The 144,179-nt window shown below is 34.5% G+C and overlaps 1 protein-coding gene across 2 annotated transcripts; it reads left to right on the forward strand.

Annotated features, from left to right (window-relative positions):
- GNAT3 (G protein subunit alpha transducin 3) lies at positions 26,711–88,541 on the forward strand. Of its 2 annotated transcripts, none has more exons than XM_021063492.1 (8): positions 26,711–27,211; positions 58,586–58,628; positions 63,639–63,780; positions 72,305–72,462; positions 76,624–76,752; positions 86,994–87,123; positions 87,315–87,468; positions 88,272–88,541. In XM_021063492.1, exons 2-8 carry the CDS (start codon positions 58,624–58,626, stop codon positions 88,460–88,462), a joined length of 909 nt encoding a protein of 302 aa, XP_020919151.1. In that variant the 5' UTR covers positions 26,711–27,211; positions 58,586–58,623; the 3' UTR covers positions 88,463–88,541. The 2 variants fall into 2 exon arrangements, with proteins under 2 accessions (XP_020919151.1, XP_020919152.1); XM_021063493.1 differs by lacking the exon at positions 26,711–27,211 and adding an exon at positions 37,138–38,254.

Below are 144,179 nucleotides of genomic sequence, written 5' to 3' on the forward strand. Positions count from 1 at the left end.
ATTACACTTTTTCCTTTTAGATGTTGTATGTGTATATATCTATACAGATATATATCTATATATATCTTGTCTTTCTAAGGCCATGCTAGCGGCATATGGAGGTTCCCAGGCTAGAGGTCTAATTGGAGCTGTAGCTGCCGGCCTACAGCAATACCAGATCTGAGCCATGTCTGTGACCTAAACCACAGCTCAGGCCAATGCCAGATCCTTAACCCACTGAGCGAGGCCAGGGATAGAAGCTGCAACCTCATGATTCCTAGTCAGATTCGTTAACCACTGAGCCACGGTGGGAACTTCCAGATGTTCTATATTTTTTAAGCATTTTCAAATGTTACTTAAAATTAAACAAACAAAAATTTTAAAAAAGCAGTAAAACTGAGAGTCCTAAAAGCATTGAATGGTATTCAGTAATGTGAATATATTCAGATTGGCCTCACACAGAGCACACAGAGAGTTTTCTGTTTTTTGGTTTCCATGCTGGGATCTTAAAGATTAAACACAACAACAACAACAAAAACTTCACATATCAAGAGACTTATAATTGCAAACTTCAAATAGTTCTGTGGGAGTTCCCGTTCTGACTCAGTGGTTAACGAATCTGACTAGGAACCATGAGGTTGCAGGTTCAATCCCTGGCCTCACTCAGTGGGTAAAGGATCCAGCATTGCCATGAGCTATGGTGCGGGTCACAGATGTGGCTCAGATCTGCCAATGCTGTGGTGTAGGCTGGCAGCTACAGCTCCGATTAGACCCCTAGCCTGGGAACCTCCATGTGCCACAGGAGCAGCCCTAGAAAAGGCAAAAAGGAAAAAAAAAAATTTCTGTGACCTCCCCTGTAATATTTAAAAGTATACATAGAAGAAGAGGCCTAAGCCTAAATAGCCATAATTTAAAAATCACAGAGTTGATATAATCCAAACCCTCAGTAAAATTTTTCTCTTTTCCCCTATGAAATCAGATTCTAAGTATGAAATTCAGAAATAATTCCTTTAAGATAACCAATCAATGCCAGGAATTAATGATCTTACTGAATGAATGCCACAGTGTCCTAGAAAGAGAGACTATAATTACATAATTATAAGAACAATTATTTGATATGTATATTATTTTCTTAGGCCTTAGGCCATCATTTCACTATATATCTTATGAGCATGAGTGAAACAGGAAGATATAATCAAAATAGAATTCTGAAAGTGATAGTTTAAGACAAAGAAAAACTTAATTGTCTCTAGCAGTTTTCAACTCAATAAAATAAAAATCAGCTGTGGCTTTGTTAAAAATTCAGATGGCTGGACCAATACTTGGAAATTCTATTTACTTGGGTAAATGTGCAAATGAGATACTGGGAAAAAATAATTTAAAAAAAAGCATTTCCACAGACAGATTTTAAAAGCCCTGAGCTAGTTAATAGAATATCTGTGTTTAGGATAGAATATTTCCATTTGAAATAATCCTGTGATTCACCAAGAAATAATCTATCATAAACATAGAAAAAAATGTACTATCCAGCCCAAAAAAGGTTAAAGATAAATGTTAAAAATAAAGGGGTCAGGAATTCACTTTATTTTTGTTGTTCCCATTGATTCTAAGAGAAATAATGAAACAAAGACAAATGGAATACACATTAAAAACTATCTTTGGACCTCACTGACTATCCATTCCAAACAAAATAGTTTGCATCTACCAACCCCAAGTCCCCATCCATCCCACTTCTTCCCCCCTCCTCTTGGCAACCACAAGTCTGTTCTTTATGTCTGTGAGTCTGTTTCTATTTTGTAGATAGGTTTGTTTGTGCCACATTTTAGATTACATGTATAAGTGCAGAACAAGAAACTATATCCAGTCTATTGCAATAGAACATGATGGAAGAGGGTATGAGAAATATAATGTATATGTATGTATGACTAGGTCACTATGCTGTGCAGCAGAAATTGACACAACACTGTAAATCCATTATGCTTTAAAAAAATAAATAATAAAAAAGTGTCTTTAGGATATTCTCTCAAACAAATGAAAATAAGTAAATATGTGGTTAACATGATCTCAGATTATGTTTTAAAATTTACCCTCAAAATATTTGATAGTCCTCCCTTCAAGAGGTAGACCTTGCTTTTCTTCCTTTTGAATGTGGCAGCTGGACTTGGTGACATGTTTCTAGAGGGAATGGTGTGTGAAGGAGGATGTTTTATCACTTCAGCAAACATATAGAATAAAATACCCCACAAATCATTCCCCAAGATGAGATCAAGCCATTTTCTAAAATAATTGTACAAAGAGAAGGAAGAATAGTGAGACCTTTTCAGTACCTCAAGACATAATCTAAAATTGATATCAGAAACATAAAGGCAAACATGGCTCCTCAGTTAGACTATGGGTTAAAATGAACCATGTAATAAAAAGAATCCAGGGCCCAAATCCAAAGACCCCCTCTGTGATTGTTTCCTTGATTCCCATGTGCCTAAATGAGATGGATACATTTAAGTGCCTTTATTAGATCCTTGACCTGTGGACTAAAAGCCATTGCAAGAACATAAAAACCCTGTGAAAGCCCTTGGAATTTCTTTCTCCTGAATCTTCAGATGTAACACCATATTCTGGGTAGAACTGTAGTGTTGCATGCTATTCTTAAAGATTTAAGAAGGTAGGTATATTGGTTTCCATGATATTCCCATGTGATTATTTTGAATTGTCCTTGCATTTACAATGTGGATGACTATGGAATACTATAGACTTAACTGAGGGGTTCCATTTACAGCTGAATTGTGGTTGTATAATTTTACTCAAACACATCAACACAACATATGGCAACTAGTATGTATCTATTGATCTGGCAAATATATTTTTTCCACCCCTGTCAATAGAGAAAATTTAAAAAAAAATCAGTCTGCCATTACATGAAAACAGCAGCAATAAGCATTTACAGTCATGGTTTGAGGCTTTGTTAAATTAATTGTCATAATATAGTATTTAGGATGCTTGTTCACCTCCATATTCTGCAGAATGTCATTCTGGTTCTATATATGGAAAGAATATGACATACAAATTGGAATTGGTGAGTATAAAACCAATTATACTCTGGATGGCCTTGTTAGACAATTTTGAACTAGAAAGTTAGGGCTAAACCTACAAAGATTCCTGGGCCAGCTCATCAGAGAGGGTATCAGGACCCTGGTAGTATGCTTATTTTTAGGATATTCCCTTTAAGTCAAAGGACACCTTATTATACTTTGTATTTGATACCTCTAAGAAAGATGTACACAGTTTGTTTAGTCTATTTGAATTGTGGAAGCATCATATGTAACATCCGAGAATACTGCTCCATCTAAGTTATCCAGTGACTCAGAAAGCTGCCAATGTGGAGTAGAGTCCACAACATGAGAGAATCCTGGTCGATGTCCAGGCTAAGAAAACCTGCTAGGAGGTTCACAGTCCAAAGGCTTATGCACAAGTCACATCTATGATACCAAACCAATAAAAAGAGTAGATCTAAAGATAATTCTGATTTCCTAATTTGTATAATGTACCTTTGCATTCTTTACAGTATTCTGTTTTGTGCTTGTATAGATGGAGGTAATAAATACACTAGAAATCAGATTCCTGCTTTATTCAAAAAGACCAAGGACTAATATAGCTTACCCTGAACATGTTCATAGTTAGCTTATTTCCTGATGCATTTATCACCTTTAGACTATTATATTAAAAATAAGAGAATGATATAACTGGGATAGCATTTTCTTTTTTTTTTTCTTTTTACAGGGAGCTAAAACCACAGCCTATGTCACATCCACAGCAACACCAGATCTGAGCTGCATCTGTGACCTATGCTGCAGTTTGTGGCAATGCTGTATCCTTAACCCAATGAGCAAGGCAAGAGATTGAAGATGCCTCCTCATAGAAATGTCGGGTCTTATCCTCACTGAGCCACTATGGGAACTCCTAGCATTTTCTTTATTCTGTGTTTGTATATGGGACTTCATACAGCAGTGAAAACGTTTTAAAACATTTCATTAGAGGTGAACTATCTATTAGATCAAAAAAAGAGTCAGTAAAAACATTGTTGTTGTCCATCTAGTCTTGTAAGCATATTTATAAATGTATGCACACTGCTTAAGAGCATTGCCTCCAAATCAAATACGTGCAGGTTCAAATTTGGTGCTCCTGCCAACTATGTGATATTGCATTCATATTCGTTTTCCTAATAGTACAATGTTTATAGAAATTTTGGAATTTATGGAATTATGCTATTATTTATGGAATTATAGAATTATGTTTATGGAATTATGTTATTATTAAACAGAAAATTGTACTAACAGTGTTTAGAACATAATAAAAGTTCAATATATATTAACCACAGTTAACATTACTATTATTGTTTTATCTTGCACATATGTATTCACATTAACATATATTTTACATATGATCTTATATTTGTATATAAATACACACACAAAAGGAGATATTCTTTTAGTATAATGTGGGATGGACATTTACCTTTGCCATTGGTACTTTTATTCCTTTAATAAATAATTGCTGAGTGAATTCTACATTAAGTTCTGACCTAAGGCTAGGAATAAAGCAGACCTGGTCTCCATCTTAAGCCTACATTTATTTTGGAATAAGGAAAAATCATACCTATACCTAAAAGCATACTCATGATTTCATCTTTTATTATAAGTACTTTGGCTTTTCCTCTTTCAAAGGATACTAAGAATGCGTAAAAAATGTTGAAGCCCTAGTTTGAGGTTAGTATCTAAAGATTCAATCATTATTTTCTGCTTAGTAGCTCCAGTGTTCTTGCATCTAATATACCAAAAATGTGTATCACCTGGAATGACTGCTCCACACTTTCAGATACATATCTGAGCCAAAGAATCAACAAGTTTTTGTATCTCTGTTATCTCTTTAATATATGATTAAAATCCTTATGAGGAAAAAAACTGGAAAACTTTTCATATTACACCTATAAATAACCCAGGCAAAGCACTATCTCCAAGTCCACCAAGTGCAACATTCAAAGCAAAATCATCCAGTAATAATTTAAAGCAACGTGTATCTTTAATTTTTGATGTATCTCCCAAAACATCAAAAGTAGCTTCAATCCATGAGTCCTGGCATTGAAGTACCATTCCTTAATAAATCGCCCTTTCCTGTTTTTGAACTCCAACTCTTCTTTCCCACAGTAAAATTCTCCTCAAATTCCGGACTACATATACCCTTCTTCAAGTATTTATTATGTATTATACATATATTATTTAGAGAAGTAAACTTGAACAGCCAAAGCCCCATTAGGATTAGAGAGATGCTTAGTAGTTCATTCTAAAGAGATACATATGTCCTTAAAATCCCACAATTTTCTTGGAAATCAAACATTGTCATTTGATACCAAAGATATTCCAACTCATTACTGATTCCAGAAACAGTCCTTTTTCATTGAACGTTTTCCAAATATCATCATATTCATGCATTTATTAGTATTGTTTAAATTGATAATACTTAATATAAACAATTCTAATACTAGCATCTTTAGCTAAATGTCTACTGCATTTTACATGATACACTATGATAAATATGTATGACTAACTCCCAAAAGTCCACCAAGAATCAGAATTAAATGATTCTGTATGTTACGAAAATCAAATATTCACATTATTTTTGTATTACCTAAGAACTCTGTAAATTTTGAAAAATTTAAATGCAAATTTAAGTCCTTCTTCATTCAGGAGCTTACTTTCCTGTGATACGTTTTCTTTCATAATTTTTTTTTGGTGTGGGGGTGCTCTTTAGGGCCACACCCACGGCATATTGCAGTTCCCAGGGTAGGGGTGGAAGTGGAGGTACATCTGCCAGCCTATGCCACAGCCACAGCAATATAGGATCTGAGCCAAGTTTGTGACCTACACCACAGCTCATGGCAACACTGGATCCTTAACCCACTGAGTAAGGCCAGTGATGGAACCTACAACCTCATGAATACCAGTTGGATTTATTCCGCTGAGCAGCAATGGAATTCCCCTTCTATAAAAATTTCAATCAAAAGATACATAAAGCATTAAGTAATTGTCAACTCAGGGAAAAATATGGTAATATCACCTCAGCCTTTCCTGACCAGAGTTGTCACAATATAGTCTTGAGTTCATTACTTGAATCACATTTATTTGGAGGTTTCCATCTTTAAAACTGGAGTTTCCTCAACAAATATTACCCATTGTGTGTCAGGCACTACTCATGAACTAAAGGACAACTTAAGTTTTACTTATAATTTTCTATATATTAGCTCATTTATTCTACCCAGCAAATTTTAAGGCAGATATTCTTATATTTTTACAGATGAGAAAAGTTATTTTTAGAGAGATTGTGGAAATTTCTGTGGATATATAGCTAATATATGGCATGGATGAGATTTAGTCCTAAGTCATATCTGACTTCAATGTTCTTTCCAGCCACACAAAATGTTTTAAAAAAGAAAAGGATATCAACCATAAATATACTGCTAAAACTCATAATTCCATGTGCCCAAGATGGTGAATAAGAATAACATGTAAATAAAAGTACAGGCATTTATACATTAATGTACTTTACACAATAGAAAAATGAATGAGGAAGCAATGTAAGAGAAATCAAAAATCAGTATATTTGTATCTCATAGGACAAGATTATATGCTTTTTCACATGGGAAAAATTCTAGAGCAACCATAATTCAAACAAGTTTATTCTCCCTCTCATTCCACAGTGGCAGGGATCCAGGCTACTTCTATCTTATTATTGTTTTGTTATGGCTTGCTCCCTGTCTCATGATATGAACAACAAATCTTTCAGAATTCCTGCTGAAGCTTCAGCCATGGCCCTTGCCTTCCAAGGGTGAAGAGGTGGAAGAGTAACATTACTTTGTTCCTTAATGAAAATCCCTGGACACTGAACTTAGCATTTCACCTATTCCCAACTTGCCAGAATTTTGTCACGTCAACACCTCTTTGCAAGAGAATATGGAAAATGTATTCTCCATTATAGACAGCCAAGTAACAGTTAAAAATTGGAAGGAAACATGGAAGAGGAGGAAAATGGGCATGACAGCTAGAGTTTCTGCTTCAGTAACCAAAGAGAACTCATCCTTCTCCATGGCTAGTTTTTCATCTTGCCATTACTAATAGCAGCATCCCTTTTTCCTTCACTAAGACTCACAATCTTGTAAGTGCATTTTATAGAGGTAATATAGAAAAATGGGGGATTGTAGAATCAAACTACAAGACCGGATTTGCAAGATAGTCTTCTACTTGCAAGTTCTTTTTATCCATAAAAATGTTCTAATTTCTCCCTCAATTTCTTTTTTTAAAAAATTGGAAAACCAATGGCATTTGATTTGGAGAGTAACCAACATATAAAATAATTTAAGCAAAATATTTAGTTGTGCTTGACACAGAGGCTGTTTTCTTTGAGTGTTAGCTGTTTTTTTGTCTTTTTGTCTTTTAGGGCCACACTTGCAGCATATGGAGGTTCCAAGGCTAGGGATCCAATTGGAGCTACAGCTGCTGGCCTATACCAGAGCCACAGCAATGCCAGATCTGAGCCACCTCTGTGACCTACACCACAGCTCATGGCAATACTGGATCCTTAACCCACAAGTGAGGCCAGGGGTCGAACCTCCAATCTCATGGTTCCTAGTCAGATTCGTTTCCACTGTGCCACGATGGGAACTCCAAATGTTAGCTTATTATCATTCCTTTCCTCCTTTTGTCTCTTCCTTCCTTTCATGATCCACACCAAATCAGCTGTCACATCCTTGAAAGTTAACCTAAATTTGTGCTAGTAAAGGTAGTCCTTGTCCCTTTCCATGCCTTGTGCTCAGCTTTATTTTACTAGCACTCAGATAGCTCTCATACCTAACCCCTTACCTGACCCCCATGCTTTCATTTTTTTCTTCCCTGAGAGCCATTCAACTCAACATGCTAGAAATTATTTTCAAATACCAACTCTGAAGGGAAAAAAAAATCTGTTATCTATAGAAAAAAATTCAGAACATATTATATGAAATGATACAGATGAGGATATGCAGCATAGAACTTTACACAAAAGATGTTTGATCCCTTCCATCCTCACCATCCCTTTTCATACACATATTCTTGAGCTTGATGTTCATATTATAGCCATTTATATGATAACCTTGGTTTCCCTTTTGTCCCTTATCCTCATAAATGTCTTATTTTTAAGCAATTCCTAGATGAGTTTACTCCAGGGTTTTTCTTTACAAAATTTCTTTTAACTGAGATGTATACCCTGGCTTTTCAACCATCAAAATCTAATTTTGAAGCAAATGTGGCAAAATGTTAATAACAGTTGAATCTAAGGGACTGGTATATGGGTTTCACTATACTGCTCTTTATGATTTCCATATTTTTGAAATTATAATAAATACTAAAAATATTTTTTAAAGAAATCCCTCAAGGGTAAAGCACATCCTCCAGCTAGAAATGTTCTTTTTCTTTTCTTTCCTTTTCTTTTTTACATGGCAGATAAGATGTGACTGTCATACCACTTCTTAATTTACAGTTTGTGTTTTAGCCATTTGGTATATATATTCTGATTTCTGCCCGAGATTGTAAACTCTGTGTGGGCTTAGTGCATGTCTCACTCATCTATGCATACAACATACATAACTCACAAAAAGAACACTCAGACAATAAACCCTAATATCTTAGTTCAGAATACTATTTAAAAAAATCATAGGCTAGGTTGTTTAAACAACTGTTATTTCTCACAGTTTTGGAGGCTAGAAGTCAAGATCAGGGGGTCAGCTTGGTCAGGTTCTTGCTGAGGCCTCTCTTCCTGGTTTATAGACAGCTCCTTTCTTGCAGAGAAAGCAAGCTCTGGTCCCTCCATCTTCTTATCAGTATATTAATCCCATCATGGGGGCTCTGCCCTCAAGACCTCACCTAAAACTAATTACCTCCCCAAGGTCTCATATCTAAATAACATCACATCAGGTATTAATGCTTCAGTATAGAAATTTGGGGAGGACATATTCAGTCCATAGCACCTAATCTTACATATTTAATTGAATTGTAAAAAGAGATACCTATCCAGTACATATATTTTGTGAGTAGAAATGGCTTTATAAACAAATAGTGAAGAAAAATAAAACAAAGAGACAATAGAAAAAGCAACAATAAAATACTACAAATAAAATTTTCAACATGAGAAGCTAGTAAAAAATTTGGAAAAGAAAATTAAAATTTCCCATAAATTACTGACAATTTCCTAGATGATTGAAAAAATTCTGGTGTTCAGGGTCATTCCAAAGAGATTATTTTTTACATTCAAAAAGTAGCTATTAAGATTTGAATTTGAGTTTCAGCCAAGTGAATCACCACTTATTATCCCCAAACTCCATAGCCATGTATATTACATGTTCAAACTTGTGTATGTCATTGGATTCTGACTTAGACAAGGAGAATTAAAGGTCATAAACTGGTTAAATTGAGCAAAATTTAAAAAAATGTTAATTAGGGGCATGGAAATTGGCTAAACATCGGAGATATTGATTCATAAGAAATTAACTTATTAGAATATATTTGGTCATAAATATATTGTATCATTGAGAGATAAGCACCTGGAAGTTGTTAGAACTTTCCAGAAAAATTTTCAGTATGCATGACAAGTATTCCTAAGTTGGTTCTCAAATGCCTGACTTTATACTAAGTGTTTAGTCATTCTCAACAAATAATTTTGACTCCATCACTTATTTCCAAGGTAGACATTCTACATCAGCTACCTTGTCCATTCATTCAAGGATGTGTAGCCCAGAGAAAGAATGAGAAAAACAGAAACTTTACTATATTATGGAGGAGTCTGAATTTCTGGATGCCTTATAAATTTTACTATGTTTGATAAATTACATAGCAGATTTAATGCATGAAACTATTAGAAGTAACAATTTTAGAATAGTATTTTGAGAAATCAGTATTAGCCCCAATTTCCACAACAATTTTGCAGGAGAAATTACAACTGATTTATTCTTGCTGGAAAAACTTACTGTCAGGAAAAGTTATCTCTAGGTCATTAGGACGAAGGCTAACACTGAGAGACAGGAACAATCACGGAAGCTCTGCCTATATTCCTGACTAAAAGGCAGGAAATAACTGGACGACATTTCCTCTTGATTTTTATCTCTTTAATTACATGTTTATAAGTTAATTAAAGAGGCAGAATGGTAAGAATAAGTAGGTTTCTATGCTATCAAAGATGAAAATAAAATCTCCAAATACTTTCTCCCCAAATGTCTTCCTGATTTGTTGATTCCTACCTAAAACATTCACTTCTTTTAAACAGCTTTACTTTTATAAAGATTACGTAATAAATCAAGAAGTGAAATGAATTTCTTTTCTGTCACCCCCTTTTTATATGGAGGGATCATCCTTCCTTCCTCACAGCAATCATTTTGTTTGATTAAGAGCATCATATTTACCAAAAAATGCATTCATCTTTCATTTATTCAATATAAAATTCACAGTGTTGCTTAAGAAAGCCTACCTTAATCTTTTAAGAATAATTTGAAGTATTCCTAACCACCTTTAAAAACTGTAAACCAAAATTAATAAAGTCTCTGGGTCGCATTGAGGCTAGTGTAGAGCCATGCCTACTGATTACTGAGAAGATGTAGAGGGAAAACTTTCTGATTTTCATAAGGTAAAGTTGGATAGATTTAGAGTGACCTTCCCCCTCTTAGCATGGAGATGAAAAATGGAATCAAAGGCAGAATGGCTAAGAGAGCCAGAAGGCAGCGAACATAAGACAAAAATAGGACTTGAAAAAAGGAGTAGTATCAAGTAAATACAAAATGGAAAGAAAGAGTCCATGTGTAGAGCATAACTCAGGCAAGTGCTTCTTCCATAAGCATGATAAACATATCTACAGCTGCACACATGTTTAGAGGCTCAATCCTTCCTCATATTTATACTCTCTGTACTGGAATACTCCATATCACTGGGGAATACTGGAGAAATTTCAGGTGAGGCAGCTTACAAACTTGGACTTTGGAGTTCAAGATTATGGCTTCTCTACTTCATAAAATTGAGCCAGTTAACTTCCTAAGTTTCGGTTTTCTCAATATTTACATATTAACTTTAAGGGACAATTCTTTTAAGTAATATATAAACATTATATTTAAGTATTATATTAAATAATTCTTAATGTATAGAGGGATTACCATGTGGGTAGGATGGTCCTAAGTGCTTCATTCACCAACTCTCTATTTAGCACAACAGCACAAAGAGGTATATACAACTAAAATCCCCCTTTATACCTGAGAAAACTCTAATAAATTACAGATAGAATGTACAAAATTCTTGCCACAATCCCCTGTATACCAATGGAGCGCAATAAACAAAAATCACTGCTACTTAAAGACATCACTTGTGTGATTTATAATGTGAGGGAAAAATCTTAAATGATGAAGTTATCTAATTGCAGTAATTATCTAGAAAGAGAAGGTAGCTAGTAACGAAAATATCTGGATAGAAAGGAAATATCTCAACAAATAATTAAAGAAAATGATAACAATTTCTACCTGAGGATGGAGCTGATAAACATTTGTCAAGTTTGCTTTAAGAGAGAGAGAAAGAGAAACTCAAAAATTCATCAACATACTGTAATTATTGTTTAAAGATAAAACTTTTGTCTTTTAGATTTAGAATATTTTTTCCTTCTAAATCTAATTTTCTAATATTTAAAATTGGGAATTTGGGTTTTTAATTCTGATATCAATAAAATGTAAAATCATTAATTGTGAACACTACAGGGAATAAATATCTACCTAGACAATTCCATTTCATATATTACCAGGATGAAGGAACTGATATTTAATGCTTTTTGATTTTCCTTTTATAAAAACAATGAGTAAAATTCTCAGTATCTATGGAGTTTCACATGCACTTCTTTCTTTCTTTTCTTTTCCCATGAGGCAGGAGAAGTAGCTCTGAAAAAGAATTGTTTTTTGTTGTTGTCTTTTTGCTTTTTCAGGGCCACACCTGTGGCATATGGAGGTTCCCAGGCTAGGAGTCTAATCAGAGCTACAGCTGCCTGCCTACACCACAGCCATATCTGAGCCACATCTGCAATCTACACCACAGCTCATGGCAATGCCAGATTCTTAACCCACTGAGTGAGGCCAGGGATCACACCTGCAACCTCATGATTCCTAGTCAGATTCGTTTCTGTTGTGCCATGACAGGAACTCCAAGAATTGGGGTTTTAATAATTCTGTTTATTTCCTCTTAAAATTTTACATTTTGATAATTATTCAGGAAATATTTTATAGTACGAGTCCCATTTCTTTTTTTGACAGTTCCATAATGCTCCATGGATTCTGTATCTTATCATAATGGTTTTTCCCTTCTGGGTTACATCTCAGGTGAAATATCAAATTGTTATTGAATACTAGCTATATTATTCCAAACTTGAGTTGTAAGTCCTGTGACTAGTTTTGGATTAGTATTTGGCCCTTGGAATTCCATCTTAGAAACACTTGGCCTCCACTTGGTCAAAACATTTGCCAAATTGCTCTTTGGAGTCAACCAGACTTAAAATTTGCAAAATTTAAGGCAACCATCTGGAACCTGACTATCATTGGGGAAATGAAAGAGGATATCACTCCCATTGTACAATGGAGACAAAAAGTGTTTATTTCCTTTTATGCTGACTTAATTTTAAAGGGAAAGGTTAATATGGGAATATGAAAAACAGAAGTTTGTTCCCATATGTTCTCATTGCCTTCTCATGTAAATTTGAAAGCACTGTGTGAAAGGTCAGCTCCTAAACCCACAAAAAGCAGGAACTGAGACCATCTAAAATTAGATGTTAATGAGGAAAGTCTCTGGGGATGTTCAAAAATGTTCTTTTGTTTGTTTTCTTTTGTGTCATTAAGTAAATGTTGTAAATCATAGGTCAAAGTTCTGGAATGCTTCCAAAAGCCAACTCCCTTTTACACTGAGCACAAATACCAAGAGAATTATAGAGAACTAATATGAATTCACTATAAAAGAGGAAAACACTCATAACAATAAACTAGTTATATTAAATAGGCATAACAATTAAGATAAGACTTAGCTCTCAAACTATAATAAGAAGCAGATAATAACAAACAACAGGTGAGAAATTAATGAAAAAGTACTTATGAAATGTGACATTTTTGGGGAGAACAAAAATAAGAGTGAGAGCTAAAGAAAGAGAACAAAAGCAAAGACTCAGTCAGTCCTTGCCAGTGAAAAAAAAAAATCCTAGTCTTCAATCATAAACTCAACCCTGATTTGCCATTAATTTGTTGAAGCCATTCCCAAAACTACCCACCAACCCTAGGAGAATGAATAAACCTATCCATGGCAGTCCTACTGTATGGAATACACATGTGTGTGTATTTCATGTTTATGTCATTATGCTTTATACTCTAGGAAAGTGCCATTCAACTGTGGATATTACAAATATGTATTGATCACATTCTGTTTACAAGAAAAATTTTCCAGGGTCTTAGTAAATGCTGATGAATGGTCCTTTTTCTGGGGATTTTATAAGCGTCTGATGGAGGCAGATGATAAGTAGACAATGAAATGACTAAGAAATGTATTAATTTGAATAACTAGAGCAGCATTTAGATAGAGATAGACAGCAAAGACGTGTGACTGAGAGTTGGGTGCAGGGATAGAAAAGGTCTGGTGAAGAGATGGTGGTGGAAGCCACACCAAAGCTACAACCTGATACAACTGGCCTTAAATGCCAAGCTGAGGACTTTAGATTTGATTTTCTAATCCAGAAACTTGACTGGTATGGATTCAGAAATGTTATTTTAACAAGCTTCCTGGAAATCATCCAGCCTAATCAGATAAAATAACCTTCTTGTCATTATCAGAGATTACTGCCATAGCTGATCAATTACTTTTCAAACATTACATATTATTTTTTCACATTCTTAGAATGATACATTACTGAATGCATGTCAGTGATTTTTCAATTAAAACAAGAAATTGCCGTCTTAATGGGTGAAAAATATTCAAATGTGAAGAGTTTCATATAATTCAACTGATTTACAAAAATTTCCAGAGTATTTCAACAAAATAATATCAAATACTTTAGGGCTTTTATATTTTCGACCTTATTCTGAACATAGAAGATTTGTCACAAACCCTTCAAAAGCTGTCTCAATGAATCAGTGTATTCAGTGTATATTCATGTGTTCCACAATTACTAGTTGAGTATCTAATATGGCTAATACTGTTTTTGCCCCTAGGGACAACACAGTGAACAAGGCAAAAATATTTGTTCTCAGAGAGATTTATTAATAAAATGAACAATTTTTTTTAAGGCTTCAAATAGAAAAACCTAAATTCTAATTTTGTCTTGGCCCCTAAACTGACTGAATTACTTTGAGAAAAATATCTAAGTCCCTAATTCATAACACAGAAACTTTTTAATTGGGTACTTTATATATATTATGTGGTCATAAAATTCCAAGCATCTGTTTTCTGCTAGATTTTATAAACCTCCATGCTTTTCTCAGATTTTTATGTCAATAATTTATTAATACCTTACTTCATAATAGTTTTATTTGCATTTTTCTTACCCTCTTTATAGTTAGAATTCCATTTTGTCTCTTTCTTCCTTTTCCATTTCTTTTTCTCCTACCACTTATAGCTATATTTTCATTTCTTCAATTTCTATTTTATTATCCACAGAGTCATAGAACAGGTATGAGCAGGCAAAATAAAGCGTTTGCCCAATTGTCCTTAAAGATAACATCACTTCTTGAAAGCATTACAGGAAATTATAAGGAAGAACAAGAAATCAGACTATATTCCCTCTGAGAAATACCCCTTGACCCGCACAAATTGTGCTTTCTTTGGGCTAAGATACAAACAAAAGGAGAAAAACAATGTTTTCAAATATTTATAAGAGCACACTACACACTTAAATTTGAGGCTTTTAAAATAACAAGTATAGTAAGCTATAAACCAAAATAATGTTAAGAATTATTTTTTTTTAATTCAAAATACAGTAAAGAATAAGTTAACTACTGTCATCTTAAAATAACTTAAAAGAATAACATAATGGGCAAGGTAGAAAAGTATCTGTAATAATAACTGTGATAATTCATCAGTTATTCTTTCATTTACATAGACATTTTGTCACTAAAGTAATTGGAGAAACCAGTAAGTATATTTTAGGGGTCTTCTATGCCTCAGGGACTCCAGGGGAAACAAAAATAAAAAATATAAATAAAACATGTACCTGTCTCAGAAAGATCTTCCAGTTAAGTTTCAATGTCTACAGTTTATTTTCCAGAAAACTGAGGAGGAAGCAGTAAACTTTTGGGTTCTGTGGGGAAGGGGGGAGCTGGGACATTTCTAATAAGAATTAGAGCTTCAGCACAACTTAATGAGTTTCCAAAAATCCAAAATCTTACAATTTCCCCAATTTTCTACTCCATATTTTTCTAGTTGGGACTTTTAACTATAATAAAACAAGAACAACTGTGCATGGAAATGCTTTCCCAGGAGTGCAGAAAAAGCTGAATTAGGCTTTTCACTCTGTGTTTACCTTGAAATCCCTTTTGGCTGGTTGTCAAGATGAGTCAATAAATAGAAAGCCTTAAAAATCAGGCTATAGGCAAGTTGCACATGGAGTCAAGGAAAAAGAAACTTTTAGAGATTCTTATCAATCCAATGGCATTCACAGTATCCTCCTCAGCATTTACATGCCCTCCAAGAGAGTAAAATGCAAGAAAGTTTATTTCAAGGAATATTCTAAAGGATATAAGAATATTCTAAAGGATATAAATGAACAGCTTAGAATTTCTTTGCCAAAATTCCAAAAGTACTTATATTATTATGGAATAGCATAACATACAAATAATAGAAAAAAATGGAAACATTTTAATTCTCTTCTGTCTATGACAACATGTATAATAAGGAGAGAATGACTGAAGTTGAATTAATGTAAGGCACTGGATTCCTCTAATTTCCTAAATCTGAATTCTGAACTTTTAATGTGCCCTACCATGTGATCCCTTTGCATTTTTCTTACATCTGCCTGAGACTTGTCTGTATAGGAAGGAAATTTTAGTTTTCATGAAAGGATTTTTTAATTCTTTTGAAGAAAAGCTAAAAAATATTTCATAAATATCTGTACATTTGTTTACAAAGATAATTTCAGCCATGTTTAAGTCCCTCAAAGTTGAGGAATCCAGTACAACTAATACTATGTATAGTTATGTTAAGGGGGAGGGGGAGGGACTGGGAGGGACTGGGAGTCTGGGATTACTAAAATGTAAACTATTGCATTTGGAATGGAAAAGCAATGAGATCCTGCCATATAGCACAGGAACTATATCAAGTCACTTGTGATGGAATATGATAGAGGATAATGTTAGAAAAAAATGCATATATCTATATATATATATCTATATATAGATATAGATGTGTGTGTGCGTGTGACTGGGTCATTTTGGTATACAGTATTAATTGAAAGAACACTATAAACCAACTATACTGGAAAAAATCATTTTAAAAAGAAAAGAAAAGAAATAAGGGCATAGATGCAAATTAAATAACACAGCAGAAGGTGCATTCACTAGAGAGATTATGGGATTTCAAGGCTACCATGATCTCCTTCATAAAAGAAGCCTCAAATTAACTTTAATATCAAGAACTTCCCATAAGTAATGCAATTAATATCCCCAGTGAGATACTGGGTACCTCGATCATTGCCTACTTGGACTGATATGAATATAGTTTGCTTGATGAAATTAGTCAGCGGGTTAACATATCAGTTATGGTTGGTACATTATGTTTTACTTGAGAAAAGCACATTGGGAAACACGTTTTTAGAAAAAGGTGACTCATTTACTGAGCACATTTTGTCTTTCACAAAGGGATAATCAATCAACATTATTTATTACTCACACCAATGTTGTAAATTCACCTGAGTATTTTGAACTATCTGCTTATTGGAAAATCAATTTTAAATCTGCTTTAAAACTACTCAAAAGAATAGTTTTCCTAGACTTTTAGTCCAGAAATCTCTTTAATAATTGAATGATGTTTTAAAGTATATCCATCAATTCATTTATTCATTCATTACTCTAATAGGATTAATGAAGGCCTGGCTGTGTTGGGTACTATTGAAATTAAAAGAAAAGAAATGGTATCACTCTACCCAGGAAGTCCTCAAGGCCATTCAGGAGGCATATATCCTTACCAATACAAATTGGATGGGATTATAAGGGAATTGGGTGGTTGCCTTTCAACTTAATTAGAGAGAGATGGTCCCTTGATGACTAATTCTTATGGAACAAGAAAGAAAATTATTAAGTTACACTCACAGCTTCTGGCCTGTGGATGAAGCCTCTCTCTCTTCCTTTACTTTTTATTTACATTTCTAAAATAACTGACCAATTTAAGATTACTCTTTAAAACTCTGAGAAGTAAAATGTGAAAATAGAGGAAGGAGCTATCCAAATTGGAAGAGTTTAAAGTAGTAAAGAAATTCAAGAAAGAGGAAGCAATTTGTGCAAAATCTCTGGAGACCAGAGAAAAAATGTCACGACTGTGGGGGCTTAATATGACGAGGGCGGTGGTGTGGTGTGGTGACAAGAAAAGTGCCTGGGAGTTAAGGAAAACCTGGGTCATGAAGGACCCTTTACACTGTAGAAGGCTGACTGCTGCTTGTTGAACTGAGTAGCCAAGTCAAGCAAGCTCTCTATCTGGCAGCCCAAGTGAATGAGTGAGTTTGTAAATGTGTGTATGTATATATGTGTGTGTGTGTAAGTTTCTTTTTCCCCAGAAGTAATATATGTTGAACATGTTACAGTTAATTTATCCACCAATCATCTTCTTAGAATAATTGTTATCCCAGGAAAAATCATGTGTTTATTGTTCTCAAAGAAAACTCAGAGTGTTAAAGGTGAAGGAAGACAATGAGAAGAGGGATAATATTAGTAAGGTCAATTATGTTCAGGAACAGATGAGCTATAGGAAGTCCACTCTTCAGTAAGCTGGAAATTTACTCTTGTCATTTGGGCCTCCAGTTTATTAATTCTGTCCAATTTCTCCCATTTGTCGTTATCCTTTCCACACCATTTCCATGATTCTAAATCCTTATGGGCTTCTGCCCTGATTCCTAGCAAGAACTGGGTTAAGGAAGAAATCTTCAGCTCATTCACAGAAAATCAGAAAGAGTAATAGCAACTTAAATAACTTTGGTTTATGGTAATATAATATCCCTTCAAACATCTATCTAAAGTTATTTACAAGTTTTATATTTCTGGGTAACTTTACGTTTTGTGGAGGAAGTATAATCTTTTGAGGAAACAATCTAAGACTCTTCTGTCTTCAAAATTATTATAAATCACAAGTGTATCTTTTGGAACCCATGGAAATTCCTGAATTTTTAAATTCTACACATGAATCTATACTAATATATTTAAAATATATTGAAGAGGAACAAGGAGAAAACCATGGCACCAATTAGTATGCTACTACAACAAATCAGAAGAAATAAGTGAAAAAAAGCAGTGGAAACATGAATGAAAAGGAGCTGTAGATTTGAAAGCGTTTCAGAGTTAAAAATGCAGACTCAAATTCCTTCAAATGTAAGGAGCTTGGAAGTCACCACTGGATCATAACAAGTAAAAATCTAAAAAAAAGCTTGTAGAATCATTTAATCTATTGGAACATTTAATCTATTGACATTTTAGGTGATTATTGACAGGTATGTATTTACTGCCATTTTAAACCTTTTTTTCCAGTTGATTCTATGATTCTCCATTCTTCTTTTCTTTTATTGGTTGGATGGTCTCCATTTATTTTCTGCTTGAGTATTTTTCTTTTCAGTTTTCATGAATGTAATGTTTGGTTTTGATTTGTGCTTGTCCTGTTTTTTAAGCACATTAAGCCCTTCCTATATCTGCTTGCTTTTCCATGATAGTAGTCCTATAGGCTCAGACACATCGCTAAAATAAAAAAAAAATCTATATTTTCTTACTTTCCTTCCCCACATTGTATGATTGTGATGTCTTTTTTTTTTTTTTTTTTTTTGACATCTTCATGTTTAGATCTTTATGCTGTCTTATTTGATTGCTTTCCAATTGTGGTTTCCTCCATCCTAAATTCTTCTTTTTCTCTTTTTTCTCTCTCTCTCTTTTTTTTTAAAGAAGTCCTTTCAGTATTTCTCTTAGAATGGGTTTAGTGTTGCTGTACTCTTTTAGCTTTTTTTTTTTGTTGGAGAAATTCTTTATTTCCCCTTCTAATTTAAATATTCTTGCTGGATAGTTTCTAGGTTGTAAGTTTTTTCCTTTCAGCACTTCAAATATATATTGCCACTCCCTTTTGGCCTGTAGTGTTTCTGTAGATAAATCAGCTGATAGACTTATGCGGGTTCCCTTATAACTAATGCTTTGCTTTTCTCTTGCTGACTTTAGAATCCTCTGTTTAACTTTTGCCATTTTTATTATAATATGTCTTGGTGTGGGCCTGTTTGGGTTCAGTTTGTCTGGGGCCCTCTGTGCTTCCTGTATCTTGAGATCAGTATGCTTTAGATTTGGTAAGTTTTCAGCCATAATTTCTTCAAATATATTTTCAATCCCCTTTTCTTTTCCTTTTCCTTCTGGAATTCTTATTTTGCATAGATTGGCCCACTTTATATTATCCCATAGTTTTCTTATATTACTTTCATGGTGTTTCATTTGTTTTTCTGTCTGCTGTCTTGATTCGGTGATTTCCATTTTTTTTTATCTTCTACGTCACTAATTCATTCCTCTACATTATTCATTTTACTCTTTATTGCCTTAAGCTCAGTTTTTATCTCTGAAAATGAATTTTCTAGTTTTCTTGGCTCTGCCTTATATTTTCTAGTTCCTTTCTAAAGGAATCTGCATTACCGTTACTATCTTCTCTTAATTCCTTCAGTATTTTCAGTACCTCCCTTTTGAACTCAGTGTCTGTCAGACTACAGAGGTCTGTTTCATTGTTGTCTGCTTTAGGTGAATTTTCCTGTTCCTTTAACTGGGAATGGTTTCTTTGCTTCTTCATCTTGCTTGTGTTTTTCTTTTTCTCTGAATCTGGGGAAGCCAAACTGTAGTCTTGTAAAGCTACTTCTATGCAAGAATACTCCTTTGAATTTTTGGGGGGTTACTATTTATTTTTGGTTTAGGGGTTTGACTATTTTCTATCTTTTTCTTTGGTGTGAGCAAGCTGTTGTTCCCAGGATGCTCAGTGTTTTTTCAAGGAGAAGGAGGCAATGGGTAGGGCCAGCAGTCAGTGCCTGGTCATTGGGCTCTCAATAGCAGCAAGGACATACAGGAAGGTGGCACAGGCTACCCCTAGTTGCAGGGCCCTGGGAAGTGATAGTGAGCTCTAGGGAGATCTTCAAGGTGATCAGAGCATTTGGCAGTAGGAATAGAAGGGTGTGTGAGTTCCCAGGGGAGTGAGAGCAAAAACAGCTTTTGTTTGATTGCAATGCCCTCTTCGAGGTGATTGCAACTGCAGGTGGTACCTGTTCAGGGACCCCTTTTGGGAGCAGGCCATGACCATCTCTAGGGTCAGTGGTAACTGCGGTGGTTTGCCCCTGCCACCTGTAGGCCATGCATGAAGCAACCTGTATCACTTAGCCCACATATGAGGCTTTGTAAAGGGTTCTCCTAGTTGCAGGATCCTGGGAAGTGACAGAGATCAGGCATGTGGGTACTGCCCAGAATATTTGGCAGTGGCAACAGCATGGCGGGTGTGTTCCCAAGGGTACGAGAGCACCAACAAGTAGTGTTCAGTCACAATGCCCTCCTCTGTGGTGCCCTTTAGGTGAATGCGGCTGCAAATGATTTTTGTTCAGATATCTCCAATGGTAGTGGGCCACGCCCACCTCTGGAATCAGGGATAACTGTGGTGGTTTGCTCCTGCTGCCAGCAGACCACACAAGAAGCACCCTGTCCCACTTAGCCCATGCAGGAGGTGTTAACAGCAGTTGCCCCCAGTTGTAGGGTTTGGGGAAAGGACAGTGACCAAGTGTCTGGGGGTCACCCAGAGCATTTGGCAGTGGCAGCTGCAGGGTGGGTGTGTTCCCAGGGGAGGGAGAGCAATAGCGTATGGTGCTTGGTTGCAATGTTCTTTTTTTCTTTTTTGCCAGCCCCTGAATTGACTGGGGTCACTGGTGGAGCCCACTCACAGGCCCCCAGTGGTGGAAAGCCATGCCTCCCTCTGGCTTCTGAGACAACTGCCACAGTCTGTCCCTGCCACCTGTAGATCGTACAAGAGGCACCATGTTGCACTTAGTCCCCTTATGCTCTTAGCCCACACAATAGGTGTCTGGCCACCAGTAGCCTTCACAAGAAGCACCTAATCTCCCCTAAACAAGCAAGAGGGTTTTTGCCACCCTGTAGCCTCTGCAGAGCTGCCCTGCCTTCTAAGTCTGCAGGCATGCGCACACTCCAGTGCAGGGAGTTTCCCCACCCCTCCTGTTCCTTGCCCCTCTCCAACAATGGCACTTTGCCCCTCCCTTGGGTCCAAACCTTCTCCCAGGTTCTTTCTGCTGTGGTGTTCCCCTCCTTCACCCATGGCACACTGCTCTTTAGCCCCTCATACCATCCCCAGTTCTCTCCCTGGGACTGACCTCCAGAGCTTGAGTCTCAGCACCCAGTCCCCACCTGAGGGTCTCGGTCTGTAGTGTCCAGGACAGTGGTTCAGATGGTCTGTGTGGCTCTCACTCTGCTTTTCTGTTCTCAGTCCAGCTGCTTCACTTTTCTCAGTGACTTTGAGGTTCCTCCAACTCAGCCAATCTTTTGTCAGTTAAGTGGCTTCCCAGGAGGTGGGTTCCTTTTCTCCTTCACAGCTCCCTCTCAGGAATGCTAGTCCTGTCCTGATTCCTTTTCTCTCTTTTTATTTTGTTCTACCCAGTTACGTCAAGAGTTTCTGGCCCTTTTTGGAGGTTTAAGTTCTTCTGCTAGGATTCAGTTGATGTTCTGTGTGAGTAGTTTTACATGTAGATGTGTTTTCTTGATGTATTTGTGGGAGAATGTGTGCATGACGTCTTACTTCTCTGCCATCTTGCTCCACCTCCTTAAGGCTGAGAGTTTAAAATTCCAAGGGGACCCAGTCACAGGAGGGCTCCCACACTTTGACACATTTCACTCCTGGAGCTCAACCAGGTTCTCACAGTGAAGATCAGAAAAAAATCCCCTCATACTTCTAGCAGAGGGAGGAGAAAGGGAATCATTTTGAAACATGCCAGAACACTCTACTTAACAAAGTCTATGTTCAGCAGAACCATTTAACCAGAGCCTATCCTGCTGGGAATAAATCAGAGCCTAACTGAACTGGGGGAAGGGAAATACTCAACTCCAACCCAGTTAAGACATCCTGTTTCATCCCAATGGGTGAAGGAGAACTGAGAAACACTTGTGAAGTTCACAGTCTAGAGGCACAGACTCACTTAACTGGGATTTAACTGCAGAATGCTTCACTTCCCCACCACATTACTGAAATACAGCAGTTCTTTTACTCAGTAAAATTACAAGGTATACTAAAAGCCAAGAAATACTGTTTTAAGAGATAGAGCAAGCATCAGAACCAGACTCAAATAAGGCAGGGTTATTAGAATTATCACACTGGGAATATTAGAAATTATGATTCAGATGCTAAGAGGGTCTGATGAATAAAGTAGAAAGTATGCAAGAGCAGATGGGCAACACAGAGATATATTCAATCTAATAAGAACCAAAAAGAAGTGCCAGAGTTCAAAAACACTAACAGAAATGAGGCATTTATTTGATAGACTTAGGAGACTAGACACAGCTGAGGCAAAGAATTTCTGAGCTTGAGGATATCTAAACAGAAACTTTAAAAACTTAAAAAAGAGGAAAAAGAATGAATAAAAGTATAACAGAATATTCAAGAATAGTGGAACAAGTACAGAAAGTATAGCATATGTGTAATGGAAATATCAGAAGGAGAAAAAAGTAACAGAAAAAATATTTGAAAAAAATAATGACTGAGAATTTCCCCCAAATTAATGTCTGACACCAAACGCAGATCCAGAAAGCTCAGACAGGATAAATGCAAAAAACAAAAAACAAAAACAAAAAAACACACAAAAAACAAAAACAAAAAACAAAACAAAATTATTCATAGCCATATTATAATTATAGAAAATCAGAGATAAAGGACAGATCCTGAAAAAAGTTGGAGGGATAAACCACCTTACCTATACAGGAGCAAAGGTAAGAATTACCTCTGACCTCTCCTCAGAAACTATGCAGACAAAGAGAGAATAGAGTGAGATATTTAAATTGCTGAGAGAATAAAACACACCAATCTGAAATTTTGTACTCTGAAAAATTATTCTTAAATATTGAAGGAGAAATAATAATGAGGGATATTACATAATTATAAAAGGTGCTACTATCCAAAACACATAACAAAACTTAAAGTATATTTACCTAGCAACAAATTAATAAATCTGCAAGAACAAATAGATGAATCCACTATCATAGTTGGAAACTTTAACACTCTTCTATCATAAATGGAGAGATCCATCAGGCAGAAAATCATTAAGGACCTAGTTGTACCAACAATACCACCAATCAACTGGATATAATAAACATCTGTAGGCTACTTCATCTAACAACAGCAGAATATACAACCTTCTCATATTTGCATAAAACATTCACCAAGGTAGACCACATTCCAGGCCATAAAATACACCTTAAAAAATATATGAGTAGAAATTACACCATGTCTTTTCTTAGAGCATAGTGGAATTAAGCTAGAAATCAATAGCTAAAAGACAGCTGGAAATTAAATGGCATACTTTTAAATAACACATGGGTCAAAAAGAAATATCAGGAGAAATTTTAAAGTATTTGTACTAAATGAAAATACAGCTTATCAAAGTTTGTAGAGTATAGTGAAAGTAGTGCTTAGAGGATAATTCATAGCATTGAATGCATATGTTAGAAAAGAATATCTAACATCAATCATCTAAACTTCCATCTTGGGAAACCAGGAAAAGAAGATCAAAATAAATAAAAAAGAAGCAGTAGGAAATAAATAATAAACAAAATCACAGAAGAAATAAAATTGAAAAAAAGGTAATCAATAGAGAAAAATCAATGAAACCAAAAGTATTTTTTCTACCAAAGAGCAATAAAATAAATAGGCCTCTAGATAGGCTAATTAATAAAAAAGTATACACAAATTACTAATATTAGAAATGCAAAGGAGAAAGTAATTACAGTTCCCATTGACATTTGAAGGAATAGCTCTGTGCCCACAAATGTAATAACTCAAAGTTAATAATTTAGACCAATTTTTGAAAGACACAAAAGAATATATACAGATGGAAAATAAGTATAAGAAAATAAGCCCTCCATCATATGGCACCAGGGAAATGTAAACTAAAACAATGAGATACCACTACACACATATGAGATGGAAATAGTCAAAATCTGGAACACTGAAAACACCAAACGCTGGCAAGGAAATGGAGCAAAAGGAACTCTTATCCATTGCTGGTGGGAATGCATGGTACAGCCACTTTGGAAGACATTTTGGTGGTTTCTATAAAGCTAAACATACTTTACCCTATAATCCAGCAGTTGTGCTCCTTGATGCTTATTCAAAGGAGTTAAAATATACATCCACACAGAAATCTGCACATAGATGTTTACTGTAGCTTTGTTTATAATTGTCAAAATTTGGAAGCAACCAAGATGTCCTTCAGTACGTAAGGAAGAAATAAAATGTGGTACACTGAGACAACAAAATATTATTTAGTGCTGAAAAGCAAAACACTGAGACACAAAAAGACATGGCATAAGTTTAAATATAAAATACAGTAAAAGAAGCCAATCTTAAAATGATACATACTGTATGATTTCAACTATATGACATTCTGAAAAAGGCAAAACTATGGAGATTGTAAAAAGGTCAATGGTTGTCAGGGATTAGTGGGAAGGGAGGGATATATAAGTGAAACACAGGATTTTCAGGGCAGTAAAACTACTCTGTATGATGCTATAATGATGGACACATGTCATTACACATTTGTCCAAACCCATAGAATGTACACCAGCAATGAACCTTAATGTAAACTGTGGACTTTTGAGTGACCATGAAGTGCCAATGTTAGTTCAGCAAATTGTAACAGATGTGCCATTTTGGTGGGGCATGTTGATAATTGGGGAGGCAATGCATGTGTACTCTAAAAAATAGAAAAATTCTAAAAATTTCTAAAATTCTAAAAAATTCTAAAAAATAGAAAAATTCTAAAAAATTAGAAAAATGAATAGACTGTGTGTCCTTGGATGTGGGAATGGAGTGAGAGTGAGTGACAGGGATGCCTTGGTTGATTGAGTTGAAATGGTGCTATTCAGTAGAGTTCAGTGTTAAGTACAGACTTGCTAAAAGTCATGGCAGTGGTGGGAGTCTGTAATAGGGTGGGGAATGTTACTTGATGTGCTTCCCTCAGAAGCCAACTCTGAAACAGACTAATGTCTGAGGGCTCCCAAGATCACCATCTGTGGGGGAAGTGAAAGTAGCATATTAAACTGAGGGAGATGTTGGGCTGCAGTGTGGTAGTAACAATGTGTCAGATAATCCCAGAGGGATCTCTGAAACTGGCCAAGCCCTTCATATTTGTCCTGATTTGAGGCACCAGGCATTGGATGCGGAGTAGCTGCTTTGAGTTGTGTGACCTTAGGTGAGGTAGATGTTTTAAGCTGAGGGAAATTTCTGGAGAGAACTAACAGTTCTCAGCTATCAGGCAGAAACACTCCAGCAAGTAGGGGAAAAGTCCTTCCTTTAGTCCTGAAGGAGGGTGTGGATAACTAGCACAGCAACCACAACAGGAAATCTACGGAAAATCCTGATAAACATGTCCATTAGGTTACCTACAGGAAAAAGAATTGTACTGGAGATTTAATCACAACTGGTTACCTAGGTGAATGCCATCAGAACACCTCTTTTTGGAACAGGACCAAGAAAAGTATGTGTGCGTGTGTGTGTGTGTGTATGCATCAGGGCTATGCATATAAACATTTAAACTGCCATATGTAGGGCACTGTCCCACTATTCTCTCATGTGTTTATTCATTCACTTGTGACAATTTTAGTATCTTAATTTTTAGATAAGAAGGCTTCAGCTCACTGGGTTGTTTGATGTTCTCTCTATTGCTTATGAAGACAACTTTGGCAACATGAACTTCTGAAGACAGAACAGGTGTGAACTATGATATTTTATTTAGTGGGCGGCTTTGGAGGAAATGTGACATTTGGAAAATAGGAAGTTCTGGGAAGCTTCTGAGCTTTTACAGAAGAAAGGACATGGTATATATATCACTAGGTCACTTTGTTTTACAGCAGAAATTACACCCTCAATGGAAATGAAGCTGACTAGTATACATGAGGATGCAGTGGGTTAAGGAGCTGTTGTTGCCATAAGCTGTGGTGTAGGTTGACCATGTGGCTCGGATCTGTTGTTGCTGTGGCTGGCAGTTACACCTCCAGTTTGACCCCTAGCCTGGGAACTTCCCTCCATATGCCGTGGGTACGGCCCTAAAAAGACAAAAAAAAAAAAAAAAAAAAAAAAAAGAAATGACTACAACCTGGTAAATTAACTACACTTCAATAAAACAAAACAAATCAGTGAAGGGTTTTTTTTTTAAAAAAAATACACCTCTCGTATTGGAGTTCTCTGGTCATGTATATTTGTAGTATTGCGCTAACATCATTTTGTAGTTTTCAAGAGAATCATTCTACAGTGTGACTACAGTTCAAAACTTCAGTAGAACTTCAAGTAGAACTAACAGGCAGAGCAATCATTTAACAATTTGCTAATGAAAAGACAATTCAATGTAGACATGAAATTATTCTTTACCTAGTACAATGAAAGGAGGGGAAAATATAGAGTCATTAAAACAGATTAATTTCACTTCCTGCCCATCAAGCAGCCCGTGATAACTGTCTAACCCATATGGAGGTAAAAAATAGAAATGATGACAAACAAGAGTGAAAATACAGGAACCTGGGTTAGTGTTGGCAGAGTAATGGCTTTGTGACTGCTTTCAGGCTTGCATGTGCTTTGTTGGTATGGAAAAAGGGGAAATAGCAAGAATAGGATTCATAACATGAATCACAGAAAGGGGGCCAAAGTTGGTACATACAGTGAAGTTCTGCAATGACTGGGTAAGATCTGTATCTTTTTATTTTATTTTATTTTATCGGATTATAGTTTGATTTACAATATTGTGTTAGTTTCAGGTGTTCAGCAAAGTGAATCAGTTATACATAAAAATATATCCATTTTTTCATATTCTTTTACCATATAGGTTATTACAGAGTATTGAGTAGATTTCCCTGTGCTATACAATAGGTTCCTGTTACTTATATATTTTATATTTATAGTAGTATGTATATGTTAATTCCAAACATATACATGTTGGTGGCCTGTCACCAACATGACCAAGAAAAAGTAGCTTCATAATGCTGTGAAAAGATATGTTCAAATTTAGTCCAATGTGCCACCTTTTCAATACTGATACATGAAAGTGTAAGGATCCTGACTCCCTTCTCTTCCTACCATCAACTCAGTGCTCTGCTGTGACAGAACTTTGGCAGTGCAAGTCTTGGCCAAGCTCTGCAAACACCCCTACAAACAGCTGCCTTTGGCAATTCCTTTGGCATAGGGATAAGTATATCAGTAGTGTGATCTACTCTTGAGTGGTCAGACTCACAGAAGAGGCCCATGAAGATGCTGAAGTGGGATTAAGTGATTTTAGTTGGAAACTATGGGGTTCTGGCTCTTTGGAGTGTGGGCTAGAAGAGGAGCCTAGGTTCCAGGTAGGCATTTCCCCTTGGCCCCCTGTCCTTCTTGATTCACTGCGGAGGACATTAGCCTATGAAGAGCCAGCGGAGGGATTTCCATGTTGTGGGGCCCAGGGAAGGGTCCCCTCTTGACAGAATCTAGAGGTGGTACAGATTTTAGAAATATTGTCCTTGATAATAGTGGTTTCAAGACAGTGTTAAGAGTGAAAAAAAAATGGCATAGGGGAGAGAAGTTAGAGACTGCAATGGACATTGCTTTCAAGGTGCTTGCCAGGCAAGGAAATGAGAGGACTGGCATGCTAACCAGTTGAGGGTGGTGACCCAAACAGGATGCTCATGTATATGCCAATGAGAAAGATACAGGAGAGAGGAAAAGTAGTAAAATTTGATAATACGTAATTGAGAAGGGACTGTATTGTTGACATGCTATCCTTCTATTCTTGCTATTTCCCCTTTTTCCATTCCAGCAAAAGCATATGCAAGCCTGAAAGCAGTCACAAAGCCATTAATCTGCCAACACTAACCCAGGTTCCTGTATTTTCACTCTTGTTTGTCATCATTTCTATTTTTTACCTCCATATGGGTTAGACAGTTATCATGGGCTGCTTGATGGAAGTAGGAAGAGAAATTAATCTGTTTAAATGACTGCATTTTTCTCTCCTTTTGTTGTGCTATGTAAAGTATAATTTCATGTCTACAGTTAACTCAAGCCTCAGCAGTGACAATGCTGAGTTCTTAGTTGCTAGCTACCAGGGATCTCTTGAAGTTACTTTTTTTAAGAAAGAGGAAATAAATTTTATTTTTAAATTTATAAGCTTGACTTATAACTATTTAGATGTGTATTATGTATGCTTTGAATGATACTCCAGCCCCCAAAATATTAGATGTAGGCCTGCCTGGATTCAATGATTCGTATTATGTATGTTTTTAATTAAGTTAATTACCAGTATATTTTTTACTTGACCACTCAGTAGCATTTGAGAGAGTGAATCACTCCATTCTCTTAAAAGTCTTTTGGAGTTCCCATCGTGGCGCAGTGGTTAACGAATCCGACTAGGAACCACGAGGTTGTGGGTTTGATCTCTGCCCTTGCTCAGTGAGTTAAGGATCCAGTGTTGCCGTGAGCTGTGGTGCAGGTCTCAGACGCGGCTCAGATCCCTCGTTGCTGTGGCAGTGGTGTAGGCCGGCGGCTACAGCTCCAATTAGACCCCTAGCCTGGGAACCTCCATGTGCCACGGGAGTGGCTCAAGAAATGGCAAAAAGACCAAAAAAAAAAAAAAAAAAAAAGAGTCTTTCTTCTCTTGGCTTTAGGAAGACAATATATTCTCCTGATTCTTCTTTCATTTAGCAGCAACTTCTACAACTTCTTCAAATGACCTTGTACACATTCCCTGAGCTTTTCTCTCTTTATATATCACTGTCATTATTTCATCTAATTTTTTAGCTTTAAAATTCATTATCTGCTGATAACCTTCAAATTATATTCTAGCCCTCATGTAATATCACTTAGATGTGGAATCTAAAAAAAAAAAAAAAAGATACAATTGAGTTTATGAAACAAAAATATACTTTCAGAAATAGAAAACAAACTTAGGGTTCCCAGAAGGATATCAGTGGGAGGGAGGACAGGGGGACAGATAAATTTGGAGTTTGAGGTTAATATAAACACACTACTATGTATACAATAGGTAAACAGTAAGGACACACTGTATAGCACAGAGAACTCTACTCAGTATCTTATAATAATCTATAATGGAAAAGGATCTAAGAATTCCCATTGTGGCGAAGCAGAAACGAATCCAACTAGGAACGTTGAGTTTGTGGGTTTGATCCCTGGCTTTGCCCCATTGGTTAAGGATCCGTCATTGCTATAAGCTGTGGTGTAGGTCACAGACGCGGCTCAGATCTTGCGTGGCTGTAGCTGTGGCATAAGCTGGCAGTCGTAGCTCCAATTAGAACCCTAGCCTGGGAACCTCCATATGCTACAGGTGCGGCTCTAAAAAAAAAAAAGAAAAAAAAAAAAGAAAAAAAAAAGAAAAAGAAAATAATCTGAAAAAGTATACATATAGTTGAATCTCTTTGCTGTTGCACTAGACACTAACAGAACACTATAAAGTATACCTCAGTTTAAAAAATTTATATTCTGGCCAGAATTCTGATATTGAAACTAATATATGGGTACCCTGCTTGAACACTTAAATTTGCCTAATAATTTTTAAATATTTGATATTCAAAATTGGGCTTCTGATCTTTCTCCTCCAAATCTGCTTGTTCCTGTTCCACAGTATATCTCATCTCAGTATGAGATACCGCATCTCAGGAAACCCTATTCTTACAATTACTCAAGCTCCTCTCTTTCTCTTGAACATTGCACCTCTCAAACTCTGCCAGTTCTACCTGTAACATGTATCTAATATATGTATATTTGTTATCATGGTGATAATCCAGACTAAATCATGTTCCCTTTCACCTGCATTATTGCAAAATTTTCCTAACAAATTTTCAACATGTTATCCAGAATTCCCCTGTTAACATGTTGGTTATATCAATTTATTCTACTGCTCACAACCCTGCAGTGTTTTCCAATCTCTCACAGTAAAAGCCAAAGTCCTTAGGTAGCTTAGGAGTCCCTCGAAAATGTGAACGACCCACTCCATGCCCACTCACTCTCTCTTCCTCTTCTACTACTGTCCCTGCCTTTACTCTGTTCCAGCCACCCTGGCTCCCCTGTAATACCTCAAATCATACTAGGCAAGTGTCTGCCTTCCAGCCTTTGCACTTGCTATTCGCTTTGCTCAGATCTGTTTTTCTCTAGACATCTGTGTTTTTCATGCCTCATGTCTTTGATAGCTTTGTCTACATTTTACTGAAGTGAACAGTCGCTGCACCACTAAGAGCTCCTTTCATGACCGAGGCTCTCCACCCACTAGGAGTTTTGGCAGCTGAGTCTCTCTATAGGGAATGGTCCTTGATCAAAAGAAGCTGCCTTGCCCAAGGTTCTAATTCCCACCTAAAGGCAGCCCTCACCGAGTGACTGGGCAAGTTGGGAGGGTAAGGATCATTTTCCTTCTGAAATAAATTTTGAAGAATCATTCTGCCTCCCTCCTTCCATATAATTATATCTGCCAAGAGTGTTCCCCATCCCTGTTCTTCATGTGGCTCTGTTGCAGATTCTGTTTCTCAGAAAAAACTTAATCTGAGAAAGCTGGTATCAGGAGTGATCCTAAGAAGCAGACTCTAAAATGAGATATTGGAACTAGATTACCCAGGTCCCCATCCCCGACCTCCAGCCAACTGGGCAATTAGTCCCATTATTGATGGCAGGGTAATTGCTGATAGCCCCTGGCTTGCAGTAGAAGTTAAGTTTTTAGAAATTTCAGTGGTGGTAATCTGAGACGGGATATCAGTGAAAAACAGTATACTGAGAAAAATCTGAGTTTTTGAAAGAGTAAGGACAAATAGAAATTATAAGTACTGTAGCATCACACTATTACTGGGAGCTGTCAATTCACTGAAGAAAGGCAATGGAAGGCCAAGGGTGATTAATCACCAACATAATGCCAAGTGAAAAAGCCAGATGATCCTCTGTGCTGCATCAGAAGAGACTCTTATCCCCTGCAGTGGAGGTGAATGGGTAAAAAGTGATGACTAGGCAAAGGACTTAATTATAAAGATAGCACAGTTCCACAGAAGATTGAATTTTTAACCTTGGCAAGATAACTACACCAAAGCAAAGGTCTTCTTAGAAAGGAATGGGGCCAAAAGAATTAGCCCAGTGATGCCTTGGTTGATGCATCAAAAAGCCCTGAATTCTCCAATTCTACTTGAACCCTCTGAGCTGGCAAAAGTGTTATACTCTTCTCTTTTAAAAGCTAGCCTTATCTCTTGCATGAAGACAATGTAGAGTCCTTTGTCTTATAATATTCAACCTAATGAGGATCTATACCCACTGCTCCAGGAGACCAGCTTATCAATGATTATCTACTTATTATATAACCTGACCAAGGATGTTCTGGATCTGCTACCAGAACAAAGAGTCCAAATACCAAAAGATCTCCAGAAACTAACCAACATGTACTTGCAGCAGCTAGAAGAGTATATGTGTGTGTCTACACACATGTGAATATACATAAAATATATACATTTGGATGTTAAGCATACTAGATCAAAGGAAGGTGGAACATAAAGTTGGATAAAGGAAAGGTTTTATGCAGAACCTCTTCCCTATTATGCAAAGTGCCAACACCCCAGGAGATGATACAATGTTTTCTAGGATCACTCTTGGAAGTCTGGATATATTGTGGTCCCACGGCAAATGATACAGGAAGCCAACAAAAGGATCAGAGATGTTAGCATTCTAGACTGTAAAAATAATCAAACTTTAGGAAATTATCAAATAGATTTCCACATATCAAAATAGTAAGGAATGTACTAGCTGCAGGGGGAGGGGAGGAATTTATCATTATTGAGGTGGTTTTTTATAGGCAGGGGTTAATGCCAGAAAATGCAGTTACAGACCTAGGCTTCCTTATAATGGAAATTATATGACCCCCAAATAATAGAGACAAGGTGCCAGCATTTAATTATGGGAACCAAAGCAGGTATAATACTATAAAGAGAGTAAAGGTCAGAGTGGCAGCCAGGGGAGCCTGATATCCAACGACATGTGGAAACAATCAATACAACAAAGTGTTCTTAAAACCAAAATAAATGAGCAGGTCATATGAGTACTGCTGAATTTAAACAACCCAAAGTGTGAAGGGTAATCATTAAAAGAATAATGTCCCCGTCCTATTTCCAGAACTGAGCTATTTCTCAAAGCCAGAATGTAATTACTGAAAGGTCCTCATGAAGAAGAAATCTTCAACACTGTGACATATATATGGAATGAAGACTTACTAACCAAATCCTAGGAGGTCTGAGTTTATTTTCATACTTGGGGACCAGTATTAGCATCACAGCCATCATGTTACAGTAGAGACATAAGAGAGTCAGGTAGTAAGTGTATCCTGAACCACATCAGTGTTAACAGGGGATCCAAAAGATTCAGCGACCCAACCAGTAGTCCTTTCTTGAAACCCCAAATGTATAATTGGAATGAATATAAGTGGCAGAATACACATTTTTCTTTTTTGGCTTATGCAGGAAGAATTGGCACAGAGAAAAATGTCCAATAGAAGCCTTTTCTACTACTCTACCCAGTCTCTAGCTGTCATATCCTTAAATAAGGTGGACAGCTCCAATCCAGTGTAAATCTGAAAGAAAACTTCAGCATCAAAACTTGTGGTTGCCAAGGGGGAGTGGGGTGGGGGAGGGTTGGCTTAGGACTTTGAGACTAGCAGATGCAGACCATTATACATGGAATTGATAAACAACAAGGTCTTATTGTATAGCACAGGGGAACTATATTCAATATTCTGTAATAAACCATAATGGAAAAGGATATGAAAAAGAATATATTTACATACACACATATACCTGAATTACTTTGATGTACACCAGAAAATAACACAACATAGTAAGTCAACTATACTTAAATTTAAAAAAGTAAAAAAAATTGTTAAATAAATGAATTGTTGAACAAATGAAGTCCTACAATCGTAGAGGTGATGTTTTATACTTGCAGTCATTTGGGAAGGAGAATCATGCATTTTCAAGACAGAGCAAAGAGCTGTCAAACAGCATACATCTATGGATAACTTACTATTCACCAATTATTTCAATAAACAAGATTTTCTCTATGTCCTCTCAGTTTAGAGCCTGCCGAGAGAAGAGAAGAACCGGAGGGCATGGTCAGTGGAAAATACCCTGGCTAGTTAGTGAGGAAGGACAAACTTATCAGCAGTATATTCTTTTCAAGGATTTGGAAAGTAAAGAATCACCTAATAGGGGATAGTGGTGAAGCATAATGGAGAATATACGAGGTTCTTTCTTAAAGAATGGGTACATGGGAAAAAGTCAGCTATGGAGGTGCAAGATTTTCCCAGTGAGAAAATAAAAAAAGCGTTAAGTGAAAGCTAAGTTGGGATATTAAATTAGGAGAGAGATAAAAGCCCAGCTATAATAGAGAATGTGCTATGAGAAGTAATGGGAAATACAGATAAAGAGTTGAATAGTGTAGACTAGACTATTTTGTGTATGGCAATGGGGTTAATACAAGAGATGGTAAAAAAAATAAGTTCTTAACTTTTTTTTTTCCAATAGGAAAAGTAATATAATGAAACTTAGGTTTGAGGTAATTTAATGTGGTACAAGCAGACAGGTTAGATCAGAACAGGGCAGAAACTAGACTCAGGAAACCTAAGTAAGAGGTGGTTGTAAGACTCAGGACTGAAGTACAGAGAAACAATATTAAGGGGGTATGGAATGGAAATTTTACATTAAAGGGCTATTTAAAAACATGTTAAAATAAGAATTGGGGATAGGAAGAAGCCCCTTGGGAAATAATTATGGCTCTCATCTTTGTCAATTAGGCTTGTAACATGTTTTATTTCCAATGATCACTATGTATATATAATTACGTCCTAATCTACAAAGAAGAGTATATAGAATAAGTAAAGATTGAAATCAACTCCAATAAATAAAAGTACCTATTTGCATTACCTCTTAAGATGTAAGAGCTGCTGAAGGCTGGCACTGTAAACTTATTGCACCATCTGAATGTGCTAACTTGCAACAGCAAGTTTTGCACTATTCCCTCAAGATCAAAGGCTGCTCTCAGGAAGGTCCCCAGAGACATAAACTCTCTGGAGGAAATACCATGCACAGAACTCCAAGAAATGCACAGTTGAGTACCATTAGCAAAGAAGGGATGGTTTGCCTTAATTTTCATGGGAATAGATGAGGATAAGGGTCATTGCTAAGGGAACGAGGACTCAAACCACCCAGGGACCTAATGCCTGAAGTCAACACATCCTTTGAGAGAGGGGAACAAAATAAAGAATATTACAGATGGCATCCTGTTTTGACAGTTTCCAGAAGGAGCTGAGCCATTGAAACCACTTACTGAAGTCAGCCACATGTCGTAATCTCAGGGGAAATCAAGCTTGATGACTGTGTAAAATGAGGTGATACTGGCAAAAGACATATCTCTAAAACCTAGGTTGAAATCTCGATATTAAAAGCAAGTAGGAAATAATCACATATTCTTTCAAGCTAGATGTTGAATTATAAATGTAAAATAGTGGTTACTCAAACTGTTTAAGGGCTAATATCCTAGTCTGAAGAGACCACAGAACCCTGACCAAAAATAGCAAGAGGAAAAATTTGTTCACACCATGCAAACTTGTGGTATTTCAGTGACTTACAGAGGGCTCACTCTCTGTGTTTTACCTCCTCAGTTTTCCTTCTTGCACGCCTGGTGCCCAAACAAGATATTCTCAATCAGGCTGATACTGTAATTTTAAGAAAAAGTAATAGGAATAACATTCTTAAGTTATTTTTAATGATTATTCCAGAAGACCACAATGCTCCAACACAATGCCTCTTGCTGTGTGTGTTTGGGTTGTGCAACCCCATGTGTGTCTATCTGTGTGTGTATATGTACACAGAGCAATCTACCTCTTTTAGGTGATCAATATATAAATTTTACATGATAGAATCTTGTATAGCTTTATGTTTCTCGTTTTAAGAACAAAATGTACAACCACATTTTTTTCTTAAAAAAATCCCCATCAATTTAGTTATATTTTTCCTGTTGTCATCTTCTATTTTCCCAACTATGGAGTAAGATTTAACAATAAAAAGGAGGGTGCTGGTGTTATTTTTAAGGCTGAGAAAAAAATGTGTAAATATTGGGCTAACAGTTGTAATTGTAGATACTTACATTGTTTCAGCCCAATGAAAATTGGGCTTTTATTTGTTGATTTTTAAAGGCAATTCTACAATTTCTGGGGTATTGAGATAGACCCACCATGATACTGAACCTTGAATAGAAACCCTTACCATACTGTGACCTCAGTAGATCACACACAAAAAAGGCTCTAGGTCCCTATCAATGTATTAACAAGAAATAATTTTGGAATATATTAACAAGAAATAATTTTGGAATATTTCCTAGGGTTAGCACTGTACCAAAGACTGTGGAGAACATCTAAACTAGTAAGATTTTGTCCTCACTCTAGTGGAATTTACTATTTTACTTTCATCATTTTTTTTAGGCCCAGAAAGCCTAAGTGAAGCAACATGGATTAATAGGTGTATTATCAACCCCAACTCATTAGCAGAGCTGTGTCCCAGGTACCCAGGGGAGAGGGCTGAGAAAAAAGCCTTTCTCTTCTCCATGGCTCTCCCCAGCCTCCCTCCCCTAAATATAGATGCAGCTTGAATTTTAGTCACTGATGAAAAAAAAATCACATAATAATTTCACGAAATTGATGACTGCATATTCTGGGCTGAACAGAAAAGTGGAAATTTGTAATTTAATACAGTGCAGAAAATATACAATTCTACCCCTGAAAAAGTTGGTCAGTTTTTGTCAGTAACCCACTTAGGGAGTCTCAGTAAAATATGTACCCTTTCTAAGCCAGGGTATGTTCCCACTAAAAAGCTATGGGGTATATTTACTTGAATCAAATTATACAAAGTATCTTATCCATTCATAATTGCTATGAGACATACATGCGTCTTTTATATTCAGGGTACTCTGTGTTCAATTTTGATGTAAAAACAAAAATCAGAATAGTTTAATATTTGTATTCTTATGTGCTACTGTTAATGTGGACTCAGTCCTCATGCGTAAGCATAAATAAAGCAATCAATGCAAATCTTTGTTCCTTTGGAGCAGGCCCTTTGCATTGTAATAGCAACACTGCATGGTTTGCATGGACCCTCGCATACCTGCCTTTCCACATCTTTATACTATCATAACATGGCTTTAGAAGAATGAAATTCAGAAAGATTTGACTATGCTTATGTATTGGCAGCCTAATATTTTATGTGAAAAAGTAAACAAAGCAGGACTCTGTATTGAATTTGGCAACTTATTTCCTTGTTCTATGAATATGCAAAAGCCCACCTGTTCAGACTGCCCATGATCCCAAAAGAATGGCCCTGACATGCTGATGGACAGACGGTATTCTAGCATTTCCTGGTTAGGTACATTCACAATTCCCAAAATGTGCACTGAGAGATTTGCCTGCTTACCACATGTTCATAAGGAAAACAGCACTTGACTACTAAATGCTTTTTGATTAATATAAACAAAAAATTACACAGGAATCTCCATCCCCAAGCTCACAGACCTTTAGGAAGGACAAGACATCTCTTGGGGTGGTCTAAAGGCATGGACATATCTAGGTATATTTAAGGTTCTTACTTTTCAGGAAAAACCAAATGACCTACTGGTTTCAAAGACTATTGCTTTTTTTATTCCTTTGGTACTAAATCAATAGACGTCTTTATAGCATAGCAGCTGTTGCTTAATGGTCCCAAAGAGTTAATGCACTGCCTAAATTGAACACATTTCAGTGTCTACCCTGAGCAGGATCTCAATTAATGTTGATGGATTGACTTTCTCACATGCGTAAAAGCTCAATTTGTACAATTTAATCCTATGAGACTAAAGCAAATAATTTAAGAGCACTGTGTGTTGAATTCTATGTTTGGCAATACAACAATGTTTATAGATGTAAGAACTACATGTATTTGTTTCCATTTTTTCATAAAAAGGTATTTTCTAGTTAACTGAAAGAGGCTACGAGAGTGTCAAACACTTTGAGACATAATCTAAGCATAGCAAGACTATAAATTTGGCTGATTGAATATAAATATTCAGATAGTGACACTGGAGTAATTACAAAGAATTTGAAGACTGAAATATCTGAAGATAAGATGCAAACTTTGTTGATTATTAATAATATCTTTACATCATGTAATAAGGATTGCCTATGATAGATAGATAGATAGATAGATATAAGTGGGAAACACTCCATTTGAACTGCTCATTCAGATTTTGACAACTTTCTACACTATGTATGGTATGCTATTCTTTAAGGAAGATGAGCAGGTTGGAGGATGTCCCAGAAGTATCCATTTAATTTGAAAGCATAATGAATTTCCTCTTTACATGCCAACCATACAACTCTATGGTTGAATAGTTTTACCCTGTGATCAGGTGACAGCTTGGAAAGCATCTCCCTAGTCAAAGCAGTGTCTTAGGGAGTGAGGGAATGCGCTGTTGGTACTTCAGCAGAGCACTGCTCTTGCATCCTATGTCCAAACAAGAGCTGTGCTGTACATTTTAAAAAGTTTGAGCAAATAAACTGACAAGTATCTAACACTACAAGATGGGAAGCAGCATTAGTTCAGAAAGCAAAGAGTCTGCCAAGAGATCAAAAGAATTGGAGAAAAAGCTTCAGGAAGATGCTGAGCGAGATGCAAGAACTGTCAAGTTGCTGTTATTAGGTAATATCGTGTTTTTATTTTGCCTTTAAAACCCTGATTTGTTTCATCCATAATATTTTACTTTTCTCAAACTTTAACCGAAATACCATATGGAAGGTTTATTATGAAAATGTGTTTGGAACTTAACTAGACTTCATATGAACTCTATAAAGTTTGCTTTTGTTTAGGATTTTATTACATTTTTTTTAGTTAAGCAGAGAAAAATATTTATTAGATGACTCATTTCTCTATGTCAATCATCTATTATTATAAAAACTCATGGACTTTTCTTATTTTATCCTAGTCATTTCCTGGATATCAACTTTTTTAATATTGAAAACAATCACTTATTACACATTTTAAAGCTTTATGTCATTTTGTTTGAAAATATGTTGATTGGTATCAACACTAATGTTATTTAATTACTTATGCTATAATAACCATTAGTTTCAAGTTATTTATAGAGTAGTGGTTAAATACTTTATTTCACATTAATAATATCATTCAGGCTCCTGAACAGGCCTGTAATGTTGTCTGCATACGTGGAAAAAAAAAAAAAAACCCTCCATTTAAATCCTTTCAGGATACTTAAATATTCATTCAGATCAGGAGTTATGTCTCTTCTACCTTTTATTTCCTCCAAATTCAGTACAATATTTTACCACAACTATAAATTCCATAAGTGTTCAATGAATTGAAGGAATGAAAATAATCAATATGCCACACATTTTTCTAAATATACAAACAAATGTTAACGTGTCATGGTCACTAGAAGATAAATATATTTTTCAAATAAAGACCTATGAAAATAATACAAAAGCTTTAATTTATTCATAATTGTGTGTTCCTCCTGATCTTAGTTATACATAAAAGGACTTCATTTTATTTCGGAATTGTGAATCTTCCACATAACAAAATGCTCTCTTTTGTGTGTGTGTTTGTGTGTATGTGTGTGTGCATGTGTCCCTTTGCTGGGTCTAATTTGGTACCAGGGGCAAAAGTGACTCAGAAACTATGACATTCCTAGCACTTTCTCCTCCAAGGACAGGAAATGTTTTCTCCCTTTATGCCCAAGTTCCAAAGCCTCACACTTGCCCGCAGCACTTGCAAGTATCTACCTAGAGAGGCTGGTAACTTAGAGAGACATAGGAATCAACTCTCTTGAAACTAGCACATATACTTTCCCTAACCTCCAGAGTATTCTCTAAGGCTTTGGTCAAGAGTGAAAGTAATGTGGATATAGAGAAAGCAAATAAAACGTGAGAGGGAAAAAAAATCAAGCATTCATGCAAATGCATTCTGTGTCCCTCCTATACTAAGAACAATGGCATGTGAGCAGTGTTGGAATATATTAAAAATCCCTATGTCTGAATAAAATTTCAAAAGAATAGATATATTTTCAATATATCAAGTATTTTTAAAGTGGTGGGCTAGATCAAGAAGAAAGGGTTCGATTCTGCAGAAGAGATATCAAATATCATTAATGTTTCCTTTATATCTTTTACTTTCCTAAGACAATCAAAATTGCATAAAGTCATTTCCAGCGCTACCATATAATATTCTTGAATTTACTTTCAAACAATATGCAGACTGAACTTCTTAGTCATATCTTAGTTACAAAAAATTAATCATATTCTCTTTAGCTTTTCCTATTTCAATGATATTTCAAACACTTGACTATGTTTTCCCTTCTGGATTCTGTGTCAGTTCTATGTCTAATGATTAAATTGTCGAGGGTCAAAACAATAAAGTCTTGTAACAACTCCACTTCAGTTATTTTTTGAATTGAATGCAAATTCTCTAAAGTATAATCTTTATATTCAATCTGGTCTCATTAAGATATCATAAAGGCATTCAGTGAGACTAAACCTTGCCACCTGTAAGTCTCCTCACTAATGAAATTAATTTAATTCCTCCTATTACTGAAAGAATAATTTTCATTCATCAGGTGTGAACAACTGTTTTTAAGTTTATCAATTGTGTGTCATGCGGGACTAACCTGGTCAGACTCTAAATCTAGTTCTGTTTTTATAAATTAGAAATCTGAAAAACATTTTTGACAGATTTTTTATGTTAATCCTCTTATCCAATAGATTTCTAGCTGCTTCAGAACAACTTTCTAAATTTTACATGTGCTGTAAAATAGATGTACCATTTGGTATGAATGGACACAAGATTTCATTGAATCTGAAGAGCTATATCAAAGTGCTACTTTATAAATAAAAGATCACCTGGCAGATATTCCTTTTTATTACACCTTCCAGACATGCAGTATATTATAGAAAAGATGCCAAATCTGTTGCTTTGGCAAAAAGCAGGCTTTTAAAAAGCACTGGAGATGATATATATTCCTGGATCATGTGATAACTACCATCAAGACAATAATGTCACATACTTAAAAAAAAAAAAAAAAAAACTAGCCTGTAAAAATGCCCAAGAATACATTTTAATAGGAAACACAAACGGTAATGAATAAGCTGTGCTTTGTAGACTTCCAATGTTAGCTTTATTTAAAAATCTTAATTTAAAAGTGTTTGATTAACCTTAATTCTGTTCAAAAGAAACACCTGTCATTTAATTGTGGCATCAATGAGTATCATATTTCTATTTTTTCTATATCTCCTTTCTTTATATTTATTTTAAATTTCATTTCAAATTTATTTATTTATCACATTACTTTTATTTTTGAAGTTTTACAAATTTCCATCACGTGAGCTGTTAGATGCAGAGCTCTGAATATAGGTAAAAAATTAATTTTTTCATCATATTTGAAACCTGGCCTCAATCACTCTACAATTTTGTTATGATATTATAATTGGTTTTTAGCCAGTGATTTCCATAACTACTATGAATGGTTCATCATTGGTATTCTATTACTTTCTTTATTTGTTTATTTAATTACCTACTTACTTAATCTTCTTTTTGGCTGCCCCATGGCATATGAAGTTCCTGGGCCAGGGATCAGATCTGAGCTGCAGTTGCAACCTATGCCACAGCTGTGGCAACTCCAGATCCTATAACCCATTGCAACAGGCCAGGGATTGAACCCACAACCCATGCTGCTGCAGTCAGATTCTTAACCCACTGTGCCACAGTGGGAGCTCCTATTTATTTATTTAACTTTTAAGGCTGCACTTGGGGCATATTTTAAGCCTGCACTTGGGTTCCTAGGCTAGGGGTTGAAGCTGTAGTCCTATACCACAGCCACGGCTATAACACATTGGATCTAAGCTGCATCTGTGCCCTACAGCACAGCTTTCAGCAACACTGGATCATTAACCCACTGAGAGAGGCCAGGGATTGAACCGAATCCTCATGGACACTCTGTCAGGGTCTTAATCCTCTGAAACACAATGGGAACTCCTATTCCTTTATTTCTAAAGCATTTATTTTTTTTTTATGTGCTAGCTTGTAAATATCATACTATTTTTAATGGTGCCATTTGAGTTCTATTATTTTAAATTAGGAAGGAGGTTGGGATTAACATATACACACTACTATATGTAAAATATGTAAGTATCAAGTACCCACTATAAAGCACAGGGAGATCTACTCAATACTCTAATAACCTACATGGGAAAAGAATGTGAAAAAAGAATGGATTTTTTTTTTTTTGCATAACTGATTCACTTTGCTGCATACCTAAAACTAACACAACATTGTTAGCCAGCTATACTCCAATAAATTTTTTTAATTAAATATTATTCCAGTCATTGGCTCTTAGGAAAATGACCCTGGAAAAATTATAGAAAATGTTTTACTCTACTTTAAATGTGCTTTTATATATTAGCTAATCAACTTTTTCTAAATTTTCCAAACTGTCCCACTTAATGCAACAAATGGGTATTTTGGAAGGTGTTTGTTTTTTCTTTTTTAGCATGACAGTAGGAGAATTATGATTCTGATATTATCTAAATGCTTGTTACAAAACAATTGTTAAAATAAAATTGCAAAGCAGAATTATCTAAGTAGGTATATCCACTTGGCAGAATGGAGAGAATACAATTTAATTATGATAGAGGAGAACATGTTTTTAAGCCATTTGAGGTAAAAAATTTATTTAATATTTCTATTTAGTGTCATGCTTTTTTTCACTTCTCTGAATGGTCTTAGCCAGAGACATAACCTCAGAGAAATAATGGGTGTCAAAACATTGGGTAAACTGTAAAAATCCAGCAAATATGGTTCATTTTTCCTAGATATGAAATAAATTGAATGTCAATAAATGTAAACAATTTTCTTACTGCTATGGATACCAAGAGAAAATAATACTTAAGATTCAGATTATATCAAAGTTCTTATTTTTATCTTGTTTGTTTAAATAGGTCTTTATTTTTATTTTTTAGAAGTATTTCTATATATGAATGGAATAGGAATCAGGAAACTAGAAGTGTTCCTTAGTCACTGGCTAGAGTATAAATTCATCAAGTGTAAGAAAATCTATTTTGAATTTCTATTATATTAATAGAGTCAATGCCTGCCTGTGGTTGGGATCACATAATAGATCCCCTGGAATATTTATGTTACAGTTAAAACATGCAAAGCAGAATTACCAGAATTAGAAATGACCACTAGTAATAAGAACCTTGTGAATAACATGAATAACATGTAGGACTTATTCCTGAGTAAGGTTTCCAAGTTTGGGGTTTATTTATCCCTATTAAAGTCATTCTTTCCTTCCTATAATAATAATAATATATTTTTGTTTTACAATATTTTACAGTATTTTTCTAAAGGTATCAGTTTTATGGGTGCATGAATATTTTTAATACAAATGTTTAAAATTTCTTTTCAATAAAGGCAAAAAAGTCTACTGGGAGAGTTTCAAATTGTTTCCAAAGTACAATGCACTGTATACAACATAGCAATTTGAAAGTCCAAGAGGCAAAGCCAAATATTTGCAATGTATTTATTTATAAAGATGGCAGCATCAAATAGCTTTCTGCAATGTCCCTTTTTTTCCAATAGGCAAAAAACACTTAAGTAAATGTTTTGCATATATTTGTTTTTTAGATTAATTTATCTCAAATAATCAGGGCCCATTCAACATAGACTCATAGTCTCTCATATAAAAGATGCAAATCATTTATAAAGGCATTCCATATTTACCCAAATGATTGTATTTGTTAGTGAGATTAAACATCCTATCCTGCTGATAATAACTCTTGTTAGCTAAAATTTAACAGAATCTCTCTAGCAACATCACAGAACATTTTTAGATTCGTTTCATTGAAATGTGAATTATTGATTCAAGAGCAATACTGTACCTTTTAAAACATTCATATAAGCTACATGAATAGTTAATAAAAATTATTTACTCCTCCACTGGGGGGTATTAAAACATTTGCTAGCTGGCATAAAGACTGCATGATATATATTACATAAAATATACTTCCAGTTAAGATTTAGACTCAAATTCAGAATCCTTCTCCTTATGTAAGCTTCCTCCCAATATATCAATGTAGAATGTAAATCTAAAGAAGTAGGATTGAAGGTAAAACTGAGAGTAAGACACATCAAGATATGAAAATATCATTTCTGTTTACTAGATCCCAGTACTAATAAAGTAGAATTCAAGGGTTGAATTCTTGCCTCAATATTTTATATTCAAATAGGATAAATTTGTCAGTTAGAATTGTCCTTTTAAGATACTGGAAACTTCACTCTATGACCAGGATTTGATTTATTTACTGAAATAGTTCATCATTTTCATATATTTCCCTTTAAGGTCAGCCATTTTACCTATGTTCCTCCTAAAAGTCAGTAATATTCTGTCCCCTAGTCTTCTACCTTAATTGACCTTCACATCCTCAAACCTGAATAATTCCACAGAGTTCTCCATTTATTATTGTCCTAATGCATTGTTCCCAACTGATTTCCTCCAAAATGATGCTATTTAATATCTTTACAGCCCTCAGTTGCTCATCTAACCCTGGTTCCCAGTGTAAACTCCAAATTTCTGTCATTCCCAGGTATTGTAGAATAAAATGATCTATCATTTTCAGTTTCCTGGCTATTTCCTGTTTTTAACTTTAGCTTGGTGAATAATTATTTTACTTATTCCTAGTTTTTTACTAAAACATTCCAAAAGGCAGCTATTTCTACATTTCTAACATCACTTTCTAATCTCCTTCCCTCCCACCTTACCCTAGACGACAACCCCTGTGTAAGATAGTAATCAGTCATCATCTACAAACTTTCATTTACTTTCTTCTATTTCAACTAGTTTTAAGGAATTGGTGTTATTCCATTTTTATTTAAGGCTAGTTTCAGGCTTCATGCTGTAAATTTTACCCCCTCTCATATCTTAAGAATTTTGCTTTATGAATTACTTTATCTGTTTGCCATTTTCCAAATTCTTCTTGGTTGGCTTCTTTCTCTTGGCATTTGATTATATTTCTCTCCATTCACCTAAAAATTTTTGACTCTATAACCCCTTTGAATTCACCTTATATAAGTATCTTTTCAAATGGTTTTTACTGAAATGCTTCTCCAAGTAGATCAAGTTCACTGCTTCTATTTCCATACCCTCTCCATTTTCTTCAGTTAATTGTAATCTAACTTGCATATCCTCTTCTTTACTAAAAAATTCTCTCTTACAGATCCCTAACAACCCTCAATAACTGACTCTCTTCTGAACTCCTGTAACACTACAGTACCTCCCTGTTTTTTTATACCCTTTACTCCTCATTTTGTTGAAGCTTACTTCTTTTCTCTCCATTCGTAAGTGGTCCTTGAGAGTTTGCATTTTTCAATCTGTGCTCTCTCAAAAACCTATCAGGACTTTATCACTTCTAGAAAAATAACTCTGACATCTTTTCTTTTTCCTGATTTCTTTATCCATATTTGAAATTTCTATTATTGATCAATAACCTGGTTGTGTGCTGGGAGACCAGGAAATTATTTTCTAAGTTTATCTCACTGTAAATTCATCCCCAAACTTTATTTTTCTAATTAAGTGCCTCATGTCAACTCACTATTTCAATCTTCTTTAGCTCCTTTCTTTGTAATCATTCTCTATTCATTGCCCAAATGACAGTCTTGTTACAAAGTTTAGTTTTAGCTCTATCTCTGATAGAATGAGTCTTAACATTTTTTCTTTGTTCTACTGCTACTGTTATTGTTTTCAATCTACAAAGAAATCCTATGAAATAGTATTTTCATTATATAGAGAAGAAAATGAGAACTTAAGATAATTCAACTTGTAAGATCACAAATTAGTTTACAGGAAAACAAAGCCTTTTATTTTTATCTTTCTCAGTTTTAAATGAGTATTTGCATTTTAAGTTCTATGAAAATAGAGAACACATCTGCCTTTGTTCTTCATTGAATTTCTGTGGCTTAGCACAGGAAAGCACTCATGCTTAATGCACGAAAGAAGGACAGAATAAGAATCTAAAATATTTCCCTAAGTTGTTCATGATGACAAAAGCAGAAATATACTTTTAGTACTGGAAATTTTATTAATGTTAATGAGAATACTAATACTTGGATTTTTGGGGGAGGGGTGTGTGGGGGTGTGTGCAAGACCATCCAGGCTATGCTATGAGAAAAAGATTTTATGAGGACAATTGAGGTAGTAAGACTACTTAGAACACTGTCACCACTTTGCAAATATTATGAGGTTGCAAATACAGGCAGAAATTACAGGTTTGGAAGTGAGATTTGGGGGACATCTGGGGACAAAATCAACAGTACTTGATGACCATCGGCCTGCTGGTGAATGCTAAGTGAAAAGAATGATTAAGGGAAGAATTGGGAACAGTGATTATTTTATTCATCGAGACAGGAAATACAGGACAAGGTTTAGGTTGGACAAGAAATGGAAGGAGTAATAATTTGGGATATTAAAATTTGTGATGTTTGTAAAACAACCAAGTGGACACATCAATTAAATAAATGAATATGTGTCTAGAAATTAAGTGGGATAATTCTAGTGATAGCTATCAATTTGAAATATTCAACCTTCTGTTTTCCCTTTCCCAGGTATAACATCTGTAAAGGCCAATCATATAATTAAACAAGGTCCTTTTCTGAAGCATTTATACAAAATGTATGTGCATAACTGCTCCCACAATTAATACTTCGACAAATTAGACAAATTCTACCAATCTATCCATATCTATCTTTCTATCTTCTATGTTTTCACGTAAAATAGGCCTGTACGAGAAAAATCACATAATTATTTATTTCAGGCTTTTTTTTTCTACTTTTAGCCTAAGAGGTACATTAATAAGAAAGATAACATACTTGTTAAAATACTTCAAAATCCAAGACAGCTTAACATAAATAACATTTTAAACATTGTCACATATTTTTAAAACATGCATAAAACTGGAAGTATTTAAATAAAATTTCATAGGTAAGAAAAGAGTACATGGCCACAACATTCTTACTCACAAATGAAACAGTTGTGAAACTGTTCAGCTGTTGAGGTGTTTTACATATTTTAATGTTTATCACTACTATATCACAGAAATAGATGCTTGGACATACTAATAGTTACAGAACTATATCTGCCACCATATGACTACTGACATGATGTGTTGAAAGAACACAATATTATTATATCTTATGTATGCTAAAATATTTACATTGGCTCTAGTCCTTAGATAAATATAGAATATTTAGCATTTTGTTGTCATGTTTATTAAAACATTGAGAATTTCCTTTAAAAGCTTATGTGATTTTAAAATAATCTACTCATAAGCTATTTAATTCATTTGTAAAATAATATGGACAAATTTGCCAATATATTTGTATATTTTATTCTGCCAGAAAAAAATCTCAGTGTGTACTTATTTTTCCCAAACTTTTAATAATCTTAAAACCTGCATAATTTTGAGGAAGTAGGCCATAAGAAAACTATACTTTATATTCTCCATTTTTACCAATTATAAATTCTTTTTCATTTGCTTTAAATATATATATTATATAAATTTACATACATATGTTTACATATATGTATATATACATATATATTTATGTTTTGGCTAAACCTCTTGAAGGCAATCAGACACTTCACCTATAAATACTTCAGAATTAATCTTCTAAGACTAAGGTCATTCTATCAGAAAACCACAATAATATTTTCATGCTGAAGAAAATTTATATCAATCCAAAATGTTGTCTAATATATATTTCATGTTCAGATTTATCTGTTCTAATATGTTTTTCTTACCTTTTATATTTCTTGGACCAAGATCCATTTAAGGTTTGTATAATTCCTTTGGTTATTCTCCTTTTCAAACTCTTAATTTAGAACCTTTCCCTTGTCATATTGTTGTTGTTAATTTGTTTTTATGACATTGACATTTTTCTAAAATCTAAGACAATTTATTATATGAATTTTGTATTTGACAAAGACAATGACAGGCCAATCTCCTTCATAAACACAGATCCAAAAATCAAAAGAAAATATTACTAAACTGATTCTAGCAGCGAATAAAATGTAAAAAAAAAAAAAAAAAAAAAAAAGCCAAAAGTGGGAAGAAGAGCTAGCTCAAGAACACTTGGTTGAACTACTATTAAAACATTGTACTTAAAAAACAGGGCAAGCACAAATCAAAACCGAACATTACATTCACAAAAACTGAAAAGTTCTCAAGCAGAAAATAAATGGAGACCATCCAACCAAAAAAAGAAAAGAAGAATGGAGAATCATATAATCAACTGGAAAACAAGGTTTAAAATGGCAATAAATAAACACCTATCGGTTATCACCTTAAATGTCAGTGGACTGAATCCTCCAATCAAAATACACATAGTGGCTGATTGGATAAAAAAGCAAAAACCTTCAATCTGCTGCTTACAAGAAACTCACCTTAGAGGAAAGGACACATATAGATTGAAAGTGAGAGGATGGGAAAAGATATTTCATGCCAACAGAAAAGACAGGAAAGCAGGAGTTGCAATACTCATATCAGACAAAATAGACTTTAAAACGAAAGCCATAAAGAAAGACAATGAAGGACACTATTTAATGGTTAAAGGATCCATTCAGGAAGAGGATATTACAATCATCAACATATATGCTCCTAACATAGGAGCACCCGGATACCCCAAAAAAATACTAACAGACATAAAAGGAGAAATTGATGGGAATACAATCAGAGTAGGAGACTTTAACACCCCACTCACATCAATGGACAGATCCTCTAGATGGAAAATCAATAAAGCAACAGAGATCCTAAAGGAAACAATAGAAAAGTTAGACTTAATTGACATTTTCAGAACATTACGTCCAAAAAAATCAAAATACACATTCTTCTCAAGTGCACACAGAACATTCTCAAGAATTGGTCACATGCTGGGGCACAAAGCTAACCTCAACAAATTTAAGAGTATAGAAATTATTTCATGTATCTTCTCTGACCACAATGGCATGAAATTAGAAATCAACCATGGGAAAAGAAATGAGAAAAAACTGACTACATGGAGACTAAACAACATGCTACTAAAAAACCAATGGGTCAATGAGGAAATCAAGAAGGAAATTAAAAAATACCTTATACATCGAGACAAATGATAATGAAGACACATCCACTCAAAATCTATGGGACACCACAGAAGCAGTGCTTCGAGGGAAGTTCATAGCAATACAGGCCTTTCTCAAAAAAGAAGAAAGATTTCAAATTGACAACTTAACCCAGAACCTAAATGATTTAGAAAAAGAAGAACAAAAAAGACCTAAAGTCAGCAGAAGGAAGGAAATCCTAGAGATCAAAGAGGAAATCAATAAAATAGAGATTCAAAAAACAATAGAAAATATCAATAAAACCAAGAGCTGGCTCTTTGAAAAGGTAAAAAAAAAATTGACAAATCTCTGGCTAGACTCACCAAGAAGAGGAGACAAAGAACCCAAATAAACAAAATCAGAAATGAAAAAGGAGAAATCACAACAGATACTGCAGGAATACAAAAAACCATAAGAGAATACTATGAACCATTATATGCCAACAAATTTGACAATCTAGAAGAAATGGACAACTTTCTAGAGACTTACAGCCTGCCAAAATTGAATTAAGAAGAAATAGGCCAATATACAACTACAGATGTGATAAATTCAAAAAAAAGAAAAAGAAGAAATAGACGAACTGGTCAGACTGATCACTAGAAATGAAATTGAATATGTCATAAAAACACTCTCTACAAATAAAAGTCTAGGAACAGATGGCTTCTCAGGCAAATTCTACCAAACATACAAAGAGGAACTGGTGCCCATCCTCCTTAAACCTTTTCAAAATGTTGACGAAAGAACTCTCAAAAGACATTCTATGATGCCACCATCATCCTCATTCCAAAACCAGACAAAGATATCACCAAAAAAGAAAACTGTAGGTCAATATATTTGATGAATATAGATGCAAAAATTCTCAACAAAATCTTAGCCAACCGAATCCAACAACATATCAAAAAGATCATACATCTTGACCAGGTGGGATTCATCCGAGGTGCACAAGGATGGTACGACATAGGCAAACAATCAACAAAATACACCACATTAACAAAAGTAAAGTCAGAAACCACATGATCATCTCAATAGATGTACAGAAAGCATTTGACAAAGTCCAACATTCATTCATGATAAAAACTCTCACCAAAGTGGGTATAGAGGGAACATTTCTTAACATAATGAAAGCCTCTAATGACAAATCCACAGCAAATATAATACTCAAAAGAGAAAAACTGAAAGCCTTCCCACTGAAATCTGGAAGAAGTCAGGGATGCCCACTCTCACCAATACTATTCAATATAGTATAGGAAGTCCTAGCAACAGCAATCAGACAAATAAAAGAAATAAAAGGCATCCAAATAGGAAGCGGAGAGATAACATTGCCACTGAATACAGATGACATGATACTATATATAGAAAACTCCAAGGACTCAACCCCAAAACTACTTGAACTGATCCACAAATTCAGCAACGTATCAGAATATAAAATTAACATTCATAAATCAGTCACATTTCTGTATACTAAACAATTAAATGTTAGAACAGGAATACAGAAATACAATACCATTTCAAATTGCATGACAAATAATCAAATACCTGGGAATACACCTGACCAAGGAGGTAAAGGACGCATATGCTGAGAACTATAAAACATTAATCAAGGAAATTAAAGAAGATGTAAAGAAATGGAAAGATATTCCATGCTCCTGGGTTGGAAAAATTCATATTGTAAAAATGGTCATACTACCCAAAGCAACCTACAGATTCAATGTAATCCCTGTCAAATTACCCATAACATTTTTCACAGTACTAGAGCAAACAATCCAAACATTTATATGGAACCACAAAAGACCCAGAATTGCCAAAACAATACTGAGAAACAAAAACTAAGCAGGAGGCATAACTCTCCCAGACTTCAAGCAATATTACAAAGCCAAAGTCATCAAGACAGAGTGGTACTGGTACCAAAACGGACAGGCAGACCAATGGAACAGAATAGAGAACTCAAAAATAAACCCTGATGCCTACGGTCAATTAATCTTTGACAAAGGAAGCAAGAACACAAATGGGAAAAAGACAGTCTATTGAGTAAGTATTGCTGGGAAACCTGGACAGCTGCATGCAAAGCAATGAAACTAGAACACACCCTCCCACCATGCACAAAAATAATCTCGAAATAGCTGAAAGACCTACGTATAAGACAAGATACCATCAAATTCCTGGAAGAGTATATAGGCAAAACATTCTCTGACATCAACCTTATGAATATTTTCTCAGTCAGTTTCTCAAAGCAATAGAAATAAGAGCAAAAATAAACCCATGGGAACTAATCAAACTGTCAAGCTTTTGCACAGCAAAGGAAACCCAAAAGAAAACAAAAAGACAACTTACAGAATGGGAGAAAATAGTTTCAAATGATGCAACTGACAAGGGCTTAATCTCTCAAATATAGAAACAACTTATAAAACTCAATAGCAAAAAAGCCAACAACACAATGGACAAGTGGGCAAAAGCCCTGAATAGACATTTTTCCAAGGAAGATGTGCAGATGGCCAACAAGCACATGAAAAAATGCTCAACATTCCTGATGATTAGAGAAATGCAAATCAAAACTACCATGAGATACTACCTCATACCAGTCAGAAATGGCCATCATTAATAAGTCCACAAATAAATGCTGGAGGTGGTGTGGAGAAAAGGGAACCCTCCTGCACTGTTGGTGGGAATGTAAGCTGGTATAGCCACTGTGGAGAACAGTATGGAGGTACCTTAAAAAACTATACATAGAACTACCATATCACCCAGCAATCCCACTCTTGGGCATTTATCTGGACAAACTTCCCTTAAAAAGTACACATTCACCCACATCTTCATTGCAACCCTATTCACAATAGCCAAGACATGGAAACAACCCAAATGTCTATCAGCAGATGTTTGGATTAGGAAGATTGGTATATATAAATAATGGAATATGACTCAGCCATAAAAAAAGAATGACATAATGCCATTTGCTGCAACATGGATGGAACTAGAGTCTCTCATACTGAGTGAAATTAGTCAAAAAGAGAAAGACAAATACCATATGGTATCACTCATATCTGTTATCTAATATATAGGACAAATGAACCTTTCCACAGAAAAGAAAATCATGGACTTGGAGAATAGACTTGTGTTTGCCCAGGGGGAGGGGGACGGAGTGGGATGGATTGGGAGCTTGGGGTTAATAGATGTAAACTATTCTTTGGCATGGATTAGCAATGAGATCTTGCTGTGTTACACTGAGAACTATGTCTAGATACTTACAATGGAGCATGACAATGGGAGAAAAATTTATGTATACATGTATGTGTAACTGGGTCCCCATGCTGTACAGTGGGGAAAAAAATTGTGATCATGTCATGATCCAGAGATACACACACAGAGTAAAATTTTATTCATTCCTGATTAAAACTTTTACCAAATGAGAAATAGAAGGAAATTCCCTTAACCAGACAAACGGTGTGTACAGAAACCTTGAGTAATTATCATACTTAACGGGGAACATTTAGTATCATTGACTGCAGATCATGAACAAGGATTTATGATGATGAATGGGCTTAACAGTTTTCCACTCTTGATCTTCTCTTCAATGCTTTTATCAGAGGTTTGGGTAGAGGCAGGTAAGGCAACATTTAAACTTTAGTAAGAGTTGTATCAGGTAGATATTAATAAGTCAATTTCATAAGAGGAAACTGACTCTCAGAGAGATTGACTTTGATCAAGACACCTAAAGTCAGAAATGAGTACAAATTCATATTTATTTAGTCCTGAAACATGATATTAATTTTCCTGCCCTCTGTCTACTCTATTTGAAGGGTTGAAATATGAAAGTGACAGATAATTTTATTCCACTCACTATTCCTCTTTCTCTTTGAGCAACAAAAAAATTAAGTTGGTTCAGAAAGCACTATCCTAAAAATCTTTTGTGCAATCTATCAACAGATGACGAACAGAAATTGTACACCTATATGTCTGTGAAAATTCACTGCTTTATATTAATTTAAAATAAGTCCATTTCAAATAATTTATGTTGTAAAATCATTTTAACATTTACATTATCAGTGCATACTTAAAAAGAAAGCAACATTACAGTGTTAATATGGGAGTAAGGAGACATTTTTTTGTTTAAAGGTAGATCTGGGACTTTGGCTAAGTGTCGTAATCCCTACTAGGCTCATTTTTCACATGCATGGAATGAAGATATGTGCATAGCTGGTTGCGGTTTCTTTCTGAGGCACAACAAAGTGGTTTTGAGACCACCTACAGGAATTCTTATACATGATTATAAGTTAAAATTTTTCATTTCGCCTCTTTTAACAAGTTGTACAAAATGAGCAATCAAGACTTGAGTGTGTTCACTTGAATTTCAGTTACAGGTATAGATATCATGTAGCTTTAAAACTGTCTTTGGTAATTGCAAATAAAAAAGTAGAATAAAATCTTTCATTTATTCTTCCTAAGAATTAAAATTTATGAGCATTAAAGTATGAATTAAGTGTAAATTTCAATATTTAATTATTTGAAACATTATTTAGTCCAAAGAAATAAACACACATCTAGTTAAAATTACCCTTAGTACCCTTTGACCCAGATAATAATATTAGTTGTAACCACTGTTAGAAAGGAAGACATTATTTCAGGATGCCCTTGGCTGATGAAAATATGCTATTTTCACATCTATATTTGGCTTTGTAACATGTTCTAATCTTATAAGAACACAATGATTATTGTGAACTAAGACCTAGAAGCATTTTGGTCTTTTGGACTCAGTAATTCATTCCTGAAATAACTTTGCAATGAGTTTCCAAATAATCAGATTTGAGGCAGATTGACTTTTCTTCAGGGTTTTTCCTATTAATGCTGTAGTTAACCATAAGAGAAACCTAAAGCTGCTATGTAGAGAAAGAAATGATCCAAGTACTTTTTAAAATCTTCCAAAAGAAAATGTTAAAGTTTCATAAAAAAAATACATGCTATTTTTCAAAACAAAAAATTCTGCTTACCCGAGATACATCATGAATGAAGTTATTAAGAATCTTTTTTTATTATTTCCCCAATATAATCTTTTTTCAACTGTATAACATGGTGACCCAGTTACTCATACATGTATACATTTTTTTTCCTCACATTATCATTCTCCATCATAAGTGACTAGACCTAGTTCCCAGTGCTACACAGCAGGATCTCATTGCTTATCCATTCCAAAAGCAATAGTTTGCATCTGTTAATCCCAAACTCCCAATCCATCCCACTCCCTCCCCCTCCCCCTTGGCAACCACAACTGAAACTTTCCACAGAAAAGAATCTTTATGTAAATACGTGTCTCCAGTGTCAGAAACAATTCTGGAAACTTGCCAGGTCTTAGTGGCACTAGTATGATTACCAATTTGCCAAATTTTTGATGTTTAAAAGACCATTTTGCATTTATAGTAACTCTTACATAATCTAAAAGTCACCTTTTTTTTTCAAATTTATAATAAACTTTTGAGTTGTCACTAATAGAGAGTGAATATAATGAAATTTGGTTGTGCTTATTTAAAATTTTCTATGTGTCCTGCAAATATCCACTAAATGGATGAAATGGATGAAAAATGGATAAAATGGTAAATGAATCAAAAAGAAATTTGTGGTGTATCCATAAAACAGAATGCTAGTTAGCATCAATAAGGAATGAACTACTGGTACTTGCTGCAACAAAGGTGAACTAATTATGTTGAGTGAAAGAACCCAGATTTTCAAAAGAACATACTGTGTTACTCCATTTATATGAAATAATAGGCAATGCAAATGAATGAATAGTGATAGAAAGCAGACCAGTGGTTTGCACAGGACTGAGGCAATGAGAAGGAAGTTCGGAGAAGCTTGAGGAAACTTTGGGGATGATGGGCAGGTTCACCATTTTGATTATGTCGATGGCTTTCACAGATATACACATGCAGCAAACTTATCAAAATGTATACTATAAATACATGCAGCTTAATGAATATCTATTATACTTCAATGAAAGTGTTTAACAAGGTAGAAATGCAAAAATATATTTACAGATTATGTTGCCTATGTACCTTTTTTTTTTTTTTTGTCTCTTTAGGACCTTATCTATGGCATATGGAGGTTTCCAGGTTAGGTGTCCAATCAGAGCTGTAGCTGCTGGTCACAGCCACAGCCACAGCCACGGCCACACCAGAACTGAGACGTGTCTGCAACCTACATCACAGCTCACAGTAACACCGGATACTTAACCTACCGAGCAAGGCCAAACCCACAACCTCATGGTTCCTAGGCAGATTCGTTTCCGCTGATCCATTATGGGAACTCCAATACCATTTTTTATTGAATAAATTTCACTTAGAACATTGTTTAAGTTTAGAAAAACTGAAACAAAGTTTTGTATATGTCCAGTAGTGATTCTTAATTGATACTGTATTTGTCCATTATACATATGCCCGTACAATTCTTGGAAAATTCTTTACACACTTTTTTTCAGTATTCTCAAGGTAAATACATGATTTAAATGAAAATTACCTAAATTATTTTCACTTCATTGTAGAGCTTTTGTCACTCTTACAAACAAGTAATTCTCAGGCATGCAAGATAATATAGGCAGTTGTCTTCTGAAAACAAGTGAGGCAATATTTTAATGTAATTTTCATCTTAATCTCAAATGTTTCATTCTTGGACATAGCAGCCTCTATTAAATCATATGAAATGGTGATGTCCAATCTGTGAGTTTGTGTTTGATTACATTAAAAAATCTATGAAAAAAGATTAGCTAATACTGAGGTTGATTTTGCATTCATCAACTTTGTTGTCAAATTTCGCACAGTGTAATGTGGACTGCATTGGCATAAAACCACAAAGTGAAGTATACTGGAGGTTTACCCAAGAAGAGGAGCCTATTAATCACTGGCAATAAAATTTTATTTCCCCTAACTTCACCACTCTGATTTCCTCAGTAACTTGTAAGGTGGTTATCTCTTTCAGCTAATTGCAATAACTAGGTGCATTTAAATACGTCTAAGAAAAAGCAAATTTACTGTTAAGTAGAATTAAATTGAGATGCTGTTATATCTGTTCACTACAGCTTTAATAAAACAGTGAGTCAGGCAAAAATTTTTCAGTGTGAAGAAACTGATATATGGCACAGAGGACAAAACTTTATATTTGAAATATAAGTTTAAAGAAAGCATTTGTTTCAGAGTTCCTGTTGTGCTTCAGTGGGTTAAGAACCTGGCATAGTCTCTGTGAAGATGCACGTTCTATTCCTGGCCTCACTCAGTGGGTTAAGAATCCAGCATTGCCACAAGCTGCAGCATAGGTCTCAGACATGGCTCAGATCTGGTGTGGCTGTGACTGTCGTATAGGCTGGCAGCTGCAACTCCAATTCAAGCCCTGGCACAGGGACTTCCATATGTGGCAGGTGTGACCCTAAAAAGAAAAGAAAATAAGAACGCATTTGTTTCATTAGGATTCTACCTACTATGAAGCACATTTCTGGGTGCTTCAGCTATAGCATTGAACAAAACAGACAAATTCCCCTGCCCTTGTGGAATTCACCTTGTAGTGCTGGAAGACAGACAGGAAAAAACTAAAATCAGCATGTGAATAATTTATAACTTTATAAAATGAGATAAGTGCTAGGAAAAAAGTGAAGTAGGGCAAAGTGGCTAGTGGGTGACAGTGGGGTTAAAAATTTAATAGGGTAGCAAGGTCCTCTGATTCCATATGGATTTTCATATTATTCTGAGATTCAGGGTTACCTGAAGTCATACTACTTCTACTTACATAAAATCATACTAGTTTTGGTAAAATAAGGCAGTTGATCACCATGCTGGTAAGAGATATGTTTACATCTATTAAACAGTTTTTCTGAATTTGTGTTCTTCCTGTAGTTTTTTTTTTTAATTGCTTTAATTGTGCTGCTTTGAAATTTGTCCAAAATTAACAGGCACACTGAGACTTTGAAGATGTCCTATGACCCAACTTCATAATAATATATTAAGGTCTTTGCTTTGCTTTGCTTATACAGCAACTAGTATGAGAAGACTAAAAATTTAGTCACAGGAATTTTTTATCAGGCCCTTGGACAGTATCATATTTTAATGTGTTTTTATTGATTAATGTTAATTATAATCTGAGGATATTATTAAAAGAAATGATTTCATATCAGTTATAAAATAATGTTTTCCTCAATACTTTAGAGATTTATTGTTGATTCTATCTAAAAATTTTGTGAACAAATTTGTCATGAGAATTTACCAACTCCTGGCGACTCTGCTTTTCTCCTGTCTATAAAATCAAAACTGTGAAACTTCAAGAAGTTACCTGAATTTTCTCCTCCCTTACCCCATCCCTCACATGTATAGTACTCATAGATAAGTAAAAAATTTAAAAATGTCATACTCTATCCATATGCTACATATTATAGTAATTTTAATCAAATTTTCTCATCAGTTTTACTCTCAAGTTATATTTATATTTAGTGTATTTTCTTATGGCAGTCATTTTTATTCTGTTAATCATCTTGAACATCCTTAAGTAAATTTCTCTAAGTCCCATTGCATTTATCCTTACAAACCACTTCAAATTAATTTTGGTTTGTTGTCATTTAGAAATCAATGTTCTTTTTCCACATGGACTTTTTTTTTTCTCCTACATCATTTGTTTAATTCATGCAGGGTATCTTTAGACTATTAGCTTTATAAAACTGCAAAATTTCTTATGTCCTTAGAATCTCAGATAACATCACTTCATGTTTTATTTTGTATTATGTCTGCAAATAATTTCAAGTATATTATCTCAAAATCTTCTAATAATCTTAAGGTAAGTATTTTCGGTTTATAGATGAGGAAACTAAGAGGTTAAAGGATTTACTGAAGATATCTCACACACACATAAATATGAGCACAGAGCCAAACTCTCAAATCTAGGTTATCACACTTTATTTCAGTACTTCTTGGTTTTCATTTCCCAAATAAATACTCCTTAAGGGTAAAGTAGACTCAAGAAATATGTTTAAAGGGCCTTGAGGCATAGCCTAAAACCATTACTGATTTTTTTCATTAAAGGTTCATGTTTTAAATTTTTAAAATCATGTGAGATTTTTATCCCTCTGCATTTACAAACCATAATAAAAAGTTGTGTATTGTATATCATTGACTAAATAAGTATCCCAGATAAATGCAACTGCTTCCCTATGGTATAACCACTGACCCCTGTCCCTCCTCAGGAATGTGTAATCCATTTTCAGACACTCCCATACCATTATTACCCATAGGCTCTTTAGGTTTGCTTAATATTTTGCAACTTTCTCATGTTTAAACAGAAGATAAAAGAACTGTGTAACTAGGTAAATATAATGATGAAGACAAGAGCCCTTCCTTCAACCAGAATATGCTTTGAACATTCTAGAAACAAGGGTTATTGTCTCCCTCTTTTTTTCCTTGCTATTTAATCAGGTAGGATATATGGGGAAACATTCTTGGAAAAGGAGAATTATCTAGCGGCTATAAATTTGGATTTGGGGGAGGAGTGCAAACTCAGGAGAGAGAAGCTTTCCAAATTATGTTAAAAAGCAATAATACCATTTTTTTTTCCTGATGATATACACTTCTTGTTTTAGAAGATACACTACCTTGGAGCCAGACTTTTATTTGAATCTAATATCAAAATAGAGGGGCTGCTACTATCTTGGAAAACAGATAGCTAATAATATCTTTCAAGACGACAAGATTACTTTCTTTCCTTACATAGGAAAGATGTCTATCAAAGATTTGCTCACAATCAAGTGAAGTCACATGTTTTAATATCTGTGTGAAGTTGGTGCATCAGTTGATAATGCTCCCATCTTTCTGTTGCAGGAGCAGGAGAATCTGGAAAAAGTACCATTGTGAAACAAATGAAGTAGGTACTCACTATTTTAAAGGTTTAATATCTAATATCCATCCATGTATTTGACCATTCTTAAATACTTTTGGAAAATATGTTAGTGTCTCAAACACATGTAGTGGCAGACCTGTCACAATTCCTGTGCATATATTTCTCCCATCATTTAGCAGAAAGCGTAACAGATGAGTAATGTATAATTTCCATTTTTCTTTTTAATTTTGCCTCTCAAGAAGATGAGTACTAAAGCAATTATGTCTTAAATCTATTAATAGGGAATGATCTAGGGTCATAATATTGTAAGCAGAAGCCATAATCATTTCAAAATATGTCAATGATCCATTTGAATTTAGGAGGAAGCAATGTTTTTAATCTAATTGGTATCACACATAACTAGGAATGAAATGCTTATTTCAAATTATTACTGCCATGGATTTCAATTTCATTTTTCATTTATTTTCTTTATTTTTTTCTCTTTTAATAAGACCTGAAATTCTTAATAAGGACACTATGAACACACACAAAAATGTCTAAATGAGTAAAATTGCCTTGAGAAGTGGAAATGAGTATGAAACCTCAAGGCTCTGTCACTGCTAGAGAATTTTAAAAGATAATTTTTCCTGTGGGAGAAGAGGATAATCAATTTTGAGCTTATTTTACATTATGTTTGAGGACCTTGTTCTGTGGAATATATCCTATGCGGCAGTGGTCCCAGCTACTGATCACATTGTCTAATTGTAATCTAAACAATGTTTTCTTCTTCTTCCCAGGTAGCAATGTCATATAAGGTCTGTAACAACCAATATTTAAGCCCCATTTTTGAAATCTCCTTTCACCTGTACCTGCCACAAATGTCTGACCTTTTTTCCTGTCTTTGAAGAATAGGACTTCTTTATTATGACGCCTGACCACATTACTTTTGGGTTCTCAGCTTCATTCTTGCCCCCAAGTCATCTCACCTTCCCTTATGAAATTGCTACTGTGTCCTCCTGTTCTTTTCCTTCAGATTATAATCATGCTTGAACCCCTCTTACCCTTTTTACCTCTCTCCATTCTCTAAGAGGTTATATGTAGTTTTTAAAGGAACTAAATGAAGAACTATTTGGCTATATAAAAATTAAAATTAAAAAAACAGAAAACTAGAAAAATCTGTAATAAATATAAATAAATACTGAATATATAGGTTGTTAAGAAAAACAGTAAGTGGAATTCCTATCATGGTGCAGCAGAAACGAATCTGACTAGGAACCATGAAGTTGCAGGTTCGATCTCTGGCCTCGAAGTGGGTTAAGGATCCCACATTGCTGTGGGTTGTGGTATAGGTCATAGATGCGGTTTGGATCTGGCATTGCTGTGGCTGTGGTGTAGGTCACCAGCTACAGCTTGGGTTAGACTCCTGACCCGGGGACCTCCATATGCTGCAGGTGCAGCCTTAAACAAAAAACATAAGTGGTCCAGTATAATATATAGAAATGGGAAGAGACCACGGACATTTCACAAAAGGCAGAATTCAAATATCTACTACATATAAATGTGTGTGTATATATATATATGTATATGTATATATATTTTAGTTTAACATAAAATAAAAATAATGAGATACTTTGCATCTTAGTAAATTGGCAAACAATAATTTTAAAATAATATTACATGATAGTGGTGAAGTTTTGAGAAATGAATATTTTTTGCTACTTTTAAAATTATATGTTCTAATAAGTATATAGAAATAATTTTGCAATATACACAGTAAGCTGGGAAAATAATTATTGACCTTCTAAATATATTTCTGGTAATCTTAATAAAATTAATATAAAAATTATAAAAATATGTGAAAACTGGAATTTATAAACAGTTATATCAGTCTTTATAAAATAATAAAATATGAGATACACAAGCAAATAGATTGTGAAATTATAGTACTATTGACCCTGCAATTGCAATGTTTATATTCACTACAAGTTAAATATATATGAGAAATTTTAATAAAAGATAATACTTATGTTAACTGAAACACCAAGATGCAAAATTACATAAAAATCTTTATCTCAACTATGATAAAATAGATAATTTTTTAAATGGAAGAACATATATCAATATCGAAAAAACTGCTGTCAGTAGTAGGATGTAAAGTTACCCTGCACATTCATTTTGAATCTTTCTGAGCTTTTCACAGTTTCTACAATGAGCAAGTAATAACTATTATTAAAAAAGTGTCAGTCTCTGTATTCTTCCTCATCTCTCCTACCTTTTCTCAGTAGAGTCCCTGTCAAGAGTAGTCAGCACTAGCCTCTTGAACATTTCCATTTTCCATCTGCCCTTTACCCATTCCAGCACTCTTGCCTTGGGGATGTCATAGAAAGTGGCCTTACTAACATTAGTTATGATCTCCTAATTGTCATTTTATGAAGTATTCCGTCTTTAATTCCTTTTGACTCTATAGAGCTTTTCCCTCCTAACACTTTATTTAGGCTTCTAGGATAAATCTCTAGTTCCCAGTTCTCCTCCTGACTCTGTATGCTGTTCTCCTTGATTCTTTGACTACATTTTAAATATTGCTGTCTCTAATCTGGGCTTTTCCTCTGCTTCCTTTACACTTTGATCACATGAAATTTGCTGAAGTCCAGTGTTTCTCCCCACCATCTTCAAAGGGACTGTCCCAGAATGTTTCTTTAAAACTCAAGGCACTTTTTCATAATTAGGGAAGCAGATACATACATGTCTGTATTCTACGGATAGGTATAAATCAGAATAAACAACATTAAACATCTCCACATCTGGCCTCTTGTCCCCTAAAGTGAATTGCAGCAGCACTAGCTTTAGCAACACTTTAGAGAAAGAAATACATCTAGGTATAGTTATACTGACCTCTCACTCTCTTACCAAGTTGTTACACATCTTACACAAGTTATATTTCCAAACATGTCACTTAACCCTATTGTCACTGCCTTAATTCAAAATCTCAGCATTTTTGACCTGGATTAATATAATCTCTTGCTGTGTACTTTCTGCTTCCCCCACTTCTTTCTTCCATTGTATTATTCACATTGCCAACCAAATGATTTCTAAAAAGATGACTGTATCTCTTTCATAAATTGAACTCTTTATCTAGACCATGAAGATCAAAAGCCTAGACACAGTAAACAAGTATTTTGGAGTCCATCCCTTGCCCATCTCTCGCCCATCTCTCCATCCTAATGTCTCATCGTTTCCCCCTTCCTACTTTCTGCTTCAGAAATGCTGAGCTTGAACAGGTCTGTGGACTGGCATACTATGGATGGCAATATATCTTAGTGGCTAAGATCACAGGCTCTAAAATCAGACTCTAAACTGTACCTTCCTGTAGTCTGGTACTCTTTAAGAGAGCTTTCTGTGATGACACGAAAGTTGTATCTGTGCTCTCCAATATAGTAGTTCCCAGCCATATGTGGCTACTGTGATTGAGGAACTAAATTTTTCACCTTCTTTAATTTTAATTAATGTGTGTTGTGTCTACCACATGGGACATTGGAACTCTAGTCTCTGTTTTTAGGGAGGAGAGACTTTTTATAATTCATTCATTCTCTTCAGCACATGAAATACATTAGAGTAAATGCTTATTAATTTGAACAGATCTAGAAATTGACTTGCAGGTAGAGTTCTGTCTCACAGACATTGCAGCACCTAGAAAAGCAATGTTGCTTCAAGTCCTACAGCAATTTGATTTCATTAACTCTGCTTTTGTCATTTAGCTTGGTAACAGATATTTCCTCATCCTATGATAAAAGGGTAGAAATCAGAACTTGTGCCAGGAAGAAAGACTAAATACCCCCCATTTATTTATAATTGCCATTTACATTTAATAATTAAAATAACATTGTTAATTTCAATTTTTGACAGCAAACTTGGATTTATTTAATGAACTTATTCCTGATCTATAAAGACATTTTAATGCTTTTAGTTGCATATTTTATTCACTTAAGTTATTTAAGTATTTAATACAGCAAGACAAACATGGCCATTTTAAAGTAGAAATACAGCCATATTGGCAATCAAATATTAAAGACAATAAATAATAGTTGTAGGTACTGTCTTTATTCCTGTCACCGTCATTCCTTGTATTTGAAGGTTTTACTATCTTTGGAGGCATTTCTGTTTTTTCCCCCTATGCTAAAGCCTCTGTGTGCACGGATACAACACAAATACTTAGAAATATGTCATCCAAAGGATGCCTAACGAACACACAGTTCTTTTAAAAACACGAAGGAAATATGAGAAAGGAATAAGAACATAGTATACAGTAAAATGCAATAAATCGATTAGCATACACAAAGACTTTAGTTTTCAATGGGTGTGTATTCTGAAACTTTTAGTAAACTCTGAGTTCTGATTGAATGAGTGGAAGGGAAAGAAGAGTTCAGCCAAGTTAAATCTCTAGGCATTTCATCTTTGAGAACTCAGTGGCACGTACGCAGATGGAAAAGTGACAAGGAATTTAACACTGTGTAACTACCTCCATTAAAAGGGATGCCTTTTTTACTGTTATAAATAGAAAGCAGGCACTCCTATTTTCCTCTGTGTCTTAAGTGATAGGAAAAGATGTGAATGTTTTACTAAATTACTTCACTTCCTCAAGACATAATGTTATAAACACTACAAAAACTTCGGAGCTCTGTATATATCTTTGTCCTAAGAATTTGTCCTAGGAATAATTCAAGAGAATTATTATTCTCTTTAAGCTCTTGAGGCAAATAATCTTGCTTAGTAAAAACTCATGATCTCTCCATTTAAAATTGTGGTATATCTAGAGTAAATCCTAAATCCTTTGTATTTAGCTTGAAGAGCTCCAAAAGAAAGTATTTTATTAAATCTCAATGAAAAAAAAAAATCCAAAGCCATAAAATTGTTCAGATTTAGCATATGGACAAAAGTCTGCCCTTTTAAACAAATATGTACTGTAATTTTATTTAAGCAAATTAGTATTGATGTGTTTTAGTCTTATAAAAAAATTAGCCACTCAACTCACAAAACATTTTCACGTTTCAATTATAGGATCATCCATAAGAATGGTTACAGTGAGCAAGAATGCATGGAGTTCAAAGCAGTAATTTACAGTAATACATTGCAATCCATCTTAGCTATTGTGAAAGCCATGGCTACCCTTGGGATTGATTATGCAAATCCCAGAAGTGCAGTAAGTATGCAAATAATCACATGATGGCTGTAGTTCCTACAGTTTGAACCATGAAGCTGTGGGACTTAATAAATACATAGTATTATTCTACACAAAAACTTTAAGAATATGATATATTTTTTTGAAAACTTTAATTCTGTTAAATATAAGATTTTCTATTCTCCTTTAAATGAAACTTCTATTTTTAATGCTGTGCTATAATCTTATTCAAAATTAACTGTTTTTCTAGGACTCAATCCTAGTGTCACTGTATTAGAGAAAAAGCACTTTCCTGTAACTGTTAAATGAAAAAGAGTTTAGTTCCTAAAATCAAACTACATTTTCTTAGTTTAATTATGAGCCATTTCGTGGGGACTTTAATAACATGATAATTATCCTTAATGCTTAATGATAATTACAAAGACTATGCAGCACAAGGTAAGGATTATTTTATGAAGTTAATTAAAAAAAAAAATTCAAAATTGTCACCAAACAAAATGTTTGTATAATAAATCCTTGAATAGTCATAATTTGTTTATAAGGTATCATTTAAATAGTTTTATTTTTCTTCTGTTTTATATTTGGTAATGTAATTATTTTATGTTAAAATAATTAAAATCCACCTTTTTAAAAGCACTTTATGTTCAAACATATAAAACTATTTTAGCTGGCAAATGAAACCTATGGTGTTAAGCAAGGAACAGTTAATCACACCCCCAAAAGTAGTAATTGTGTACAATCCATAGGAAGAACTCATCCATTTCCTTTTGTCTCCTCTAGGAACAGCTGGTTTCCTCTAGACGATGTCAGTTGAACTATTCCCAGTATAATTCTTATATAACTTTTTTATTAACAATAAAATTAAAGAGGAATGGTAAATTAGTACAGAGAAGAAAGTGGCATTTATACTCTCTTCTCCCTACCCTCCAGCAATTTAGAGTTAGACTATTTAAGTAACCCTTGGATGAAAAAAAAAAAAAATACTTCTTTCACGTGCTAGGTCCTTTTTGGTTCTGCCACTTTCCAGTGAAGAGTATGGAAATCCTAAGTATGTCCTTGGGGCAGGTTGTAAAGCAGAGTCAGAAGTTCTGCCCTCTCCTTCCATTTTTAGCTTTTCCCACAACTTGGCTCTGGTAAGTCAACTACTTCTCTAGGTTACGCTTTCCTTCTCACATGTAAAAACAGTACTTACAGGAACTGAACTCTAAAAGCCTTTTGGCCTTTACCATTACATTACTTAGAGTTCATATTTTCATTTAAGTGTAGTTCAATTATTGTTCTGACCCTGGCTTTTCCTATGAACCTAGGATTTTAAATTGGCCCTGAAAAGGCAATCTAATATAAACCTAAGAGAGATGTAAAAAAAATAAATAAATAAGGGATATAGATGAGCAGCAATTTGGCTTGTATTAAATAGCTAGAGCTTAGGGCAAAATCCACTTTTGTCTTCCCTTACAGTGCTTTTCCCCATGTAAGGAGTTTTGTAAAACTATTTTTCACACTTAAGAATATCACTTTATTTTCTTTCTTCTAAGCAATAATAGTCCTGAAACAGATGTTCCTTCTGCATTCCTTTGCACATGATTTAGCTATGTCTGAATTTGCATGTGCAATATTCCATACATTTGCATCACAACCTTGCCTACTGCTACTTATTTAAATATATTTTGTGCTTCATGCACCCCAATATTTGCAGATAAGTAATGTCAGTCATCACTGAAGATCTGAAATTTTTGGATAAGAGTCATAACGATGCAGGTGGAGTGAAAATGGACTCCATACACTGCTGACATTATGCTAAAAAATAAAAATAAATGTCATTTATTCAAACTGTGTGTTAAATGGTGTAAGCAAAGTAACTTAAGCAGCACTATGCCATTGACATAACTTCTTAGGAGCACCTATGTTCTTAAATATCAAATTTGACAGTTGTCAGGCACTACATAGCTCATATTTTGATTTCAATTAGCAATTTTAAGACATTCTCTGGTATTTGATTTTAAGATTAATACACTGTTAACCTTGCATAAACTGTTCAACATATTACTTACTATGCATTTTACTTATGCAATTTCAATGACATTCTCTGGTATTTGATTTTAAGATTAATACACTGTTAACCTTGCATAAACTGTTCAACATATTACTTACTATGCATTTTACTTATGTGTGGCTTAGAGTTCTAGTGTCCTGTGGCTTTCAATTTAGCCTCTGATTTGCTTATTTATATATTTTTATATAACCATTGTGTATACCATCACATAGACGACCATTCAAAAAAAGAGTGCTAATAGAAAATATACATGAGTGTCTTTGATTACAGGTTCTGTGAGTTTAGACAAGTTACTTAACCTAAGTTTCAGTTTTTTCACCCGCAAAGTATCAGTGCTTCCTTCATTAAATTACAGTGACTATTACAAGAGGAAACAAAACTGTAAGAAACTCACATAAACACAATGTTCTGAAGAATATAATCTCCCAGTTAATACTAGGTATTATTATTTTCCAATAATCACATTGAATGTAAGCTCATTAACATTCATGTATTGACGTCTACAATCCAACATCATTTGAAAAATTTATTTTTTATTAAACTATTATTTTTATGGCAAACAATTGAATGGACTTGGAATATAGTAAGGAATCAGCAGGACATGAGATGGAAATAGTATTTGCCCTCTAGATAAGAAATACTGATGTTGAACAAGTAATTACAAAGCATCAGCTATTTTAAAAAGGCGGCACAGATGGCTATGAAGCTAAATCTTCCTCATGTGTAGAGACAATTACTGAAAAAGGGAAGATGATCTCTAGTGATGATGGGAAAGCAAGTTTCCTTTTGGAAATGGTGAGTACATAGTTTCATAATTCTGTGAAGCATCCACATGTCTCAAAAGTTGCAAATGTGCATTTAAAGTTCAAAGGTGATATTTTGGTTAGGAATTTAAATCTCAGTGTTACTGCCCTGCCCTTACACTATGGAATGTAATTTACACTAAGGGAAGAGATCAATTGCTTCGATTGGGAAGAAAAGGGCATTAAGCAGAATGGAGACCTAGGTAACAATGTTGAAAGCTCCGCCATTTTCCAGTTATTGGAGAGGAATGGGAAACTTTGGAGGAAAGGATGAAATAGTAAGAAGAAAGAAAGAAAGAAAGAAAAAAAAAAACAGGAGAATACGGAATCACAGAATTTAAGAGAAGTGCCCCAAAGGGAGGTGTTCTAAGTTGAAAAGTCTTAAGAGGTCAAGAAAGTAGAATAATTTAATGGATTTAACAATGTAGAGATCATGGGAGATGTTTCAGAAGAGTTGTGATTGCGGAGTCCAGCTAAGTGTGTTCAGAAATGGGGAGAAACGAGAACAGGGTTTAAAGAACTATAATTGAGGAGAATGAGAGAGAGAATCTGAGTTAAAGGGGAATGCAGCTAATAGGGTGTTGTTCCTAAATGTTTTCGTTTAATATTTGATAAACTAATTTCATGAGTACGTAACTTTTAAAGAGGGTAAAGTTGAACCAACGAGAGGGAGAAATAATAAAGCCACTTACTTATTCTCTCTGAATATTACTATATACTATTTTAGAGTGTTTGAAACACTAGACCAACATAAAAGAATGCTAAAAATTAAAACACTTTAATCAGACACTTAGAGTGTTATTGTGACCATCTTTGACATAGCACCCTGTAAAGTGAATCCTACGTTTTGAATTAAAGAACACTGATTCCCTCAAGATGTTCTATGATGAAAGTTCTATAATCAAGTATGTTTGGGATACATATGTGCTGTAACAACTTAAACAAAACTTGAAATCAAAGGCTCTGAAAAGCCCATCGTTAATAAAACTTGGCACTTGAAACCTGGCATTTCTGCAAATTGCTAGGCTATGTTAGCCTTTCACTCCTTTGATATGTTTTTTCCCTTTGGAAATATGATTCTAGGATTCAGAGTGAGTCCTAAGTTCTAGGATCATCTGAGGTCCCTAATATTCATGAAGGAAGTCTGAGTAACTTGAGGAAATATTTGTTTTTGCTTTCTATGTAGCATAATTCTAGAACTATCCAATCTTAAGAGAGTGAGCCATTCTAGAACCAATATAATTCCCAAGCTTTTCCAAAAATATCATAGGAAAATATGATTTCTTTAGGATGCCATTCAAACCCTCCTTGGAATTATTTGAAATTTCTAGAAAAACATTGGACATACTTTCAAGTTTCTCTAGAACATGAGGTCTGAGATAATTCGCCATGTTCATTTTATTGATTCATTCATTCAACAGTATTTCAGGGACATGTACTATGTGTTAGGTTCTGTTCTTGGTTTTACAGATATACAAATGAACAAAATAAAATCTATGCCTTCATATGCTTACAGTCTAACAGAAAAAAGAACTATGCGATATATAGGGAGTAGCAAGTGCTATGATGAAAAGTCAAGGAGATTAAAGAGTTAGAGAGTGATCAAAGAATGAAAGAAAGGGTGTTAGGGAAGGCATCCTTGAGGAGGAAGTGTTTGGGAAGAGACTTGAATGAAGTAGGAAATGAGCTGAGGAAAAGACATGGATAGATCAACTATTCTCAAATGCTCTGAAATGGGGGCCTGCTGAATTCAAGGAACGTTGAGGAGTTCAGTGTATCTTGAGGAAAGAGAAACAAAAGTTGGAGGTGGGGTGGATAGAAGCAGAAAATAAAATTATAAAGACATGGGTAATAACATAGAGCCTTGTGAGCCACAGCAGGGAATTAGGGTTTTATTTTTAGTTTGATGGGAAATTACTGGACTATTTTTTTAAATATAAGCATACTTTAACAATAGAATGTCACTGTTCAATCAATTTGGTTGTTATGCAGAAGATGACTTTCCATAATAGCTGTTAATTTTGGTATGATATATTTCAAAACTTCTGCTTTGATTGGTGGGCCCAATTCCCTTAAATACATAAATTTTGACTCTTTAAATTAACATTAGCCCTTTGATAACCTTAAAAGAACTTCAAGAATTGAATTCCCTATGTGCAATAAAATGTCATTTATGGTTTGAAAATAAACAGTATGTTGCCAGGGATTCTCAACTCAAGCTGCACATTTGAGTCACTTATGAGATTTTAAAAAATACTTTTGTAGACCCTACTACCCAGAGATTCAGATTCATTTTAATAGGTTGGTGGGGGTGGAGTCCTGGTATTAATATATTTTTAAAGAGCTTGGCATGTTTACAATGTGCAGCCTGGTTTGAAATTCAACATCATCAACTTTTCCTATGTATGCAATGCACTAAAATATAAAAGATCTCGAAAGACAAAAACCAAACTTGGGGGAGATACTAGTAAGTGATAATCAAAAAGATCTTTATAACATTTAAATATTTATAACATTTAATTCAAGGTTAGACAATATTCATGATATCTCTACACATAAAGTATAACTTTAAAATGGTAAATATTTAAAGGATTAAAAAGAGTATGTAATAGCTTGGTTTACAAATTTTTCCCTTTAGGGACAAAATTGTTTCCTTTCATCATTTGCCCTAAACAACACTCTAATGTAGAAAGAAACATGTAGGATGATGCCAGCCAAAGTGACTGGATCATATTTCACCAATTTTATCTCACATCCAAATCTAATTAAGGAGAAGGATTTTAAAGTTTACCCTGTGCTGATGCAACAAAATGAGGTCAAAGCCTTTGACTTGGGCCAGTTCAAATTGAGGCCTAATGTTCATCTGATCAGTTTGGTTTGCTGATATAATCTGATTGTGAAGAAAGATAATATAAGGTTCTCAGTCGTACCAGAACATCTCTTTAACAATGAGAGGGGTACCATTAGTTTTCATGCAAAGAGCATATTTTTAGTGAAATGGTGAAATAAGTCTCTATTTTTTTTTATATAATGACTTTTTTTTTCTGTTATAGCTGGTTTACAGTGTTTTGTCAATTTTCTACTGTACAGCATAGCAACCCAGTTACACATACCTGTACCCCTTCTTTTTTCTCAAATTATCATGCTCCATCATATGTGACCAGACATAGTTCCTGATGCTACACAGCAGGATCTCATTGCCAATGCATTCCAAAGGCAATAATCTGCATCTATTTATCCCAAGCACCCCATCCATCCCACTCCCTCCCTATCTCCCTTGGTAACCACAAGTCTATTCTCCAAGCCCATGATTTTCTTTTCTGTGGAAAGGGTCATTTGTGCCTTATATTAGATTCCAGATATAAGTGATATCATATGGTATTTGTCTTTCTCTTTCTGACTTACTTCACTCAGGATGAGAGTCTCTAGTTCCATCCATGATGCTGCAAATGGCATTATTTTGTTCTTTTTTATGGCCAAGTAGTATTCCATTGTGTATGTATATTACATCTTCCTAATCCAATCATCTGTCAATGGACATTTGGGTTGTTTCCACGTGTTGGCTATTGTGAATAGTGCTGCAATGAACATGCAAGTGCATGTGTCTTTTTAAGGAAAGTTTTGTCTGGATATATACCCAAGAGTTGGATTGATGGATCATATGGTAGTTCTATGTATAATTTTCTAAGGTACCTCCATACTATTCTCCATAGTGGTTCTATAAGTTTACATTCCCACCAACAGTGCAGGAAGGTTCCCTTTTCTCCACACCCTCTCCAGCATTTGTTATTTGTGGACTTATTGAGGATGGTCATTCTTACTGGTGTGAGGTGGTATCTCATGGTAGTTTTGATTTGCATTTATCTAATAATGAGTGATGTTGAGCATTTTTTCATGTGCTTGTTGGCCTAAAAAAAAAAAAAAGATCTGACACAATCTCATCTATTTAAAATAACAATGAATCAGAAAAGCATCATGTTCCTATTGGACATATGTCACTGGTCATACTTAACTTTGAAGAAAAATATAGTTGGGTTTGACCTTTCTTCTGATGCTGTTGTCTTTATTGATTTGGCAAATTTACCTTCAACCTTTAGATTCCTAATTTGTAAAATAGAGGAAATAGAGTGTCTAGGTGACTATTGTTTTAAGGATTGTGTGAGATACTCTACATCCTAAGTGCCATGTGAGTTGTTATAGTAATATGTACTAAGAAGAGTCTGAGCAATAAAGAGTATGAGTTCTGGAGTCTTACAACCAGCATTTGAGCCCAGTTGTCTTCTTGCCTTGTCTAGTATAATGGTTAGTTATTTAATTATTCTGAAACCCAAATTCTTAATCAAAAAAATTATCATAAAACCAATTTTGATTATTAGTTTGAATAAACTGTGGACTACATTATTCAAACATTTATTTCCTTCTGCCCTTGTCACCTCCCAATATCCTATTAAAGTAAACAGGAGGTTTGCTTTTCCTTTCCTTTTTTCCTTCCTTCATTTCTTTTGTCTTTTCTCTTATTTCTTAATGAAGTCTCACCTCTGCCCTATTGATTTGCCCTTAAGGCATGCCAATGACAACACCTACAGATGTTCAAAAACTGTATAGATCAAAATATTTGCTGTTGCTAATTTTTATGATTACAAAGAGGTATGTGTTGGTAAATAATACTATCTATTTTTTTTCTTTTGTTTTTCTTTTTAGGGCCACACAGTGGCATATGGAAGTTCCCAGGCTAGGGCTTCAATCAATAATGTCTGATCTGAGTCGAGCCTGTGACCTACACCACAGCTCACAGCAATTCTGGATCCTTAACTGACTGAGAGAAGTCGAACCCGCACCCTCATGGATACTAATAGGGTTCACAGCACACTGAGCTGCCATAGGAATTGTTTTTAAAAAATATTTTTAAACTATAATTTTAAGTGTATTGGGTTTTAATTCCCATTTTACTCTAATTCTTATTTAGTATTTTTATTGCCTGTAAATTATCTGGCCATGGTCAAGAAAAGGAAGACAATGTGCATGATTAGATCAGATTCATTACTCTTTGACAACAGCATTTTGTTCTTCTGCAAGCTCAAAGGACTTGCAACAAAACATTGCTATCCTTTTTTTTTTTTGTCTTTTCTAGGGCCACTCCCGAGGCATGTGGAGGTTCCCAGGCTAGGAGTCTAATCAGAGCTGTAGCCGCAGGCCACACCACAGCCACAGCCACAGCCACAGCCACAGCCACAGCCACGTGGGATCCAAGCTGCCTCTGCGACCTACACCACAGCTCAAGGCTACGCCAGTTCCTTAACCTACTTAGCAAGGCCAGGGATCTAACCCTCAATGTCATGGTTCCTAGTCAGATTCGTTAACCAATGAGCCATGATGGGAACTCCAACACTGTTGTCCTTTTTGATATTATGTTCTGAAGTTAGTAATATCTACCAAAAAAAAAAAATCCTAACTTTTCCATATACTATTTCACAGTCTCTGCAACTTAGAACTTTTCTGGACATCAGTCTGTCATTATAAGTAACTTAGGTTCCATAAACCTAAAGATATACTGATAGATGTTCAATGAAATTATTACTGAAATAAGATGTCATCAAACTGAAATCTTCTATTTTGTTTTTTAATACAGATAATGTGCTATTCCAAATAACAACACATTTTTATCCTTCTCACATAAAAAATGTTACAGGAAGACCAACGCCAACTTCATGTGATGGCAAATACCCTGGAAGATGGTAGATTGACGCCTGAGTTGGCTGAGGTAATAAAACGACTGTGGAGAGATCCAGGAATTCAGGCCTGCTTTGAAAGGGCATCTGAATATCAACTCAATGACTCAGCAGCTTAGTAAGTGAATACATTTGACAGAACAATAGTTGAAACGTTTACATTTAAGACCTATAACTCTCTATGATCTCCATTTGTAATCACAAATGACAGAAGTCTATGGCTTTAAATTTTATTATCCTAAAATAAAAAGTAAATGAAGAGAAATTAGAAAGATAAAGATGATATAAACAAGATGTAAAAAACATAACTAGAGGAGCACTTTAAATAACTAATTTTGAAAATATTTGTCTAAGATATATATGCTGTAAATATTTTCTCCCCATTAGAAAGAGTGAATTATTATGCACCACGCTCAGCATGAAGACAACTGGTGGCAGGCACACTGAGGTTTTGGGCTATTCACTTCATTTCTATCCAAGTTACTGAAATCATCTTCTAAAATAATCTTATTAATGACACATGCTTTAACTCAATTGGTTTGAGGCACATGATACATAATTTTAGAAGGAAGTACTGTATTGATTTGAAAAACATTTGTATATTGTGGGATTCTTTTTGAGCCTCAAAAAGTATTATTTAATTTCACAGCTAATCACAACCAGTTAGCAATTTTAGCCACAAGAGAATTGGGAAATTGTAACAATATTTATAATTTCCCTATCAAAATGACTTTAAATTTCCATTTTAGTAAGTGATTCTTAACTTAGCCCATGGTTACATGCCGGCAAGCATGTGTTCACATATATGTAAATATAATTTAATTACCTATTTATATTTATGTCCATGCATATGAATGTGTAAAAGAGTTTAAGTACAGTTCTTCTGGTGGACTCCCAATAGAACATACCAGCAGTACTTAAAAAAAAAAAGTAAAGTTAAACAAATGAAAGATTATTTGAGGACAGAACAATAAAACTTCAAATTTTTAATCATGATGAGTAGAAGAATTATGGAGAGAAAAATCACATAAATTCTAGAAAAATTTAACAACAGTTTTCTATGATTATGCAGTCATGTTCGTTTTAAATTCCAAAATCCAATGAACATATTGTCTTTAGAGGAAAGTCCTGTTCTTTTCTCTCAGATGAAGCAAAGAATGGATATCATCCTTTGATAATATAAACTTGAATAACTCTTTTTCTAAGTGTCCTAGTGCTTAGTCCCATTTTAATACTACTTTGTACTATAGAAAATATTGCTTTCTATATGAATCATCGACAAAAGCAGTCACAATTCATCAGAAACTGAATTGTGAAATACTCTCATAAAATGTTACTTAGCAAAATTCTGGGGAGGGAGGAAAAGAAGGATACATTAAGATCTGTAATTAATGCATTTATTTTTAAATACTCATTATTGAATAAACACAATTTTCCCTCAAAATAATGTAAGAAATATATTTATAATTATAATTATGTTTACCAAATTCTTTGCTTTTTGATAGCAAAAACTTTTACATGTTGTATACCCCAAATGGGCAAATACGATGGCATTTTGTTGTGGTTCCTGGAATTTTTTATCTTTAGTTTTAGCTTTTACCTTTGTTTTGATACATATATTTTACACTGGGAATATCTGTCACATTATAGATTCATATTAAAAACATTTGTCTGTTTTTCAAGTTAAACACATCTATAGAGTATCTATTTGCATCCATTTTTTGAATGTTGCCAGTAATATAATTGTTTTTAAGTACCCAGATAGATTTGTATAGTGTAGTAGAATAACAACAGGAAAGTTGATTTCCTCCATGTCTAAGAAAGTTTTCATATAAAATCAAAAAATGTAAATGTTAACTTTTTTGCCCTTAGGGATCCTTACAGAGAAGGCCACTGCTTTCTTCCAAAAATAGTGTTTTTAAAAAATACTTCATTACATTTACATTTTAAATCTAAATATCAGATTGATACCACATCGAGTTTATTTCATATACATTATATAGGGCAGTGGTCTTTCTTTTCCAGCCTCTCTCTTTCTCACCACCTCCCTACTCTCTTTTCTTTACTTCTTTCTTCCCTTCTTTCCATCTATCCATTTTTTGCTGTGTGTGAAAGTAAGATATTTGTTATTCTCTCAAACCTAGATATATTTTAAGTTGAGGCCAACAAAGAGGTGAGTCCTAATCAGGCAAGGTTTTTGTTGGCAACATAACACCTTCCTGCCAATCAGTACCAGCAAACTGAAAGAAAAGCATCATCATGGCAGTCGAAAAGATTTTAATACGTCATGTCATGGTTTGTTGAGTGGCACTGTCAAGTGTGCAATTTAAATTCCATATGCTTTAAGATTTAACATAGACTTCACCAGGAAAAATACTATTTTTACATGACTAGTCAAAGAATAAGATATTTTTTCAGTGATTTGAGCTATAGATATTTAGGGCCTCTGGTTTGGTTTAAAAGTTTTAGCACCCAAATTCTATATTTGTTTATTAAAATGAGCATTTTAAATGCAAATTTGTCACTCTGGTAATGCTTCTGCTTTGCTTGAAGTCATTTATACATGCAAATAAAGTTACATTAAAATGTGTCTTTACCAAAGCATTCATTTAGCTGTCATTTAAATGATTTTAATCTCTATCATAGCAAGTATGTTTTTATTTTTACTCCTGCATGAACCAGTTGACCAATAGTATACTACCAGATATACAGCCTGAGTTAAAAGGAAATTCATCAAGGACTTTGCTTCAAAGGAGAAAATGGATAAACTAGAAAAATCTCCCAATACTTTCTTCTGATATAATTATCATGATTCATCTTTTTTAAATTAAACTTTATTAGAATAAAACATGGTGATAAATTTTCACGTTCTACATGTACATGTTTCTAAAGTGTGATTGTCTCTTTGTCCTTGGCCAAAAGTTCTTTGGGGCATTTTACAACGTTTAGTTCATTTCACCTTAAAAGCAGAAAGATCCTCTAAGAATAAAGTATCTAATTGTTGTTCAATTTATTTTAAAAAATAAAATAGCATTGGTTTTTAAGGCATTGTTCAAGGTGCCCAGAAAGACAGCTCTTCAGCTTAGTCCCTGACAATTTCAACTTTTGAATAATATCTAATATTCAGGTAGATTATACCTCTCAAATTCTGACTAGATTGCCGCATGCTCATTATGATCTTTCTATTTAGATCATATGTTTAAACTTGGTTCAGTATAATGTCCAATTTTGTCACAAAAACATTACCAGGTTATTGCTATCTTTATTTAAAATTTTTTTATAGAAATAGTTATATAACTAAGCTTCTAGAGCCTTCATATCAAAAGTATAGAACAAGTTGTTTTAAAGTGTTTTTAAAAAAAGCAATAAAACACTGTTTTAGTCAAAAGATATGATCTGGTTTGTCAGATAAAGCTAAGAGCAGTTTATTTCCTCTAATCTAATAGACTCTTATAGAGCACACAGCTTAATCAGTCTCACTCCTGCCTCTTACCACACCTAGATCCTACAGGCAGAAAGAGGACAGTATTTCACCTGGTAACAGGAGGTTTTTAAATGTGGCCTCTGTGTAAAAATGAAGGATAGAGTGATGCACTGATGGAAGAGAAGAGGAAGTAGGAGAGGCTACAGTGTTTAAGTTCAGGTCTCTGTCCCAAGGAGTGAGTCAGCAATTTCACAAATTTGTTCCAGCATGAATCAACAAAGGTTCAACATGAAATTCAAAGATTCAGCATGAATCAACAACTGAGATAACTAGTACTTAATTAAAATGGTTCTGATTCCTAAGTTAGAACATCCAGGAGAAACAATACACTAACGTTCGCATTATACTGAAACCAATCACTCTCTTATAACTCAAAGCGTCTAAATACAAAGTACAGCATTTTGAGACTCTTTGACTGACCATGATTACAACATAGCATTTTGGGGGATGATCTCAGTCCTACAAGGAGAGTTCTCCTCTCAAATGTCTACATAGACACCAATGAATCCATCACATCAGCTTCATAAAGTACAAGATAAGGCAGTATTCACCCAGCCACCTTTAAACAAACTCCACAGGTCAGCTGTGTGTCACACTCAGTGCTCTGCAATGTCCCAGCCACCAAGCTCTTGGAATTCAGAGGAGCAGAGTTTGAAGATCACCAGTCTGGAGTTTAATCATTTTAATGAACTCTATACAAAATACTCATTTGTATTGAATTCTGGTATCTTAAAATGTAAAGTTAAAAAAATATATATATACTAGCTATTTTTGTTGTTGTTGTTGTTTTATTAGCTACCTAAATGATTTGGACAGAATAGCAGCTCCTGGATATGTCCCAAATGAGCAAGATGTTCTACATTCTCGAGTGAAAACAACTGGAATCATTGAAACCCAGTTCTCATTTAAAGACTTGCATTTCAGGTATGATCAAATGTATTTTTTAACAGAATATCAACAGAAATATGTATCAGCCTCAATATTTCTTCATGGAGAAGAGCTCTAACCCATGGTCAAATGCGGTGAGTCCTTACTCACTTTCATTACCACTGTCTTTGATGGCCCTCCTATAGCTCTACATGCCAACCCTCATCCTGAACCTCATCCTTCCCTCCAAGGAAAATACCTCTGTCTTTAAGCAGGTGGGAGCTACACTGTATTTTCCTCTTACTTGAAACTGATAACTTACTTTGAAAAAAAAAGTCAGTTTATTTAAATAACATTAAGCAACAGGTGCCAGGGATCCCATTTCCTTTATCTTCCTACTCCCATTTGCTTGAAATATTCTTATTGTTTCCTTAATTTGAAAAATGTAAATAATTGATACGAGAACTATTTGAATATGGTGCTATTTACTGGAATAACAAGGCTTATTTTATAAGTACAGTTTGGTATAAAGATGAGCCCACTATTTTCATTGTTATATTATCAAGACTTTTCAAGAAATTTTATTACTAAATTACTCATTTACTATAGCAAGGAATATAAATCCATACCAAAGTGTTAGAAAATATCCCTTAAGGACCTCTCCCTATGGATTGTGGATGAGATGGAATATTAAACATTGAAACAATGTTTTAGATGTACCTTTTAGTAACTTTTAAAAGTCAATAAAAATGTAAGTCATTGATGTATACAATAATAGGAATATTTTTAAAACATAGAAAATATGGACAAAAATAGCATGAATTACTTGGCAAAGTTGCAGGATACAAAATCAATACACAGAAATCAACAGCGTTTCTATATACTAATAATGAAAAAGCAGAAAAGGAAATTAGGGAAGCAATCCCGTTTACAATCGCATCCAAAAGAATAAAATACCTAGGAGTAAACCTACCTAAAGAAACAAAAGACCTATACTCTGAAAACTACAAGCCACTGATGAAAGAAATCAAAGATGACACAGATAGATAGAAAGATATAACATGCTCATGGATTGGAAGAGTTAGTATTATCAAAATGACTATACTACCTAAAGCAATCTACAGATTCAGTGCAATTCCTATCAAATTACCAAGGACATTTTTCACAGAACTTGAACAAAATATTTTACAGTTTGCTTCGAAGTACTTGTATCCATTTCTGAGGAAAAATTGTTTCAGTGGGATCAATGTTTAAGTTTCATGAAGTATTAAAATGGTTGGCATACAATATATAATTAGGATAGTTATTACCTAGATGGCCAGGATATGTGCAAGTTAATATGGAAAAAAGGCCTTCAAAATTTATAAAATTCAGGCCCACAAAAATAGTTAATTTTCTGAAAAATTACCCAAGATCAAGCCAGGATAGAGGGAGTACAAAGATTGGTATCAACATTCCTCTTGGCAAATGTAAGCAAAGCTTGTCTTCTGGCTTGTCATTAGTATGCTACAGTTCCCCTCTGGCAACTACTTTCTCCAGACTCTTGATCTTTGCTCCAGTTTTCAGGGTTTTCCTTTGAGAGTCTAAGTCCAATTTCTCCTCCCTTTTGGCCCTCCTAAGCCTGTTGAAGCACTTTTGGCATACTTTCCTTTCTCCTCTCCAAATTTCTCAGTGAAACACAGACTAGAAGCTGAGTGTAGGTCTTTCGGCTCATCCTACCAAGGCTCCAATCCTAGGTTCTCCATTAATTACCAACAGTTGTTGAGGAATAAAGCAAACTTTTCTTCACTTGCTAAGGAAGTTGTTGTAAAGATTAGTTGAACTCAAGTCCTAGCAGAGTTATAACTTGTTAGCTTATTTTACAAGGCTAATGGAATTTTCTGGATCCCAGACTATCTGGATCATAAGCCAATTTTGAAACTTAATAGCATATATTGAACACCCAGAAGCTCCCAACCCTGGTAATTTTATACAACATCAACCCATTTAGTATCTTGTTGGAAATAGTCACTACCATGAATTATTTTTAAAAATATCTTTTCCTTGAACATTTTAAGTAAGCCTTAGAGACTTAGTACTTGCTGTTCTCTTTGCCTAAAATCTCAGACCTTGGATCTCTGCAAGGATTGGGCACTTCTTATCATGAAGTTTACAAATCAAATGTTGTCTTCTCACAGAGTCTTGACCATCCTATCTATTAACCACCCCTGAACATCCCTGCAGAGTTCAGGTAAACATAACAACAGGTTTTCAGGGACAGTAGTTGGGGAGCAGTCTGATTTTCAGCCTTTGAGAATTTCCTGGGTGTAAACATCTCAACAATAGCCCATCTCAACCTACCAATATGATGTCACTGAATGTAGAGTTGGGAAGAAATACACATTAAACAGCTCTTCCTGGCCATGCCAGTGTAATGTTACAAGATTGATAATATTACAAGATTTTTCCTGTATTTAAACTTACCAATATATGAAATTGTCTTTTTTTTTTTAATCATTCCATTCTTTTTGTTTCTGTTTCTGTCTCATATGCTCTGAGATCCAGAAGGTCAGGGGCCATGTCTGCTAACAACTCTATCTCCTGTGACTATCACAGTGGCTAGCCCACAGTAGGCACACAGTCAGTTCTAGTGGGCTGAAGAAATGTACTATGCCATGCATGTATGATACTATCTTTACACCCTTACTGTAACATGGTGGATGGGCATTTCTGTCCTTATGAAGGAAAATAGTCAATAAATGCAGGCTGAAAACAAGATTAAATATTCCTCCTAAGATCATACACAGTAGTGCTAGAACTGTGATTGGAAGGCATGTCTTTCTAACTTCAAAAATCCTATTTCCTACTGCTTATCATTGATGGGATATAAGGTACATTGGTATGAAAACCATCCTTTTTCTGTAGAGTGAATGCTACTTCCAGTGTTGTTGGTTATGCATGATTCCCTTCAGAGAGAAGAGGGAAGCGGAGATAAAAATGACAGCCTGTTGGGAAGATATATTTCAGTTGTCAAGGCTCTGAAGTACTTCTTAAGACTGTGCTTCTCAAACAAGGGCACGTGACAATTACCAGTGGACACACAATACCTCAGAAAATCATGCTCATTTCCTGAAACATCTAGTTCACTCAGAGCTAAGTAATATCAATATTCATAAAATTTTTTTAAATTAATTTTTGGTAGAATATCTCATTTGCATGAGAATGCTAGACTCCCATTGGTGCATCATCATTTTCCTGTTGTTTTGTGATTCTCTGGTTATGTTTGTCATTATATATAGCATTTTAAGTAATATGTACTTTCTACTTTTTAAGTTGTATATATAGATCTATTCTACTTTTGTATATTGCCTACCTTCATGAAGAAATGAGGAAGGTCTTGCTAATTCTCTATTATAGTATCAGTGCTAAAATGTCAGATGTTTGCAAATTGGATTGTGAAGCTGAGTTAAGACCTATTTTGACCTATCATTTTGCAACTACTACCTCTTTCCTTCTACCTGTTTCCATTGAAACAGGTTTTGAGCTCCTTTGTTTTCTTAATAGGTTTTTCTTTCTCTCTGGCTCAAGAGTATATGGTATCAAAGGCCTTGTCTATGAGAAAGAGAATGCAGGGAATTACTCCAAAAACAAATGTTTAAACAATGAAAATTTGAAAATACTTAGATTTTACTGTAAAAAATTAAATACTCAGATGTATATACTTTTAAGGAACTATTTTAAATCATTTAAATACATTTTTAAGTTTAATCACAGCAAGTGATTAATCCCTTAATAAATTCTCATAGTTAAATCACTTTTTTGAGGTGCTAAATAGGATTATCCAAAACTGCACAGACTTTCGCAATATAAAATTTCATGGTATTTCAAAATAGGGAGTATAAAAATATTTTAACTTCCACCTTGATTGCAGTAAGTGCTCAGGTACTTACATTACCATTGATTTGTATTCACATAGTATAAATCATCCTAAGAGTATTTAAAACTAAAGGCTTAATTTACATATTAAATTAAAGAACTGTAGAATTTTAAACAGGAACACCAAAATGAAAAAATTCTCTCTGTCAATGTATAGTATCATCTTCATGTATTACCTGATTTAATGGAAATTACCTTAGAGTTCTTATCAAACCAAAACTCCGACTGTCAAACTAGTAAACTTAACTATCTTTACAGGTCTTAAAGCCCTTTCACATGGAAAATGTAATGCAAATGTGAGCTCTGTTATTGTTATAAAATCATTCCTTGGACAAAGAACTTGTATAAGGATGTATCAGTGATAGAGAAGTCATTTCTCCCTAACTGCTCTATGATTAAAAAACATAACTGAAAGGACATAAAACCATATGAAAGCTAGAGAAAAGACATCAGTGGCTATTACAATGTAGGGCTTCAGATTTTACAAGTGTAACATAACTGTTTTCAACAGTGTTTAGTGGATATATGATGTGAAATAAATTATAATTGTTTTGAATTTGAAGTTGAATAATTCATATTGTATTCATTCCTGTGAAGGTATGAATCAACTTAGCAGTGAGTCTGGTTGTCCAGCAGCTATATTTCAACTTAGCTTTGTTATTCTCTATTAGATGCCATAGAGCAATAATCCAAGTGTCACTATATATTTGTTTCAGGTATGTTCATGGTTAAAGTTACCAAAACTATAAGATGATATCTAATTTATTCTCATGATAGAATTAGTTTAATGACTTTAAGAATCATATTATTCAATAATCACAGAATTATCTAGTGGGCAGTTTAAGTTACAAAAACACAATTAGTAGAAAATATATAATGGTATTAACAATTAGAGACACAGGCTCCCTTTTGGTCATAAATCCTTCTGATTCTTCTTCTTCTTTTTTTAATCACAAGCAATTAAGGAATTTAGAATGGCTTCTGTGCATATCCTTTGTATGTGCAACTATTTGCCCTAATCTACTTTCAGAACTGAACACCAGGGAAAGACTTGGCTGGGCCGTTTTGTTATGGTTGTGTAGGGGTAACATAGATCCAACTGTTGACCCTGATGTATGTACCCATCTTAAGACTTTATAGCTATACTTATTGTGGTGATCAATTTATAATGTATATTAAATGTCAAATCACTATGATGTACACCTGAATAAGGTAATTTTGTATATCAACTATATGCCAGTTAAAAAGTAAAATTTAAAAACATTATACTAATTCTGGCATAGTCAAATATTCTGAACAAATCTCATTCAAGAGAATAATTTAAAATAAATTTCTACTCAGATTATCTTATTTTTCTGTGGCCAAATATATAATGATGCCAGAAATTTTTATTTTTCCAAGAGAGTAACATGTCTATAGGATGAACAAAGACATCACACAAATAAGTGGTAGTAGCAATATTAATTTTCAGCTATCCTAGACTAAGCGATGACTTTGCAAGTATAACAAAGGGCTTATTATTTCATAATGGTCTATTCTGATATAACATGTGAATAATCTCGTGTGTTCAAATATTTAGCCAACTGTTAAATATAAATCAATAAAACTCAATAGCTCTCCCAACTGTTTAAAATGAACTATAAAACTCAATTGTTTACTCAACTGTTTAACATAAAGCCATAAAACTCTGATGGCTTGCCCTGTATTAATACCACAGGCAGTTTAACAAATAATTGATATTCAGTTGTTGCTTAAAAGCTGCCCTATGAATATCTAATTACATCATTCACTTCAGACACTTAAACATTTTTTACCTTAATATTTAAAATTCCTTAAATATCTGACTTAAGGAAACATGTGTCTATTAAATACATACATAAATACATACATAAAACAAAAAGCCTTTCCAAAATGAGAACTGCAGTTTCCATTTAATATCATTAAAGCTCTGGTTACCTTAACTATTTATAGAATTAAGAGTATTAAACTGTGTCATATAGCCATGCTCTTAATTGTCCCTGTAGATGTGACCTATCCAGGTACTCAGACTCCAAGTATACAGGTTTTCCTCTGATTTCTATTTTTTCTCAGAATAGTTATGATGGAATGTATATTTATATTTCTTCAGTGCTCCACTTTGGGAATATCAAAATTGTTTCAATAGGTTGTAGTGCCCTACAACTCTAAAGTAAATCATCACTTTAAAAAATTTAGAAGTAGAGCTTATGTGAAAAGGGATGTGTAAAAAATAAATATTACAATAGGAGCAAAACAAAATATAACTGTTCTTAAAGCTAATGTAACATTCAGTAGAATCAACATAAAAGCAAAACTCCAGCCATGGGTCTGATTTGCTAATGAGCATTTCAGCTCAATAATAGTAAACAGCTTAGTTCAACGCTTTCTGGACCTATGTTGCTAATGTCAATCTGCATAGGAAAAAAATAGTATTTATCCAGTGAGTCATCAAATGGGAGGATTACTAGCATGCGATTTGAGTAAGACTTTCAGAAGCCATTTTATCAACATGAATAAAACCTTAAGACTGAGTAATCATTGTCCTCTCTTCCTTGGGCAAAAACTAAGCGTATTAAAACATTTTACTGGGGGCTGCAAGATTTGTTGCAAGAAACAATGGGTTCAAAATCATATTACATAAGTTATATGCCTTACTAATTGTAGGTATTTGACTTAAGAGGAGAAAGCTGCCTCTCATACAGAGGTGTTAATATCAATAGGCTGCAAAGAAGCTGAATAATCAATGTCAGAAGATAGCTAGATGGTCCATTAAAAGAATGGAACAAAACCCTTGGGAAGGGGAGAGTTTTAAAATTTTGCAACACATAGAGCTCCTGTCTAACCTGGGAAAGAAGACTCCACAACAAAAATAATTCCAATCTGCTTGGAGCATTTGATAGCTAACAGTTGACAGTGTGTACTTGTTGGAGACCTCTAGTCTAAGTAAGCAGACTTGTACTTAATGAGCTCCACAACAAAGCATAACAATTTTCATTCAATGAGTCTACCATGGTATTTGGTACATGCAGCCTCAACAAATATTAGTTGAGTTAATAAGCCTGGGGCAAATTGCTTTAAGGGCTCATCTGAAAAATGGGAATAATAATTGTATCTATTTTATAAGTTTACGGCAGAGTTTAAATAATTATTGACCAAAAGTTTAAAAATCTGAATACTTATTTATTATCTTTGCTTCATTAGAATATTTACTGAATTTTAAAAATTAAATTTGTTTTTTCATTTTTACATGTCACAACCTAAAGTCAAAATCTGTCTTCTTCCTCCATTTATATTTTAAGACTGAAACTTCAGAGGGTTTGATAATTAGCAGCACTTATAATAGTCTTTATTAACACTGAATTTAGGAGTTCATGTCACAGGGGAAATGAATCCAACTAGGAACCATGAGGTTGCGGGTTTGATCCCTGGCCTTGCTCAGTGTGTTAAGGATCCGGCATTGCTGTGAGCTGCGGTCTAAGTCGCAGACGTGACTCAGATCTGCTGTTACTGTGGCTCTGGTGTAGGCCAGTGGCAACAGCTCTCATTAGACCCCTAGCCTGGGACCCTCCATATGTGGCGGGTGCAGCCCTCAAATGACAAAAACAAACAAACGAAAAACCCACTCAATTTAAATTTCCAAACCACGTAACTATTGAACTCCTAAACCTTATGAACAAGTTCTCTTTCAATCTACTATTAAATGGAATGATTTTGCATTGGTGCATATATACAGGGAATTTTAGTTCTATATATATGTTCCCAACTTGGTTAATACATAAAATGTAAAATACTGAAGAAGTGTAATATATTGAACTTTAGATTATCTTCAGTAAGTCAGCTATTTGAAATTTAAATATACCAATATAGTTATTACCTTTGAAATCTTTGTACAGCTTGGATGCTTTCTAGTACTTAATATCTTGGGGTTAAACTATTATGAAAGCCCCATAACTTTTTTTTTTGCCTCTAGCTCTTCCTCATCATCAAATCTATCTTCTGGACTCAGATCAAAGTGACTAACATAATATAAACAAACAAGCAAATGTTAATTCCCTACTCCTAAATCTCCCATATACCCCCAATTGACTATAATAGAAAATCTTATGTTCTCAAGTAATAGAAAAGACACAGTAAATCTATTTCTGGCCTAACACCTCAGGCTTCTTCTTGCCTGCTCAAATACTTTGCTCTTGCTGCTCCTCTTGTTGCCTCTCCCTGGAACATTCTTCTTATACAACTATCATCTTCTGCAGCTTCTGATCACTTCATTTCAAATTACAACACACTTATACTGATAACCTAAATTTATTCATACATATACAGAATGATTAGAGCCACACCACTATCACCACATTAAAAGATTCTCAAGTCTGAATCTATGGTACCTGGAATATAATAAGTGCTCAATAAATATTTGCTGAATAAATGAGTAATTATCAGGCCATATATCTCAATGTTTTACCTTAATCTTCATAATCCCCAAAACATAACTATTTACTCCAAACGTGCCATGTTACTTGTATGTACACTTTATGTAAGAATCCTCCCTCCATTCCATTAACTTGGAATCTGTTCAATTGTTTAGCAAATATTTGTTGCCTATCTATTACATGTCAGGCAGAGTGCCTAGGATGGAGAATATAGACATCACTAACATAGGTAAGGTCCCTGCTCTCAGTAGGCCACTGTTCTATTAAGGAGATGATGGCTATCGAACGTGTGGAAAAATGAGCCACTTAATTATTGATAGTGACAATTACTATAAAGGAAATAAATTGATGCAATAGAAAGTAAATGGGTGATGCAAGAGAGTTAACAGTTTTCATAGATGCTCAAGGAGGCTAGGAGATGTGAAAATTGAGAAAGAAGCAGTCTTGTGTAAGAAAAAAAAGAATTGTGTCACATGGAAAGGAGATGGACTAAGCCAAAGTCCTTAGATAGGAAAAAGTTAGGTTTATATTAAAATAACTAAATAAATAGTCTTGTGAATGGATTGCATTAAAAAGAAGCATGGTATGAACTAAGTTTGGAAAGGTAAGAATGAACCAAGATAGCTAAAGCCTCAGGGGATCATCATAACAAGTTTGTGATTGATGCTAAGGGGAAAAGAAGCCTTTGAAAGGTTATAAGCAGGAAAGTGGTATCAAAAGATTTACCTTAATGTGAAATTTAGAGTGCTAGCAGAGTTTAATTTTAGATCTTCTTATTAAAAGCGGAGACCACAGAATTTCCCTATGGTGGTGCAGTTGAAAGAAACCTGACTAGTATCCATGAGAATGCAGGTGCCATCCCTGGCCTCACTCAGTGGGTTAAGGATCTGGCATTGCCATGAGCTGTGGTGAAGGTCTCAGATGCAGCTCAGATCTGGCATTGATATGTCTGTATCATAGACTGGCAGCTACAACTTGGATTCAACCCCTAGCCTGGGAACTTCTATAAGCCAAGGGTGCAGCCCTAAAAAGCAAACAAAACAAAACAAAAACCAGGGAGACCAGATGAAACACTTTAGTAGCGGCCCTGTTGAGAAATGATGGTGGCTTGTACAAGAGAAGAGTTTCAAAGAAGTGAACGAATTAGAAACTGCATTTTCCATGTGTACTATATGGAATATAATGGAAAGGAAGGTACTAAAAATAATTCCTAGTTTCTTTATTGAGTTGCTCTGTACACATTGATGCTTCTCACCAAAATACAAAAACAGAGGGCGGGCCAAATTTTCAAACATCTCCTCTAAGTTTCATAATCCCTCAGGTTGACTTTAATCTTCCTCTTATCTCATATTTTACTTTATATATTAGAATATTACATTATAGTGACATATTTTTCTCTCTACAAGACAGCAAATTCTTTTAAGATAGTGACCATGCCTTTTCATATTTGTGTCAGTAGGCGAAGCACAGTGTCTAGTATATAGAACACAAATGGTAATTTTTTGAATAAATCGATGAATGAATAAATAAATGTGGGAAAGCTAAGAGAACAGGCAAAAATCATAGCATCAAAACTCTAGTAGCTTCCAATCTTCTTGTGGGCTATGTTACTTTAAGACTATATATATCAAAATCCCTAAGGCCAAAAGATATCTTACTGAAATTCTAAACTGCTGCAAATTTGACAGTTGCTCAAAGTCAGTATGTAGATTATTTTACTCTAATCTGCATGAATACCAAAAAATAAATGTGTTCTCTTTTTCTGTAGTCCTTGAGCTGCAAATTGGCCAAAAAGTCTTACTTTATAACCATTAAAAATTATAAGACTATTTTTTTAACATGAGAGCATTTATTTATAATAACATATGTTCATCTTAATGTAAATTTGAAGATATTTGCAAGATTCATTATTCTGTTATTTTTACATTTTTAAAGAATGTTCGATGTAGGTGGGCAGAGATCTGAGAGAAAGAAATGGATTCATTGCTTTGAAGGCGTTACATGCATTATATTTTGTGCCTCACTCAGTGCTTATGACATGGTCCTGGTGGAAGATGAAGAAGTGGTAAGTTTAAAAGGAAAACAAAGTCAAGGTAAAAAGTAAGCACTTGTGTTTCCCAATGTTACTACCCCATTTCCCAACTTATTAATGGTCTTCCAAAGACAGATGTTACTTCTAGGTCTTTGTTCATAATGACCAACATCAGTATCTTGCAATTAAAAATCCTACACATTTTCATCTTTTGTACCTAACAGAACAGAATGCATGAAAGCCTTCACCTGTTCAACAGTATCTGCAATCACAAGTACTTTGCAACCACCTCCATTGTCCTGTTTCTCAATAAAAAAGATCTCTTTCAAGAAAAAGTAACCAAGGTGCATCTTAGTATCTGCTTTCCAGAATATACTGGTAAGATTCTTTTCCTTCAATTCCATAGCAGTAAAGGCTTGTGTAGAGATACATTTTTCCATCTGGATCTTGATGTGTAATATTTATGAGGTTAAGGCTTAGCATACTTTTTGAGTCACATGTATGATCTAAATGGGAAAAAAAAAAATCTTACAATAAAAAGGAAACCCTCTCAGTGTGGAGAAAAGCAAACTCTCCTACACTGTTGGTGGGAATGTAAATTGGTACAATAGTATGACGCTTCCTTAGAAAAGTAAAAATTGAACTACCATTTGATCCTGTAGTTTTGCCCTTCCCAGAATGCCATACAGCTGAAATCATACAGTCTGTTCCTCACACTTTTTGGCTTCCATTTACAGCATTCTTCTCTCTTCTAGCTATCCCTCAAGTTCATCTCAAATACCATGTCATTGGGTAGTCCACTCATCTGTAATTTCTATTCTTCTTTTAGTTCTTATTAACACACATGCTCACACCCACACAGACATTTTTCTGCATAGTCTTTGATACATGTGTAAGCTTTATGACCCACCTACTTTGCTGTGTACACAGGGTAGTATTTCTAGGGCTTTTTTGGTGCAGAGCTTCCACTTTAGCCACCCGAAGTCCTCAGGGGGATAAGCATAGTTCTCAGCACAAAGTAAATGTGTAAATCCCTGATGGAAAAGGTATTGCTCTTTTGATTGTTTCAATACTGAGTACATTAAATAGCACACAAAGTAAAATCCTAAATCTCACTGATATTCATAATTTTATGTTTTTTAAATGCAATTAATGTTTACTTCTTTAATTTTTTTAACAAGGTCCAAATACATTTGAAGATGCAGGAAACTACATCAAGAACCAGTTTCTAGACCTGAATTTAAAAAAAGAAGATAAGGAAATTTATTCCCACATGACCTGTGCTACAGATACTCAGAATGTCAAGTTCGTGTTTGATGCAGTTACAGACATAATAATCAAAGAGAATCTAAAAGACTGTGGGCTTTTCTAATCAATCCTTTTTAATTCTACTCTTGCTCATGTATACTTTTCAAGATATTAAAGGTGCTGTGTGATGTGTTTAGTTTTAATAGGTATTAACTTATCTAGAAATATAACTAGTTTTATCAGGCAATTTTTTTTCATGCAAAACTTTTAATGTATTGTCACCTCTATGTGGATAAGTTTCAATTTCTTTGAGACATTGAGGATGGGGGTGTGTTTGATGCTTTCAGGTATAAAAACAGATACATTTTGTTATGCTGTAACAGTACAGATCAATGACACTGAAGGTGCTTCAAGTAAATTCTGCCTTGTGGCCTATTTTTAAGTATAGCACAATTGAAAAAAAGGCAAGGTATCCCATCTAATTTCCACTGGCCATATTTTGGGAGCTATTCATTTTTGCTATTATAGCTGTGCCTGTACTGTAGAAACTACTCATAGCTGAATATGTATGGTATTTTATTAATCAATTACTCTTATTCAGCCAGCTGCACATGAAATACACACTATATGTGTACCAGTTGATGGAAAGTATATATGCAAAAGAAATACATGCAATTTTATTGCTACTTTTCCTTAGGAAAAAAAATCAATGCTCAATTTGCCTTTAGAATTGGGGATTTCAATTGAACATTTTTTGCATCAATCTGATTGAAAACATGGTACCAGGTATGGTCAAGAACAGTGTAAGGCTGCTCAGGCTGAACAATAGTCCTCAACGGAATTCTCATTTCCCACATTCCACTCCAGAGCAGCAACATTGTTACAACTGATGTTTGGGGACAATAAATCTAAAACAATTGTAAAAAACAATTAAATGTCTTAGCAATAGTGTGTTTTGGTTTTGTGAATAAGCAGTAGGAAGTAGGAGTATGTAAAGAGATTTTTAAAAAGAGAAACATTGAGCTTCTTGATATTAGTGGATAGTCCCTTTTAAATGTTACACGTTGTGCTAGCAGTCAAAGCTGATATTTTAAAAGTTAATTTGATGTATTACACACAAAATATTATTTCTGAACAAGAAGGATTACTTTTTTGTTTTGTAAAGTGTCACCATATACAACCTATACTTTTAAAACATGTCTGACATTGTTTACTCTCCACGCCTGTAGAAAGCAATATATTGGTCAGGATGATAGGTCAGTAGATACAATTTACAACTCTGAAAAAGCCAATTAAGTTAGTATAATTGGATGAGCTGAATGGAACGTAAAGTGAACAATTTGCCAATCTGTAGCTCAGGTGGATTTAGGCAGCCCTGTCTCTACTTCATTGTTCCGTAACACATTTCCATTCTAAAAACAAGAATGATCACTATTCACCAAGTATCCCTGACTAGAGTGTTTCTGGTTTTATTTTCAAAAATACAAAGGAGTTATCAACAGATGTGGTCAAAAAATGTTATAATAAGGAAAATTAATTTGAAATTCCTTTGCAAAGTAGAAATTATTACGAAGCCTAAGATACCAAGGACAAAAAATAAATGAGAAAACATTTAGTTCAGGCATTCAATAAATTTTTTTGGCTAAAAACCATTATCTATATGATAGCAATGCAACATTTTGCTAGGAGATATTCAGTGCTTTGAGATTTTAAATAAAGATTACAAATGTTCTCATTTCACCCATTGCTTTGTCTTTTTGTTTTCCTACTCTACCTTAATCTGTTTTCTCTATCAGTGTGAAAAGAATGTCCTAAAGAATAGCGTTTTTTGAAATATTATTACTATTATAGTTTAGATTTTGACTGTGACTTATCTTTAGGTTTCTCTTTTAGATAACATAGGTAGAAAGAGTAGAGTCAGAAATGGTTCATCTTTTAAAAATTCGTAAATCACTTCCATTTTTGCAAAAGCTTGACAGGCATCAATATTTATTTATGAAATCTTATTCTCTGAGAACTTTACAAAACATGTTCAATGACCAAACCAAACATAAAGGTCCATTTGGATTATTAGAGAAAACTTAAATTCCTTCCAATCATATAATTGAAATTTTTAAAACTTTTCTTCACTCAAAAAGAGCTGCTAAAGAATGAATTTTAATGAAGAAATATTTAGTAGAGGAAATAAAAAATAAATGTTTCCATGATTTCTTTACTATGCTCCTTAAAATTGAGTCAATTTCTAAAGTTCTTACATGTTTTTAATTAAAAAGTTTGGAACGGATACACAGCATTTTGGACTAATTAAAGGAAGTCACAAAATGGGAAATAAGGGGAGATATCCTTCAGATAGAAAAAACTCACTCCTAGACCAGCAACATTAAAGTTGGTTAGGATCAAAACACCTGTTTCAGTTGAAAATTCAACCTTTTAACTCGAGTTAACGGTTTTGCTTCTATGGTATCTCAAGGAAGCAGCCTTTGTCATTCAAAGTTCAAATGTGATGATACTGTTATGTCCTATTATTTGAGACTTCTCTTCCTGACTCAGAATGTTCCATAATCCTTCATGCCTTATATTTTTAATACCCTCAACACATTCATTGCTAGGATTTGTCCAATTGTAGACACACTGCACTACTTCAGAAATCTGGTGCGGCTCACATCTAATGGGGTCCCTAGCAACTAGTCCTTGTAGAGTTTTTCCAGAAGCGTGAACTGATCAATAGATAAGTGTTTCCACCTTTGGACTAGTGACTTGAGAGTTAAATGAAGAGTATTAATTGGGTCATGACTTTGCGTCCAAATATAAAAGGCGGCAACTTAGCAAAGAACTCTGTGGAAAAGAGGTTTCAAATTCTATGGATTATAAATATACAATATCCTACTGATTAACAAAATTTATAAACAAATAACAGTTTTTCATGTTATGTCACACAAATGAGCAAACTACTTTTTCAGGCCACGGGTCTGTCGTAAATACACATTTTCTTATTTTATCCAATATCCCGTTTAAATTTAAAATGTATTTAAAAATACTGGCAGATAATCATTCAGGCTTGACTCAATCAAATATATATTATTTGACTTAATCAAATATATATTACAAAAAGTATATGAGGGAAAAAATGTTTTATGTTGCTTTATGTGTTTTACAGTGTTACACCACTTCAGAATCAGAGGTAGAAGTGTTGGTTAACATGTAGCATCTATTAAGAATAAAATACTTGTAAAAGCTATAGTAGGAATTTTGAATCCTCTAAATTAGAATAACTTTAAAAATAGGAGCGAGAACCCTCTGCCTTGGATGCAGTTAGGATTCACTGGAGAATGTTAACTAGCTAAGGCCCTCTTTCCATTTAGGCCTTTTCTACATTTTCAGAAACTAGTCTACTTCCACTTGGGGGCACACTTACATCATTACTCAAATGTTCCAACATAACAAATTTAGATTATCAATAACATTAATGCAACAGATAATAAAATCCTGTTAAGAATCATATTTCATTTTGTGCTTCCAGCTCAGGAGTACATGATAATTTTCTGATAATCATAATATGCACTATTTTAATCAAACTTGTGTGTGACAGCTACTGAAACAGCTCCTAATTTGTCTGTTCTACAGATATTTGGTCTCTTTGTGTGCTTTTATTTTTTACTATTTTCAAAACTGTTGTTTAAATCTAAGTAAACACTTATTGTGTAAAGTGTGTTTTACCATTAATCCATATTGCGTCTAAAATATTGATAAGCTTATAGTGAAAAGTAGAGTAATTTGATGCCTAATAATTATGTAAATAGTTATGGCTTTTAAATTATGGCTGTTTATTAATGTGTATCTTTTCAGTAAATCAAAGTAAAATTCCACTCTGCCATTCCATTATTCTGTGGATTACAACTTTTTTCATAATCACCACTTCACCAAATCAAGACGAAAATGAGTGCTCTGTGACAATTTGCTATTACCAGCACTGCCACTGCTAACACATTTTTCATTAGTAATGGTGCAATTGTTATTTTAAGCCACATTTGTCATATAAGTTAAGAAATAAAAAATGAAATAAAAAGACTAATTTACTTCACAAGGACAGTAATGGCCCTCTAATTATTATACTTTCAGATAAAGATAATATATAAGGCACACAAGCACAGTGAGTATTTTATCTGAAAGACATTCATATTTCCTAAATTGGTCAGATTAAAACAAACCTAGCACACAGACACAATAGAAAATCAATTTTTTCAATGTATTTTTGTGAGTTTTTGTTCATGAAAAAAAAAGGTTAAATATGAAATGCCACTATAATGTCAAAACCAGTGGAACTATTTGTCTTAACATATTAAAAGCCTTATAGCGGAGAAAATACTAGATGATTGGACTTATAGTTAGCATATAAAACTTTAGCACAAAAAGCACCCCATGCAAAATGTCAAAGACAAAGATGATCTATGCTACTATGATCTTATCCAGTTAAAACCTGAATATTTAGTTACATTTAAAACTACTACTGATGTACAAGTATACAGTTATATGTAGTGTAAGTTAGGTGAGATAATTTACCAGCACAAGAAACAATCTTGGGAGTTCCTGCTATGGCTCAGTGGTAATGAAATTGACCAGTATCCATGAGGATGCAGGTTTGATCCCTGGCCTTGCTCAGTGGGTTAAGGGGCCAGTGTTGCCCTGAGCTGTGATGTGGGTTGCAGACACAGCTCAGATTCTGGGTTGCTGTGGCTATAGTGTAAGCTGACAGCTACAGTTCCAATTTGACCCCTTAGCCTGGGAACTTCCATATGCTGCAGGTGTGACCCTAAAAATACAATACAAAAAAATATACCTATAATAAAATAAAAAATAATAAAAACATAATTATGAAAGACTAATGTGACAGTTTGTAAATTAACAAAAATTGACTTGTATAACCTAAAATGGATGATTATATAAATTACCCTCCAATCAGAATAATGATAAAGATGATTTTTAAAAAAGACTCAGCTATAAAAACTTACAAAATAATGCCATTCACGGCAACTTGTATACTAGAGATTCTCATACTAAGGGAAGTAAGTCAGAAAGAGAAAGACAAATACCATATAATATCACTTCTATTTGGAGTTTAAATATGGCACAAATGAACCTTTCTACAAAACAGAAACAAATTCAGGGACATAGAGAAGAGACTTGTGGTTGCCAAGGGAGAAGGGGAAGGAGTGGGATGAAATGGGAGTTTGGGGATATTATATGCATACTATTATATCTAGTATGGTTAGACAGCAAGATCACTATAGCACAGGTAATTATATCTCTTGGGGTAAACCACAATGGAAGATAATATAAGAAAAGGAAAATATGTGTGTGTGTGTGTGTGTGTATGTGTGTGTGTGTACATGCGCATGTTTGTGTTTGTGAGCTGGTCACTTTGCTGTACAACAGAAATTGGCACAACACTATAAATCAACTATACTGTAATAAAAAAAATGACACACATTCTTCCCCATAGGATACCACAAATATAATGGAATTTAATGATTTAACAAACAAAAAGGTCATATTCCCACTAATGAACTCTCCGTCTGAAACAGACATCTTCTAAGCTCCAATATCCCTGTCTAGCAAGGTCCAACCTCCTGGCATAGTTGGTTGCCTAAAATTAATACATTAGTTTAACTTTTTAAAGAAAAATTCCTAAAAGCCAAGATCATTCTTATGCTAAAATATAGTTTCAGGGTAAGTCCTAGTGCTCTGGAACATTGGCCTTTGTGCCTCAACAAAGTCCTTTGCTGTTCTATTTCACTGTCAGAACTGCCCTCTCCCACTCTACATTTTATTGGCTCCTTCCTTTTCCTCAAATTTTACCTCAGTGTACACATCTTGAGATAGGGACTCCCAGATCTCACAGATAGAATTTCATCTTTTATGGCTCTTTATAATAATTTTACCCTTAATGACTTACTGACATTTACAATGATTTATGTGTGATTGATTGATTTGCATTTGATTCTCTGCTTTAGGATAAGTATAGTTGTGTGTATGCTGTTACTCTGTGTGTGTTTTTTAAAATTCCCAACTTTATCTTAATATTCTGAGGGAGATAGGAAGAAATAATAAAGATGTCTAAAGAAAATGATGTATCATAAGTAAAAGGACATCAATTCTTTTTACTCAGTTCACACTTTCAAAAACTTTTAAATGCATTTGGCAAAATTTCCAACTGTTAAGTTTTCCATTCTAACTTAATATTCCTAATAAGATTACATAAATATGTCAGCAACATATTCCCCCAAAGCATTTACCACATCCTATTAGTATCAATATGCATATATAATCTTCTATAGAATAAATCAACCCCCCCACTACTTGAAGTAACAGCTAGTAATTCCCTAAACGCATTTGAAAGAAAGCAACACCATACTTGTCTTTGCTGTCAGCCAGATGCCTCCACAAACAGAGACACATCAAGTTGTCCTAGAATGTTTGAAATGAGATTATTGATCCAGAGCAGGCATATAAGCCATATGGATTTTCTTTTTTTGAGGTTTTAGGTAATTAACAGCAGCACATCACAAAGGCCTATAACAATGAGTCCATTATATAAAAAAGCATAAACCTTAACATGTGAGCATTTCTTATATCAAACTATAAAGGTAGAACTACATCATATAAAACAACAAACCAAAGATTGTTAACCAAGTTCTGGAAAGCTGCTTTTGTTCTAGCTTCCAGAATGCCAAATTTCCCTAATTTTTCTCCTGTCTCTCTTGCTTCTGCTCAAATTCCTCTGATTAACATGTAAATGTTAATATCACAAAAATACCTATCTAGACCATCTTCTTTTATTACTCTAAAACAACTTCCTTAAAACAGCAAAATACAACAAAAGAATTAAACTTTAGAATATTTAAACATTTTGTTTCATAAATTTTTATGATTTTTTATAACTAGAAGTTTTAAATTTACTTCTAATTTTTTGATACTCTTTTGTAGTTGTTAAGTCTCTCGAGGGCTTTTAAAAAACAACATTTAGGAGTTCCCGTCGTGGCGCAGTGGTTAACGAATCCGACTAGGAACCATGAGGTTGCGGGTTCGGTCCCTGCCCTTGTTCAGTGGGTTAACGATCCGGCGTTGCCGTGAGCTGTGGTGTAGGTTGCAGACGCGGCTCGGATCCCGCGTTGCTGTGGCTCTGGCGTAGGCCGGTGGCTACATCTCCGATTCAACCCCTAGCCAGGGAACCTCCATATGCCGCGGGAGCGGCCCAAGAAATAGCCACAACAACAACAACAAAAGACCAAAGACAAAAAAACAAAAACAAAAAACAACATTTATCCCCTCAACAGGGCAGACTCTGAACTTCCTCTGAACACAAAAATTTTATAAGTACAAATGATATTTTCATCAGAGTATCAGTAATTTTTAAAGCTAGTTCCATCTGTACTACAAACAACCCCTTTCTGGGACATTCCAGAAGATTACAAAACATGCTTCATCAAAGTTCTATTACAGGGCTTCAGAAAACATTTACACTTCAAAACTTGCAATGTGACTTGCAGAATTAGTAATAGATTAATGACCCTTTAATGTCTATATGGTCTAAGTGATCGATAAGTAAATAATAGAACTCTTTTTGCATGTTTTCCAAAATCTGAATATATTGTTTTCTTTTAAACTTCTCACATTCTAAAATATCTGTATATAAAAATATTTTCTTCACCGATATGTATAATAGATTTAGTTACTGGGGATAGATTTTAATGGGAAGTCAATAAAGACTTATTCTTGATGAAGTTTAGCAAATGTAATCTTTGAAATAGATTTAGATGTTTGGCAATTTCCATTAATCATGTACTCTTGTGTGTATATACAACAGGAACATAATTATAAAATGTTTAGATTTCTTCTAGTGTTCTTCCTTAAATTTAGAAAACTATCAAATCTAAAAAATCTTGTTGTAAACTAATGACTCAAGCTGCTGAATACAGTTGCCCTCATCCTCTTATGCTTCATGGTAACCTAAGACACCTTTGCTAAATATAGTTTTTAAGATGCTTTTTAGACTAAAAAAAATCTGTCAGTTACTTACTCCATAAATTTAATATTAAAAATTCAATGAATTTCTACTGTCCATAACTCAGTCTGTGCTCTCAGTTGTGTTTCAACTCTAAATATGTAACTAGCATCAGTTTCAATTTTTAAAGAGATTTGAAGAGGCAAATTTTCCCTCACGCATAATGACCAGACCGAATTACAACCAGCTTGCAATATATTAAACTCTTGCAATATGAAGGATGAATACACACAGCTTGACTTTCTGGTGCTCATATAATGATGCACAAAATGTGTTGTGATATTTTATCTTCCAAAAATGTTGTTTTCATTTTGAAAGTGTTTTTTCTTTTCTAACTTAAATCTTACTCCGTGAGAGACCTATCTTCAAAGCCCATCTGAGCAGAGGCCCAGTAGATGTCTGTTTATATTACCTTTGTGAGCTATGACAACAAAATGCCCAGCTGAGCCCATAGCATTTTACAAGTGTTCCAAACCCAGGAGGCTGGCAAATCAAACACCCACATACTAATTGTGACATTAATCTCCAGACATCAGCTGACTAAGGATGTTAGCGCTATATTACAAACATGCTGCAGTTTTAAATCACTTCATCAAGTAACCCATGTAGTGGCATATCTTATTATTATTCCAACAAGGAATAACAAGAGGCAAGAATAATATTGCTCAGCGTGAATTTTTAAAGAAACAAAGTTTTGTTTATATACCTAAATTGCATAAGCAGAATATGATAAAACTACGCCACTTAGAACTCAGAGGGCATTTATTTTTGATCATCTGTGTATACGGGAGACTTCTTACTAAACAGGATCCTTTCACACTAGTAGGGGATTTGCTGTTTTCAAACCCTGGTATCTTCAACCACAATGAATAATTCAACCATGTTACAAAAAATTCTGTCTTGTGAGATAGAATATATTCAATATATTTTACCCTTTCCTTAATATCCCATGACAATTATGATGGACAGACATTACTGTAATGTAATACAATAATACATTTCATTTTATTCACTGTCATAGGGGCTCATATATGTGAAGAGATATGAGTCTCAAGAAGAAAAAGTTCTTGGCTATAAAGAGAAATTTCCTCTTTAGGGTGGAGAGAATATAAATAGAGAAGAACAATGCCACATAAGGATTCTTAGTCATCTAGGCTGCTAACAGCTCTGTCACTGGTTAGCTGCACAGCCTGGAGTAAAGTCCTTAACTCCTCAGTATCCACACCCACACAATGAGGAAAGTAACAACAACTACAGGTCAGAGCCCAGGAATAAATGAAATAATATGCATGGGAGTGCTTAGCAGAGTGTCTGATATATGTTAGAGATTCTTGGTTATTAGTAGAGGGGGAAGAAAAGTTAACATGCAGTTATGAAGTTGTATATAGAAACATAAAGAGGATTCATGGCATAAGAGAGAGACTGGTTGGGGAGGAAGGGACTTGAGGAAGATGGATGTAAAAGAGCAAAATATTAAGAGACTGTATCTTTTAAAAGTTTGATACACTGATTAAAAGGATGATGTTAAAGGATTTTTCTATTATCTACTGCAAACATTGGTTTATTTTACTGGTAGCAGTTCATGTTAGCAAAACTTATTCATCTTAAATTTAACTATTTTAAATAATTATATTCATTGTGTTAGGCCTAAGAATTACTTTTATTATTTAATTTTTCATTCTTCCATCTATATGCCCATCCCTACACTAACCAATTCATTTATTCACTGAGTTTTTCAACAAAGAACCACTGTGAATAGGCACTTTAGAAGTTACTGTAGAATCTTTAAGGTTCAATATGAGGTCCCTGTCATCAAGAATCCTTTCAAATTAGTAGAACAGAATTACCTGCACTGGACAACCTCAATAAAATAAGTGCTGAGGGATGAGTTTTGTCAAACTCATGGTTGACATACAACGTGTGAACCACAAGAATAAAACTTGTCATTATCATCCAGCTAGACAGGCATTAGGTTGCAACCACTACAGTCACCCACCAGCAGTGCGTCCTGAGAAGAATTTAGAAGGAAGAAAACAGGAGACACTGTGTGCTTTGGATAAATGGGACATAGACAGTTAAGATGCATATCTCAAGAGGTATTTCAATGACCCCAGATTCTTGCTCCTTACAACACATCATAGAAAAACACTAAAATCATCAACTTGAGTTATACATTCTCTTCAATTAGCAGTAATCTTTTACCAGGATGTATGCTTGACACATGCATGTCTTAGCTACAAAATTTAATCACATATTGGCTCTACTCCTATCTCTTCAGAGCAGTTCTTCAGAGCTATCTGAGAGGCTGTTCCCCTGGCTCTAGTCCTCAGTAAGAATACTGAATAAAATGGAAACTCTCGACAATTATATTGTACAATTTCTTTTGGTCAACAAAGTTTAAACAAAATTAAATATTTCTCTAAAGTTATTTATTTTTGAGAAGAAGACACAGTGTAAGAATTTCTTTTTGACACTCTTATTTTTATAGCCAGTGTTTTAGGAAATATTAGGTAATAAATTAACAGCAATAGCATTATTGCATGGACTTTGTGATAGATTTCTAGGACAAAAGCCTTTTTCCACTTACTTCCTGATTTCCAGTTCTGTTCAGCGTAAGATGATGTGGCCACAAACTAAATTTTAATAAGATAATGGCACTGTTTATAATATTCATTTAGACCATACACATGGGAAAGAGACTTCAACACAATAAAAAACAATCTCGATGGTTGACCAAAGTGAAGGTTGCAGGAGAGGGAACAATGTCCTGGGTCTAATCAGGCCATCTTGTATATAGTAGTTTTGTGCTAGGAGGCAGCATGGCTTTTTCTCTGAATGGAGTTTGTATCCTGTTTGGTGTAGCAATTTTATTTAAAAAACCCAAAACGAAAAGCCCTGGGTAAGGAGAGGCCCTTAGACTTGTCCAGGGACTTGACTTTCATTCTGACTCTGCAAAGTAAATTGAACAGCCATCTTTAAGCTATGAAATTGTTATGTTGTAACACAAATCCTACCCTAGCATAAATCTTAATTGTTCCAAAACCGGAACCATTAGAATGTCATTCATCTGATTTATTATAATTGCAAAATGCTGAATCAAAGATAAAATCCTCTCTCTCTTTGCCTAGGAATCCATTTTCTCCTTTGCATAAAATCAATACGAGGTCATTCATCTGAATACAATTCTTCCTTGACATTAATTTTATACTAAAACATTGTTGAAATAATCTTAATGTTGCTTTCTCAGCCTAGCAATTTTCCAGATGATTTAACCCATGCATTTGAACCTAGAAAAATAGTATTTACCACTTAGGCTAAGATTTCCCAAAAAAAAACACAGTAAAATGTATGAGACATTATTGTAGATTAGGATAAACTACACAGTAGTAGGTACCACCAAACATTCAGCATATAATTTAGCTAGGTGTATCTCTGACCTCAAGACACAAGTAACAATTTCTTTATCACAGAGAAGGACAAAGATGTTTCTACACTTAGCAAAAGGTTGGTCAGGTGAAATCCAAAGTTTACTCATGAATCAAGAAAAAAAGGCAAAATTTACAAGTCTGTCATAAACACACTTGGCTCAGAGTTTGGACTACATCACTATTAACATATTGATAGAAGAAAGAAAGGAAAATAGGAAGAATGGAAGGACAAATATATTTTTTCCTTATGAAATGTGTGAATGATGTTATTGTTTTTTCCCTATCACTATGCCTATTAAAAATATATTAGCTGTATTAAACTGATGTTTCTCACAGTTCCCTTAACACCAGAATGATTGTTTAAATACAAAGATTCACACAAACCAATTACAAAATGGTCAGAAGATCTAAATAGACATTTCTCCAAAGAAGACAGATGGCCAAAAAGCATATGAAAAGATGCTCAACATCACTAATTATTGGAGAAATGCAAATCAAAACTACAATGAGGTATCATCTCACACTCGTCGGAATGGGCAGCATCAAAAAATCTACAAACCATAAATGCTGGAGAGAATGTGGAAAAAAAGGGAGCACCACCCCCCCAACCCCAAAACGCTGTTGGTGAGAATGTAAATTGGTGCAACCTCTATGGAAAGCAGTATGGAGTTTCCTTAAAAAACTAAAAATAGAACTACCATATAACACATTTGAATGTTAATGAAGCACTTACTATATTCCAACTTAGACTTTGGAGGGAAGTATGAGTGGACAAGATCAGTGCCCACTTTCAAAATAGATTATTATAGTAAGAGAAATAAGCTATATAGCTCCAGAAGAATTATATAACAAAGGTAGTATCTTCAATCTTGCATTTATTAAATCATTCACTTATTTATTAATTTACTTAGTAAATGTATATTATCTATCTATTAAAGAATAAGCAACATGTTAAATTGGGGAACTACAAAAGAGAGCAAAAACAAGTATAAGTCCAGCCTTCACGGAACTTCTAGTTTAGGAATAAGGAAGTCATTATACCAATTAATAACATAGTAAGTATAAAATGCAGTATATGTTATAAAAGCACTGAATAAGACCCAGTCAACACATAGCATACAAATAGCGATCTAGTCAGAGGAAGCAAGACGTTTTTTCCCAGTAAATAAACTTGAACTGAGGATGAAAATGCAGGAATGAGATGAAGGGGACTCTTCTAGGCCACAGTAAGTACATGTGCAAAAGCCCTGAAGTAGGACAAAGCATGCTACACATAAAAGACTGTGGTGGCTGAGTTTAAGAGGAATGAGGGAGGAGAGAGCGAGCTAAGGTTAAAGATATCAGACCACAATGGGTCTTTAGGACCCCCGAAGGATTTTTTTCCTTTATTTTAAAAACAAGTGTGCAGAAATGGAGTGGCATGATAAGATCTGCAATTTGAAAAGTTCACCTTTACTGAAGTGTGGAAAAATGACTGGAGGATGAAAGACTAGATTCATATAAATGAGTAGGCAGCTATTTAAAATGTTCCAAAGGAGATAACAACATAAACCAGGACAATACAGGTAGATAATAAAAGGGCAGACAGATTTATAATGTATTCTTGGTGATAATTCATTACTATCAGATATGCAAGGGGCTAGAAGGCAGTCAGGGAAACAAATTTCAGGGATGGTGGTGACTTGCTGAGGAACGGATGGCAGAAGAAGATAAGATTTGAGGATATGTCATGTCATGTCCTGCATGACAATGTTTTTAAACATGGTGAATTTGAGATGCCTTGGAAATATCACTGCAGAGCTAAATAATTAGAAATTCCGATCCAGGGGTTAGAGAAGTCTGGACAATTTGTGAACCAAATTTGTGAACCATCAAGCGTAAATTTGTGAACCATCAAGAAAAAGATAGTAATAGAAATTATGTGTGCAAATGAGATGAAGGATATAGAAAGAAAAAAGAATTTGGGATGCAGACTTGAAGAACCATAACAGTTATGTATCGATGAGGAAGAGATTGCAAAGGACACTGAAAAGGAAAGGAAAATGAAAGTAGGATTCAGACCAGAAAAAGTGTAGGAACAACGCAACGTGGGAGAAAGTTTCAAAAATAGAGAAGAGCAGTCAATAGTTGTACATATATATCCACTAGGGAGTTCCCTTTGTGACTTAGTGGTTAATGAAACCGACTAGGATCCATGAGGATGTGGGTTTGGTCCCTGGCCTCACTTAGCAGGTTAAGGATCTGGTGTTACTTTGAGCTGTGGGTATAGGTTGCAGCCAAGGCTCTGAATCTGCATTGCTATGGCTGTGGTGTAGGCCGGCAGCCGTAACTCTGAGTTTAGACCGCTAGCTTGAGAACTTCCATATGTCATGTGTGTGGCCCTAAAAAGCAAAAAAAAAAAAAAAAAAAAAAAAAAAGTCAATGACATTTTGGCCATGATACACCTGGCAGTTAGTCATTGGTTAGGGAATAAAAAGGATAAGGATAATGATGACAATAAGTACAGGCAATCTTTTTTTTTTTTTTTAAGTCTGACTATAAAAAGAAAAGGCAGCATTCATTTCAAATATAATAATTCGCAACAAAAACATCTTTACTTTCTAACTCACCCTTTTGATTTTCTTCCACATTTATTTTCTATTTAATACACCATGCACCTCTCTATCACTGAGGCTAGTAATCTTGTTCTACACAAACTCTGTCAAGACCTCAGAGTTCCATCCCATCCTGCCCCAAATTGAAATGCTCTCTAGTATTCTGAATTCTTTTCCCGCTACACAAATAAGCACGTGACTTAATTTCATGAGATCGACCCTAGTTATTTAACTTAGTTTGTGTGACCAAAAGGGAAAGGTAATCCTTATGTCATGGTGTCCATGAAAGTTAAGACATTGAATCCAAATTACTGTTTACATTTCTTGATCATTGTAGGTCTCAATGATTATCAGCTGTATTTGAATGTGACCTATCTGAATATAACGTCTTTCATTCAATGTTAAAAAGAATGCAATAGGCTCAAAATGCAGTCACTTAGGTTAGGCCCTGCTTCACCAAACTGAGACTCAACATAGTTTAATGTTTTGGTTTTTCCAGAAATGGAATCTTAAATCAGTCAATCAGTAATCACCTGGTGAACACTAGTGAGCTATCTGCCTGATAGACCCCAGCTATCCCTTCAATCAAAGTAATCTTACATTAAGAAATCTTTTTTTTTTTGCCTAGTATAACTTATTTGTTCCTGCTCCTTTCTGTCTGTAAAAGTTTTTTATTTTGTACACTCCTCAGAGCCCCTGCTAGACTGAATGCTGCCTGATTCATCAATCATTGAATAAAGTCAATAGGATCATTAGAATTTATTCAGTTGAATTCTGTTTTTTTAACACAAGTTTCCACTTAGTAATCACACATAAAAATGAACAAGAATCATATAAATTGTTGTTGAGAAAATTAACATTTAAAGAGCAATTTAGATTAGGTTGAATTATGAATACAACCTTTAAAATTTATAATCATTATCATCACATTAGTTTAAAATAGATACTTAACGGGCTACTTTAATCCAAGGATTAAAAAAAAAAAACAGAAACTGAAGGTAGATTAATTCAAGCAATATACAAGATTCCTATCATTATCTACTGAAATATTAAAAGGTTGGTTTTTAAATAACTTTTCTTAGAATTTAGTTGATAATATTTTTAACTTAAGGAGAATTTATCTATTCACAGAGAGGTAAAAAAAATAATATTTATAATATCTTCCATTACATTCAATTTTTAATATTAGGCAAAAATATTCTGCATGTAAGAGTGGAATATCATCTCTATTCACTTCCTTGAGTTTGGAAATTAAAAGGAAAAACAAGCATGTATACATATATATGCTTCAAATAGAAGAATGGCAGAGGAGAACAATCTAAGAGGCAATTTAACAAGGATGATGGAAAATCACAATTAATTTAACATGTCTATACATGTATTTTCCTTTGTGCGAGTAATATATCTTTGAGGACTCAAACCTCAACGAGAAGCAGGTGATCTAACAAAGTGAGTAGGAGCAAGAAGAATGTCTATTTGTGCTCTCATTTATTTTTGGTAAGTTAGAAAGTTTCTAAGATGGAAGCAATGATTCCCAGAAGAAACAAAATTGAGGCAGCACCATAAAGTAAGGGATTTTAATACACTATTGATTAGTATAATATGGCATAAATGAGAAAATGAGAAAAAACTTTCATGAGATTGTACTTTTAGTGAAGAAACCAAAATTTTCTACAGGAGAGTTACCCATATTCCATGAAACACTGAGAGAAAACCATAGACAATATTAAGTGAGAGAAATCCTGTTACCCATTCCCTCCTGGTTCTTCCAGACTGGATCCTTTGAAGGAAATGATATCATGTGGACATAGTCAACTCAGCCTAGCACTTAGGAGTGTCAGAGTTAAAGTTCAAATACAGGATTCAGCTCTGCTACTGCTATGTATGTAAGTTCAACTCTGAGCTTCAGATTCTCCATCCTTCATGTGTTAGTCCATTCAGACTACTGTATTTAAAAACAAACAAAAAACCCCAGAAGTTGGGTGGCTTATAAGCAACAGATGTTTGTTTCTCAGTCTGGAGGCCGGAGCATCCAAGATCAAGGTGCCAACAGATCTGTTGTCTCATGAGAGCAACAGAAGTGCATCTCTCTGACATTTAATCATCTTTTAGAGAGATCACCTGATGAGGATAGGCTCATCTAGTATAATATCCCTTTTTTATCAACTCAAAATCTAAATACAGAAGTGATATCCCATCATATTCACAATTGTGCCCACACTCAAAAGGAGGAGATTTTAGAAGATTTGTATACCAGAGGGTGGGAATTTGTGAGCCACCTTAGATTTCTGCCTACTACACTGAGCTAACTTTGGAACATAAATAATGTATTGAATACATATAATATCTAGGTCAGTAGATTAATGTTTAAAATAAAGTGGAAGAAAATCAACTACTCTTTTTAAAATAGATTAAATAAAGTGGAAGACAATTATTTTAAAAATAAGCCAATGGGAGTTCCCTGGTGGCACAGCAGGTTAAGGACCTTGCACTCTCACTGCTGTGGCATGGGTTCAGTCCCTGGCCAGGAACTTCCAGATACTGTGAGCAAAAGCAAAATAAAAAAATTTTAAAAAGCAAATTAACATTTCAACTTCAATTACATGAATGCTTTATATTTTTCAACTTCAATTACATGAATGTAATTCATGTAATGCAATATAAAATGCAAATAAACATTTCAACTTCAATTACATGAACATTTTAATATTTTTCATATGACTTTGAAATGTTTAAAATTTTGAATAAAAATTACCAAAGAACTACTCCTTTCACTTATTGAAAACCGTATTGATTGTACACATACTTGTCCAGATAATTATTTTAAAAATTAACTTGAACTATAAGAGTAGTAGCAGTATTAGCTAGCTTATCCATCATGTTCCTTGAACACTCTGACTCCTGCCTGGATGATTTACTTGCTCAAGATGTCCATCTTCTGACCTACCATCCCCGCCTCTGCCACTGTCCTCCGTCACACCCCAGACAGCAAATGCATTTGTTTTTTCTCTAATAGCATCCCTTTGACTCCAGCTTATTATCCATATCCATTCCTGCTATTTCTCATTATGCTGCATGTATACCGAATCTCTTCTGGCTTCCACTTATCACTTTGTGCCATTTCAGAGGTTTTCAATGTGGTTTTTATGTAGGAAACCTCTGGGTCATGTCCATTGTGCTTTTGTATAAATGTAAATGAAAATGTTTACCTTTTCCTTGTGAATTAGCTGAAGTAGATGAACGTCTTGGTAGCTTCTGATACAACTTGGATATTTTCTTTTGATTGATAAGGTCAGATTTATATACTGTCACTTTTTTTTAAATGATTTTTATTTTTTCCTTTATAGCTGGTTTACAGTGTTCTGTCAATTTTTGACTGTACAGCAAGGTGATGCAGTCACACACACATATATACATTCTTTTTCTCACATTATCATGCTCCATCATAAGTGACTAGATATAGTTTCCAATGCTATACAGCAGGATTATATACTGTCACTTCATATTTCTTAGAAGGCTGCAATCACAATAGTAGCAGTGAGAGCATTTATTGTAGGTTTAATATTCCCCAGGCACTGAATTATGTGCTTTATATACATTACTTATGACTTACATAAACTCACTGAATTACAGAATCGTTATCTTCACCAATGTTATAGACTGAATGCTTGTGCCCCCTAAAATTCACATGTTGAAATTCACCCCGCAATGTGATGTTATTAAGAGGTTGTGAGAGGACTTATAGTTGGGTAGAGTATCTATGGTATCTAGGAGCTGACAGCCAGCAAAAAATCAGGGACCTCAGTCACATAGCCACTAGACACTAAATTCTGCCAAAAATGATCTGAGCTTGGAAAAGAACATTTCAAGCCAGATAAGACTGGAAACCAGGCTGATACTTTTTTTTAATATAACGATTTTATATATGTATACATCCTTTTTTCTCACATTATCAGGCTCCATCATAAGTGACTAGACATTGTTCCTAGTGCTACACAGCAGGATCTCATTGCTAATCCATGCCAAAGGCAAGAGTTTTGCATTTATTAACCTCAAGCTCCCAATCCATCCCACTCCCTCTCCCTGCCCCTTGGCAACCACAAGTCTATTCTCCAAGTCCATGATTTTCTTTTCTGTGGAAAGGTTCATTTGTGCTATATATTAGATAACAGATATGAGTGATACCATATGGTATTTGTCTTTCTCTTTTTGACTAATTTTACTCAGTATGAGAGTCTCTATTTCCATCCATGTTGCTGCAAATGGCATTATTTCATTCTTTTTTATGGCTGAGTCATATTCCATTATTTATATATACCAATCTTCCTAATCCAATCATCTGTTGATAGACATTTGGGTTGTTTCCATGTCTTGGCTATTGTGGATAAAGCTGCAATGAACATGCAGGTGCATGTGATTTTTTTAAGCAAAGTTTTGTCCGGATATATACCCAAGAGTGGGATTGCCGGGTCATATGGTAGTTCTATGTACAGTTTTCTAAGATATCTCCATACTGTTCTCCATAGTGGTTATACTGGCTTACATTCCCACCAACAGTGTAGAAGTGTTCCCTTTTCTCCACAACCCCTCCAGCACTTGTTATTTGTGGACTTATTAAGGATGGCCATTGTGACTGGTGTGAGCTGGTATCTCATGATAGTTTTGATTTGTATTTCTCTAATAATCAGGGATGTTGAGCATTTTTTTATGTCTATTCAGGGCTTTTGCCTGTTTTTCAACTGGGTTGTTGGCTTTTTTGCTGTTGAGTTGTATAAGTTGTATATTTGAGAGATTAAGCCCTTCTCATTTGCATCATTTGAAACAATTTTCTCCCATTCTGTAAGTTATCTTTTTGTTTTCTTTTTGGTTTCCTTTGCTGTGCAGAAGCTTGTCAGTTTGATTAGGTCCCACTGGTTTATTTTTGCTTTTATTTCTGTTGCTTTGGGAGACTGACCTGAGACAACATTTATAATGTTGATGTCAGAGAATGTTTTGCCTATGTTCTCTTCCAGGAGTTTGATGGTGTCTTGTCTTATATTTCAGTCTTTCAGCCATTTTGAGATTATTTTTGTACATGGTGTGAGGGTTTGTTCTAGTTTCACTGATTTGCATGTAGCTGTCCAGGTTTCCCAGCAATTCTTGCTGAAAAGACTGTCTTTTTACCATTTTATATTCTTGCCTACTTTGTCAAAGATTAATTTCCCATAGGTGTCTGATACCTTGGTTTCAGCCTGATGAGACACTGAATAGAAAAACCATCTTACCAATACACAGACTCCTGACTCAGAGAAATTGTAGGATAATAAATGTGTAGTATTTCAAGTCACTAAGTTTGTTGTTATTTACGGTAAAAAAGAGCTAATACAAAGAGGAAAGTAAAAAAAAAAAAAAGTAATATTCAAAGATGTGAAATGTAAAGCCACAAGGTATAATGTCAATAATTATTATCAGCTGTTATCTCAACAACTTAAAAATAATTCCTAATGCAAACTTGCGTCTTATAAAATGTGCTAATACAAAGGCTAAAAGTTCTGTATGACCATTTAGGAGATCTCGTGAGGTGTTTCAATTTCTGCACCAGCTGAAATCTCACTACTGTCATTGTATTAATACTTGTATAGCAAATAACATGTTAGGGAAAAAGTGTTTTTTGAACCATCTTGACATTTGATTCACATTTTGAGGAAGAGCAGGAAAATGGCAGAGAGTGAGTCTGGTGGCCTTGCATTTGTTGGGATTTGGCTAATTTATTTTGTGAAGTTCCTACAAATTAGCTTATAATCACTAACCTAGCAATTTTACCTCCTAACTTTTACTTTTTAGGCAAACAGCTATTTAACTCTATTATCTGCTAACACTGATATTGACATTTACATTAATGGCTATGTATCATCCTTCCTCACATCCTCTTGGCCTTCTCTCCTCCTTCAGTCAGTGTTTCAACAGTATTACCCCAGTGAATCTGTACAATGTCCTATCTTGGCCATGCAGCCTACTTTCCCTAACCAGGGCCTCTCTAGTATGGTGGCATTGGCATACCCTTAGGAATCTAGAGAGCATTCAGACAAGTGAAACAAGGAATTGAGGGTCGTTAATACACCCATGGGCCAATTATCGTCAAAGGAGACCAGAAGCTTACAGAAAATGCTTTCTGCTTTTGTCCTCTCTGGATAGACAGCTCCTCAGAAATCCCAAGGGATAGAACACTAGGTATAATGACCATCAACTCAAGAGTGCAAGCTTGCATTGGGCTACTCTGATGTCAGTTCTCACCTCCCCTATCCCACATCCCTGCTCCCTAGGATCGTTTCACAAATATATCATCTCTAAGGAATTCTCTTCTTGAGAGTCTGTTCTCTAGAAAACTCAGCTTAAGACAAATTGTATGTGACATATATTTAAACTCTTTCATTTGCAGCACATTTAACTTGATTCAATTATAGTTATTTAAAAACTTAATAATTATGTTTTGAATGCTCATTTACAATCTTGTGGGAATATGTTTGAATAGAAGTAAATAGTTTCAATAAGATTAAAATGTTTATCATATTAAAAAGAATAAAGAATGTAATAATACTTCTATCAACTGTAAAGTTTATGGAGCTATTTTCCCTCTACTTTTATTAAAATTTTCCCAGTTATTAATATGCATTTCAGTTTGTGACAGGTGCAAGCTGACTGAGCCTTTCCAAATTATCTGCCTTCTCTAAGTTTGGATGAAGATTCTAACCCTGTTATTATCTAGGAGGTTTTTTCCTATTATACATTACATTGCTCATTCTAGTAGAATATTGCTTTCAATTAATATGATTGGGTATTCTTTATCAAGAGAGATAAAGAAAGAAATTACAAAACTGGAGAAAATAAAAATGTAGAAACTGGACATATAGGATGCATGCAAATGTGACAAATCGTTTGGAGGAAAATGACCCTGGCCTGGGACATGTATAGAGATGTGGGATTTACTAAAAGTGTACCATATTATCAGCTTGAGAAAGAAGCATATGATTTGTTTATTGGAACAAAGCAAGAAGAAATTAAATAGAAAAAAGTAAAGGAGTAAAGTATGATCTAGCAATCCCATTCCTAGGCATATATCCAGAGAAAATGATGATTCTAAAAGATACATGCACCCCAATATTCATTGCGGCACTATTTGTAATAGCCAAGACATGGAAACACCCTAAATGTCCATTGATATAGAAATGGATAAAGAAGATATAGTACATATATACATGGAATATTACTCAGTCATTAAAAGAAATGAAATAATGCAATTTGTAGCAACCTGGATGGACCTGGAGATTATCATACTAGGTGAGGTAAGGCTGACAGTGAAAGACAGACTTCATATGATATCATTTATAAGCAAAATCTAAAAAAGGATACGAGTGAACTTATTGCAGAACAGAAACATACTCACACACCTTGAAAACAAACTTAGAGTTACCAAAGTGGACAGGTGGTGGGGATAGGGATGAATTGGGGGTTTGGGACTGGCAAATGCACACTGTAATGTATAGAATAACTAGACACATATATATCATATTTATAAGCCATATACAGGGAACTGCTCTATAGCACAGAGAACACTACTCAGTGTTCTGTAATAGTCTATGTAGGAAAAGAATCTGAAAAATACTGGGTGTGTGTACATGTATAACTCAATCGTTTTTCTGTACACCAGAAATTATAACAGCATTGTCAATAAACCATACTTTAATAAAACTTTAAAAAAAGGGAAAAAAAAAAGAAAACCTAGGAGAAGAGTGAGGGATTTATCTTAAGGAGAATAAATGCCCAATACTCATAAATCAGTTGGCAACCTCTAAGCAAACAGAGCATACCAAAATCCACAGTGAAGTATTTTTCGTAGTAACATAGAAAGCTACAATTCGATTCAGTATGAATAACAAAAAGAGAGCTTATGGGTGAATATATAGTAAGAGGTTGTCAAATTAGAAGAGCTTTATGACAGTTTGATAAACTATAAAATATAAAAGGCTATGGGTAAGTAAGAGTCTTCAAAGGATTAGAATGATTTTTCTAATCCCTCAAATAGCTCATATTTTGTTTTAATTCATGATGTGCTTCTTGAAAGTGGAACAATCTGAAGTAGTAGTACCCAAGTAAAATGCACTCTTGCTCTCAGGACTTTGCTGGTTCTTGAGCCTTGCAAGCTCAAGTAGATCTAAATGTTCCAAAGGTTTTTCTTCTCTGTCTGTTACTCCTCATAAACCTATGGGTTTTTCTTTTTGGGGGGCTAGACTTTAAAATGATAGATATTTTCACGTGGTTAATAGCTGAAGTTAGTTCTGCCTGAGAAAATCTGAGGCTATGTAGTTGGACTAAAAGCATGTCAAGAAAGTTTACTACTACTATCCTGTTTGAAATTCCTCAGAAGAAGGGAACATGGGAGACAGGAAAAAAAATTGCTAGTGTTTTTAATTCTCTTCCTCTCATCACCTTGCACACTGCACCTTGCCTGATACACTAGACACATATATATCATATTTATAAGCCACACTATCTCATATAGATATTTAGGAGTGGGGAAAAAGAAACTTCCAATGATTAAGGCCAAATATCCCTTATCTCTTTCTCTCTCCTTCACAGATATTCCCTCAAAGGCAGACAGTAACTTTAAAAATGTATATCCATGTAAACACCCTGCTGTTGCATGTATCAATAGGTCATTATGGTCATAGTTTTTATTGCTGAATAATATTCCTTTGTGTAGATATACCATAATTTGTTTATCCACTCACATTTGAATTGTTTTTCAAGTTTGGGGCTATTACAAATAAAACTTTTAAGAGTATCCATGTATAAGACTTGGTGTGGACAAAAGATTTCATTTTGCTGAGCTAAAGACCTAGAAGAAGAAAGCCATGATCATATAGCTTAACTTTTTAAGGAAATGGTCAAGCTGCCTTTCCAAAGTGGTTTTACCATTTTACATCTCCATTCCAGGGTCAAGAATTCCAATTGTTTACATCCTTGCCAATACTTGAAAAGGTCAATCCTTTCCATCTTAGCCAAATAACTATGTATCAGTATCATTGAAGTTTATATATACATTATAATAATATATTCCATCGGGAAAGGAGTGGAATAACATGAATTGCAAGGGTGTAAACAACTCCTATTTTTTATCATTATTCTATTACTATTCACAATACTTCATTTCTGACAGCAGATATGAAGTTTTTGCAACACCAAACAATTCTCTGATTCTCTGGACACCAGCTGAGCATCCTATAACTTAATTCAATTCTGATGCTATTTATCTACAGATAGCATCAGACCCCACAAGTTAAGGGCTCAATTCCACAAGACTTTCCCCACTTCAGATACCAATTGAACCTCCAGGTTGTGGGTTGTGCTTTTGACTGACCCAGTATAAATCAAAGGTTTCTGATCCTCTTTCTCTAGTTCAATCACTTGCTAAAATGGCACAGGAAGAACTTACAAGGGAAGCTTAGAGAAGCCATTGACATATTAGATTATCAGCTTATATTAAAAAGGATACAACTCAACAGTCCTATGGAAGAAACAGCTAGGGCAAACGATGTGGGAAGGGGTGTGGAGCTTTCATGCTTCTCCAGACGCATCAAGCTCCCACACCTCCGTATGTTCACTAGCCCAGAACTTCTCTCAATCTCATCCTTTGGGTTTTAATGAAGGCTTTATTATTTAAGAACGATTGATAGAATCATTGATTACTGATGATTAATTCAACTTCCAGCCCTTCTCCTCACCTTGAAGGTAGGAAAATTTCAACTCCCTAATTACATGGTCTATCCCCTGATAACCAGCCCCCATCCTATACTTATCTAGAGACTTTCCAAAAATCACTCATTGACAAATTCAGGTGATCAAAATGGCTAGTTATCCTTTATTGCTCTTATTACTTAGTAAATTCCAAGGACTTTAGGAGCTCTGTACAAGAAATAGAGACAAAGTCCAAATATTCATTTCTTACTGTAAATCACAATATCACAAGGGGATGTAAGGAAATATTTTGAAGGTAGGGAAGTGTTTGTTGCCCTCATTAATGTGACAGTGTTACAGGTATACAAAAATGTCCAAACTAAACAGATTGTGTATTTTAAACGTGTGCAGTTGATTGTATTCAATTAAGCTTCATTTTTTTGTATTGAATTAAGTTGTAAAAAATGCAAAGACTTCATTACAAGGTGCAGCTATTATTAAAAATGCACTTCACAAATTGGTTATTACCCTCCATGGCAGAACCTTGTATTTTGATGCAGGCTGTCCAAAAGGAAGGAGGAGGAGGGGGGAGGAGGAGGAAGTGGTATGTTACAAGGATGAGAGACATGAGAATTAAAGGAAGAGTTTGTTCCTTCAGGAAAGAGCTCTTTCATCATTTGTCTGCATGATAAATACTGTCTCTATCTAGAGCTCTTCCTCCCACCCAATTTTCACTTTATGATTTAGGAAATGTCTTTTGAAATATACTGATATAAGAGCAGGAAAGGAAATTTGGGGAAGGTAATCTAGTTACTGCTTCTTCTGAGCCATCTTGGTCTCAGTTCTGTTGAGGATTCTTAACTCATGAGAGATCATTCTATATGGTGGATTTGAATACTTTTATTAGGATCATGGCGATGAGGTGGTATGGTTTTTGGAAAGATCATGAGATCTTGAATTAGGCTCATGTTTGGTTTTTTGTTTTTATTGTTGTTTTCTCTTTCTTTCTTTCTTTCTTTTTTTTTTTTTTTGCTTTTAAGGGCCACACCTGCAGCATATGGAAGTTCCCAGGCTAAGAGTCCAATTGGAGCTGCAGCTGCTAGCCTATGCCACAGCACAGCAACACCAGATCCAAGCTACGTCTATAACCCACACTAGAGCTCACAGCAATGCTGGATCCTTAACCCACTGAACAAGGCCAGGGATTGAACCCACTTCCTCATGGTAACCCATGGTAATCTTTTGTAACCCCCTGAGCCACAATGGGAATGTCCTAGGCCCATGTTTGAATCCTAGTTTCACCAGCTATGTGACACTGAGTAAAGTACAGAATCTCTTAAAGCCTCTTTTTTTTTTAAAGCTGTAACGTATCTACTAATTCAATGATATAATAAACACAAAGCTCTTGTTAGTTTGCTCAGAAATTTTTGTTTCTTTTCTATAGGTAGCTCAGACCATTCTAAAGCTGGAATTTAATATATTTAAAATTTTTATTTTTATTAAAATAAATATACAAGATTGCCTTGAAATATACTATTTATATTTCTTTAACCAAAAATCTTTGAATTTCTCTTCTATTCCTAAAATTTCTAGGAATAGAACAACTTTGATCTTTCTTCTGTATATTTAGTAATTTATACCATCAAACTCAAAAAGTAATTTTTTAAATGAAGCATATGATTAAATAGTGATTTGATTCCAAATAATAAAATATCAAACACAAGATATGTTATACTCCTAACAAAAACCTCACTAGTTAAGTGGCCTACTAAATACAAAAATAAATTCCATCTTTTAAAGCAGCATGTTCCCTTTCATATAGCCAATGACTGATATTATTTTCTTATTCATACCACCCAGTTTTAGGTCCTGGAAAATCTTCAATGCCTCAATTTCCAGGCATTGATTTTATAAAATTCCTCTTCTTATTCTGAGTTTTAATAATTATGTTTATGTTCAATATTAAATTAAAATTTATTTGATATTGTGATTGAGTTATAGTCTGTTACTGTTATAGCTTCCTTAGGACTTGATAACAGAATTGACAACCTAGCTGTTTTAACTAATGAATATATAATAAGGAGGAAAACTGCAATCTATGTATTTCCCAAAGTGCTTTGTGATGGCAAAACCTGCTATTATAGATTCAGGTTTTCCCCTCTGTTATGCAGTGGACTTTTCAATGGTCTTTGTCTTGTTTTGTTTGCAGGTACAGAGAATGGCTGTGGGTTGGTCTGAACTGCTCCCTACTAGATAAGGGCAAATCTATGTATTCAAGAGCAGGGCATCCTCTCAAGAACCCTACTTATTATTTTCTCAGCTCACATAAGGATAGACATTTGGAAGTCAGAAATACTTACCTTCAGCTTTCATATTTCAGATCCACTCTACATTTAAAACAGGCCACATATCTAGTCAAACATACATCACACTCCAAATGTCAGCAAAGAATAGCCTCTTCTAATTTATGGGAAAGATTAAGGTCAACATAAAAGAAAGGCTGATATATTTGTCAAAAGCAAAGTTATACAAACCTGGGTTTAAATCATACCTTCATTGTTCTGTGACCCAATCCTACATGTTAATCCTTAATATTATCATCTATAAATTGTGATTATTAATAATGTTATCCCCTAAAATTGCTGTTGGAATTAAATTCCTTGTATAAAGCACCTAACAACGTTTCTGGGGAAATAAAAAATACATGCTTAATAAATGCCAAAATAGTGGTAATCATTTAATGAGCTACTTGTTTTTTGCAGCTAAAATAAGATTTTCTCCAAAAGCAATTTGCCCTCCCTCCCTCAGCACGTATCTATTAGAAAGGTGTTTCCTTCTGTCAAAAGATCCTCCCTACATTTGTGTTGTCTTATGCCGTGTCACCTCATTTGCTGCTTCTCTCAATTAATGATTCCCTCTCTTTTAGTTTATTGTCTTTGAACTGACTTTTCCTTTCTGATTACAAATATGCTTTCCTACTTTGAATTATAGCTTTATCATGGTCTTCCTTTTCAAAATAAAAATTGCTAAATATTACTCTACACTGACCACCTCCCTGTCTCTTAATCCTTAAACCTTTATTATACCATGCTACTGTTTTAAATCTACACAAACTCTTACTGCAAGGTCACCAGTATTTGATCTCCTTTTTGCCACATTTAGTATCTAAATATCCATGTTGCTATTCTTGTTTTGCATGAACTATTTGTGGCCTTGACATGGTTTCATTTTCACTTTGAGAACACAGCTTGGTTTCATTCCCTTCTTCAATTCCACCTCCCATTGACTGCTTAAATATGGACATACTCTTGAATCAGCTTTTTGTCTCTTTTGTTTTTGTGCTGTAATGTAAATAATTTTATCTTTATTTTCATATCTTAACATTCACTGTCCTTCTGTGAATGAGTCTCAAATCCACTATTCCCAGCAACATTTCTTGACATACCATGTAACTCAGCAATTACACTATTTGTATACCCAAGAGAAAACATGCAATCACACAAAAACTAGAACATAAATGTTCACAGCAGTATTATTCATAACAGCCAAAAAATGTAAACAACCCAAATATTCATGAACTTATGAGTAGATAAATAAAATATGGCATACACATACAATGGAGTATACTTCACAATAAAAAGAACTAAAGTGTTGATACATGGACTAATATAGACAAACACTGAAAATATTCTGATAAGTGAAAGAAGTCACCCAAAGTAGTCAGTCATTATATGATTCTTATATATGACATTTTTTTTTCCTTTTAGGGCCACACCTGCAGCATAGTTCCCAGGCTAGGGGTCAAATTGGAGCAGTGGCTGCCAGCCTACACCACAGCCACAGCAGTGCCAAATCCGAGCCCTATCTGCAACCTACACCTCAGTTCACACCAATGCCAGATCCTTAACCCACTGAGCAACGCCATGGATCCAACCTGCCTTCTCATAGATACTGGTTGGTTTCTTAACCAGCTGAGGCACGATGGGATGACATATTTTGACTTGGCAAATCTTTAGAGACAGAATGTAGATTGACAATTGATTGGAGTTGGAGAATGAGAGAACTGTTTGATTGCTAAAGAGTCCATAGCTTCTTTTAGCAGAGAAGAAAATATGCTACAATCAGGTTGTGGTACTGGTTGCACAATCTTGTGAATATACTAAAAATATTATATAGTATTCTTTACAGGGATAAATTGGTATGTAAGTTACTCCCCAATAAAGCTGTTGTATTTAAACTAAATACACAGACAAATAAATCACTAGGTTTCTAAATAATGTTTCAGCAAATTATTTTTTCCTTAAAATGAAGCATTTTCATTTTGAAAGTGTTTCTGGATTTACCCCATTTTCACATCTTCCTCTGTTTTATAAAAGCATCTATTTCCAATCTAGTTAGTTGGGCAGTCTTTGAAACTACAGAGAGAATTCTACATTTAATGTTATTTTTAAAAAAAGCACAGACTGGGAGTTCCTGTCATGGTTCAGTGGTTAGTGAACCCAACTAGTTAACCATGAGATTGCAGGTTCAATCCCTGGTCTTGCTCAGTGGGTTAAGGATCCGGCATTGTCGTGAGCTGTGTTGTAGGTAGCAGATGTGGCTCGCCTTGCTGGGGCTGTGGCATCAGATGGGACCCTCAAAACAAAGACAAAAAAAAAAAAAGCGCAGACTAAAGAAACTAGTACAATACTAGATTCATTTCTACTTGATGTGGAAACAGTGAATACTTTTAAAAAATCTGTGGTGACAACTCAAAGCCTACAACCTCAAGTTGTTTTATTGCTAATTTTCCATCCTTCTAATTTCCAAATGGGAAATACCAAGTTTTAAATGTCTATGACTATATACAGAGGATCCACATGTCTTCCAACAAGGTGATGTATCTATTTGTTGATGAAAAGATGATACCAAGGACCAAGGGCAGATTTATTTTTAGCTATAGATGCCAATTTTCCCATAGAACTTTTGTCCTCTAAGAAAGCAATGTGAGATTTTTAAAAATTTAATGCTATATATGACCTTTGTTTCACCAACCTTTCTACTCCTGAAAAAAAAAAATGAAGTTAAATGACAAGAAAATGGGACTTCTTTTCTCAGAGTGAATTATCTGTCAAACACACAGTAAAGCTGCTCAACATCAAATTTAGCTTCTTTTTAAGATCTTACTAGAACCACTGCTAGAGTTAATTCTGGATCATTCAAGATGTAGAGGGCAGGTTTGGGGTTTCTTGGCTTTTTTAATAGCATATATTATTTTCCGTAGGAAAATCGAGAGAACTGCTTTCTGTCAATAGGTCCTATTGAACTAGTGAATGTGACAAGGAGTTACAGATCTTGATTAATCTGATCAGAACTAAGAATGTTAACTGTTTTCTGAAATATACATTGAAAGACAAATGAAGATAAATGAAAAAGTAGAAAGTAAGACAAACTTAGCAGACAGAATAATACTGCTTTATAAAAGATAAGAACTGTATCACTGGAAATATGTGACATCTCAGAATAATAGGAAGGTGCTCTTTGTTCCCAGATATGGTTGGTGATGTTAACAGTTTCAATTTTCACTGCTTTTCATATGATCAAATAACTTTGTCTTCAAAGCCTATTTGTGTATTGCTAATTCTTAAAGTTATAACATCTAAATATTTTTCGCTTTCTCTCTTGCTCAAAAATACGTTTAACATATTTAATGACAAGGTTACTTATCATATACTGTACATATGAAAAGTGCTTTTATGGTTTCTGAAGTTTTTTTGTGCTTTATCTCATTTTCCCCCTGCAAAATTTCTAGATCCTGTGTAGGCCAAATATTGCCATACATAACTTACAAAGGAAGGGATTGAGGTTTAGAAAGCTTGAGTCAGCAGAGAGCTTGTCTAAGATATGTGGTTAATAAGTAACATGATTAGGAATAATATCAGTCCTTCTGGCCCTAAACCCAATTGTTCTTCCTAAAATTTTAATTCTGATTTACTTTTTAACTTAATAAAAATGTCTTTTTTTTTTTCAAATCGGAAGGACAAAATACACACATTTGACAATAATCATGTAGTATAAAAATTTTTGTAGTAAAAACTAAGAAGGCCTGAATTTTTAATTCCAGTGCTAACTACTGTTAAGTGTTTGGTGCTTCTCCTGTTATTTTCTTCCCTTAGTATACATGTATTAGGATTTTTAACAAAATAGGATTATGTAAGTATTTTAGCTCGGCCTGCCATAACAAAATTCCATGAACTAGGTGGCTTAAACAATAGCAATTTATCCTCACATGTCTGGAGGATGGGACGTTTCAGATTAAGATGCTTGTAAATTAGGTTTAATTCTGAGGGCTCTTCTCTTGGCTTGTAGGTAGCCACCATCTCCCTGTGGGCTCCTTATAACCATCACTTCTTCAGGTGTCCACGAGGAGAAAGACAGGCATGTTCTTGGATATTTCTTCTTCTAAGGGCATTAACCCCATAATGGGGACCCCACCTTCATGACCTCATCTACTCTGATTACTTCTCAAAGGCCCCATCTTCAAATACTACCACTTTAGGGTGTGGGGTCGGTACAAAAACATTCAGTCCATAACAACAACATACATTTTTCTGTAAACTATTTTTTTTTCGTTTTAGGGCTATACCTGAAGCATATGGAGGTTCCCAGGCTAGAGGTCTAATTGGAGCTGAAGCCACTGTCCTACACCACAGCCACAGCAATGCCAGATCTGAGCCACATCTACAACCTACACCACAGTTCACAGCAATACCGGATCTTTAACCCACTGAGTGGAACCAGGGATTGAACAGCATCCTCATGGATACTAGTTGGGTTTGTTTCTGCTGAGCCACAATGTGAACTCCCTGAAAACCATTTTTATAAACTGTATTTGAAAAATATTCTTTATTAGTACAAACATGCTATTTCATTAATTGAATGTACATATATTAATCTACTAAATGGACTCAATAAATCATATTTATTGAATTATTGCTAAAACAATATTCTCTTATTTATCATTTGTGTTTGAGCTGGCTGTTCCTAATGATATAGAAAACTATGTTATCAAGTATGACCATTTGTAAGTTTAAATATTATTAGTATGAGTATTTGTTTCTTGAGAGAAATTCTATTATGGAATGACAAACTTGGGCTTAAATAAATAAGTAAATAGCATAAAGAAGTTTCATATCTATTTCCTATTTGATTCTTCCAAGAACAGTGTAAAATAAACATAGTAAACATATTTAGACCTATTTTTATACTTTGGTAAATCAAGGCATAGAGAGTTAAAAATTATTCATCCAAATTCCCATTCTGAAATTAGAATTCAGGCCCATTTCTGTATGAGCTAGTGGTTAATCTTTATTTTCTCTGATGCACTCACAGAAATAAGAAAGGACAATATCAAAAATATGTACTGTTCCCTTTGAATCTAGAACTCTCTGATGCTAGGATTCTCTTCAGACTACTGCCATGACAGTTTGCTCAGTCTCAATTTCTCTCTATAGGGATTTTTCCCCCCAAATCCGCTTCAAACTCAGAGAATGGCAACTTGCCAATTTCGTATCCCTTTCCTTGGGCTTGACATTCTAGACTGTGTCTACATACTGCAAAGAAAGAGAAACTTGGAGAACAAGAAATACAAGCAGAAAACAACTGAGGCTCCATATCACAGTGCTGCTGCCTACATTATCGTTTCTTCGTAATTTAATGGGAGATGTTCAAGATTAGGGACAAGACTAGGGATAAATATGTGTGTTAAATACCTGACATTCTAACCTTTAGTCAACAGGAAATATATCAGCATATCTCTTTCGGACTATACTGATTGTTCTGTTGATTTTTGTTGTTGTTTTATGACAGAGGTCATTTTGTCTCTGTTTATAGCTGTTCTTTCAACAAAATAAAATGTTTTCTACCAAAACCAAAAACTCATTACTCTAATGAACAGAAATTCAATTATCATGACCTGGAAAGAAACTAGAGCATGACAAGGATTATGCTTATATTGTGTCAGCAATAAACACCAGAGGTTTCATCAAGGAAATAACCAAGATGAATCTTGTGCCTAAAATATTACATTAATTAATGTATGCAAAAGTGATTCAATCATAGGAAACCTGATCAGGCACTAACCGACAAATACCACTGTTTCAAGAATGGGATTTGAGAGAGTTCCCATTGTAGCTCAGCAGAAATGAATGGAAATGAATCTGATTAGTGTCCATGAGGATGTGGGTTATGTGGGTTCAACTCTGGCCCCACCCAGTGGGTCGGGGATTTGGCATTGCTGAGAGCTGTGGTATAGGTTGCAGATGTGGCTCGGATCCCGCATTGCTGTGGCTGTGGCAAAGGCTGGCAACTGCAGCTCTGATTCAACCCCTAGCCTGGAAGTTCCCATATGCTGTAGGTACAGCCCTAAAAAGAAAAAAAAAAAAAAAAAGAATGGGATTTGGATATAAATTACATCATAACCACTTATAATGCACATCTTATAGAAATTGTTAAATATGCCTTCCTCCTCAAAGTATCTTAGAATCCCTGCTATTTTCTTCCTTTTCACTTTCTCGTAGTGACTGAACTAAACATTTTTTAAGGTTAAAGTGTTTTATTTTAAAATACGCAATTTTCTCAAAGGGTTTGGAAGTAGGTGTGGGTTATCAGCTATTCATACTTGGGTTATCAATTAGTATAATCTAATTGCTTTCCATTCAGATCCAGCTGACATAGGATTCACTATAGGCTTGCTAATCTGAAAGAAAATAAAAAGGTACTATCACAGAGTGTTTAAAAGGGGAGCAGAGAAGGTGGTCTTGTGTTGGTTCTAGGTACAGAGGTTTGGGAGAGTAAGAGGAGCAGCCAAGAACAGGGAGAGAGTACTCCCAGCTGGCCCGGAGCCAAGGGAAAACAAGGACAAAGTCAAAGCCAAACTCTGTCCTCACTGATGTCTGTGTAGGGTATTGGTTCCTGAGGTGACAGGTAAGTTGTCAAATAAGCATTTTCATCTACAGGCTTTCTGTTTATATAGGATAATATTAAAATCTCCCAATTATCAATTCATAGATCTATGCATCTCATCTTTCAGACATCTTCTCATTTTGTGCCCTGCACAGTAGCTCGGAGCTGCTTCCCCTGTGACTCAACTTACTGTTCCCCTTGCTATCTCTTTTCTGCTTTCAACTCTCTTTTGTATGGACAAGCTAACATAGGCATTACTATCTCACACAGCCTCATTATCTTACCATCTCAGGGCAATCTGCTATATCATTTTCCTACTCAGCTCCAAACAAAAGGAAGGCTAAATATGGAATTCGAAAGTACCAGAACAGGTCTATTTATTTATCCAGAAAAGGGCATCACACTATTATCAAAACCTAAAAGACCCTATCTTAATAAAACTGCTCAGCTGTCTGATTCACAGAAGTCATTACTCTGTTTCTTGAAGATTATTCTTAGATTCCAAAACAGATTCACAAAGAACTATGTCCATCCTGAGAGCGTGTCTTTTCATGGCTAATCATACACTTGCACTTCAGCTCATACTAAAATGAAAATATTTTCCTTCCACCTAGGAAAAAATACTTCATGAAGTCTTTTCTATGCAGTCCAAAGTGCTAATTTCTCAAATATAGACTGATAAGTGTATTTAAATAGGTGTCCTTCTTTCATACAATTACAAATTTCTGCTATTAACAACTTTTTGACTGCTGCACTAAGCTCACATCATTTTGTTTATCGATCTATTACAGAACACTGGCAAGGCTCCACACTTTGGCCTCATGATAGGGTTTTAGTTTTTGTCTTGATTTATGAAATTTTACATTTTTTGGACAACTGTTAGATTTTATTATCTAGTTGTCTAACCATCATTAACTTTTTTCTTTCAGTTTTTTTTTGGACATGTTTACTGCCATCATTTTGTATTACAATCTACATTCAATACTTTTAGGTCTTAATTTTTACTCTCATTCTGTAATCCTACCTATTTTTATGTTCATAACATTTTATGAAATGTGGTATTCATGTTTGTATATATTATAAATATTTTTATCACTCAACATGGTTTACATTGTATTTACCCCTATTTTTCACAAATAAATTTTAATTTTATGATATTCAATTCTTTCATTTTTAAATCACATATTACTTCCTTAAGTACTCTTATATTATATGCACCTATTTCTCAGATTTAATCCCTTAATAAGCTGCTTTCCACATATTTAACTCAATTTTCCATATTTATTTTTTCTTCTAATTTTTTATTAACAATTTTTACTTTTTCCTTTATAGCTGGCTTACACTATTCTGTTAATTTTCTACTGTAAAGCGAAGTGACCCAGTCACACTTACATATATACATTCTTTTTCTCACATTATCCTCCATCATGCTCCATCATAAGTAACTAGATATAGTTCCCAGTGCTATATAGTAGGTTCTCATTGCTTATCGATTCTAAAAGTGATAGTTTGCATCTATTAACCCCAGATTCAATGTTCATCCCATACCCTCTCCTTCTTCCTCCCCTTTGGCAACCACAAATATGTTCTCCAAGTCCATGAATTTCTTTTCTGTGGAAAAGTTCATTTGTGCCATATATTAGATTCCAGATATAAGTGATATCATATGGCATTTGTCCTTCTCTGACTCACTTCACTTAGAGAGTCTAGTTCCATCCATGTTGCTGAAAATGGCATTATTTTTTTATTTTTTATGGCTGAGGAGTATTCCATTGTGTATATATGCCACATCTTCTTAATCCATTCATCTGTTGATGGACACTTAGGTTGTTTCCCTATCTTGGCTATTGTGAATAGTGCCGCAATGATCATGCGGGCGCACGTGTATTTTTCAGGGAAAGTTTTGTCTGAATATATGCCCAAGAGTAGGATTTCTGGGTCATATGGTAGTTCTATGTATAGATTTCTAAGGTACCTCTGTACTGTTTTCCATAGTGGTTGTACCAATTTGCATTCCCACCAACAGTGTAAGAGGGTTAACTTTTCTCCATACCCTATCCAGCATTTGTATTTTGTTAAATTGTTAATGATGGCCATTCTGACTGATGTGAAGTGGTACCATGATAAAAACTCTTACCAAAGTGGGTATGAGGGATCATACCTTAGCATAATAAAATCTATTTATGACAAAGCCACAGCAAATATAATACTCAATAAAGAAAAGTTGAAAGCCTTCCCACTAAAATACGGAATAAGACAAGGATGCCCACTCTCACCACTTTTATTCAACATAGTATTGGAAGTCCTAGCCATAGTAATCAGACAAACAAAAGAAATAAAAGGCATCCAAAAGAGCTATAATGGAAAAAAATCATTATACAAAAAATAATTGGAAGAGAAGAGGTAAAATTGTCACTATATGCAGATTACATGATACCATATATAGAAAACCCTAAGGACTCCACACAAAAACTATACGCACTTATCAATGAATTCAGCAAAGTAGCAGGATATAAGATTAACATTCAGAAATTGGTCACATTTCTGTATACTAACAATGAAATATTAGAAAAGGAATGCAAAAATATAATACCTTTTAAAATTACACCAAAAATTGTTAAATACCTGAAAATAAGTCTGACTAAGGAGGTGAAATATTTCTATGCTGAGAACTATAAAATATTAATCAAGAAAATTAAAGAGGATTCAAGGAAATGGAAAGATATTCCATGCTTCTGTGTTGGAAAAATTAATATTGTAAAAATGGCCATCCTACCCAAAGCAATCTATAGATTCAATGAAATCCCTAACAAATAACCAATGATATTTTTCACAGAACTGGAACAAACAATCCAAAAATTTATATGGAATGATAAAAGTCCCAGAATTGATGAAGCAATCCTGAGCAACAAAAACCAAGTAGGAGGCATAACTCTCCCAGACCTCAAGCAATATTACAAAGCCACAGTCATCAGGACAGTGTGGTACTGGTACCAAAACAGACATAAAGGACCAATGGAACAAAATAAATAACCCAGAAATAAACCCAGACACCTATGGTCAATTAATCTTTGACAAAGGAGGCAAGAATATAAAATGGGAAAAAGGCAGTCTTTTTAGCAAGAATTGCTGGGAATACTGGACAGCCACATGTAAATCAATGAAATTGGAACACACCCTCATACCACACACAAACATAAACTCAAAATGGTTGAAAGACTTAAACCTAAGGCAAGACATCATCAAATTCCTAGAAGAGAACATAGGGAAAACATTATCTGACATCAACAGTACAAATGTTTTCTCAGGTCAGTCTCCCAAGGCAACAGAAATAAAAGCAAAAATAAACTAATGGACCTAATCAAACTGACAAGCTTTTGCACAGCAAAAGAAACCAAAAAGAAAACAAAAAGACAACTTACAGAATGGGAGAAAATAGTTTCAAATGATACAACTGAAAAGGGCTTAATCTCTAAAATATACAAACAACTTACACAACTCAACAGCAAAAGAGCCAACAACCCAATTGAAAAGTGGGCAAAAGACCTGAATAGACATTTCTCAAAGGAAAATATACAGATGGCCAACAAGCACATGAAAAAATGCTCAACATCACTGACTCTTAGAGAAATGCAATTCTTTCAATTTTTTAAATAAATTGTCTTCTGACAGTCACCATGATTATGGCCATGTGTTAGGCATATGAATAAAGTCCACACCACAAGTCAGGGATTCAAGAAGTCTTCTGACTCAGCTATCCATATTGCTACCGCTATAAATCTCTAAATGGATAGCCTATCCTCTCAAGGAATGTTATCCACATTATAAAAATAACAGGTTTTTTTCAGAGGGAAAAGTAATTCCCTTAATGTAAATGTTTTTTATTAGATCATAATCTAGCTCTTTATCAGCTTGTGTTTATATTTGTTTGTATATGTAATGACTGTTCTGTGATATACATAGACATTAGACTTGGCCATATAAGTTAACAGCCTGTTTTGGGTAAGAAACTGATGTCTGGATACAGAGGGGCCAGGTGGTACTGACTCTCCCTTCATTTTGATGTTTTAGGGAAGCTGGATAGACAAGAGGTTATCCTGAAAAGTATTTCCAGGTGTCATTGGTACACCTATTTAGTGGCTTCCAAAAATTTTCAGAAACTTTCAGTTAGCCTGAACCAGTGCAGAAACCATCTAAGAAAAGGGGAAACATATTTGATTCATTCTGTATTTCCTCTAGGAGGAAGAGACACACAACTCTCTCCTTGTTTTTGTTTTACTCTATAGGCAGAGATAAGAATAAGACATTTTCAAAAATGAAATTAAAGTTATGCTCAGAGAATAAGTTAGAAAGATTCAGTATTAAAGAATAAGTTTAGCCCTTTCCAAGAGATGACGTAAGAATTCACTCAAACTAATCTTGAGTATAATCTCAAGAATGCATGACTGAAAAGTGATTTTAAATGAAGAAGCTCTTATCTTGCTGAATACTATTTTCTCTGTCTGAAGTAAGAAATGTGTTGATGAGAGGAAGATGTCCTAACAACTATCTAGAAAAGAGAACAGAGAAAATTTGCATGACACCAACACCATTTTTCAGGGGTACTTTGTCTCACAGAGAAGGGTTCTCTATATGGCAGGTATATATGGCATATTGTGTGTGTACATACATATAATGAATTGTAGCATTGCGTACTGTGGTTTAATGAAGCATTAACTCTGTCCGGTGAAACCTTTATCATTTATTATTGCCTATGGTCAATTTCATTTTCTGTGTAATTGGAAAAATAACAGTCTACTTTATACTGTAAGGTTTAAATAATATAATTTAATTATGTTTCCTGTAACATAATAAGGGCAAAGTAAATATGAGGTAATGTTAGTATTATTCTTCATCGTCAAATTTAAGGATTTGTAACTACCATTACAAGTACTACAAGATTCTTAAAAGCATACATATCATAAGAATAGTATTTTAGAGACTGTTAAATACAGGGATATTGTAATAGATAATTTTTGTCCTATAGATTTTTTTGAAAAGTGTTGTCTTTATCTGACACTACTGGCCAATTAAGTAAAATTCATAAGTAAACCGATCATTTTAAAAATCTGTTTTAAGAATATATATATATATATATATGTATATGTATATATTCTTTTTCTCTATTTGTGGAATTTTGTAGATTTGTTCTCATTTCTGCTCCATACATCAAAAGTTTCCTGACCATGAGAGTATAACAACATAATTTTGTATATTTTACTGGGTGTTATTTTTGGTTACAATGAAAGAGCCCATTAAAAAAAAAAAAAAGCTATTTTAGTATGTAATACTTACCTTTTTAAATAAGTGGAAAATACTCAAAACTCACATATTATTTAGATCTAGATTTAGAAGTGGTTTTGAAAAGTAATCTGCCAAGCTAGAGGCTACAGTGTCTAGACCAATTGAATCTTTATATAATAAAAAATATATATAAAGCTATATACCCCACCACTTTTTCTGGAAATGAGTAGAACATCCCAGAGTCAATTCTATGGCACAGCTTGAACTAATAATGGACACTTAGGATTACTTACTAAGCAGCTCATTTGGGACTGACACAAGTAGTTTCTAATTCTAGTCTCCTGGGCCATCATTCAAATATATTATTATTCAAATAGCTAATGAGACAGAAAGAGCTTGAACCATAATTGACTTGCGCCCTCTTGGGGAGTCATCTGAGAGTAGATCTAAATAAATTCCCCAAGTGTATTGTAGACAGAAAATATAATTAATTTACTAGTCAGGCTCAAAGCATTTTGACTGAAAGACTTACCCAATTCCTTCTTTACCAACTCTTAAGATTCTGAAATCTCTAAGAAAAAAATTAAAACCTACTTTCACCTATTCTGAAATAGAGGAGTGAGTTTAAATATTAAATGTGATACATAACATCCCTATTTCTCTACTTGTGCAAAGGATATGGCTCAAAGAAAATAAATGCACCCACATATGTTACAGAAGAGTTCTTCATGTCAAAAAGATTCATTTTATTAAATATATCATATTCATATTATTGTAAAAAATCACTATTACTTCTCTATCATATAATATAAGCCTAGTGTTCTTGGAACTAATTTATTTATTTTTTAAATTGTAAAATTTTAAACTGGGCTAAAACTATTTCTTCCCAAGTGCTAGTAAAATATGATTAAAAAACACCACAGTCACAAAAAGGAAAGAATAGCAAACAATAGAGTTGAGAAATTTCCACATATTTTGGAAGATTGAAAGCATGCACATGAGTGGGAAACTGACTTTTTAGAACAGAGAAAGCTAAAACCTGGGTAAATGTAGAGAAAAGTCCTGGTGAAAAAAAGAAGTATCATTTTCCCACAGAGCTTAGGAGTATACAATATTGTAAAAAGTAATGTGAGATATGGAATAGATACTAGGAGATTTATTCAAAGTCCACATTAACTGTAGTTAGTCTTCAGATCCAAGCCTCAAGTTGATAAGGATAGAGTAAGATAATTAAATAGTTAATTTAGAAATCCCAAGAGGGGATTCAAGACAGAAGGAGAATTTTAAGGGAGTTTGGGTGATTGCTGTAAGCTAACAACCATTCAAGAAAAGAATCCAGTAACCTAGTGACAATTGACTCTATCTTACAGGAAGAGTAGGTGCATCCAAGCGTCAGGCACACTCAAGCCACACATCCTGGTAGTTAAAGCACAAGACAATAGACATGGGGTCTGAATCTCTGAATCTTGTTATATGAAGTCAGGAAGTTAATGGTTCTTGAAGAACTGCATTTCTGCACGTAACCAAGTCAGGAATATAGATGAAATAGCAAAGAACCTAGGTGAAAGGGGACATTATACAAAAATCTGAGATGAATTACTGTATATTGTATATGTTACCACCCTTTTGCTAATATATATGATTTACATAGCACCAGAGCAGTCTCGGTTAGACCATATAGGGTCAAATGAGGAACTAATGATATAAACCTTGATGTCTACCCAAAAATGCAGAAGAAAATAGTTTTCTCCCCTCCCCATTTTTTGATTATAAAAATGTAGCCCTCTGTTCTCAGGGCTGTGCTCTCTTGCCTGCCTGCTTGTCTCTCTCACAAGCATTCTAATCAATTCTGCTTGACACTTTGCTTCATGCTGAGTTCCTCCTACTAGGAGACAAAAGAACCTAATCTTTGCTAAATCCTGACAGCAGGTGAGGGGTTTTAATTAAGAGAATGGGGATCCATTCCCTTCCCAAGTGAAGGATCATGGGTTCAATCCCAACTTGAGTTTGGCTGGACTTGTGTCCCACTGATGGAGGAACATAGTTTCAAAATGACTAAATTCTTCCAATGACTCCAAAAGAACCTAAGGTCCCATTGTTCAGAGTAATTGAATCAGAGAGTTTCTTGACTAGGGTAGAAGAAATAGAGTATCAGGAGATAAGAGTCTAAAAATTAGGGGAAAAATTGAATGGTAAAACTCTTAGGGGCCCCATTCCTACACCATTTTTAGTAGGGGCTCCAGCAAAATGGATGCTACCTGGACCTCTTCTACGGGCAGGAGATCACAGATTCCTCTCTAGGAAGATGGAATGACCCAAGAAAATGTGACATATGAATATTTGAATTGGGTGGTACCCAAATAAAAACATTATCTAACATGGAGTCCAGAAATCCAAAAACACTAATCATGTGAATATAGCTTCAAATTCACTACAATATAAAGCGATAGCCCAGGGTCACCAGGAATTTGAAGGATGGTTCCAACACAGGAAAAAAAAAAAAGACAAAACTAAGCAAACAGAAGAAAAGGACCTTAAGAATTTAGAGATAATATGAAAATTTCAAAATTAATATTAGTAGGAACACATATATGCGATGGAATACTACTCAGCCATAAAAAGAATGAAATAATGCCATTCGCAGTAACATGGATGCAACTAGAGATTCTCATACTAAGTGAAATAAGTCAGAAAGATAAAAACCATATGATATCATTTATGTGTGGAATCTAAAATATGGAACAAATGAACCCATCTACAAAACAGAAACAGACTCACAGAGAAGAGACTCATATAGAGAAGAGACTTAAAGTTGCAAGGATGGAGGGAGGGAGTGGGATGGACTGGGAGTTTGGGGTTAGTAGAAGCAAACTGCTACATTTAAAATGGATTAGTAATGAGGTCCTGCTATATAGTACATGGAGCTATACCCATATCTCTTGGGATAGAACATGATGGAAGATAATATGAGAAAAAGAATACATATATATACACACACACACACACACATTTATATATATATATATATATATATATATATATATATATATATGAATGACTGGGTCACTTTGCCTGTACAGAGAAATTGACACAACACTGTAAATCAACTATACTTTAATTTAAAATTTTTTCAAAACATTAGTAGGAACAAGACTCTTATATGAATGCAAAAATCCTCCCAGAATGTAGTAACAAGGTAACAAAGTTCGGGAAGGAAATCTACTGCAAATTACCAATAGGATAGCAGTTATTTTTAAAATACAACAAAATTTTTCTTTCTTTTTTTTTTTTAGTGCCACAGGTGTAGCATATAGAAGTTTCCAGGCTAAGGGTTGAACCAGAGCCAGCTGCCAAGCTTTGCCACAGCCAGAGCAGCACCACATCCTTAATCCACTGAGGTCAGGGATTGAACCTGCATCCTCATGTACCATTTCAAGTATGTTTCTGCTGAGCCAAGAAAATAACTCCAAAATTCAACAAAATTTTTAAATGTAAGGTAACACACACACACACACACACATAAACACAGATCAACTCAGATGAAAGGAAAATCACCACCCACCCAAATATAAGACAAAGGAATATATCATAGGAGAAAAAAAGGTACTAAAATTAGAGTATAATTCTAGGTAGGCCAATATTCACACAAAAACAATTTCAGAAAGAGGGAACAGAGGGAAAAAATTATTATTCTCCAGAATCAAATGGCTTGTGTTCTAGCTACTATTGCCAATAAAATAACCTAAAATTTAGATTCTATAAATAATAATGTTATCATGCTCATGGCTTCAGGGATTATGAATTTGGACAAGAGACAGTGAGAATTGCTTGTCTCTCTTCCTTGGCCTACACCTGGGGAACACTCCTCAGCTTGGGGGTAACTGAATGGTGGGGTGCTGGGATCACTGGGAGGCATTTTCATGTACATGACTGGCAGTTGGGACTGGCTTATACCTGTGACTTCAGCTAAGTCCATATTAACAACATATGGCCTTTCCATGTGGTGTGGTCTCCCACAAAGAATGGAGGTTACCAGGTAATGAAATGTTTTATATGTTGATTCAAGCCACTCACTGGTCTGAGTGCATCAGTATACAGCATGGAACATGCATCACCTTTTATTATATAGCCTTGGAAGTTCACACAACATCATTTCTAGTCCAGCTACTGATTATAAACAAGTGACTAAACTTAACCCCAATTCAAGCAGATGGGACATATGTCCACCTTTGACATATGTCCACCATGACAGCAGGCATGTCAAAGATTTGCAGATAAAACCATCACATGCTTGATTGTCAGAATATAAGTCTAGCATACAGAATATAAAGTTTCCTACACAAAAGCACTGATAGCAAAATTTTAAAATATTTAATATTCATTTATCTTCTAGAAGTTTCTAGAAGGGAAAAATAACCAAATATATAGGATATAAATGTGGTGCAAAATTTCTGAAGGTTCACATTAGAATCCATAATAATGTATTAACTCATTCCTAATTTCTTGAGACTCAATTTTTGACAATAAGGTCAAGAAAATTAAATGGGAGGAAATAATCATTTCAACAAAAGATCCTAGGACAATGAAATAACCACAATCAAACAAATAAAATGGTATCTCTCTCACTTCACATGTAAAAATTTAACTCAAAAAGATCAAATGCTTAAATATAAGAGTTTTTCTTACACCTTCTAAACTCTTAGAAGAAAATATAGGTATAAATCTTCATGAACTTGGATTAGTCCACATTTTCTTAAAATGGCACCAACAGAACAAGCAACCAAATAAAAAATAAAATGTATTTTATCAAAACCGAAAACTTTTGGAAGTTTTCTTGTGGTGCAGCAGGTTAAGAAGCTTGTGTTGCTGCAGCTGTGGCACAGGTTCACTCCCTGGCCCGGGAACTTCCACATGCTGTGGGTGAGGCAGAAAAAAAAAAGAAAAAAGAAAGAAAGCAAACTTTTGTGCATCAAAATGTCAAAAAAGTGAAAAGACAACCTAAAAAAATGAAAGAAAATATTTGTACATCATACATGTGATATGGGTCTATCATCCAGTATATGTAAAATTCTTACAACTCAACAATAACCCTTTTTTTTTTTTTTTTTTTTTTTTTTGCTTTTTAGGGCTGCACCTCTAGCAAATGGAAATTCCCAGACTAGGGGTGAAATCGGAGCTACAGTTGCTGGCCTACACTACAGCCACAGCAATACAGGATCCGAGCCATGTCTGTGACCTACACCACAGCTCAGAGCAATGAGATACAGTGGGGTTTGTAACCCATTGAGCCACAATGGGAACTCCCAACAATTCAATTTTTTAAACGAGCCTAAGAATAGCTATTTCTTCAAGGAGATGTAAAAATAGCCAATAAGCACATGGAAAAAATGATCATCACTGTCATTATAGAAACACAAATCAAAATCACAGTAAGATTCCACTTTACATCAACCAATATGGCTAAAATCAAAGCAGGAAATAACAAGCCTTAGCAATGATGTGGAGAAATATGAACACTTGTAAACTGCTGGTGGGAATTAATATGGCACAGTCATTGTGAAAAACAGTATGGTGATTCCTCAAAAAGTTAAATATAGGTTTCTGTATGTCCCAGTAATTCTACTTCTAGATACATACCCAAGAAAATTAAAAATACATGCTTACACAGAAACTTGAACATGAATGTCCAGAGCAGCATTATTCATAATAGCCAAAAGTTGGAAATGACCAAAATCCATTAACTTCTGAACAGTTAAACAAAGTGTGGTATATTTGTACAATGTAATGTTATTTAGCTCTAAAAAGGAATGAGGTGTTACAACATGGATAAACCTGGAAAACATGCCAAGTCAAAGAAGCCCAACTCAAAAGGCTATATACTACATGATTCCATTTATATGAAATGTCTAGAATACATGAATCCACAGAAATGTAAAGTAGGTTAGTGGTTGTCAGAGGCTGGTGGGAGGAGGGGGTAACTGCTTAATAAGCATAGGATTTTTTGGGGGGGCTATGATGAAAATGTTCTGGAATTAGATAATGGTGATGATTTCATCTTATGATAGACTTGAGAATGGAATAAACCCACTAAATTGTACACCTTAAATGGGTGAATTCTGTGGTATGTGAATTATACCTTATTAAGAATATATACTTATGTATTTTAAGATAAAATAAATTTAACATACTCCTGTATTGTCTCATTAAATGTTTCAGGAAAATGGTATTGCATAGTGGGGACCCAGGCAGAGCTATTGATCATTATAAACTTTTGTGTATTATGAATTTGAAATTTATACCTGTTATTTTAACATTAACTATTTTTTTCATTATAAGCATTTTTATTATGATTATTATTATTTTATTTATTTTATATATATATATATATATATATATATATTTTTTTTGTCTTTTGTCTCCTAAGGGCCGCACCTGTGGTATATGGAGATTCCCAGGCTAGGGGTCGAATCGGAGCTGTAGCCAATTTTAAACCTACATAGTTGTTTGAATTTTACATCAACGTTTTATCTATCATCCAAAATATTCATTTTACAAAGTACATCATTTTATTTAATATGAAGAATTAGAGAAATATCTCCACTATGTGTTAATTTTGATATTTCAATGAGTCTGAAGCTTAGTTAACCATTACTTTCTAAACAAATTTTATTATTTTTTAGCTCCTATATCCAAGAACCTGTTGGTTTACTAGGCAGAGGACCAACCCATTAGCTGTTGGCACTGAGAATTCCTGAATGTACCATCTATTCTCTACTTAAACCAGTAATGATGAGATTTTTTTTCCCTGAGGCAACACAAGAACATTACCCTGATCCAAGAATTTCTTATAGATCCTAAGAAGCAGATCCCTTAAAATGTGGAACAACCTTATTTCTGATTACTGTGCTTGTTCTGTCTGATCTGATAGAATTATCAAGGAAAATATATGTAGCTTATAAGTGTGTTCAAAGAATTGTTGGTACAGCAAGGAAGCCAAGTGAAATGTATAATCACAGAAACCAAACTGTGAAACCCAAAGTAACTGTTTTCCAGGGGAAATAGATCATCTGTAAGATTCTATAGTCAAGATTATTTCTTAGTTTGCCTTGCTTATATGTAGTTGTTCAAGAGTCCTATTACATTATTAATTAAAAATCAATTTTATATTTGGTTTCATCCCATTTACTACCTGTTTGGCTTTGTCATTGTTATTTTTTGTTTGTTCTTCTAGGACAGGCAAAATTTGGTTTATGGCTTATATAACATTGATCTGGCTTTTTTCTTATTTCGGCTCCCTCACCTACCAAACTCTCTCAACATAATACCTCATAGGATCTATCTGGTCTATCTGGAGATTAGACCCTGTGCCTAACTTGAGATGAAGCACATGTGGTGTTTACATTTAGAACTTTCAGGTAATTCACAATATGATAGAAAAGCAAAGTGGTATACAACCATAGCAATAAGAATAATATGAAAGGGGGTTTCAGCAGATGAAAATTTACAGCAGAGGTACAGAAGACAGAAGGCAGAGGAAAGGTGTTAGCTGATGAAGCAGAGAAGGAAACCTGCACTTACAACTTTCTAAGTGGGAGCTGCAATTGGAGATAGCCTGTAAAGTGAAGCTCCAGTGAAACTTGGAACTCAAAGAGCGTAAGTTGAACAAAGGTTTGAGTGAGGTTCAAGTCACTACAACTTTGAACTAAATGAAGTTTGTAAGGAAACACCTTTCCTCTGGTAGCACCTCAATACAGTACCTACAGTCACAAGTGTAGGTCTCAATAAAAATCACCAGGAGTTCCTCTTTAAAAAAAAAAAAAATGTCTGGGAACAAACAGGGTAAGTTATGTGGACATTATCACTACATGGTTTGAACTACCTCTTTCTGGCATTTCTGATACACCATCAGAACTGCTGGCTCTGTACCATTCCCTCCAAAGTGAATATGTTAGTAATCCCCAACCATTCCCCATGCTCCCAGTCACACTTTCCATTGTTAGAGATGGCAAACAACCAAGGGATATATGACAGACTTGTGGTTGCCAAAGGGAAGGGAAGAGGGAGTGGGGTGGACTGGGAGTTTGAGGTTGGTAGATGCAAAATATTACACTTGGAATGGATGAGAAAAGAGATACTACTGTACAGCACAGGGAATTATATCCCATCTCTTGGGATAAACCATGATGGAAAACAGTACTTGAAAAGGAATATATACGACTGGGTCATTTTGCTGTACAGCAGAAATTGGCAAAAGAAAAAAAGCTTTGATAGCTAAGAGTAGTCTAACAGGAAAAACAGCAATAATTATCTTGGAGGGCATAGTTTATTTAAAAATAAATGAAAAAATTAAATATTGTAGTCAATATCCTCATATGTGTCAAGATATTCTATTCATAAAATACAAATAAAAATCTATGACAAATAGAATAATAGTGAGATTTATTAACTCAAATATATATTTGTAGAAAAATTTTAAGACAGGAAAAATAGGGAAGGGACTCTTTCAGAACATAGAACAAAAAGTCAGAAAGAAAAAAAAAAATGAGAAAATACAAGCAACAACAGAGGACCAGGCCCACAAATCAAGCACCAAATGAATTGAAATTTTAAAAGAAAAAAAAGAGAGAATGGAAAATAGGAAAGAAAAGAAATGACCAGAGATAAGAAAAATTTTTTAACTGAAGAAAGCCATAGTTCTTCAATAAGAAAGTGTCCATAATTGCTGAAGAAATAATGACCCATATCTAGGCATATAATTTAGACATTTTATAACATAAGGAACCAAGTTCTCATCCCATGTCTCCTGTGTTTTTTGAGTCCTTTCTTCAATTTTGTGTGTTTATTTATTTGTTTGTTTTATTTATTTATTTATTTTGCTTTTAAGGGCCACATCTGCAGCATATGGAATTCCCAGGCCAGGGGGGTGAATAGGAGCTATAGCTGCCAGCCTACACCACAGCCTCAGCAATGCACAATCCGAGCAGTGTATGCAACCTATACCACAGTTCCTGGCAACACAAGATCCCCAACCCACTGAGTGAGGCCAAGGATTGAACCCATAACTTCGTGGTTACTAGTCTGATTCGTTTCTGCTGTGCCAAAATGGCAAATGCCAACTTTGTGTATTTTCTTTAAAACTTTTCTGTACCATAAATCATAGTTCCTCTTATATGTTTCTATACTAGATATGACCTTTCATGCAGGGCTTTGGTTTAGGATCTGTCCCTCATCTCCCTGAGGTCATGTTCAAGCACGTCACATGTCAGATGAACACTCAGGCCTACATCCCTCCTAACTGAACACTGATATCTGCATAAATGGTGAGATTTCCTCAGAGGCAGGATTATCGGGTTGGTTGCGGTGAGCAGACAAAAAAAATTACCCTAAATATGTTAATATTATCTCTCTTTTTTTGAGGAAAAATTCATAAATTTACTTTTTGTTTTTTCACGTTATCATACAATGTCTTATGCTATCATCATACCACTTCAAATCCTAGGCTGCCATGTAGAATCAGATGCAGCAAGGTGTCATTACAAACATATATTTCTCTTTTGAATCAGCCCATAATCTGTCCAGAATTCTATTTTTTTTTACCCTAATTCACCCCAAATCCTTTTTTATTAAAGCAGTTATTCACCATTTTGAGTACTAGCTGCAAACCTGTTATTTTTCTTACTCTAATTATCTTAATCTAATGGTTAATTTTTCAAAAAATCTTTTTCTACACTATCTTTCATATTCAGTCATCCTTTTCTCCCCACCTTCAAATTTTAATGGTAAAGGTGCTTTCTATTTTCCAAGGTTAGCTCTTTAATTTGTGATCTTGATTCATCCTCTTACACATTCCCAGGACTTACTTTAAGTATCTTCTCTGCCTTTTGTAATTACATACAACTCTCCTTTTAAGACAACGAATACTTTCTTCTCCTGTGTCCTAAACCTACCCCATGTCCCCAAACAATTTTCTTTCTTTCAAACTTCTTTGAAGACTATGAACTGCTCCATATTGTGCTAATTGCACAGCAATTTTTCTTTGTCTGCCAAAAAAAAAGATCGATAGTAAATTTTTTTGTCTTTTTAGGGCCGCACACCCAGCATATGGAGGTTCCCAGGCTAGGGGTCAAATCCTCATGGCAATACCAGATTCTTAACCCACTGAGTGAGGCCAGGGATCAAACATGTGTCCTCATAGTCAGATTCATTTCCACTGAGCCATGAGAGGAATTCCAATAGTAAACATTCTAATTGCCTAAATAATGACTAAATTTCTGTTTAATCCTCTTGTACATTTTATGTTTTAGGGCAATCCATTCTTGAAATACTTTTCACTCATGACTACCAAGAGACTATTTCTTTCTGGTGGTCCAGCTGCCCATATGACTGCCAGCTTCTTAAGTATTTTTCACATATTACTCTTCTGGGCCTCACCATGTTTTCCTTGAATAATCACATCAAACTCAGCTCTAATAGGACTTGTGAATCAATATTCTACGATTTTTTTTTATCTCCATGTCTTTTCTCTATTTGACTCACAATTTAGTGGTGATGGAATAATTTTTATTCAGAAATGTATCCTTGTTAGAGATTTAATTTTGATAAGACATCAATTTGTTCGTTGCAACAAATGACTACTGTTAACTGACAACCAGAGAAGTAGCAGCCCCCTAAGAACTAGCCACAGAGAAAAAATATAAAATATGTAACTGTTTCATATTTTTAAATATTATATATTTGCTCAGTTGGACAAAATATTATTTATGGAGTATTACCCAAGGAATTTGTGGTATTCTTATAGATGTTCAAAAATATATCCTTGGAATAAGTCAGACCATTAAGGATTCTGATAGATTCCTGTATTGCCTACTATTGACCTTCTTTCCAAAGTTACTTTTATGGAATTATCTTTGGCATGATAAATTTTTCTGTATTGAGAAATATTCTAAGAAATTATTCCAAGACATTTATCACAATATTTAGTAAATAATGTTGAGGATGGTTTTAAGAATTGGGACAGAGTAATGTCAGCACCATGGTGGTCTAAGCTGTTCCTTTTTTTCTCACTTCCTTGATTTACAACTAATTGGAAGTCCATAACCTACAAAAAATGCACCACTGCACAGCATACACCAGGTCACATGAGAGATCCAATCATCTGTGCACACAGCAATGGTGGACTGCACCTCAGTCTGCAAAGTAAGGGGAGTGGTGCCAGCAGAGGTGGTGGTAGGTCCAACTGTAGTCCAGCACAGCCTCCCACAGAGGTGAGGGTGAAGGAGATGAATAGGAGTCTGCTAGGCATTGAGTGCTACAGCTGGAAAGACTTGTTGCCCTCCCTGAGAACCACGGTGACTAGGAGAGGAAAAGGAAAAGGAAGAAGGCAGATAATGACCTGAAGGGAAATAATTCCAGTTGCTTGTCTCCAGGATTTTGGACTAAAAAAAAAGAATGCCCACAAATCTTGGGACCCCCCCCCAACCACCAAGGATTTTCCTGGTGCCAAAACTCCAAATTCTAAGGACAAACCTCCCTCCCTCAGCCGCCACCTTTCCCCCCCTCCACACATACTTCTAATCTTAGCAGGCAGTCAGCTCTGGTGAGAGAAACCAAAAACTTGCACTATAGTGCCACCTTCTGGGGGGAAAAAGGAAGATTCCTAATGACCAATCTATTGAATTGCTAGAATCAAAACCTTACCTAAATAAGAAAGATGTTCAAATGTGGCAACAGAGACGCTTTCCACAAAATACTGTGAAAAAAAAATCATTGTAATAGAATATCACAAATAGGAAATGACGGTTTTCCAGCAACTGAATCCAAAAACACAGAATATTGCCCTCTGCCTGATAAAGAATTCAAAATAGCTGTTACGAAGAAATTTAATTAGTTACAAGAAAACCTGGTAAGGCAATACAACAATTCCAGGAACAAAATTAAGAAACTAAAGGAATACTTTACTGTAGAGATTTAAATTCTAAAACCCAACCAGATAGAAATTCTGGAGTTGAAAAACTGAATAAATGAGATGAAGAATACATTCAAAAGCATTAGAGATGAAGCAGATCAGATGCAAGAGAGAATAAGTGAGTTTGAGGATGGGAATATGGATACGATTCTGTTAGTAATAGCTAAGATTTTTTTTAAAAAATGAAGAATCCCTACAAAAGCCATTAGACTCCATTAGGAAAGCCAACATAAGTTTAATATCTAAAATACAAGAAGAAGGGACTTGAGTATATTTAAATAATAGCTGAGAACTTCCCATACCTGGGGAAAGAACTAGATACACAAGTCCACAAAGCTAATAGAGCACTTTATTGTCTCAACAGAAAAAGTCCTTCTCCAAGACACATTATATTAAAAGTGTCAAAAGTCCATCATAAAGAATTGTAAAAGAAGTCAGAGGAAAAAAAAAAAACTGTATCTTACAAAGGGTAGGCTAATAGATTTTTCAGAAACTATAGGCCAGGAGAGAGTGGAATGACATATTCGAAATATTGAAAGATAACAACTGCCAGCCAATGGGAGTTCCCATTGTGGCTAAGCAATAATGACACTGACAACTTTCCATGAGGTCATGAGTTCAATCCTTGGCCCTCCTCCATAGGTTAAGGATCTGGTGTTGCTGTGAGCTGTGGTGTAGGCCACAGATGCAACTCAGATCTGGAATAGGCTGGCAGCTGAAACTCTAGCTCTGATTTGACCCCTAGCCCAGGAACTTCCATATGCCTCAGGTGCAGCCCAAGAAAGAAACAAAGAAAGAAAGAAAGACCTGCCAGCCAATAAGACTCAATCCAGAAAATTTATCTTTCAGATACAAAGAAGAAATAAAGACTTTTATAGATAAACAAAAGCTGAAAGAATTCACCACTTGTCTTGCTTCACAAGAAATGTTGAAAGGAGATTTTTGAGCTGAAATAAAAATACCAAAGTACACAAAACTCTAATGAAACTGGTAAATAGATTAGAAAACTCTAACTTTTATCAGAGTAATATATTAAAACTTTAATTATAGCATGAAGATTAAAGGAAGTGAACACTGAAAATAACTATAGCTAATACAATTCAACAGTGAAATTACAATATAAAAGGTAATTGGTGACATCAAAAATATAAAGGGGTGAGTAAGGGGATAAGACTTTTATAGGTGAGTCAAGATAAATTCCTATCAACAGTAAAAGGATTATTTCACCTATGGATTGTGTGATGTAAACCCCATAGCAACCACAAAGCAAAAGTTAAGAATAGAGACATGAAATGTAAAAAGGGAGGAAAGGCTGAGAAAATCATTTTGGGAAAAAATTACCAACTTACAAAGGTAGAAAGAGAAGGAGGAAAAAAAAAGAAAAGAAAAGAAACAATGGAGAGACCAAATAACCAGACGACTAAAGAGAAAATGGCGATAGTAAATCCTCACACAACAATAGTCATCCTAAATGTATATGGGTTGAACTCAATCAAAAATTAGAAAGTGGCTGGATGGGTGAAAAAAAGAAGAGTTAATTATGCTGTCTACAGAACATTGATTTCATCTCTAATGACATGCATAGGTGCAAAATGAAAGGTCAGTGATGATATTCTAACCAAATAGAAACTAAAATAAGGCAGATATAGCCATTCACAGCTCAGACAAAATAGATTTTAAGCCAAAAAGGGTGACAAGAGACAATGAAGGTTATTATATAATGATAAAGGAGTCATGATCCCAATACCCAAGCATTAAAATATATTAAGCAAATACTGACAGATCTTAAGGAAGACATAAACAAACAAAAAATAGTACAAAATTTCAATACCATACCATCAGTAATAAATAGATCATCCGGAAAGATAATCAACAAGGAAATATTGGAATTGAACCATACTTTACAACAGGTGGACTTAGGTGTAAATAGAACATTCCATTCAAAAGAAGCAGAATACACATTATTCTCAAATACACATGGAACATTCTCCAGGATAGATCATATATTAGGCCACAAAACAAGTCTCAAATTTAAAATGACTGAAATCTTATCAAGCATATTTTCTGACCACAATGATGTGAAAGTAGAAATCAATTACAGAAAGAAAACTAGAAAGTCACAAATATGTGGAAATTAAACAAAATACAATTGAACAGCCACTGGATCAACAGAGAAACTAAAGGAAAATTTTAAAAATACCCTTGGATAAATGAGAATGGCAATACCACATACGGAAATCAGTTACATTCATTAACACTAAGGATAGAAATATCTGAAAAAGAACTTAATGAAATTTATCCCATTCACAATACCATCAAAAAAAAAAATACTTAGGAATAAATTTAACCAAGGAAATAAAAGATTTGTACAATGAAAACTACAAGACTTTTCTGAAAGAAATCAAACACAACACAAATAGAAAGACAATCCTGTATTCATGGATTGAGAAATTACTATTGTTAAAATGACTATACTACCCAAAGCCATCTACAGATTCAACAAAATCCCCATCAAAATATCAAAGGCTTTCTTCACAGAAATAGAACAAACAATCCTGAAGTTAGTGAGGAACCACAAAAGACCCCAAATAGCCAAAGAAATCCTGAGGGTGTGGGGGAACAGAGCTATAACACTTCTGGATGTCAAATTATGATAAAAAGCCATAGTAATAATCACAGTATTGTACTGGCACAAAAACAGATACAGTGACCAACGAAACTAACTATAGATCACATAACTAAACCTCAGCATATATAGTCAACTAGTATTTGACAAGGGAGATAAGAACACCCAGTGGAGAAAAGATAGTTTCTTCAACAAATGGTGCTGGGATAACAGATAAACCCTTCTGGATCCCCTCTCATATCATTCACAAAAATTAACTTGAAATTGATCAAAGATTTAAACATAAGACCTGATACCATAAAATTCCCAGAAGCAAATGATGGAGTTCCTTGATGTTGTCTTCACAATGATTTTTTAAACATGACACCAAAAGCACAAGCAACGAAAATAATATTCAACAACAAACGCTCCTGCATAGCAGAGGAAACCAACAAAATGAAAATACAACCTATGGAATGGGAGAGAAAATGTTTTCAAACAATATATTGGAAATGAGTTAATATCCAAAATACAGAAAGAATTCTGTCAACTTAATAACAAGAAAACAGTCTGATTAAATACTGGGCAGAGTAACTAGACATTTTTCCAATAAGAACATCAAAATGGCCAAGAAGCATATGAAAGGATGCTGAACATCAATAACCATCAGGTAAAAGCAAATAAAAACCACAAGGAGATATCACCTCACATCTGCTAGGTTAGCTATCATCAGGAAAACAAGAGAAAACAGTTGCAGGCAAAGATGCGATGAAATGAGAACACTTTTATTTTGTGGGTAGGAATTTAAGTTGGTCTAACTGCTGTGGAAAACTAGATGGATGTTCCTCAAAAATTTAAAAATATATCTGCTATGTAATCTATGAATTCTACTTCTAGATATGTACCCAGAGGGAAAGTAAACAGAATTTTGAGAAGATACATGTGCTCCTATGTTTACTTCAACATTATTCACACTAGCCAAGATAAGTAAATAATCAAAATACTCATAAGTGGAAGAACAGGTTAAGAAAGACGTGGTACACATATACAAAGCGATAGTATTCAGCTATGTGAAATAAGGATATCCTGCTATTCATGGCAATGTAGACGGACTTTGAGTACATTATACAAAATGAGCTAAGTCAGACAAAGATGAGTACTATATGATGTCAGTTATATGTGGAATCTAAAAAAGCTAACCTGTAAAATACAGGGTAAAATGGTGATTACTAGCAGAGAGGAAGTGGAGTAAGACTGATAGGTTTAAGGGCACAAACTTGTAACAAGGAGTAAATAAGCCATAGAGATCTAATGCACAACATAACATTATAGATAAAATTGTACTATAATTACATAATGTGATAAATATAGCTGTCATATATTATATAAATGTATTAAACAATAGCTGAACCTTAAATTTATAAAATATTGCATGTCAAACTAATTCAATATAAAATTTAAATGTGTAAAATATCTCATTAATACTTTTATATTGATTATGTGTTGATTGTGAATTGAATATAACAAAATTTCACAGAAAATTAGGACATTATAAAATCATAAAATTCTCAAATAATTACAAAAAATATGATTTTTTTCAAAACTCACAAATATCTAGTCTATACAACAGTCACCGAGTTTATTTTTTTAATTTTCCATAAAAATATTCTCCACTCAATGTCTCTTGTTAATGTATATTAAATCTAAAGAACTGTAAGTATAGTTTAAAATATTCTATCATATGAGCTTGTAAAATCACTTATGTTTATATCCCAGAGGAAATTTGTAAATTCACTCAGCAATTCGGAAAACAGTGGAGACTGTTAAAACATACTGGATCAAAATGATCCAAAGCAGAGCAGGTCTCAGTAGGATTCCTTTTTAATTTAATGAAGTCATCTGCATTTAGATTTGTAATGTCTTCATTAGAAGACTGAAAATAAATTATTAATAAAATATTTTAAAGCAAATATGAAAAACACAGAATGATTGGAAGCACGGTTTCAGAGTTGAAAGAATACAGACATGAAAGTTGTTAAATATGAATGGAATCTACTGATTAGCTGGAAAAGTTTCACATAAGCCTGAGTTTTATTTATCTGCAAAAAGATTGTTTGAAGACAAATTAGATTATATCTCTGAAGTGTATCTAACATCTCATCATATGGCCTAATTTTATCATTCTCGATCATTGCTTGATTAACATATACTTTGCTTAACTTTGCAGTCAAATTCAAGTGTCACTGCTTGGGGTATTAAACTCGCTTTATTAGAAAGTGAAGCCATTCTTTCCCGTTTGTGTTTTTTTTTTTTTTTTTTTTTTTTTTAGGGCCACAGCAAGGCTATATGGAAGTTCCCAGGCTAGGGATCAAAGAGGGGCCATAATCAATGGTCTACACCACAGCCACACCAAATCCAAGCCACATCTGTGAGCAGGGCTGGATATCAAACCTGCATCCTCATGGATACTAGTTGTGTTCTTAACCCGCTGAGCCACGATAGGAAATCCAAAATGATGCCAGTTTTAAAAGTGCTATCAAGAGCAATAGGCTATCTTCTTTACAAAATGTATACTGGAAGTAGAAACTCTATGATTCACTAGACAACTAGGAGAAGTTCAAGGATTACTTTTTTTTGAACTATTAGACTGAATGAATGAGATTTCTCATCTGCTAACTTTCTCTGGTACTTGATAGGGTTTTTACCTATACATTTGTTCCAAGAATAACTGATGTAACAAAGACAAAAAATTTCCATTATTTTGGTTGATAAATTCAGTACCAACTTCTTGTCATATTTTATCAAAAAATAGTGTCTTATAATAGTATTAGTTAGTTCATGTTAATTATAGAAATTGCAGCTGATGTATAAAGAAGAAAAAGTTAAAAACAATCATAACTGCATATCAAGAGACTGCAACCACTAGTATTTTAGTGACTTGACAGGAAGGTAGTATTGGATAGTGGAAGCCAAGATGCATGCTCTAAGCCAAGACGTATGCTAAATACTAGCTCTATAAAATGCATTTCAGATGCTTTCTTTTGTGATTTAGTGTTCTCAATACATGATATTTACTTTTATTTTTACCTTTTTAGGGTCTCGCCCTCAGCATATGCAAGTTCCCAGGCTAGGGGTTGAATCACATCTTCAGAGCTATAGCTGCTGGCCTATACCATGGCTACAGCAAGGCAGGATCCAAGCCTTGTCTGTGACCTATACCACAGCTCATGGCAATGCCAGATCCCTG

Source organism: Sus scrofa, chromosome 9, assembly GCF_000003025.6.
Source record: "Sus scrofa isolate TJ Tabasco breed Duroc chromosome 9, Sscrofa11.1, whole genome shotgun sequence".
NCBI classification, from domain to species: Eukaryota; Metazoa; Chordata; class Mammalia; order Artiodactyla; family Suidae; genus Sus; species Sus scrofa.

Excerpts from the sequence above, each read along its gene's own strand:
- GNAT3 (XM_021063493.1), top strand. The coding sequence starts at position 38,137 with ATGGGAAGCAGCATTAGTTCAGAAAGCAAAGAGTCTGCCAAGAGATCA. Across the intron at positions 63,781-72,304 it reads ATGCAAATCCCAGAAGTGCA|GAAGACCAACGCCAACTTCA; the intron begins GTAAGTATGCAA and ends AAAATGTTACAG. Across the intron at positions 76,753-86,993 it reads TTTAAAGACTTGCATTTCAG|AATGTTCGATGTAGGTGGGC; the intron begins GTATGATCAAAT and ends ACATTTTTAAAG.